Raw genomic sequence first — 144,179 nt, forward strand, 5'->3', positions numbered from 1 at the left:
CTTTTCGAGCTAAAGGATAGCTGATGATATCAGATATCAGGCCCTGATATCAAGGCATATAAGTCCAATGTGTCTAGAATTTCATCCCATTATAATTTATTTCAATCATGCAAAGTAAAAATTGTTTCATATTTTTTTATTGGAACAAAACAAATTCTTACAGCTCTTCTGCAGTTTTAGCCCCTATTTCCCGTGACAATGTCTGTTAGACGTTTGATCTAAACGGTGTGTAGACCTTTGGTTTAGCGATATTTTCAGTATTAACTCTAGATTTGGACATCTGAAGTGCTCTAGAGTTGTCTGCAACATTGTCTTCTGCTCATGTCAAATATTGGTCGTGGAGTCAGTCAGTCGAAAATGTCAGTGAGTTGAAAAGGTCTGATTAACACGGCGGCGGTACACGGCACCGATACTCTGTGACCAACAATTGACCTGTTTGACAGAGAGTGTCCCGGCTCTAAGTGTTTGCTGACCTGTGACCCACTGACACTGCCCCCAGTAAGAGGGGAATGAGACAGCCCAGGAGTTAACACACACATGAAACTTTATTTCCACACACTGACAAAGATAAACAAGAGGCTGGTACTGAAAGGTACGGAGAAAGAATAATGCATTTTTATGTACAAGCTACAATGGATTGAGCAGAGTAGTGAATGGACATGAATGAGCTACAGCAGTGTAATAGCATGATAAACAACAACAATGGCATGATAGTAAAGGACTGTATCTAGTAACCATGTATTACATAGTACAACAAGAATGTTTACTAACAAGAGGTAATAAACAACAGCAGTGTAAAGAGTGGACTGTATGGAAGTAGGGTTGCTCCATTTCATTTCAGCAAGCCATGGCAACCACCATCTCAGATTGTTCTGAAATTGTTTCTGTAGTTAGAAACAGATAAGATAAGCATTCCTGCATCATTATTTTGCTGAAAGACAAGTTGAGCTAATTCCTAATTGATTGCACCCAAATTGGCCAATTCAATTTGTAGGATTCATAAAATATTACATAATATAATACCCAACATCGAATTTGGAACAAACCACTTCTCAGCAATATGTGAGGAATCCAAATAAATGGTTAAAAGCCAGCCACGAACCCCTCCCCCCCAAAAAACCCACAACAAGCCCACCTCGATGGCCAGTATACAGTATCAGTTCTCTATGTTTGACAATTAGTATGAAGCTGCAGCTTGGAGTATTGTTAATTCATACTGTGTAATGTATTCTCAATACAAATGTGTTTTTCCCCCCCTTTGTGTTTTTACCCACCAGAGAAATTAACCATTGAAGTCGGTTGCATTTTTCCACATAAATTAGTGGGAAAATACAAGGGTTTTGCCCACTAGATACTGCTGTTCCTGCAACAACCCTTGATCCATTTTGCACGTCTCTTATGTTTATTAAATGGACCCTTATGCAACTTTGGGTAGAAGACCAAATAGCTTTTGCACATGGTAAAAATAAATGGTGTGGTCCTCCTTACAATTCAAGTCAGTCCTCCATGAATGCAATTCAAACACACATGCTGTCCTTAGGCGTAGGCGGGTGCTAAAATAGAACTTGGATCTATTTGTGATGCTCAACGAGCTGAAAGTCCTGCCTTTCAAATCTCCTCATTGGTTTTTAGGAGCATATACCCACATGGGTGATGAAAGATTAACTGAGGTTCATACACCAATCGGTTGTGGTAATGCACTGTAAAGTTGGTTGCCAACCGCCATATAAAGTCCAAAGAAGAAAAAGAAGAATGGAGGAGAGATGGCGAGAAACTAATTCGGTTTACTGTTTAATCTGTGGATTAATTGTCGGAGTAGAGGCCCTTGTGCATTTTAGGTAAAATAACAACCCAATGTTTATATCCCAGGACAAATTAGCTAGCAACAGCAAGCTACCTCGCTAAATTGCCATACATTTTTACCTGTCCCCAAATTCATATAATTGGTTCAGTGTTTGTTTTTATATTTCAACCTGCGTGTCCTGATCGCGTCTGCATGTTACATGAACGCGATGGCGCATGCAGATGCACGCACGTGTATAGTCTGGTCTGCATGTTAAACGGCTGCAACAATCGGGAGGCCCAGGCTACAGAAGTTACAAAACAATGTTTGTGATCCATTCAATAAACACAAGAGAGTTGCAAAATCGATAAGAGTTTGGCAGTAACAGCGGCATCTATTGGGAAAAACCTGGTACTTTCACACACATTTATGGGGGAAATGCGACTACAGTGCTAATTTCACTGAACAGGTGGGGGGGGAAAAACACCAAATTCACTGAGAATATACTTCATAGTATGAATAAAGACTACTCAAAGACGCAGCTTCATACTACTTGCCAAACATAGAAAAATTATACTATATATAATTTCATGGGGCTCCCGAGTGGCGTAGTGGTCTAAGGCACTGCATCTTAGTGCTTGAGGCATCACTACAGACACCCTGGTTTGATTCCAGGCTGTATCACAACCGGTCGTGATTGGGAGTCCCAAACGGCGGCACATAATTGGCCCAGTGTCGTCCGGGTTTGGCCCGGTGTAGGAATAAATTCTTAACTGACTTGCCTAGTTAAATAAAATAATATACTGTATTGAAATGTTCGATTTCAGCATACTCAATTAGCCTCATTTCTCATAGTTCAAATAATCTTTCAACAAAATGTTTCAGGAATGCTAATAGTATATGTTTCTAACTACAGAAACAATTTCAGAACAATCTGAGATGGTGGGTGTCGAAATCCTCTTTCGTGTGCTTTTTGAGGTGGAAGACTTAGAAGCTACATACAGTATGCTAACTGGAGATAACAGAGATAACGTATTAGCAACAGAGCTAAGATACTCTATATAATGAAGCAATAGCCACAGACCACTAACAGAGTTATACAAAGCCAAGTAAAAAAATAAAAATAACTTACTTTGTCATCACACAACCCATGCATCTCTGTCCACCCACAGACTGGAAAAATACATTTCGGGTACAGGTACTACTTACTCCCTTGGAAAGCATGGGTCAGGCTGGCTAGTCAATCAGGGCCTGGAGAGACTGCATCGCTAGAGCATGTACAGGGAGGGGTGAGACACATGAAAATTGTATGATTGGCTGAAGCCACGGGGTAGATGAGATATTGATTTCTCAGGTGAGGGCGAGAAAGAGTGAGGATGGGTGAGAGCAAGACAGCGCTGCTCCAGAAAGCAAATAAACAAATGCACACATCACATTGGTATAAAGGGATCGGGAGAGAGGCGCAGGAATGCGTAATAGTTTTTTATTTATTTACCCAAATTACAGCGTGCCATGTAAAGGCACAGGGATGAAGACCAAACAAACATGTATACAACACACAGGGTTGAATCCCAAACAAAAGTGCGAGGAGTACCTAGAATAAATACACCGGGCGAGATCCGTAACATACACGCACACAATGATACCAGACGGGACGAGACCCGTAATCATCTGCGCAATACAAGCGGCACGAAAGCCACGAAAGCCAAAACAACACACTTACTCACAGGACCAACGGATATTGGAACAATAATCGACAAGACAATGGTGAACAAAGGCCACACTTATACAATTACTAATCCGGGGAGAAAATGAGTACCAGGTGTGCGCAATGACACAGTTCAGTTCCCAGAGGCCGGTGACGTAGACCTCCGAAACTGTTGCACGGAATGAGCAACAGTACCAGAGGGATCCGTGACAGCACACAACAAAGTCATATAGCGTCTTGTAGCGCACTTGGCAGGGGATTCTGTAACAATGTTCCTGTTTCACCGTAAATTAACTTAGAAAACAACAATTCCTCACAGCGACACTTTATCTGCTACCGTGCCTTCAGAAAATATTCACACCCCTTGACTTTTTCCACATTTTGTTGTGTTACAGCCTAAATATAAAAACAATTAAATTGAGATTTTTTGTCACTTGCCTACACATAATACACCATAGTGTCAAAGTTGAACCATGGTTTAATTTATTTAAATTTTGGGGGGGCAGATCAGCTTTAATATTGCAGATAGATTGTAGCTTTCATCAATGGAATTGTCTGCATAATTTCCAATACCCCGTATATTCTTTTGTAAATAAACACTACCAGTCAAAAGTTTGGACACACCTACTCATTCAAGGGTTGTTCTGTATCTTCCTATTTTCTACATTGTAGAATAATAGTAAAGACTTTAAAACTATGAAATAACATATGGAATCATGTTGTAACCAAAAAAGAGAATATATAGTATAGATTTTAGATTTTAGATTCTTCAATGTAGCCACCCTTTGCCTTGATGACAGCTTGGCACATACTTGGCATTCTCTCAACCAGCATCACCTGGAATGCTTTTCCAAGTGTCTTGAAGGAGTTTCCACATATGCTGAGCACTTGTTGGCTGCTTTTCCATCACTCTATGGTCCAACTCATCCCAAACCATCTCAATTGGGTTGAGGTCGGGTGATTATGGAGGCCAGGTCATCTGATGCAGCACTCCATCACTCTCCTTCTTGGTCAAATAGCTTGTAGGTAGGTTGGGTTATTGTCCTGTTGAAAAACAAATGATAGTTCCACTAAGCGCAAACCAGATGGGAAGGCATATTGCTTGTCACAACACAACTGATTGGCTCAAACGCATTAAGAAGGGAAGAAATTCCACAAATTAACTTTTAACAAGGCACACCTGTTAATTGAAATTAATTTTAAAATATATTTTCCTTTATTATTTCCACTAAGCCTAACACCCCTAAACTAATGAACATCAACACTTAGGCTTCTACTTCCAGCTTATACATACTATATACATTTTTTTACGGACACAATCTATTTTACAATAGTTATATTTTGTTTGTTTTTAGTCCTGTGCTTCCTCTACCCTCAACCTCTCTCATCTATTTCTGATGTCCATCCAGTTCTATTTGTCAAATATTTTTAACTGTGCTGTTTCACAAACGTTCTGGACCTATATGCATTTTAAGGACACAGTATATTTTACATGAGTTATTTTGTTGTTATTATTCCCACTCTTCAGCTCCATTCAACACCTCCCATGTATCTCTTAAAACCTCTACAGGATCGGTGTCCCCGCCGCGGGACGGTTGAGCTAACGCAGGCTAATGTGATTAGCATGAGGTTGTAAGTAACAAGAACATATCCCATAGACATATCTGATATGGGCAGAATGCTTAAATTCTTTTTAATCTAACTGCACTGTCCAATTTACAGTAGCTATTACAGTGAAAGAACACCATGCTATTGTTTGAGGAGACTGCACAGTTATGAACTTGAAAATGTTTTAAGGTCAAATCTGCTACATTGTGCTAGAGCGGTACCTGTTCCAGAATATCCCTGCCCCGTTTATCTGCCATGACCTTCACTGGTCCGGTCAGTGGATCAGGCAGGCAAGGTTCTCCCTTGCTGCTCTTGGCTCCCATTGTGAAACTCAACTATACACACACACTCAAACACAAACACACAAACAACAGTGTTTAATTAGGAACATCTTCCTTCCTTTTTAATAAAATAAAATATATAATTATTCTATGTAATTTTAAATGTTATACCCACATGGTAGATCCTCCTATGCAAATTCCCATGTAGGTTTTCAAATGTATAGCTGGTTTCCCAATCATAACCAACTGTTTTACCAGTCCACTGATTAATTACATTTTATTTTTTACAATGTTTTTGTTTCTATCTCAGGATTGTGCCCTAGGATCACATAACTCATAACCATGTCATATCGTCCCATGGCCACCTCTCTGCTTCAACAGAGAAACACAACCCCTGTATCTAACCAGGATACTTCTGCTTGAACAAAAATATCCCAATTGGAAATCACCCTGCTTCAACAGGACGTTTGCCCTAGAATTACTTCCAGGACTTCCCCAATTCAGAAGTAACTCTGCCACAACAAACATTCTAACTAGGAGTGTATTTGCTACATCAAAGACATAACGTGCACAACATGTCCCAGAATATTCTATGGTGTTTAAAAGAAAATCAATCTCACCCTTAATTTATTTTGTCTGTCCGTAATGGCGTCCGAGGCGGGTCCGAGGCCATTACGCCATCCGTAATGGCATCCAAGCCGGTCCGAGGCGGGTCCCTTTCTGATCCATTTTTGTCGGAGTGTGGGCTCCCTGAGCCACGTCCAATGCAACCCTGCGCACAGGTAACCTCAGTCTCCTCGGGAGCAATCAGCAAGCAGAATTAGCAGTCCATCCTTGTTGCCAGTTTGTCAGCTAAAATCTAGGGGAATAGAGAGAGACTGTAGATTCTTCCAACAACAGTTTTATTATAAGATTTGCAAAAAAGAAGCAATCAACATCACCAAGAATGGTTCAGGGTTGAAAGCTTAACAAACATAGCCAGGTCTCTGCTTCTGTAGAGAAAATACAACCCCTTTCTGTATATGTGGCAGTCAGCAGATAGAGTGTAAAAACGGTACCTTGTAAAAACAGTAAAAGGTAATTAGTTGTCGGTGCAGACTTTAACATAGCACGAGGTTGATAGCCCGAGGGCTCAAACGTCTAACTGCATTCACAACAACAAACACTATAGTGTACTCCTTTCTGCAAGGTTCCATACATGTGACTTTCTGTAGATAGTAAACCCACGGGATTTCACATGCTGCGGGTGCACCCAACCGTCGCTTAGCTGTAAGCCCAGTCTTATGACTAAGTCACACCAAGACAAGTTTGTATCAGGTTAGAAAAAACACTGGCATATAACAAGAGACTATTCTTTAAGCAGTAAAACACGGGATAGCATGACTAATTACGTAATTTTCCACGACAAGTGTTAGAATTGTATCCGACATTGGCAGGTTGCTGATGTAGGCTTGCAGTCAAAGGAGAGGAAGGAGTCCCTGGTGCATTGCTGCTGTGCTTGAGACAGGATCACGTCTTAAAGATTTCAGGGGAAACCATACATTCCGGCAAAGGACGGGAGGTTGAAGATATTGAGGGTACTAGCAATGATCCAGACCAGGCTTCGTAAGATAGATGGGGGATTGGGAAAAAGAGCAGCAATAGTCAGATCTGTTGACAGTGGTAATATTGTCCTTACATAGCGCTCCTTAATGTGAGCAGGCTCTCAAAGACAGAATCACCAACAAAAAGGTAATATGTTGCCAAATGCATCCCACAATTTATTCCTGTGCAACAAGGAATTGTAGCATTTTATTTCTATAATATGTAATATGTGAATGACTTTCAATTACATATAGAGGCTACATGATTAGAATCAATATAATTTTGTGGGACAAATGTGCTAATCGTAAAATAAACAATGGAGTACCAGGATATTACTTTATTCAAAATGTTATGACAAAATCATCATTTGTAGTTAATGGAAAAATGGAGTGTAAGATGTAGCATAGTTCAGTAAAGCTCCATAAATGCATACATTTATACTGCTGCTTACTGATAGTGGAGAAAAGAGAATGTCTCTTTTTGAGCTACAGTTTCTGTATTACTGCAGTCAGAGAAATAGGGAGACCTTGTCGCTCTGTCACCCTCACTGTACATAGAGAGATTTGTGCAAGCTATATAAATAGAGGCACTGCTTTTCAACTGGGTTCGCCCGCCAAAAGAAGTAGATAATTAAACAAGAGGTAATGATTTAGATTCTTCAGTTTTGGTCTGGCATCAGAACCGGTGACTGAATTACCTTATTGATGTGTTGCGTCACAAGAGATAGCTATTTCAAAGTTATTCATGACTTACAGGTATTTGGAAGAATATCCAACAGGGTTGAATTGAACCCCAAGGAAGTTATAACATCTGCTGTTGGAATGCTGACCAATAGTTGGTTAGGCCTGATAGATTCAATATCACATGTCCCATCAGAGCACACCCCTGGTGTGTCTTACAGCGTTTGGCCAGCCGAGTGCTTCTGCAATTGCCCTGTTGGTGTAAGAGAACGTGTGTGCAAACATTTAACATTGCTTGGTTTGCTGACTCAACATGGCTCTCAGAAGTACACAAGGCCTAAGAACGTGCTGTTAAAATGAACCAGCAGTTTTCTTTTGTCTGCCAGGACACACAGGAGGTGGATGTCCAACGCTAGTGCGGTAGGGGTACACATCATGCATCAGCAGCCACAGATTTATGCACCTGTTGCACACTTTCCTACAATGAGAAATGCGCTTGCCTCGTCCTAGCAGGTGACGTTTTTAACACAGTTGTAGATAAGCATGACAGTTGTCCCTTACAAACTGACGCTGTTAGGCCCACACATGAACTGAGTGACATAACTTCCAAACTTCTTCCATTAAAGAATGATGGAGGCCACTGTGTTCTTGGGGAACTTCAATGCTGCAGAAATGTTTCGGTACCCTTCCCCAGATCTGGGCCTCGACACAATCCTGTGTCGGAGCTCTACGGACAATTCCTTCGACCTCATGGCTTAGTTTTTGCTTTGACATGCACTGCCAACTGTGGAACCTTAAATAGACAGGTGGGTGCCTTTTCAAAACATGTCCAATCAATTGAATTTACCACAGGTGGAGTCCAATCAAGTTGTAGAAACATCTCAAGGATGATCAATTGAAACAGGAAGCACATGAGCTCAATTTCGAGTCTCATAGCAAAGAGTCTGAATACTTATGTAAATAATGTATTTCTATATTTAAAAAACTTTCTAAACTTTCTACTTTCTAAAAACCTGTTTTCGCTTTGTCATTATGGGGTATTGTGTGTAGATTGCTGAGGAGTTATATTTATTTAATACATTTTAGAATAAGGCTGTAACGTAACAAAATGTGGAAGAAGTCAAAGGTTCTGAATACTTTTTGTAGGCACTGTATGGTAGTTATTTTGACTGGAATATTTGAAAGATTACTGAGTTTCAAAGGGGCATTTCTAATGAGGCTCATATATGAGAAAAAATTGTCAACCAGGAAATTGCTTTAGGAAATGGAATGCATGACAGCCAGCTATAGCTCCATTTTGTGCCCATAACCGGAGGTTTAAAATATACAGACGTAGTCGCAAAGATCCTGTAGTATCTCTTTAATACATTTTGGCTCTGTGTCTGGCTGTGCTGTATATATTTTTTGTGGCTTTTGCCCTATGTGGAAACAATGGCTTGATTTTTTTTTGTATGATCCTCACAATCGTCTCTCTTAAAGAGGCTGTCGTATTCATAATAGCGGCGGTCATCAGTCATTGGTTTGAGCCCGCTATGCTTACGGTAGCAGGTCTCCAGCCAATGTCTGTAGTCTTCCAACGACTCCTTAGCCTTCTGCGTGCAACTATGGATAGCTACCCAATCGATCATGGGTGGGTGATGTTCTTTTATGCGATCACACAGCATAAAAGAACATCACCCACCCACGTCTGCCCATCGCAGCCTTGATACGGAAAATGTGCGGGATCTCAGCTGCAGATGGCTTGCACAGCCTGGCCATCTTAACACAAGAGTTGGTGCATAGACACTAACTACCAGTCCCTAAATAAATTGCCAATTAATAGTTGATACGTTGAAAAATGGCTGCCCCATGCCTATGGAAGGCTCTAAAGCCCTATTAAAACACATAACTCCAGGTCACTTTGTTCTGAAACTTGTCATGGGCATCAAGGACATCACCCTGAAGACCTGTAACAAAATAAAGCAACACCTCATGGCCAATGTTCGCTCTAAACTGTGTGTGTGCACGGGTGTGCAGCTCCCCTGGACTGCCTCACAGAAGAAGTATCATCCTGCACAGAGAAGTACAAGATTAAACTTCTCCCTTAGTTACACTATCAACATTTCCCTTTACTTTGGGAATTGTGATCGAATCAATGCAATATTTGCCACTTTCAATGTTACATACCGAAACAAAACGAACTACTCAAGACTTAGTATGCAAAACTAACTGTACAAGAGATTTTGTTCTAGGCAGAACGCATCGGAGCAGGATTCTATTGGGTACTCAACACAGACAAGTGCGGCATAACCAATCAGAGCTGCAATAGGACTATATGCAAATAGACCATTGCCTTATATGGATCTGTGCCATTCAATTTGAACTGGACTGTGTTTACAGCATGAGCGGTGAAGAGTAGATGCGCTTGTTTTAAAATGAAATCGAGAGCTGCATGTAGCCACGTGTGCATATTTGTTCATATCCTTTGCTATTTAGTGAGTTATTAGCCCAGTTATAGATACTTTGTAGTCAGAAATGGGGTAGTGATGCTTCCTACAAGCACACAAAACATGTATATTTCTAGACTTTGAATAGTGAGTCGGGTAAAGTGCTTTCTTTGTCTTAAAGCTGCCCTAATGAATAGACTTTTGCCAGCCCTTGGTAAACAGGTTAAAATGACTTGCATTGGCTGGGAATCTACCAGTCTACAAGCTGATATTGAACACTGTAAACATGCTGAGAGGCAGCAACTGTGTCAAGAAGACAAGACTAAACAGAGAACAGAATAATAAGGAGTGAAGTTAGAAGCTGCACAGATGGCTTTGTATCAAGGACAGGGCCAGCAGCGGCAGGCTAAGGGAAGAACTCAAAATTATGGACAGAGTGGAAGAGGAAGGGGTAGAGGATGAGGAGGGGGAGCCATTGGTGATAGGTGGGCCAGACAGCAGCAACAACAGGACAAGAACTTTGTTTGTTATAACTGTGGAAAAGAAGGACATTTCGCCAGAACGTGTCCAAACACAAGGGGGCAGGGAGCAGCAGGGAGTGTTTGGACAACTGGACCTCCATCGAAAACAACCCTTTACAACCCACATTTGGACTGACGCGAGGTAGAGACAGTTGGCACCCTTAGACAGCATTTAAAGATTTTTTCAAACCACCGTGAGGAGCCAATGGTTTGTCTCTTCGTCAATGGTGAGTCAATTGAATTTCTAGTAGATACTGGTGCTGCAATGTCTGTCATAAATTCTAAATCTATGTCCAAACCTCCCATGTCAAATGAATCAGTTACCAGTGTAGGAGCATCGGAAGTGACTATGAAAGAGTTGCTCACAATGCCCCTACCTGTTAAAGTGGGTAACATATGCATTAACCATCAATTCATTTTTTCTGCATGTTGTCCTGTAAATTTGTCAGAAAGAGATTTTCTCTGTAAATTGGAAAATCAATATTATTTGTAAAGGAAAAGGCCTCACTGTTGTACAGCCTCAGGAGACATGTCATCTCATGATGTTGTCCGACACGGTCTCAACATGTGATTGATACTATGCATGGGACGTACAGGATATTTATGGGTCACATTAACACCCTACTGACAAAATTTTCTCAACTGATCACAGTTGTTGGGAACAGAAAAGCAGTTTTATGTCACAGACTGGTTTACATTGCACCACACATTTCTCACCATTGAAAAGAGATTTAGATAATGAACAAAAAATGGCTGACAGAGAGAGCTTACTTTGCAGTGACATGTATAGTGGGCCCCCATTTTGCGCTTTAAGTGTTAAATTGATTAAAGAACACGCTTTGTTGTATGTATTTAGTGACAGAGTGCCACGTGTATCGGTAGCTAAAACAGATGATGTTGCTTGGGAAGATACTGGTATTTGGTTGAAGTCTGTCTTGCAGGTCACTGACTGGAGCGGATGGGTCTAAATTCTCCCCCAGCCTACATACTTTGTGTGTTCCATTTTTTGGGGCTGTACATGTTTAACGAGATGAACATGGCGTTTATAGCACTTAACCAACTAAACAGATGATTTCCGTGGAGAATGAGTTACCCTTGTTGTTTAATCTCCCGGACTCTTTTTGGGCTAAAGATAAGTGTGACATTGGGCGAATGAGGGGGGTTGAACTGCTTACTGTCACACCTAAGGGCACACACAAACCAGGCAGAACTCAGTATCCTCTAAGTCAGGAAGCTATCAAGGGGATTCCCAATGTTCATGCTTCATTGGTAGAAGGAGGAGCTATTGTGCCTTGTTCAGACTCTCTGTTTAATACCCCCATTCTTCCTGTCCGAAAAGCCTCAGGTGATTGGTATTTTGTTCAATATCTCAGACCTGTTAACGATGCAGTTTATGCAAGGGCTCCTGTTGTGCCAAACCCCATTACGATTCTATCTGCTGTGCCGGCGTCGGCTAAATGGTTTTCAGTTTTTGATTTGGCTAACGCTTTTTTTAGCATTTACGTCGCACCAGAATCACAGTTCCGGTTCGCGTTTACGTTCCTAAACAAGCATTGGACTGGGACCTTCAGCCCCCAAGGTTACTCTGAATCTCCGGCGGTATTTTCTTCTGCTTTGGCACAAAATTTAGAGGGTTTCACCCCCCATGGGAGTACAGTGGTTCCTCCTTTAAAAGTTGTGTCATACTGTGCAGCAAGCTCGTTTGTCAACGATCGCTAGACCAGAAATAGTCCGAAGTTTACACCATCGTGGTGCTGATGTTTACTTTCTACATCTCATCAACATATCATTTCATAATAGGACCATATTTCCCAGCTGCTTGATGTTGTTTTGAAGTAATCACAAAATAACAGGCCTTATTTTAGTGCATTTTTCACCCTGCCAGCTCCTGTTAGTTCTATTGAGCACCGTGGCACCAACTCGCCTTCCGAACGTTCTATTCCCAGCTTATTTTTCAACGTCACAATGCCTGCTTCACTATTGTTGGCAATGAGACCTGCTCACGTTGTTTTGTAGTTAACATGTAAACAACAAAATGTAAACAACAAAAATAATATTGGAACTCTGCGGCCTTCCCATTATTTCCTATGAGGGAAATATAGGCACGTCTGTCTATTGCGCCAAATATCTCGCAATGTGTATATTTAGATTTTTTTCAAGTCGGATGTAACCAGTGTGAAATGGCTAGCTAGTTAGTGGGGTGCGCGCTAATAGCGTTTTAAGTCGGTGATGTCTCTCGCTCTAAGATCTAGAAGTAGTTGTTCCCCTTGCTCTGTAAGGGCCGTGGCTTTGTGGATCGATGGGTAACGATGCTTTGAGGATGGCTGTTGTCAATGTGTGCAGAGTGTCCCTGGTCCGAGCCCAGATAGGGGCGAGGAGAGGGACGGAAGCAAAACTGTTACACGGGTACCATTTTAAATCAGGAGAATTTCCTCTTTGTAATTGTGTAAGTCTGGGCAGCGAGCTCATTTGTCATCAATCGCTAGACCAGAAATAGTCAGAAGTTTTTATTTTTCCCCTACTTTTTCATTGCGCAGACAAAAGCACAGTTGACACCACCGAGGTGCGGATGTTAACTTTCTACACAAGTTGTTTTTTTCTAGTTTCATCCGACTAACAGATTGTAGTGGTAAAATACAAAGGGATACATTTTTATGGGATTCAAAGCATCACTCCAGTCAAAACAGGCTCTGCGAACTTTCAATTACATTAATTTGCTATAGGCTTGTGCTAGTGTTCCAGTTTAGCCAACGTTCTTAAGCTGTTTTGACTCATTCTATTGTCCAGCCTATAGATAGCCAGAGCGAATTTACGTAAGCACCCGAATGTCCATTGAGAAAGGACAACGACTATACCATTTAGCTAAGCTAAGAATGATGAGAATAATCAAGTCAATACATGTAGGGTAGTTAGATAGCCTATAGGTAATATACTGGCAAGTTTGATGTATAACTATTAACGTTAGGTAACTGGCTAACATAAGGGTACATACTGCTGTAATGATATGCTGTGTGGTTCGTAAGTACAGCGTAGCTAACAAATTGTCAGCCAACATAACGTGTAAGGTAACTTATTTGAAAAGTCATTACTTTATTACATTGAGTAGCAAGCTACCCTTTGGTCATTGAGACAAATCTGGTCTGTGATAGGAGGGGGTGTTTTCCACACCTTGCTCGACTATTAGACTATTCTTTAGTAAAGGTTGAATAGTCTATTGTTCAGCTATTAGCCCTCCTCACCAACTTGAAACAAATTGCTTTTCCCCTCTCATTCCATTCCCTCTTCCACACGTCATCATTCTGCTCCTGAGTGGCTCACTTGTGGGTGTGCTGGCAGGAAATGGCAGTATCTCGGTTGTGCATCAAGAATTCTGCATACAGTAGCACATTTGTATGAAGGTATGGTTATTCCCAGGCAAATTGTTATATGCTATGGAGGTACATTTGTGTCTTTTTGTCGAGAGCAAAACCTTTTTAATTTTCAATCGAAAATAATTGTTCTGAAATCAACTTTTTTCCGACACAAAGGAAGTCAAAGCGGACACCTACGAAGATGACATCTCAGGTAAGCAGCACTGGGCTGTATTGACGTATCCTAAAAATGACATCTGCTGCTTTAGATTGATTGGTCATATCTCAGTTATTGTTTTCATATCTATAAAAAAGAAGCTGTTTCCTTTACTTTCAGAGAGCGAGCTGACAAAGGGGTCGATAATGTAGATATTGGCAGATGCTCACTGTCTGAGGAACAGGCCGTGGAAGCTTTATTGCTGGCAAAAGTGTCATAACCAGAGGTAGAGGTAGCCTAGTGGTTAGAGCGTTGGACTAGTAACCGGAAGGTTGCAAGTTCAAATCCCCGAGCTGACAAGGTACAAATCTGTCGTTCTGCCCCTGAACAGGCAGTTAACCCACTGTTCCTAGGCCGTCATTGAAAATAAGAATTTGTTCTTAACTGACTTGCCTAGTTAAATAAAGGTAAAAAAATAAAAAATTGAACTTTTCTGTGTTCTTTTTCTCCATCTCTGCCTGTCTTGTTGTACATGGAACCTGTCTCACATGCATTAATTAAAAAACCCTTAAGATGTCAGCTGCTAATTTTCAGATTTACACCACATAAACACAGCCATTTTCACTGGACTATCTGTTGCTACCAAGTCATGATTTCCCTGGGGGTTAGCCTTGCAATAACCAAGTGGTGAGACACATAGCCCTCTATATTTAAATGTTTCAGTTACACTCCGATAGGTGTCTGCGTCACATCCAGTATCTTCTGTTGACATTATATTATATTGTTTGTCGTCATGTGTCTGTTTTTCAGCATAGAGTACTCTGTAGCCACTTAGTGTGGACACCAGGTGAGACCACACACACACACACAATACCAGTCTCTCTTCTTCACTTCATCCCTCTCCTCCTCCCTAAATCCTCTAGGTAATATCAGATGTTTTGGTGAACCCTTCCCGCATCTGAACTGGCTGACACAGAGGGCACAGCATTATCATAGGTGAGATGTCACTTGGTCAGGTGAACAGGAAGTATTATTAAAGAGATGCTTTACATTGAAATACAGACCGAGATGTAGCAGTCCCAGAGTTAATGATCCAAGGTCAGTTTTGCATTTCACCACCTCATTTATGATGACTGACCGTGTTAGAATAAAAAAAACAAGGTTTAATCATGCTCTCTCGTCTGCAGGTATGTTTTGATGTGAGATAGGAAGCCAGTCCCGTCATCGCCACCTCACCCGCTCTTAAGATAACCTTCGGGCCAACTGGGGGCCCAAGGCTGGTCAGGAGACACCGCAATTGTGATGAACATAGAGAATATTAGGGTAGCACTGTAATTCATGAATAATATGCTGTCTGCCTCGGTTCTAACCTTTTTCCCTTTCTGTCTTCTACACCTCTCTTCCCACCTCGTCTTTCTTCCTCGTTTTATAATGCACACCATATGTGCATTGAAGTATAGATTGAACTTGTATTTATAATTTTACAATTATCATAATTATAATGCATTTATGTATTTATAACACCTGGATAATGAACTTCTTTCAATAAAGCGTTTCACATTCTCCACTGGTTAAAATTATGTTTCTCATTGAAATACTATCCGGTGTCCTCAGATTAATGCAGATGAAGGGAGTTAGATATGCATAGTTATTTTTCTGTATATATGAATTACAAATCAATCATGTTTCTAGTCTATTGCATAGTTACAATGTGTATTCATTGATGTCCCAGGAGCAGGAGTGGTAAACACTGTTGAAGTGTATAATTGTAATACATACATGCAGAACCAACATCATTCAAATAATGGAGTTTGATATGACTGAAAAATAATGTCTCAGAGATTCATACCTGAGCCGCACCTTTATTTGCCAAGGAAGAGTACATGATCAGTGAATACATTAAATGTACAGGCTACAATGTGGGAATCTTATGCGTGGTAATAACTACAGTACATGTGTAAATAGGACTTGCATCCTTGGCACAATAAAGTTATTATATTCTACTCTTTCCATAGGCTTCATTAATGCCATTCAGGCTTGAAGTTGATACAAGAACTACGATAGTGTCGTGGCTTTGGCTATGCCGGATTAAGTGTTATGACATGTTATTCTATAAAATACATTCTCCGTAATTAATATTACCTGATTGAACTAATCATGTACATGTAATTAACTAGAGAGGAGGGGCACCACAAAATAATATTTATAGAGCTGTTATCTTCCGAATAAACTCTTAAAGACCTAATAATATTTTACATCAATAGCAGTCAATATTAATCGTCACCTTATTTCAGTCTCATCTGAAAGTTGTAAATTCTTGGTTATCTTCACGAACCCTGGCTAACTAGTTGAATCAGCAATACAAAATTGGGTTTAATTATTTATTTACTAAATACCTAACTAATCACACAGAATCACACATACACAATTAAATCATAACTTGATTACAAATTGCCGTCATAAAGGAAAACGTCCCTAGCGAGCGGAACAGATATGACAGCTTGTTACACAAAGGAAAAGGGTCTGGGTTTGAGTGAAAGAGCGGGAGACTGGAACAGAGGCGAAGCTGTGCTATCGTAAATACAGTATGCATTCTAAATTACCGCCCATTTGGAAAAGGAAAATGCAATAAATATTTACTCTGAGCTGTGCTTCGGTAGGTTGGTGGTAGATGGAAGGCCGTGTTGCCCAACCGGGTCCTTTGTCCTTTGAAGAATGTCTCTGCTGCTGCTGCTGAGTGGTAGACTGGATACTCTGTCTGTATTTATGACTGTCATAAACCTAACCCCAGGCCAACATCATGACAATAGCTAAGGTTCATGGATTGGTATGAATATTAGTCCAGAACCTAACATTTTAGGGTCCATACACAGATCGGCTACATACTGTAGCTAGCTACACATCCATAGACATACAGTTATTTTTATCCTCCACTACACAATAATCAAGTAAATAGTTAGCTAGCTATGTTACTTTAGCTGCATTGCAAAGCAAGCTTACAGAATTCTACATTCAATTTGCAGTAAATACTTTAGCTAGCTAGATTCTTTACAGCCACTGTTTCACAAGACGACAGCCTGGTTTGCTGGTTTTCTCAGGAGTGCCTAAAACATTAAACACCAACTACAAATGTATTATCCTAACACTAGCTAGCTGGCTAATGTTAGCTAGTCAGATAACTTGCTAAATAGTGATTTTCGTAAATTAACTTTATGACCAAAGCATATGCATTCATGTTTGTCTCTACATTAACTTCTTTGGGACAGGGGGGCAGTATTGAGTAGCTTGGATAAAAAGGTGCCCAGAGTAAACTGCCTGCTACTCAGTCCTAAAAGCTAGAATATGCATATCATTAGCAGATTTGGATAGAAAACACTCTGAAGTTTCTAAAACTGTTTGAATGATGTCTGTGAGTATAACAGAACTCATATGGCAGGGAAAAACCTGAGAAAAAATCCAACCATGAAGTTGGAAATCTGAGGTTTGTAGTTTTTCAACTCTTTGCCTATCCAAGATACAGTGGAAATGGGGTCATATTGCACTTCCTAAGGCTTCCACTAGATGTCAACAGTCTTTGTTTGATGCTTCTACTGTGAAGGAGGGGGGAATGGGAGCTGAATGAGTCAAAGGTCTGCCAGAGTGGCATGAGCTGGTCACGCGTGTTCAAGTGAGAGGTAGCTTGCGTTCCATTGCAATTCTACTGATAAAGGAATTCTCCGGTTGGAACATTATTGAAGATTTCTGATAAAAACATCCTGAAGATTGATTCTACACTTAGTTTGACATGTTTCTACGAACTGTAATATGACTTTTCGTCTGAACTTTCGACTGGACCTGACCGCGCGTCGTCAGTTTGGATTGTGTATTAACTAACATATTCCTCTCAATTGGACATTTTTTGCTTGACTCGTTATGACATTATAACAACTTACATCTGGTTCCACCGTAATGTTTTGCCAGCTATCATAGTTGAAGAACGCCACAAGGTAAGGGTGGCTCGCGTCAAAATTCGTCATTGGAACCACTCGATATGATTGGTCATATAAAAATCTTGGGACCCAAATGCATAATGAGTGGTCTACTTCCACCTTGTGGTGGTCTAGATCAATGAAGCCGTGACGCTGGGTACCTCTAAGTCCCGCGGTGGAAGCTCGCAACTTTTAAAGGAGGAACCACTGTATGTTAATACAGTATGCCGACGACCTGTTACTGTGTTCTGAAACCCAACAAGCATGCGAAGTCGACACCAGAGCTCTGTTAGTGTTTCTTGCTGAAAATGACCACAAAGTTTCTCAGAAAAAAGTTACAACTTGTCTCCCAAACAGTTAAATATCTGGGACATGACATTACACCTAATTGTAGGAAATTGGGTTTGGAGCCAGTTACAAAACAGCACATGATGACACTCACAGGAACGGCAGGCTATTGCAGAGCCAGGCTACCTGATTATGCTGAAGTCACTCAGCCACTTTCTGATCTCATTCACGGCCAAAAGATGGTGATTAATGATATGATAAAGAGGACACATGAAGGACTGCAGGCACTTGACAAATTGAAACAATTGCTAACCTCTTCTCCTTGTTTAGGATTGCCAGATCACTCCAAACCATTTAATCTGTTTGTTTGTGAGAAAAATGGTTTCATGTCATCTGTCCTCACTCAGAAGCAACGGGGAAGCAACGGCATGTTGCTTGCTATTCTAAAAGACTTGAAAGTGTGATTAGAGGGTTGGTATGTTGTCTCAGGGCTGTAGCGGCTGCTATAGAAGCAGTGTTAGCTTGTGCTAGCATTGTTGCAATGTGCTCATTAACCATTCAAGTTCCTCACGCTGTCCATGCTCTTATCTCACAGGCACGGACCACCCATCTCACTCCAGCGTGGCGCTTGCATTTTCAGAATGTGTTGTTGACAATGTCTCATGTGACACTTAAACATTGTACTGTTCCCATTCCGAAACTGCCATTGTCACACTCCAAGTAATATCTCCATACCACAATTCAATTCATCCTATCTGGGAATGTCAATGTGTTAATTACAGTGTCTTCCCAATAGGATGTAGCTGGATAAATGGAACATGCGCTTCTAGCATTCCCATTACACTGAATGTGGGGTACACCACTATTCAGACAGAAACAGACATTTACTCTCCACATCAATATGGCTCAGCCACGTTTACTGATCATTATTGGATCTGTGGTGATAAGGCACATCTTTATTTACCAACAAATTGGACAGGGTGCTGTGTTTTTGGTAATGCATAAAGCCAACTCCTCCATTCCAAGTATATTAAGACGGTTTAGAAGGAGCATTTCACAATTAAATGACGTTCCAATTGAGTCAAGACGATCCTCGAAACTTGAAAGGTTTTGGCGTGGGTTAATTCCTTGGTATGGGGCATCGGAAAATGAACATGATTTAGATCGATTAGGATATCATTTAGAATCTTAGGTGAATTTAACCACTTCAGGATTTGCGATAGTAAGAACGGAATTGCAAGCCGCTCGCCTCACGGCTATACAGAATAGGGTAACACTTGAGTGTGCAAAATGATAGGTGACCATTGCTGTACATTCATACCCTCGGGTGAGGGTAACTTGACTATGGTAGTGGAACATCTGAAAGAGCTCAGCAGTGATCTCGAATGAACACCAACCTACAGCGATTGGAATCCGATGGGTTCAGTCATTATTTGGTGTTATGGGAGCTACAATATTTCATTGTTTGATTTATGGCTTGGTTATTTTTTTTTACAATAATGCTTATTATAACTTATGTTAAGAAATTGTGCAGCAAAGCTGCTGAGACTGTTCTTGCCATGCCATTGCTGACCCCTGAAGGAGACGACTCATAACCCTATTTACCTGTTTTATTTCATATGCCTACAATTGTGATGTATTGTAATGTACTAAGTGTAAGAAAAGTATTTCCTTTTCCTCTTTTTCCTCATGTTAATACTTGTTTAACCTCTACAGAGTACCTAACCCGGATCCGGGAGCACCCCCCACACCCCCCACACTGATTAGCATCGCTAGCATAGCGTCACAATTAAATAGTAGCATCTAAATATCATTAAATCACAAGTCCAAGACACCCAATGAAAGACACAGATCTTGTGAATAAAACCACCATTTCAGATTTTTTAAATGTTTTACAGGGAAGACACAATATGTAAATCTATTAGCTAAACACGTTAGCAAAATGACACCATTTTCTTACTCCAACAGTTTCTTACTCCATCAGGTGCTATCACCAATTCGGCTAAACTAAGATATTGATAGCCACTAACCAACAAAAAAATTCTTAAGATGACAGTCTGATAACATATTTATGGTATAGCATAGTTTTTTTTTTTTAAATGTGCATTTTTCAGGTATAAATCACAGTTCTACATTGCAGCTGCAATCTGATATAGTGCTGATGCAGCCAGAACAATTACAGAGACCAACGTTATATAACTAATTACTTGTCTTAAAACATTTCAGAAAAAATACACAGCGTACAGACATTGAAAGCCCAACATCTGGTGAATCCAAACAATATTTCAGATTTTTTAAATGTTTTATAGCGAAATTAGCATAACTAGCTAATTAGCATAACCAGGCCAGCCAAAACCAGCTGGACGCGCGCGACCAGTTCACATGCACGACAGATATATGAAATAACATCGTAAATTGGGTCTTACTATTGCTGGTCTTTCATCAGAATGTTGATCAAGGTGTCCTTAGTCCTGATGAGTCGTTCAATCCATTCACAATGGCAACTTCCCCTCTTCATTTAGCCTGGGTACTGGTCGACTGGCACGGTCCATGTCCAAAGTTAAAAAACTCAAAGAACGGAACACGGCAAAACTCCCGAAAAAATTCTAATAATCTGATTAAACTATATTGAAAAAACATACATTACGGTGATATGGTCACATGTATCAAACAAACTTCGACACGGAGATAGTTTTCATCCGTAACGTCAGCATAACAAAAGACAATGCCACCTCTGAAAACGCGCATCTCAGAAACCGGAAGTTGTCGGTCACGCTAAAGAAATAGATCTTATTTCACGTCAGTACAAGATAAACAAAAAATTTCTCCTCTGACGTCTTCCAGACACCCAGAGGAAGAAGAAGGAAGTGTCATTCGGGTCATAGGTCGCGTGACCATATATAGGCAGAGCTTTGAAGCGAGCATACACATCTTGCAATCTTTTTCTGGCTCAGGGAAAGTGCTGTGAAATGACCTGTGTTTGACTCAGAGACTCAATTGGAACGGTTTTAGAAACCATAGCTTGTTTTCTATCCAATGCTATATGGTTATATGCATATAGTAACAGCAATAATTGAATAAGAGGCAGTTTAGTCTGTAGAGGCAATTATGCTAATGCGAAACAGCACCCCCTGTATTCTCAAGAAGTTAATGAAATGCTTGTAAATATTTTTCTATTAGGTTGAGACTTAGTCTCAAATGGGAGGAAATGTGGAAAATTACATAATTGGTCATGCTATCCAGTGTTTTACTGCTTAACTTCTACCGCCTCAGAAACCCGGATCCGGGAGCACCCCCCACCACCCCCACCAGTAATAAAGCTGAATAGCATAGCTAGCATAGCGTCACAAGAAAATACTAGCATCAAAATATCATTCAATCACAAGTCCAAGACAAAAGCAAAAGACACCATTTTTCTTTGTCCACCATTTTTTCTCTCCACCAGTAGCTATCACCAATTCGGCCAAATAAAGATATTGATAGCCACTAACCAAGAAAAAACCTCATCAGATGACAGTCTGATAACATATTGATTGTATAGGATAGGTTTTGTTAGAAAAATGTGCATATTTCAGGTAGAAATCATAGTTTACAATTGCACCCACCATCACAACTCGACTAGAATAAATACAGAGAGCAACGTGTATTACCTAATTACTAATCATAAAACATTTCTTAAAAATACACAGCGTACAGTAATTGAAAGACACAGATCCTGTGAATCCAGACAATATTTCAGATTTTCTAGGTGTCTTACAGCGAAAACACAATAAATCGTTATATTAGCATACCACATGTGCAAACATTACCCCAGCATTGATTCAAGGCAAAAAGAGCGATAGCATTATCACCACCAAAATGTATTAATTGTTTCACTAACCTTCTCAGAATTCTTCCGATGACACTCCTGTAACATCATATCACAACATACAGAGTTTGTTCGAAAATGTGCATATTTAGCCACAAAAAAAACGTGGTTATACAATGAGAATAGTAGCAAAACTGGCCAGAAAATGTCGGGCGCCATCTTGGACAGTGATCTAGTCTAATGAATAAATAATCATAAACTTGACTAAAAAATACAGCGTGGACAGCAATTGAAAGACAAATTAGTTCTTAATGCAATTGCTGAATTACATTTTTTTAATTATCCTTACAGTGCAATACAGGGTGCGCCAAAGCGAAGCTACCCCAAAGAAAATGGCGGAATATGCGTTTAACATTTTTCGACAGAACAACGATTTATCATCATAATTAGTTCTTACTATTAGCTGAACTGCCATCAGAATCTTCGGCAATGAATCCTTTCTCCGGTCTAATCGTCTTTTGGTCGAAAGTCGTGTCCTCTTGTCCAGTCGAAATGGCCACTAACGTTCAGCATGTACTAGAAAAGTGCCCAGCACTTGGAAGTGCGTCACACAGAAATGCCATAAAATCGCACTAAACGGATATAAATTGCTATAAAACGGTTTAAATTAACTACCTTATTATGTTTTTAACACCTATAACGAGTAGAAACATGACCGGCAATATATTACTGGCTAAACGAAAGCTTGGAAAGAGGCCAGTCCGACGTCCATCGCGCGCCAGGCGCAGGGAAGAAAAGACATGTACTTCCGCTCTTTGGTCTTTTATACAGGCCCTGATTGCGCAATCGACTCCATTCAAATTGTCACCACTTACTGACATCTAGAGGAAGGCGTAGGCAGTGTTTGTATCCTCATAGCATTCACAGGGACCTAAAAACTGACCTGGGAGCAGAGGCCAAAATTTCTGAAATCTCACTCCATGTCAGGGAAAGTGCTGTAGAATGAGTTCTGTTTCACTCAGAGACATAATTCCAACAGTTATAGAAACGAGAAGAGTGTTTTCTATCCAATAATAATAATAATATGCATATTGTACGAGCAAGAATTGAGTAGGAAGCCGTTTAAATTGGACACGTTTTCCAAAAAAAGTGACAACAGCACCCCCTGTCCTCATTTAAGCGCTCGGAGAAGACCTGGGACGCCGCCCTTATGCATCGACCGCCACCGCAGGACCGGGTCTGGCTCTCGACCTGAAACCTGCCCCTCCGCCTGCCCTGCCGGAAGCTGGGCCCGCGGTTTGTGGGGCCATTCAAAGTCCTGAGGAGACTGAACGAGGTATGCTACAGGTTACAGCTTCCCCCAGATAACCGTATTAATCCCTCGTTCCATGTGTCTCTTCTCAGGCCGGTGGTGGCTGGTCCACTCCAGGAGTCTGAGGTGCGGGAGGTCCTCCGCCCCCTCTGGACATCGAGGGGGCCCCGGCGTATGCTGTTCGAGCCAACCTGGACTCGAGGCATCGGGCGAGGGGCCTTCAGTACCTCTTGGAGTGGGAGGGGTACGGTCCGGAGGAGAGATGCTGGGTGCCGGTGGAGGACGTCTTGGACCCTTCATTGCTGCAGGAGTTCCACCGTCTCCATCCGGAACGCCCTGCGCCTCGTCCTCCGGGTTGTCCCCGCGGTCGGTGTCGGTGCGTTGCTGGAGCCGCGCGTCAAGGAGGGGTACAGTCACGACTTCCGCCGAAGTTGGTCCCTCTCCTTGTTCGGGCGGCATTCGGCGGTCGATGTCACCGGCCTTCTAGCCACCGCCGATCCACTTTTCATTTTCCATTTGTTTTGTCTTAGTCTTACACACCTGGTTTCACTCACCCAATTACCTGTTTATTATTTAACCCTCTGTTCCCCATGTTTGTTTGTGATTGATTGGTCTTTGTAAGTCGGTCCCTTATTGTGGGCTCGTGATATTTGCCTTGTATTTTTTTGTAATTTGAGTAAGGTACGTTGATTACTCATCTCTGCTGTCCTGCACCTGACTCTCTACACCAGCTACACACAGGACCCTATTACAATGGGATGACACTTCAGTACCAGCTAGCTAAATGTTAGCTTGCTCACTTTTTACATTTCTCTTAGCAGGCTAGCACAATGCTAAGCGATGGTCTATAACAAGGCTGCGATCTACAAGAAGGCCAAAAAAAGAATAATGTTCGCTAACATTGTACTTGGAATTTTTGAACTTGAGGTTCATGGTAAAGGAACATTTTAATAACAGCTTACCTCTTTTGTTGAAGAGCAGTGCAGATTTTGCATCAGCGCACAGTAGGTTAGTTAATAAATGAACAAGACATTTAGAATTTTGGTGGGTACAAGGGGGGGCATTGCACATCTCACAAGGCATGCGATGGTCTGATTGGTTGACAGATTTGTTGTCAGGGGCAACATAATAAAGACGATCCAGGAACGTGTCCTATTTGGTGAAATCACGTCGTGCCAGAAAGACATAGTAGGGGAAAAAGTGGGTGGCAGTGAGAGAGACTAGGAGGGAGAGAAAGACATATCAATAGAGGGTGAGGGAGGAGGAATGGGAGAGAGAAAAAGAGATAGAAAAGTGAAACAGAAATAGAGTGAGGCAGAGACTGCTCTTTATTTTCTCTCTTCCTTTTCCTGCGTTCCTTTAAACACCCCTCTCTCCCCTCTTCCTCCCGTTCTCACCTCTGTCTATCAACCCTCCCCTCCTCTTCATCCCTCGTAATTAGCCTTGTCCCTACGCACTTCGCACATGTTGCTATAGCGATAGGGCAGGAGGGCTAAATGCCCCTTTGTCTCTGCTGCTGCATAACCACACACACACACACACACACACACACACACACACACACACACACACACACACACACACACACACACACACACACACACACACACACACACACACACACACACACACACACACACACACACACACACTGCAGATAAATCCTCACATTATCAGCTTATGTTTGAAAAACAGTTACAGCAGGAGAGAATAAAGACTGTGATTAACTCCTCTCGCTTGCTGACAGAGGCACAGTGTGTGTGTGTATGTGTGTGTATCTGTCTGTGCTTGCACGTGCGTGCGTGCTTGTGTGCGTGTGATAATGTAGTAATGATGATGAATACACAGACAAACACCTTTCTTACAGACGCAATGCAGACACCACTGTGAGGGTTAAATATGTCAGTGGGTCTGTCTGGACAGGTAAAATACAGTTTTAATTCAATGTGATAGATGGATGGATGGCTGAGTGGATGGATGTGTGGACAGAGTAGATGGAGATGTAGAGAACAGTAAAGAAGATATGACATCTGGACAGTCTGTAGAGGAGGAGGAGCACGAGGAAGAGAGAGAGATGGACTGAGCGTGACAGAAGTGGAGAACAGATGGACAGCTGCTGCTTTCATACAACCTGTATTAGTTCTGAGTCTAAGATAAACAATAACAGCATGAGGTGGGATGGGAAGACAGAAGTGTGTACGAGAGAGAGAGAAAGCAAGAAAGAGAGAAAAAAAGAGGTGTATCGAAAAAGTGAAAGAGAGGGATTGTGAAAGAAAAATAGATTGAAGATATTCTCTGACCAAGCTTTCTCTGTAATGGAGAGTCAAATATAATGTACTTGGTGTCCCAGGTCTCAATCTGTCCTTGATTAGAGGAGAAGAATGAAAATCAGCACTGACAAATACAATTTATGAGAACCCTAAATGTAACTTTATAGTAGTAGCTCAGCCCACATAAAATACTACAGTTTACTTTCTAATACTATAGTACTGTAGAATTATATAGTATTCTGTAGTAAACTGAAGTATACTGTAGAATAGTGTACTACACACTGTATTTTCCCTTGATAATGTGTAGTCCTTACTATAGAATGTTGTATTATGCTCTATAATACTATACTACACACCCCTTGATCGTACAGTGCTTACTATAGAATTTTGTAGTATTCTGTAGAATGAACTACACACTGTAGTCCCTTTCAGTCATTGCAGTCTTCTCAATTGTGTAAAAGCTATTTTTGGATATGTGACTTGCATACAGTTGAAGTCGGAAGTTTACATACACTTCGGTTGGAGTCATTAAAACTCACTTTTCAACCACTCCACAAATTTCTTGTTAACAAACTATAGTTTTGGCAAGTCAGTTTGGACATCTACTTTGTACATGACACAAGTCATTTTTCCAACAATTGTTTACAGGCAGATTATTTCACTTATAATTCACTCTATCACAATTCCAGTGGGTCAGAAGTTTACATACACTAAGTTGACTGTGACTTTAAACAGCTTGAGAAATTCCAGAAAAATGACATGGCTTTAGAAGCTTCTGATAGGCCAATTGACATCATTTGAGTCAATTGGAGGTGTACCTGTGTATGTATTTTAAGGCCTACCTTCAAACTCAGTGCCTCTTTGCTTGACATCATGGAAAAATCAAAAGATATCAGCCAAGACCTCAGAAAATAAATTGTAGACCTCCACAAGTCTGGTTCATCCTTGGGAGCAATTTCCAAACACCTGAATGTACCACATTCATCTGTACAAATAATAGCACGCAAGTATTAACACCATGGGACCACGCAGCCATCATACTGCTCAGGAAGGAGATCCTTTTTGTCTCCTAGAGATGAATGTACTTTTGTGTGAAAAGTGCAAATCAATCCCAGCAAAGGACCTTGTGAAAATGCTGGAGGAAACAGGTACAGAAGTATCTATTTCCACAGTAAAACGAGTCCAATATCGACATAACCTGAAAGGCCGCTCAGCAAGGAAGAAGCCACTGCTCCAAAACCGCCATAAAAAAGCCAGACTACGGTTTGTAACTGCTCACGTGGACAAAGATCATACTTTATGGAGAAATGTCCTCTGGTCTGATAAAACAACAATAGAACTGTTTGGCCATAATGACCATCGTTATGCTTGGAGCAAAAAGGGAAAGGCTTGCAAGCCGAAGAACACCATCCCAACCGTGAAGCACGGGGGTGGTAGCATTATGTTGTGGGGGTGCTTTGCTGCAAGAGGGACTGGTGCACTTCACAAAATAGATGGCTTCATGAGGGAGGACAATTATGTGGATATATTGAAGCAACATCTCAAGACATCAGTCAGGAAGTTAAAGCTTGGTCACAAATTGGTCTTCCAAATGGACAATGACCCCAAACATACTTCCAAAGTTGTGGCAAAATGGCTTAAGGACAACAAAGTCAAGGTTTTGGAGTGGCTATCACAAAGCCCTGACCTCAATCCCATAGACAATTTGTGGGCAGAACTGAAAAAGCGTGTGCGAGCAAGGAGGCCTACAAACCTGACTCAGTTACACCAGCTCTGTCAGGAGGAATGGGCCAAAAGTCACCCAACTTATTGTGGGACGCTTGTGGAAGGCTACCCGAAACGTTTGACCCAAGTTGAACAATTTAAAGGCAATGCTGCCAAATACTAATTGAGTGTTTGTAAACTTCTGACCCACTGGGAATGTGATGAAAGAAAAAAAAGCTGAAAGAATTAATTCTCTCTACTATTATTCTGACATTTCACATTCTTAAAATAAAGTGGTGATTCTAACTGACCTAAGGCAGGGAATTTTTACTAGAATTAAATGTCAGGAATTGTGAAAAACTGAGTTTAAATGTATTTGGCTAAGGCGTATGTAAACTTCCAACTTCAACTGTGTCGTAGACCACCTTTTGCAAATTATTACATATAAATGTTATCTTTCAAAACTACATTTACTGTTAAGTGTTTTGTTCACAGAATATTAACACATTGTTTTCATCAGATGAGAATCGGTGTGCAATTGTATTCACGGTTCCCAACAATCAGTAAATTCTACTGCACACAATTCTAAATGACCCCATCAGTTTCATACCATGTACTATATATGGAAAGATTGAGGCAATGGGGACTGTGTAATTGATCATTTTTTACAATATTGCGGACATGCAGAGAATTAAGTTGGGTTACTCCTAAGTCATCATCTCCAACATTGTGACCTTCCATTATAGAGCTTTGCTCTGGAGTGGATTGAGGCCTCTAGCTACATTCTTATCAGTTGTGTTCCTCCACTGTTGTGTTCCTCCATCCTCCATCTCCTTTCCTTATGTCTATTGTGTTTCTGTGCGCCAATAGAAAGTTGACAAAACTATTAGTAAACCAACTTTTGTATTGAATACATGGAATTGTATTGGGATGATGAATGAATCCAGCTAACAAATTTCTCATTAAAAAAAAAAAAGGTTTTATCAGGAATAATCAGTGTTGGGGAGGAGTGAACTACAAGTAGTTTAACTGTTTTTTTATTATTTTTTATTTCTTATTATTTTTTTTCTTTTCTAACCCAATCCCTGTAAAGTTATTTGCTTTCCTAGGGAATTGTTTAATATTTACCTTAAATCCTACATCTTGATCTTCTTTGACTCCTTATTCTGTAAGACACTCATCAGTGTATTATATAATTTATCTTTTACTTCTTATCAATGACAATGGCGTCATATAATTAGTACCGGCAGGTGGTGGATCTGGATGTATCAGAAAGGTTACCAAGACTATGATGCAGCTCAGAGCCCCTACTCTTCCCAAAAACCGCCAACCCTCTCCTGCCCTTAGTCGGTCTGTTTAACTATTAAACAGTTTAACTATTAATATAACTACATTTTGCAGTAGCTAGGTGGTAGTTGAACTAAATTCAAATCTTGGTAGTGTTTTCAGTAGTTAATTACATTTTTTCCATGTAGCGGTGTAGCTAACTACTGGAACTACACACAACTTCTTTTTCCAAAAATAAAATATGGGTCAAGTAGGCAAGAATTTCCTTTCGTTTCGGCATCAGACCTCCATAATTCTCACTTGAAACATCCTTTTTGTGTTTAAGCTACATTATTTGCTACACTTTAAGAAAAACACAGTTTACTTAACTAAGGTTATTTTACCTTCCCCAACACTGGGAATAATATTTGATATGTATGAAATTGTGTAGTGAAATATATGTAAAAGGAGAGTAATTGCTCAAAATTCTGCAACTTTGGATAGTTATACATTCAATTTTGACCTGATTTAGTGACTGTAAAGAAAATGTGTTAATCTACTGGGATTTTTTAAACACAGACTAACTTTCTGTTTTGTCTGCTTGGACTCAAGAGATAAGTACGGTTGCGTTAATCTTTTTGCAGGCAGTCGTGTTCTTTTGATGAATGTATTTGCAATGTTGATGGTAAAATATAGTTTTGATTAATGTATTTACTGTTTTGCAAAAGGCCACAGTTCCAAAACATGCTTGTACGCGATTGAGAAAAACTGTAATAGAATTTACTATAGAATGTTTTACCACATTGCAATACCCTGTACCATAAGAAATGTCACATAGTGTACTATAGTACGTACTGTAGTTTAGCATAGTATACTATGGTACGTACTACAGTAGGCCTACAAATACATGTATGTGTACAATGATAACTTTGTGATGGCATTTATTTATCCACATTACTCTACTGTGCGATGACAATCATATACACACATTTTGTACTGTTAACACAGTATGTAGCCATTAAAAGAAATGTGTATGTATCATGGTGGAAAGCTGTAAATCATTCCATGAATAAGATCATTTCACTTATGGAAAATAAATCATGGTTAACACCCTCATACCCTCCTGAAAAAATACTGTTGTTTACGATAGAATACTACAGTACTTGCTGTAGTATACTGTAGAATACTATAATACACACAGTGTTGAAATGCTAATATTTCCTTTGCATAAACCCCACCCATATCCCAATTTGTGCAACCCATGAGTGGGAAACATACTGCCAAAATAAAGGAAACACCAACATAAAGCGCCCTGATAGGGTTGATCAGCCACCATGAGCTGCCAGAACAGCTGCAATATGCCCTGCCAAAGACTCCACAAAAATCTGGAATTCTATTGGAGGGATGTGACACCATTGTTCTGTGACAAATTCCATCATTGTGTGTTTCTTCGTTGTTGTGGTGGAAAAAGCTGTCTCAGGCACTGCTCTAGAATCTCCCAGTGTTGGGAGAGTGTTCAATTGGTTTGAGAGATCACACACACACTGTTAGGTGCCTCCTAAGAAGAGGTAGGTGCAGGAGCAGGAGAGCAAGGAATTTCCAGTGGCACAGTCGTTTATTATAAAGTCCCAACCCAACATCAACAGGTGGGGAAACACACCCCAACGAAGTCGCCACACATAGGGAAAACCACGAAACACACGGAGGAGAAACCTCTACTCCTAATACAGTACCAACGGTAAAACAACTGTGAGAGAAAAAAAACCTGTGGCGCAAACACGCACCCCGAACAGAGCAAACACAGCAAATAATCCTGCACAAAGACTAGCAGGCAGCGGATGTTAATAAACCCACCGAAATAAACTAATAGGACACAGGTGTAAACAAAAACAGACAGACACAAACGAAAAGGAAAAATGGATCGGTGGCAACTAGAAGGCCGGCGACGACGACCGCCGAACACTGCCCGAACAGGGAGAGGAGCCACCTTCGGTGGAAGTCGTGACACACACACACATACATTAAACCCCCTATGCTCCTTTGAGACCCATCTTTAAAAGTCACTGATATCTCTTCTTCTAGCCATGCTAGCCACAATAGTGGGCAACTGGACATTTTTATACATAACCCTAAGCATAATGGGATGTTTATTGCTTAATTAACTCATTAACTACAACTGTGTGGAAGCCCCTGCTTTCAATATACTTTGTAGCTCTCATTTACTCAAGCATTTCCTTTATTTTGGCAGTTACCTGTAATTCCAAACACATTTTAGCTAAGAGCAGCTGTTTAGCTGGTTATACAAAGGTTAGCCATGTGTTGGCAAAATTTGATGAGCAAGTCAAAAAAGCTTATCAGCAGCCAGCGGCAGGCGCTATTCGCAGATTATTTTTGAAAGCAGATGTCAGATACTACAGTAAGTGCAATTAGCTCCAATCAGTGTAATTTGCTAAATATTAGGAGTTGAGAAATAAAGATGACATCATCAGAAATATATTCTCCTCTTTCTAAGGTACAGATGTAGGATCTTCATTTAGTCACCCTGTTGCAGGAGAACTTTACTGCAGTTAATTAAAACCTCTTGACGCTAGGGGTCAGATTTTTATTTTATTTTTAAATAACGTTCCCAAGGTAAACGGACTATTTCTCAGGTCCAGATCGTAGAATATGCATATAATTTACAAGTTAGGATAGAAAACACTGTTTTAATTAAAATCGTGTTGGGAAATATGTTAGCCGATTGCGTTATGATCCTTGATCCATGAGCACCACCGAATGTACCCGTATGCTGTTTTCATAACGAAGTGGAAAGGTGGTATTTACCACATACAACTGGGGAGAAAATCCAGTTGAACAGCCCCCCAACTGTTAATCACTAGTGGGGAACTCGTCTATCATCCCTGAGCTCTGACTTTTCCCACATACTGAACTCTGACGTCACCTACCAAGGAAATGACCCTGATAACAGCATTTTGGGTAGTTAAATGCAACAACAAAACATTATTTATAAAAAGCAATCTATTATGGTTTTTTAACACTATAATTTGTTTACAAGCATGATCGCTATCCTCTTAGTTTATGGATGACGCTGCTTGTTTGCCGTTAGCCAATCAGCATTTCTCAATGAATTCAAAGCATGTGAATGTGAACTCCAATTCAGCATTCACACCAAGCCTAGAGTTAACTACTCCTTCCCTCCTTGCCCCTGATTTTCCTCCTCCTTTCATCCAATGAATTGACATGGATAGAAAAGAGCAGAAGCTCTGACCTATCCCAGGCTCCAGGCATACCCACCTACAGGTTATACAAAAGAGCAGAAGCTCTGAACAATCCCAGGCTCCAGTCCTACCCACCTACAGGTTATAGAAAAGAGCAGAAGCTCTGACCTATCCCAGGCTCCAGTCCTACCCACCTACAGGTTATAGAAAAGAGCAGAAGCTCTGACCTATCCCAGGCTCCAGTCATACCCACCTACAGGTTATAGAAAAGAGCAGAAGCTCTGAACCTAGCCATTCATACTTACTTACAGGTTATGGAAAATTTGCTCTTTTAGTATGTGTCCAGGAGGATTCAAGAAGAAAACCCCCACTTCTATGTCAAAGATAATAAAACAAAAACACTATAGTAAATACTACAGTAATGTCTGCAAAAACACTAAAGTGAATACCATAGTATATAAATATAGTAATACTACACTAGTTATAACATATTATAAACTGGCTGGTGCGAGCCCTGAATGCGGATTGGCTGACAGCCGTGGTATATCACGGTTGCATCAAGCCTAAGAACAGCCCTTCGCTGTAGTATATTGGACATATACCACCCCCCCTCGGGCCTTATTGCGTAAGTTGAATATAGTATTTGTACTAAATAAAACCATTGCTGATTTGAAGTAGGAAAACGCAGACAGACATCAGTCAGATCACATGACTTCTTCAGCCAAACACACAGAGAACTCAGGCAATGTTACAGAGGTTTTTATTGAGGCCTCTAGACACATATTTCATATACACTGCTGTAATTCCGTTAAAGCTTACATAGAAACCTGCACGTTATAAGCCTCCGCTCATCTCCTCTAACTTCTCTCATGTTCTCTCTCCTTCTTCTTCTTCTCTCCTCCTCTCTTTTTTCCCTCTGTCTCCCGGCAGGAAAATAAAAGATGACAAGTACAATAAGACCTGACACAAATGAGTGTTGGCACCACCAGTCTCCATAGCAACAGTTGTGTTACACCCAACAAGTGTGTGTCACGTCCGCGTTCCGCGTCTCCAACATAGAAAAATACTCCACAGTCTCAGAGGTATATTACACACAATTATAATACACACACGCACTCACGCTCACACGGACGGATGCACGCAGGCACACACACACACAGCTATATAATACAAATGTATACACTCAAACTGCCGCACACAGTTGTGCAGTGAGACTTTTTTTTTAAAATCATGTTTTTACATCGACTCCATTTTCCTTTAGCAGTTCTCAACAACACAACTGAGTTAGAAAACCACTTCAACTTACAATAGTGTCTGCAGAAGTCTGCAAGGTGTCGTTGAGATGGTGTTTATGCACGTGTGTGTGTGTGTGTGTGTATGCATGTACACACAGTTGAAGTCGGAAGTTTACATACACCTTAGCCAAATACATTTAAACTCAGTTTTTCACAATTCCTGACATTTAATCCGAGTAAAAATTCCCTGTTTTAGGTCAGTTAGTAGAGAGAATTATTAATTTCAGCTTTTATTTCTTTCATCACATTCCCAGTGGGTCAGAAGTTTACAAACACTCAATTAGTATTTGGTAGCATTGCCTTTAAATTGTTTAACTTGGGTCAAACATTTCAGGTAGCCTTCCACCAGCTTCCCACAATAAGTTGGGTGAATTTTGTCCCATTCCTCCTGACAGAGCTGGAGTAACTGAGTCAGGTTTGTTGGCCTCCTTGCTCGCACACACTTTTTTAGTTCTGCCCACAAATGTTCTATAGGATTGAGATCAGGGCTTTGTGATGGCCACTCCAATACCTTGACTTTGTTGTCCTTAATTAGGGATAGGCGTCCCATAAACGGGACAGCTGTAAATCATGCAGCGCCTTGCATCATGATTGCAGATTTTAGAGTAACAGCAATTGTCGATACATAGAAGTGTCTTATATCGGCTGAAAGCTTACATTTTTGTTAATATAGCTGCACTGTCCAATTTACAGTAGCTATTACCGTGAAAAAATGGCATGCTATTGTTTGAGGAGAGCTCCTAACAACAAAACACTTTTTTCACCGCGACAGGTTTGATAAATTCACCTCTGAAGGTGAATGAAATCTTGCTCTGATTTATCATTCAAATGGTCCCAGAGATAACAGGAAGTGTCGTGTGTTAGATAAAATCCTTTTCATATCCTAAAAAGGTCCAAATAGCATGCACGATCGATTTTGTATTTCCACTCCAAAGAAAGGAATCTGTGAAAATCTAACCCTAAACGTTGTTTCAACCAGCCAAATCCCACTCGTATGTATTCCTTAGAGATCCTAGAACGTAACCACACTTCACTATATCATTAGGGGTGTAGTATATCCTATAGGACACCATATTTGGTCAGAGAGCGACGCCTTCATGGCACGCCGATGACGCGGGCGGTCTTCACTTGAACGACTAACTTTGTCAAATAAGCACCAATCGGGGTCAAACAAAGCTAGCTAGATAGCCAATGAGCTGGGCTTTACGGGAGTATCCGGAAACCCTGTATATGTCGTAAAATGTAGCTACTAACCTTGTATGACAGCATGCCTTTTCATTTTGGACAAAAATTATAAGAATATTCAGAGTTATGAAGTTATGAAAACTGGTTGTTTTGCAAATGTTGAACTTATATAATATGGCTACTAATACTGGAAAAGCTAAATCAAAGTCCAAGTATACAGACATTCAAATGTCTCTTTCACGATTTGCCCAAATGTACCTGGGTGACTTCACACTAAATGTCATGTAGCTCGCTCATACTTCACGTTATCCATCTGAAACTTTGCAACCACACTGCTGCTCTCTTGTCGACACTATTGGAATTACAACCGGAGTGATGGCTGGAACTGGGACCTATCTCTTGCATTTCAAAGATTGTGTTTTTTCTTTGTATTTTCTTCTACCAGATCTATTGTGTTATATTCTCTTTCCTACATTCAATTCACAATTCCACAAACTTCAAAGTGTTTACTTTCGAATGGTACCAAGAATATGCATATCCTTGCTTCAGGGCCTGAGCTACAGGCAGTTAGATTTGGGTATGTCATTTAGGCGACTATTGTAAGCCATTTTGCCACAACTTTGGAAGTATGCTTAAGGTCGTTGTCCATTTGGAAGACCCATTTGTGACCAAGCTTTAACTTCTTGACTGATGTCTTGAGATGTTGCTTCAATATATCCACATAATTGTCCTCCCTCATGATGCCATCTATTTTGTGAAGTGCACCAGTCCCTCCTGCAGCAAAGCACCCCCACAACATGATGCTGCCAGCCCCGTTCTTCACGGGTTGGGATGGTATTCTTCGGCTTGCAAGCCTTCCCCCTTTTTCCTCCAAACACAATGATGGTCATTATGGCCAAATAGTTCTATTTTTGTTTCATCAGACCAGAAGACATTTCTCCAAAATGTACAATCTTTGTCCCCATGAGCAGTTGCAAACCGTAGTCTGGCTTTTTTATGGCGGTTTTGGAGCAGTGGCTTCTTCCTTGCTGAGCGGCCTTTCAAGTTATGTTGATATAGGACTCGTTTTACTGTGGATATAGATACTTTTGTACCTGTTTTCTCCAGCATTTTCACAAGGTCCTTTGATGTTGTTCTGGGATTGACTTGCACTTTTCACACCAAAGTACGTTCATCTCTAGGAGACAGAACGTGTCTCCTTCCTGAGCGGTATGACGGCTGCGTGGTCCCATGGTGTTTATACTTGCATACTATTGTTTGTACAGATGAACGTGGTTCCTTCAGTCATTTGGAAATTTCTCCTAAGGATGAACCAGACTTGTGGAGGTCTAAAAAATTATTCTGAGGTCTTGGCTGATTTATTTTGATTTTCCCATGATGTCAAGCAAAGAGGCACTGAGTTTGAAGGTAGGCCTTGAAATACATCCACAGGTACTCCTCCAATTGACTCAAATGATGTCAATTAGCCTATCAGAAGATTCTAAAGCCATGGCATCATTTTCTGGCATTCTCCAAGCTGTTTAAAAGCACAGTCAACTTAGTGTATGTAAACATCTGACCCACTGGAATTGTGATACAGTGAATTATAAGTGAAATAATCTGTCTGTAAACAATTGTTGGAAAAATGACTTGTGTCATGCACAAAGTAGATGTCCTAACTGACTTGCCAAAACTATAGTTTGATAACAAGAAATTTGTGGAGTGGTTGAAAAACGAGTTTTAATCACTCTAACCGAAGTGTATGTAAACCTCCGACTTCAGCTGTATGTGTATATATATGTATGTGTGTGTGTGTATTTTTTTGAATGTGTGTTCGAACGTGTGTAACACACACACGTGTGCATGTGTGTTAACCCTGTCTACCAGGCAGTGAGGACTATAGGGAGCGAGAGAGAGAGATGCAGCGTTGTGATTTGTGTCTGTGTGTGTGTGAAGGTGGTGTGTATTACTGAGGTAAGAGACAGAGGAACAGTCCCGCCTCTCTGGACTTTCTGCTCCAATCACAATAGAGTCAGTACTGTCCGGTCCAACGTCAGTATAGTCCATTAAATCAAAGTATATAGTCACTGGCTCTAGATCATTAGTCCTCTCCTTGATTGTTGCTCTGTCCCATTCTCCGCACTTGAGGTTTACAGTCTCTTTTAAAATGTGCATGAGCATGAATTTCTGGAGGTGCAGTCTCCAATTAGATTATTTTAACAAGTGCGTCTGCTGGCAGCACACTTCACAAGCTCATTGTACTCTCTACCAGTTAAGACATCAGAATTGCCAGCTCAGCCAAAGTGTCCATGCACTCAGAAAAACGCATCAATACAAAGTATGGTAATGTAGAACTCAGTCCTCAATGTTTCGGGTAGGAGAATAGGACAGAATCAGAGGCTCAAGTCTCTCTGGTGATCCATCAAAACATCCTTCAGTCGATCCAGCATCTGTCTCATGTTCTCTCTATTGTTCTCTTTCTCTCTGTGCTGTGGGATCAGTGCCCATCTCGTCTCTCTCCCCTCCTCTCTTATCCTCATCATCTCCTCACTTCTCCATTCTCACTTTGCTCCTCTCTTATCCTCTGCTCTCCTCTTCTCTCGGCTCCTATATTGATGTTGTTGTTGTTGTTTTGGTTGACATGGCAGTGGAGGATGGGATGTCACAGAAGTTCCTGTGCGTGGCGTTCTAGCTTCCTGTCTGACCCCGAGGACGGGGTTTATAGGTTAGGGGTCAGGTGAGTATGTGTGCTACAGAGCCTGGAGCAGAAGCCCCAGCATGGCCACATACAAACTCACACACCCTCTCACACCCAGGGGTCCAGAGGCTGCTGCAGAGCGCTGGGCTCTCTCCTCCTCTCCCTCAGAGTCCACAGAACCTTGGGCCAATAATGCCTGAGAGGGAGAGAGAGGGGGGGGGGGGGGGGGAGAGGTCATGTAAAGGTAATAGAAGAGAGAGGAAAAGAGGGAAAAAGAGAATTAGTCATCTGATGTAAATGTGCTTTGAAAAGAGAGCGAAGACGAGAGAAAGAGCAGCATGACAGGATTGAGTTATGAGTGAATAGATGGATGGATGAACATAGTGATGAAGATGTTTATAGATGGATGGACAGAGTAGATGGAGATGCAGAGAAGAGTAAAGCAGATATGACAGATGGACAGAACGTGGAGGAGGAGAGAGAAATGGACAGTGTTACGGAGGAGGAGGAGCGATGGAGGGCTGCTGCTTTCAGAAAACCTGTTATGAGTTCTGTCACAGTCAAAGAGACACACACACACACACACACACACACACACACACACACACACACACACACACACACACACACACACACACACACACACACACACACACACACACACACACACACACACACACACACACACACACACACACAAATGCGCAAACACTCATGCTCACCTCTTCACACTCGAAGTCATTGGAAGGAATGCACTTTTGTCCTCCATCCTGGAAAAAAGAACACACCATCAGCATCGACATACACACAGCATAAGCAACAACACACACATACATTGCAGATGAATCCTCACATTATCAGCTCATGTTTTAAATACAGTTACAGAAGGAGGAGAGAATGAAGACTGTGATTAACTCCTCACACTGCCAGAAGGACAGTGTGTGTCACACACACACACACCAACACACTCTCTCGCCAAAGTCTGCAGTTATCTCCCTCTCCCATCAGCCCTTCTCTGGGTCTCATTAGCATATCCCTGCCCGTCTCCAGGGTGGGAGAGCCAATCAGATCTTATCTCCTCTCAGAACAGGAAGAGCTCTTTTCATGGCCAGGAAATCAAGAGAATAATAGAGAGCAGAGAACTGAGAGATAAATAACTAGTATAACAAACACACTCACACACACACACACCCTCCCCCCGACCTCTTCGTGATCAGTCTGAATGTCAGGGGTTCCGTGCAGGAGACAGAAGTCCTGGGATTAGACTACCAGCTGCAGGCCTTTGACAGTTTAAACATACAGTCCAGTATACACACACACACACACACACACACACACACACACACACACTCATCCATGAACACACAGCATGAATATTTCCATCCATCTCACAGTTACCCCGATGTATTCTATCCGTGTGTGTATTTCCCCTCCAGCCTCCATCCCAGTTACGGAATATTTAGAACGTCAGGACTAGATATTTCCTCAGCCGGTCAAGTGTCGGATGATTAAATCATTTATACATGATGCTCCCTATTCACTATGAAAATAGATACGTCACATGAACTAACGTCACTATTGATAACCATTGACACGCACACACACACACACACACACACACACACACACACACACACACACACACACACACACACACACACACACACACACACACACACACACACACACACACACACACACACACACACACACCTTAAGGTTGGCACAGGTTGAGAAAACACAAGCGCTATCCAGAGGCTTGATGTCATTAGCTTGGAGAGAGGGAGCGGGCTTAGAGTTGAGGGGTGGCTGTATGGGAGGAAAGGGCGTGGCCAAAGACTCTGTGACGGGAAGTACACTCCCCTCTGATCCATAGCCAAACGCCTGGATGGAATTCTCTATGGAAACAGACAGGAGAGAGAGAGAAGAAGAAAGAAGAGAGAGGCAAAGATGGAGTGCAGGTATTACAGCTCGGTCACTGTTAGAAGAAGAAACACAGAGGGACACAACACACACACGCACGCACGCACACACACACACACACACACACACACACACACACACACACACACACACACACACACACACACACACACACACACACACACACACACACACACACACACACACACACACACACACACACACACACACACACACACACACACACACACACACACACACACACACACACACACACACACACACACACACACACACACACACACACACTTGCATTCCACTCACTGAGGCAGGTGTTGTGTGTGAAGTCTCTGAGGAAGGCGTCACACTCCTGTTCCTGGTTGCCAGTCCCTCTGCAGGAGCACCAAGGAGAGATGGTGCTGTTACTGGGACTGCTGTCCATGTAGTTAGGAGTCACATCAGACCCTGGACAGAGGGGGGGAGTAGACAATATTCAGGACCGAGAGTACGTTTGAAGAACGCTTCTGTTGGGATAGAAAACCCTACAGCAAATTGCTGTTAAATGGAGAGAGGAAGCCAAACTCTAGTGGACTACGGCATATGTAGGCATATTTGAAATGGTGAAATTATGGCAAGGGGTGACATTTAATTTACATAGCAATTTCCTACCATCCACTAGGGGCACCGCGAGCCCCTAATACCATCTAGTAGGCTTGCGACAAGCTAGGCCTTTAGGGATAGGGTTGAGAATGGTCTTCAACCGAGCATCGCGTTCTCAATCCCAGTGCTAGGCAATCGTTTAGTTGTGTTTTTTTTCTGTGTTAAACCTATCCCAAACCTTAACTCTAACCGTAACCACTCGGAATTAATGCCAAAGAATATCTCCAATGCCTAAATTGAACAAAAAAATCAAGGTTCGTTTCGGTTTTAGTTTCTCACAGTTTTACTAACATACAGAAGATGACGTGGAACACTTCATGATCTTCAGACGGCCCCACACGCCATATTTAAAATGGCAAGCCGTGTCATATCTCTGTATCTGCAGTTATGGTACGGTATGGCGTTTTCTTTGGTGATTGAGTTGCGAGAGAGTGCGTGTATGTACTCACCAACGAGGCCTACGTAGGCCATTAGGCAGCCGTGGTAGTTATCATGGGGACAGCTGTTGATGGAGTGACCAGTCGTCTGACAGGTGGTATGGAAATCAGCCAGCCTTGACCTACATGCACACACACGGGCAAATGACAAGCATTCAGCGTAATATCGCCATTTTAGCTTTTCAACCGAAGGAACTTAAAGACAGTGACACATACACTGTGTACAAAACATTATGAACACCTAATATTGAGTTGCACCCCCCACTTTCGCCCTCAGAACAGCCTCCATTCGTCAGGACGTGGACTCTGCAAGGTGTCGAAAGCGTTCCACAGGGATGCTGGCCCATGTTGACTTCAATGCTTCCCACAGTTGTGTCAAGTTGACTGGATGTCCTTTGGGTGGTGGACCATTCTTGATACACACGGGAAACTGTTGAGCATGAAAAATCCAGCAGTGTGTGCCTGAAAAACCCAGCAGCTTTGCAGTTGATTGAAGTGAATTTAACAAGTGACATCAATAAGGGATCATAGCTTTCACCTGGTCAGTCTATGTAATGGAAATAGCCGGTGACCATAATGTTTTGTACATATGCGGTCTATGCAGGAATCAAACCCACAACCCTAATATTGCCAGCATCATGCTCTAACCCACTAAGCCATTGGAACCACCCACTATAGTACTTACAGTAAGCATTATAATCATATTGTAAGGCTATTTTATGGGAGATATTATTGTTTTCTGTAGTTCTAAAATAAGGCGAATCAGTTGTTTTGAATTACAATGGATATTGCTTATCTACCCAGCAACTACTTTTTGCTGTTGAAGAGTCTCAATCCCAACCTACCATCCATTCTCAAAGTCCTCTCCAATTGATTTGAGAGGGAAAATAATTGACTTTGACACAAGCCAATGATAATGGAAGGCTGGATAAAAAGTACATGGCATTCACATGTTACCTCAAGACAAAGCTGTCTTTGGTTGCATTGCGAATGAGGCTATGTAAGAGAGACGATGTTACCCAAGGCCAAACAGTAGCTGTCTGCTTTGTACTGTAGAGTGCCAGACACCTCCGCAGGCATAGGCAGCCAGTGGAAAAAGAAACTCACAGAGATCATTATTTGCTTTACATTTTCAGTCTCTCACGGGGAAGGGAAGGGAAAGTGAGCCGAGCATGAATGTCCTGTTGATATCTTCCAGTTTTGTCTCGATGCCCATTAAAAAAAACACCAAGGACGTTCAAAGTCGCCGCTGTGCACTCAAAAGAGAAACTCAAAAGAGAAACTCAAAAGAGAAACTCAAAAGGGCCTTTCTCAGTTGTGAATATTTCCCTCATCCGGTCTTCCTCGATTCTAATTAGATTTATGTCCTAAATGGCACCTTATTCCCTATATTGTGCACTACGTTTGACCAGAGCCATATGGACCCTGGTCAAAAGCAGTACACTATTTCTTTCTGCCCTACCAATAACATGAAAAGCACATATTTCTATATGACATCAGCTTCCTAGCTTGGTATAGGGTGTTCAATCAAAAACACATATTTTGACCAATGGGTAATTGTGTAGATAATACTCTAAGAAAACCAATGGCCAAAACGTCATGGCTCTATCATAATTCGTTCGACATTTATTGCCGTTTTTCCCGTTGTAGGATGGTCCAAATAAGGGTGACTGTAACGGCTTTCCTCCTCCGCTTCATCCGAAGAGGAGGAGCAGGGATTGAACCAAAATGCAGCGTTGTAGTTCAACATATTATTTATTTACAACAAACAGACGAAGACGAAAAACTCTTGAACAAAAATACAAAACAATAAACGACGTAGACAGACCTGGACGACGAACTTACATGAAACACGAAGAACGCATGAACAGGAAAACTGACTACATAAAACGAACGAACAAACAAACAAACAAAACCGAAACCGAAACAGTCCCGTGTGGCGAAACATACACAGACACTTACACAGGAGACAACCACCCACAACAAACAGTGTGAAAACACCTACCTTAATATGGCTCTCAATCAGAGGAAATGAAAACCACCTGCCTCTAATTGAGAGCCATATCAGGTCACCCCTTTAACCAACATAGAAACACATAACATAGACTACCCACCCAAACTCACGCCCTGACCTTCAAACACATACAAAATAACAGAAAACCGGTCAGGAACGTGACATAACCCCCCCCCTCAAGGTGCGTACTCCGAACGCACCACCAAAAGTCTAGGGGAGGGTCTGGGTGGGCGTCTGACCACGGTGGTGGCTCAGGCTCTGGACGAGGTCCCCACCCCACCATAGTCAATCCCAGCTTACATCTCCCCCTCAGAATGACCACCCTCTTACTCCACCCACCTAATTTAAGGGGCAACACCAAGATAAAGGACAGCTCCGGGACAAGGTAGCTCAGGACAGAGGGATAGCTCAGGATAGAGAGGTAGCTCAGGATAGAGAGGTAGCTCAGGATAGAGGGGCAACTCTGGACTGAAGGGCAGCTCCGGACAGAGAGACAGCTCTGGACTGAGGGGCAGTTCTGGATAAATAACAGCTCCGGGCTGAGGGGCTGCTCATGGCTGGCTGACGGCTCTGGACGCTCATGGCTGGCTGACGGCTCTAGACGCTCATGGCTGGCTGACGGCTCTAGACGCTCATGGCTGGCTGACGGCTCTGGACGCTCATGGCTGGCGGACGGCTCTGGCTGGTCATGGCTGGCTGACGGCTCTGGCTGGTCATGGCTGGCTGACGGCTCTGGCTGGTCATGGCTGGCTGACGGCTCTGGCTGGTCATGGCTGGCTGACGGCTCTGGCTGGTCATGGCTGGCTGACGGCTCTGGCTGGTCATGGCTGGCTGACGGCTCTGGCTGGTCATGGCTGGCTGACGGCTCTGGCTGGTCATGGCTGGCTGACGGCTCTGGCTGGTCATGGCTGACAAATGGCTCTAGCGGCTCCTGACTGACTAACGGCTCTGACGGCTCGGGACAGACGGGCGGCTCTAATGGCTCGGGACAGACGGATGGCTCAGACGGCACTGGGCAGACGGATGGCTCAGATGGCGCTGGGGAGACGGATGGCTCAGATGGCGCTGGGGAGACGGATGGCTCAGATGGTGCTGGGGAGACGGATGGCTCTGGCCGGATGAGGCGCACTGTAGGCCTGGTGCGTGGTGCCGGAACTGGAGGCACCGGGCTAAGGACATGCACCTTCAGGCTAGTGCGGGGAGCAGGGACAGGGCACACTGACCTCTCGAAGCGCACTATAGGCCTGGTGCGTGGTACCGGCACTGGTGGTACCGGGCTAAGGGCACGCACCTCAGGGCGAGTGCGGGGAGAAGGAACAGTGCGTACAGGGCTCTGGAGACGCACAGGTGGCTTAGTGCGTGGTGCCGGAACTGGAGGCACTGGGCTGGAGACACGCACCATAGGGAGAGTGCGTGGAGGAGGAACAGGGCTCTGAAAACGCACTGGAAGCCTGGTGCGTGGTGTAGGCACTGGTGGTACTAGGCTGGGGCGGGAAGGTGGCGCCGGAAATACCGGACCGTGTAGGCGTACTGGCTCCCTTGAGCACTGAGCCTGCCCAACCTTACCTGGTTGTATGCTCCCCGTCGCCTGACCAGTGCGGGGAGGTGGAATAACCCGCACCGGGCTATGTAGGCGAACCGGGGACACCATGCGTAAGGCTGGTGCCATGTAAGCCGGCCCAAGGAGACGTACTGGTGGCCAGATATGTAGAGCCGGCTTCATGGTACTTGGCTCAATGCTCAATCTAGCCCTACCAGTGCGGGGAGGTGGAATAACCCGCACCGGGCTATGCACACGTACAGGAGACACCGTGCGCTCTACTGCGTAACACGGTGTCTGCCCGTACTCCCGCTCTCCACGGTTAGCCTGGAAAGTGGGCGCAGGTCTCCTACCTGCCCTAGACCCACTACCTCTTAGCCCCCCCCAAGACATTTTTGGGGTTTCTTCTCGGGCTTCCTTGCTAGCCGCGTACCTTCATATCTGCGGTTTTGAGCTTGATTCTCCGGCTTCCAGCCACGTCTCTTTGCTGCCTCCTCATACCACCGCTCCTGGGCTCTCGCTGCTTCCATCTCCTCACGAGCGCGGCGATATTCCCCAATATGAGCCCAGTGTCCTTTTCCCTCCAATATTTCATCCCATGTCCAGGATTCCTGTGTAGCAGGCCACTGCTCGAATTCACGCCGCTTGGTTCTGGTGTGGTGGGTGGTTCTGTAACGGCTTTCCTCCTCCGCTTCATCCGAAGAGGAGGAGCAGGGATTGAACCAAAATGCAGCGTTGTAGTTCGACATATTATTTATTTACAACAAACAGACGAAGACGAAAAACTCTTGAACAAAAATACAAAACAATAAACGACGTAGACAGACCTGGACGACGAACTTACATGAAACACGAAGAACCCATGAACAGGAAAACTGACTACATAAAACAAACAAACAAACAAACAAACAAAACCGAAACCGAAACAGTCCCGTGTAGCGTAACATACACAGACACTGACACAGGAGACAACCACCCACAACAAACAGTGTGAAAACACCTACCTTAATATGGCTCTCAATCAGAGGAAATGAAAACCACCTGCCTCTAATTGAGAGCCATATCAGGTCACCCCTTTAACCAACATAGAAACACATAACATAGACTACCCACCCAAACTCACGCCCTGACCTTCAAACACATACAAAATAACAGATAACCGGTCAGGAACGTGACAGTGACTAAATCAATGGAGGCCAGAGAAAAAAAGTCGTCATAAATCAGTGAAATAGCATCGAGCAAGCTAGGCTAGATGCTGTGCGAGAATTAAGGCTACCTGATAGGCTTACCATTGAACTCGTCTTCTCAAATCCGGAGGACATAAACAATATAGAGGTAAGATAGATATCGATTTTGAAACATGACATGCAACATTTTCATACACTATGTGTACAATACCAGTCAAAAGTTTGGACACACCTACTCATTCAAGGCTTTTTCTTTATTTTTACAATTTCCTACATTATAGAATAATAGTGAAGACATCAAAACTATGAAAGAACACATATGGAACCATGTAGTAAGCAAAAAAGTGTTAAACAAATCTAAATGTATTTTCCAACCATCTTGTAGGAGTTCCAACATATGCTGAGCACTTGTTGGCTGCTTTTCCTTCACTCTGCGGTCCAACTCATCCCAAACCACCTTAATTGGGTTGAGGTCGGGTGATTTGATGCAACACTCCATCACTCTCCTTGGTCAAATAGCCCTTACACAGCCTGGAGGTGTGTTTTGGGTCATTGTCTTAATCAAAATCAAATGATAGTCCCAAATAACGCAAACCAGATGGAATGGCATATCACTGCAGAGTGCTGCGATAATTCACTTTTAACAAGGCACACTTGTTAATTGAAATGCATTCCATTTGACTACCTGATGAAGCTCCCGAGTGGTGCAGTGGTCTAAAGTACTGCATCTCAGTGCTAGAGGCGTCACTACAGACCCTGATTCGATCCCGGGCTGTATCACAACCAGCTGTGATCGGGAGTCCCATATGGCGGTGCACAATTGGCACAGCGTTGTCTGGGTTAGGGGAGGGTTTGGCCGGGGTAGGCCGTCATTGTAAAATAAGAATTTGTTCTAAACTGACTTGCCTAGTTAAATAAAGGTAAAATAAAAAGCTGGTTGAGAGAATGCCAAGAGTGTGCAAAGTTGTCATCAAGGCAAAAGGTGGCTACTTGGAAAAATCTCAAATCTCAAATATATTTTGATGTGTTTAACACTTTTTTGGTTACTATTTGATTCCATATGTTCCGTATGTTTGCTTACTACATGATTCCACATTGGCAATTGTCTTCACTGACATTTTCAACCTCTCCCTCTGTAATACCTACACGTTTCAAACAAACCACCATAGCACCGTGCCCAAGAAAGCGAAGGTAACCTGCCTGAATTATTACCGCCCCATAGCATCACAACAGTAGCCATGAAGTGCTTTGAAAGGCTGGTCATGGCTCACACCAACACCATCATGCCAGAAACCCTAGACCCGCTCCAATTCGCACACCAACCCAACAGATCCACAGATGACGCATTCTCTATTGCACTTCACACTGCCCTTTCCCACCTGGACAAAAGGGACACCTATGTGACAATGCTGTTCATTGACTACAGCTCAGCATTCAACATCATAGTGCCCACAAAGCTCATCATTTCGCTAAGAACCCTGGGACTAAACACCTCCTTCTGCAACTGGATACTGGACTTCCTGACAGGCCGCACCCAGGTGGTAAGGGTAGGCAACAACACATATTCCACGCTGATGCTCAACACTGGGGCCCTTCAGGTGTGTGTGCTTTGTCCCCTCATGTACTCCCTGTTCACCCACGACTGTGTGGGAAAGCATGACTCCAACAATCATGACTCATTAAGTTGGCTGATGACACAGTGGTAGGCCTGATCACTGACAATGATGAGACAGCCTTTAAGGAGGAGGTCAGAGACCTGGCAGTGTGGGGCCAGAACAACAACCTCCCTCTCAATGTGAGCAAGACAAAGGAGCTGATTGTGGACTATAGGAAAAGGAGAGCCGAACAGGCCCCTATTAACATCGAAGGGACTGAAGTGGAGTGGGTCGAGAGTTTCAAGTTCCTTGGTGTCCACATCACCAACAAACTATCATGATCCAAACACACCAAGACACTTGTGAAGAGGGCATGACAACACCATTTTCCCTTCAGGAGAGGGGGATGGGTCCCCAGATGCTCAAAAAGTTAAACAGCTGCACCATCGAGAGCATCCTGACCGGTTGCATCACCTCCTCGTATGCTATCTGCTCGATATCTGACCGTAAGGCACTACAGAGGATAGTGCGTATGGCCTAGTACATCACTGGGGCCAAGCTTCCTGAAATCCAGGACCTACAGTGGCAAAATAATAGCACGTGAACCCTTTGGAATTACCTGGATTTCTGCATAAATTGTCCATCAAATTTGATCTGATCTTCATCTTAGTCACAACAATAGACAAACATAGTGTACTTAAACTAATAACACACAAATTATAGTATTTTTCTTGTCGATATTGAATACATCATTTAAACATTTACAGTGTAGGTTGGAAAAAGTATGTGAACACCTAGGCTAATGACTTCTTCAAAAGCTAATTGGAGTCAGGAGTCAGAAAACCTGGAGTCCAATCAAAGAGACGAGATTGGAGATGTTGGTTAGAGCTGCCTTGCCCTATAAAATACACTCACAAAATTTGAGTTTGCTATTCACAAGAAGCATTGTCTGATGTGAACCATGCCTTGAACAAAATAGATCTCAGAAGACCTAAGATTAAGAATTGTTGACTTACATAAAGCTGGAAAGGGTTACAAAAGTATCTCTAAAAGCCTTGATGTTCATCAGTCCATGGTAAGACAAATTGTCTATAAATGGAGAAAGCACTGTTGCTACTCTCCCTAGGAGTGGCCATCCTGCAAAGATGACTGCAAGAGCACAGCGCAAAATGCTCAATGAGGTTAAGAAAAATCCTAGAGTGTCAACTAAAGACTTACAGAAATCTCTGGAACATGCTAACATCTCTGTTGAAAAGTCTACGATATATAAAACACTAAACCAGAATGGTGTTCATGGGAGGACGTCACGGAAGAAGCCACTGCTGTCCAAAAACAACAACATTGCTGCACGTCTGAAGTTTGCAAAAGTGCACCTGGATGTTCCGCAGTGCTACTACAAAATATTCTGAGGAACAGATGAACCTACTGTTGAGTTGTTTGGAAGGAACACACAACACTATGTGTGGATTAAAAAAGTCACAGCACACCAACATCAAAACCTCATCACTGAGCTCTTCAGTAAGGCCATTCCTTTTCCCCAGATTGCTCAGTTTGGCTGGGCGACCAGCTCTAGGAAGAGTCTTGGTGGTTCCAAACTGCTTCCATTTAAGAATGATGGAGACCACTGTGTTCTTGGGGACCTTCAATGAGCAGACATTTTTTGGTACCCTTCCCCAGTTCTTTGCCTCGACACAAAGCTCTACTGACAATTCCTTTGACCTCATGGCTTGGTTTGTGCTCTGACATGCACTGTCAACTGTGGGACCTTATAGAGAGAGGGGTGTAACCTTTCCAAATCATGCCCAATCTTGATTGGACCACAGGTGGACTCCAATCAAGTTGTAGATACATATTGTCACGGATCCCCCCCCGGTACTGCTGATCATTCCGTTCACCAGATCTGGAGGTCTACGTCACCGGCCTTCTAGGCATCACTGAACTGGATCATCACCACCAACCCCGGACTGTCTTTTCTCATTACGCACACCTGGTTCCCTTTCCCCCTGATTAGTAATTGTATATATGTGCCCTCTTTTCCGCATTATCCTTGTCGCTTATTGTCCCATGTCCATTGGTCTGTCCACCTGTACTCTGGTGTATTGGCTTTCGTGCTACGTGTTATTGTGCACTTGTTATTATGAGTCTCGTCCCCTGTTTACACCTCACTCTTTTGTTTGGGTTACATCCCTGTGTTATATATACACAGGTGTTTGTTTTGGGCTTCGTCCCCGTCGTTTTCATGATGCACTTTAGTCTGGGTGGAGAAATAAAAACCTATTACGTATTGCTGCGCCTGTCTCATATCATTATACAGCGTGAGATCATCTCAAGAATGATCAATGGAAACAGGATGCAACTGAGCTCAATTTCAAGTCTCATAGCAAAGGGTCTGAATACCTATGTACATAAGGTATTTCGTTTTTTTATTTTTAATACATTTGTAAAAAAAATCTAAAAACCTGTTTTAATGTTGTCATTATGGGGTATTGTGTGTAAATTACATTGAATCTATTTTAGATTAATGCTTTAACGTAACACCATGTGGGAAAAAATCAAGGGGTCTAAATACTTTCCAAATGCACTTTTTATATATATATATATATATATTCTTCAACAATTTTCCATCCTACAAATGTGGAATAAGCAAAGACTTTGATTTCTGGTCAAATGGGATCTTAGAAAATATCTAGCAGAAAAAGTCTTAAAAGGTTTTAGAAATACATCAAAAACAATAGTCTTGAAGTAAAGACCCCTGCCAAATAGTATCAACATGTGTATTTAGTTTTGCAGAAATGATTGGCCTTCTGTAAATGTAAGAAAAATATTGCCTTGTGTTGTCATTCTGTTACCAAAAAACCCACATATCTTTAAGATATTTTCGAATTTCCCTCCCTCATTAGGAGGGAGGATAATGAAAGTTCACAGAAGTAACTGGTAAAGTTAGACCTACCAATTAGTTATAGTGTTTTCACTAATAAGAATTTGGTTGATTATTTATTAAGTGATTAAAACACGTACCACATTTTTACTAAATTGCATGTGTGTGTGTGACTGACAGGTTTGAATACTGTGCTGTTGACGTCCTCATAGACGTCAGTCATTCCATGGGAGTGTGTGCTTATGCCTTTGTGTGTGTTTTGGTGTCTATGTCGGTATGCGTTCAGGTGTCTTAGGATGGATGAGCAATGCTTCACAGGAACCTTTGAAGTTGACACACACACACTGACTTCTGTGCCCTTGGTTTTGGGGGAGCTGTGATGGTGGATGTGGTGTCTGACTCATAGACAACGATCAAAGGGCGGAGTGTGTGCGCGTGCTTGTGTGCATTTGTGTGTGTATTTTTACGTGTGTGTGTAAATTCATATTCGATAAGAGAACTGTGTTGAAAGATAAGACAGACTCACTGTCTGACAGCTAACTGCTATGCTGTTTTCTAGTGTCCAAGCTAACAGCCTTGGCTAGCCAACATAGTGCACATGCATATCGAATAAGGACATAGATTCTCTGTTCACTCCTCTCTCCCGACCGCTCTTTCAACTCTCTCTCCACTCTATCCCTTTTCTCTCCTCCCAGCGCTCTTCTCGCTCTCTCTCTCTCTCTCCCTCTGACCCTGACTTGTCAGTTACAGTGAAGCAGGTTCACAGTTATCCCATGGGAAACACCTTATTATAATATTTACATTAGCAGAGGGAAAACACACAAACCAAACACAGTGAAATTATAATAATATGGAAATGTATAACTGACACTGCTGACCTTAAATATAATTGGTCAGAAATAACCTACACTCCCATTTTAACAACACCTACTGTATATTTATGAGAGGAGAGGAGACAGGCCCGGATCTATGTGGCAGGTGCTTCCCACCCATTTTATTTTATTTTGTGGGGGGGGGGGGGGGGGCATCTATCTATCTCAGAGTCAGCGCTAACAAATGTTCGGCCTCAGCTAGAGTGCTGTCCGGGAAAAACATGGGGGTGTGCAGAAAATATTGCATGCTAAATTTAATCGCATTTGGTTGTGGTGTGTGTCAGTCATTTTGAAATCAAGTAACAACATCACAGAGATGCTTGAATCTCCTTGCACGTATGGCACAGATGTGAGACTCAAGGCCACAGGCTTATTGAAAACAGTGACAGAGCAGAGCTTTAAGTTCATTTCTAACAACAATTCACAATATCCTGGGGCTCCTCAACCCTCCTAATAAGTTATTGCAGTCTGAAGCAACTGATCTCCACACCGGTGTCAAACTTGTCCACAGTACTTATGGGTGCGTTGATAACCTGCGATATGATGCTGAATTCTAAAAGATTCCGGGTGAACGCCAGGAGGGCATGAGCACACCAGCTCCAAGCAAACTACGGAGACTCATCAGTAAAACTCTGCAAGAGCACTGAAAGCATAGTGGATCAGCATGTTGATGGAAATGAGAAGTGAACAACTGTTTTCAGCATTTTGGATGCCGTGCTGGGGGAAATGTCATCGCGATTTAGCAAACCATGTAGTCAACTGGTGGAGCCTCTGTGTACCATGGATCCTGAGCCCAAACATTTTGATGTGACAAGGTCAAGCCGTTCTTGGATCTAACCAAAACTGAACTAGTGGAAGCTGAGTTTATTGTGACCTGCAAATAGAAATCGCAACCACACCCAGCAGCAACAAAGACCCCACTCAGTGTTCTTCAAAATAACAGCGGACCTTTGTCAGCAATGCCGACTGCGCTGTTGGCACTGAAACTTGGATTAACATTTGGGGCACCTTCAGCAATGTGCAAAAATTCCTTCTCCACCCTGAAGTACATATTTCCTTGCACGGTTCAACACAGCATCGAGGAGGCTGCAACTCTTCTAAATGGTAAGCTAAAACCAAGTGTTTTCCCTCATGTAAGCCTACTGGTTGTTGGTCATTTTTTTAATGAAATATATAGTTTAGGCGTTTGCTTTTTACTTCAATACATATATTTTAGATTTATTTGATTCTTAATGTCATTTCTTGCTTTTGCGGGTCTAATTGCTTTTGATAGATATACAGCTTTGCGTTATTTGCTGAGAAAATGGCCAATGTGGCCTATTGGTTGTGCTCGGAGGTAACCCCTGGCGTGGTGCTCCTCTTGGGTGGTGCATCTAACGTTACCCTTTCATCACACTGTCTGGTGGAAGCCTTCTGTCCATTGTCCTGGGGTGGCAGGTAGCCTGGCGGTTAGAGAGGCGAGCCAGCAATCAGAGGGTTACCAGTTCATATCCTGGTTCCTGTCTACAAGTGAACAGCTCCTGGGCTCCCAGTGTGACAGCTCCCCGTACCTCTCCAAAAAACAACTGTGTGTGTCTTTTGGAGGAGTTGGGTTAAAAGCGGAAGTCAAATTCTGTTTGGACCTTGTGTGCAATTGACCAAAAAAGTGATCTTAAATCGATGGTTATTGTGTGTGTAGGGCTTCTCTTCAACATTGTATGCTTTCTTGTGTGCAAAATGAGAGTTGCGTATATGGCTGCATTCCAGAAGGGCCGACATTTTGTCGCAGTAGTACAGGACGAAACGTTCACTCTTGTTGTCATTAGCATTACACACAGTCGCTGTGTGATAGGCTACCGTAAAAGTGATGTCAATATTATGAAAACGACACAGCCTACTTTGTCACCCCTCCTTGTTATTTTGCTATGGTGTGTGTGCGTGTGTGTGTGTGTGCGTGTTGCTCTCGGAATGGCCATTTACTCTTATTCGCGGCAGATTCTAATTGGCTACTGCCATGTAGGACATTTCACATCAGCTATGAATATAGAACATGCACTTAGTTTGATTTAGTTTGCTTTTCTGAAACTCTCCCACAGAAAAATGATGTGTAGGACTACGGCAATTACAGCTGCATTTCGCATACACTTGTATGTCATAATGGGGCGCATATCTTTGTGTTATTATATAAAACGACAGTTGTTGGGCACCTTTCAGATACATTTTTGCACATTTGAAAAGTGGTAGGACCAATCTACCTCGTTTTAATAAGGCTCTAAAGCAATACCACCCCCCCCCCCCCCCCCCCCCCCTCCCCGGTGCATCTGTGAGTGTGTATTTGGTTATAAAGAGGGGTTTTGTTCTGCCTAAATCTTCTCTTTAATTAATTGTCATTACATATTTACAATATTTGCATAGCTAAGGAGTTCATGGCTGCCTGCTCCAATCAGCGTCCAACTCAGAGGCCCCAAGTTATACCCGCAGATACCATCCTCTACCTCTCTCTCTTCTCTTCTCTTCCCCTCTCACTCTTCTTCTTACTCTCTCCTCTGCCCCCTCGCTCTTTCTTTTCACCCTTCTTATTCTTTCTCTCTCCATCTCTGCTCGCTGTCTTTCTTTGTCTCACTCTCTAAATTGCCCTGAAAGCCTTTCAGTACACACACAAACACCAAACCACCCAAACAGAGCGCACAAACCGCTGGGATATTTGGGACATTATGTAGGAGGAAGAGAGAAAATCTCATTCCTGAGGCAGCCAAAAAACTCTGATCCCAGCGCTCAAAGTGTGTATGGTTGTGTGTGTGTGTTTGTGTATGAGTGTGTGTTCATGCATGCGTGTGTTGATGAGTGTACACACTTGAGTGTGTGCTTGTGCATGCGGGTGTACATGCGTGTGTACACTTGAGTGTGCGGGAGTGTGTAGCCTACCTGCAGAGTGCGTCGGAGCGGCAGTTGCGCCGTAGCTCTAGACAGGAGGGTCTGTGTTTCTCCTGGTGGGAGCAAGCAGGTACGATGGTCTGTCTACGTCTCTCTGCACAGGCCTGGTCAGGACATGAGCAGAACAAAAGGGGGTAACTCAGCTCCCACGACACACGCTCAAAAAACTGACGCAGCGCCTGGGGACACACAGGACAAATTGCAATCATTATAGTCGTCTTCATCATCAACATCATCCTCATCATTATCATCATCCACCATGTGATGGGACTCTCGTTAGAAGTAGTGTATTACTAGGGAATAGGATAATTTCAGACTTAAATCCAACCACCACCCACCTTGTGACATCGTTTGCGGCTGCAAGGCTCCTGGTTGGCCTGTGAGGGCTGAGGAGGCTTGTTGCAGATAGCGATGTAATTGGAGCGTTGTCTCTTGCAGGTTTCGTTGAGGTTACAGGCCTTGGCTGCGTCAAGGCATGGGTTACACGGTTTTCCTGGCTCTGAGCATGGGTTGGCCTTGGACAGAGAGGAGTCTGGGAGATGTGTGAGGTTGAGAGAGAGAGAGTACACAGTGAGTACACAGTGGCAGAATAACTGACCACTGTGACTGACCCAAAAAGAAGGAAAGCTTTGACTTTGTTCAGACTCAGTGAGCATAGCCTTGCTATTGAGAGAGGCCACCATAGGCAGACCTGGCTCTCAAGAGAAGACAGGCTATGTGCACACTGCCCACAAAATGAGGTGGAAACTGAGCTGCACTTCCTAACCTCCTGCCAAATGTATGACCATATTAGAGACACACATTTCCCTCAGATTACAAAGACCCACAAGGAATTTGAAAACAAATCAAAAGTTGATAAACTCCCATTTCTATTAGGTGAAATACCACAGTGTGCCATCACAGCAGCAAGATTTGTGGCCTGTTGCCACAAGAAATGGGCAACCAGTGAAGAACTAACACTATTGTTAATACAACCCATTGTCACGATCGTTATAATGAGTGGACCAAAGCGCAGCGTGATCTGGGTTCCACATCTTTTATTTCTGGGTGAAACTCACAGCAAAACCAAAAAAACAATAAATCTCAAAACAAAACGTGATGCTAACAATAGGGCTAACAGGCAACTATACATAGTCAAGATCCCACAAAGCACAAAGGGGAAATGGCTGCCTAAATATGATCCCTAATCAGAGACAACGATAAACAGCTGACTCTGATTGGGAACCATACCAGGCCAGGCTCTCATAGATATATAATTACCTAGATGACCCACCCTAGTCACACCCCGACCTAACCAACATAGAGGATAACAGGCTCTCTATGGTCATGACGTGACACCCATATATATATTTGCCTTTTGTACTTTGTACTTTAACACTGTATATACTGTAGCCATAATATGACATTTGAAACGCATTCCTTTGGAAATTTTGTGAGTTTTCTGTTTACTGTTAATTTTGTATAATTTATTTGCACCTTTGTTTATGATCTATTCCACTTGCTTTGGCAATGTAAACATGTTTCCCATGCCAATAAAGCCACTTGAACTGAATTGAGAGGCAGAGAGAGATAGAGAGGAGAGTAAGCTAGAGAGACAAGACTAATATGAGTACTGAAAGTTAACAGACACACACACACAATCTGTGTCTAACCCCAGTGCTTGTCTTGTTACACATCACCAGAGACTAATGCAGGGATCACCAGCTAGATTCAGCTGCGGGCCAATGTTTTTTGGAGCAGATGGTCGGGGGGCCGGAAACTAATTACAAATAATTTGTAGACTCTCAATTGACCGCAAGAAGCCCAAACAGAAATAATGTTTGACTAAAACATAATCATTTCAAATCTTGCTTACAATCACGTGTCTCTCTATTATGCATGGGAATACTTGAGAATAGATTTCTTCAATTGAAATTACTTGGAGCTGATTTCCTGGTGTTTTTACAGTCTATGTCCAACAATGAAATTCCACACAAAACAATATATATGTATTTTTTTGCTCAGAAAACTTGGGGGGCCAAATACAACCCCCTGGGGGCCAAATTCGGCACGCGGGCCGCCAGTTGGGGAACCCTGGTCTAATGTGACCAAATATAAACTCAGGATAATATCTGTTTAATGAAGCTAGAAACACACACACACACACACACACACACACACACACACACACACACACACACACACACACACACACACACACACACACACACACACACACACACACACACACACACACACACACACACACACACACACACACACACACACACACACACACTTTAAAGAAACAATACTGTCAGTGGGAAGGAGACACTGTTATGTAAAGTTCAAGCCCTTATTCTCATTATCGGTGACACGGTTTGTTGTAGTGGGAACACATTCTAAATCAGCATTTGTATTTCATACTCCACATCGCATATTAGACTTCTAATAGAGCACTATTGGTCCCCGTAGGGCAACTCTGACACACACACACACTGACACACACACCTCCCCCTCCTTGTAGTGTATTGATTGTGTCAAATGAGCTGAGCTCAGGGTGATTGAAGTAGACAAGCCTTAATGACTGGAGAATAACGACTTCATTACAGCTTCACCTTCCAGCTGCACAGAATTACTGATGTGTGCACTGATGTCTGTATTATTTTCCGGTATGTGCGGTGTGTGTGTGTTTGTGTGTGTTGCTCTCGGAATGGGCATTTACTCTTATTCGCGGCCGATTCAAATTGCCTAATGCCAATGTAGGACATTTCACATAAGTGTTTGGTTGTGTGTGAACTAGCTCTCATGGTCTCACGTCAGAATTAGAAGTTCATCCATGTTTCAGAAATGTCACATTTCTAAGTTGTTCCAAACGTCAAAATCTGAAGTGTTAAAGTTTAGGCATCAATTGTTTTACCTATTAAACTCAATTACAGCCAGGATGGATTAGTCTCACTCTGGCCTTGGGGAATGTTGGGGAACGCTGTGCATATATCTCTAGCTTCCTGGCTGTGTGTTCCTTCCAATTATGTATTTTATAAACTCTGGATTGCTGATGCTATGTGTTGCCCAGTGAGAGCCTTTGAAGCCACTGGTCAGCCATATTGGCAATCCCCAGAAAGATCATTCCTCCATAGGAATGAATGGAATTCTATAGCATTTCAATTAAATGTTTCAAGGACAAAATTATATGTATTTTGTTGTTGTAGTGAAAACAGAGACATTACACCATTCCTAAAATTATACTTTAAGGATTTAAAAATATATATTTTCAATTTTTTTAATGTTTATATCACATAATATAATTAAAACATATGCATTTGTGTGTCTGCAATATAATACATCTGGCAAAAACAAATGTAGATGTTAATAAATGCATTTCTATAGCTTAAAAGATATGTCTTACAATGGTGGACGAATGCTAAGATGGAGGGATCATCAACTAGAATCAGCCGCGGGCCAATATTTTCTCGAGCAGATGGTTTGTAGACCCCCTCTGACTCTCTCTATCCCTATCTCTCTTTCTGTCTCTCTCCCCGCTCCCCGCTCCCCCCCCCCTCCACGTACGCCTCCTATCCAGATATGGATTGGCGTCAAATATTGACTTGTATCATGGGTCAACTGGCTGGTGAGTGTGTGTGTGTGCGGGCGCATAGGTGCGAGGGCTTTGTTTGCAATCTAAACAGTGTCTTCTTGTTATAGAGTCTCAAGCCCATAGCCCAAGGCCCTGTCTATCTCTTAATCTCGTCCATCCTCCTCTCCTCTCCTTCCTGTGCTAAAGTATTCAGGGGGAAAAGTGAGGGATCCCAGGAGAGGGAGCGATAGAGATGGAGAGAGAGAGAGAGCAATATCCAGAGTGAGTGCATGGGCCAATTAGAGTGTTGCCCTGGGTCAGCTGTTATCTCTCTCACACAGCCTTTACGGGTATCTACACACAAAGCCTTGCCCCCAGACACACACGCACACACGCACACGCATTCAGATGTGTACACATGCATGCACACACACAAACATGTACACACACTTTTACACATTGTGTCTTACACATATGTTTTATTAAAGTGCTGCAGTTGGGCAGCCTCTCAACTACACCCCCCTCCCTCTAGACAAGGTCAGAGAGAGGGGGGAGTGGGGGACGAGGAGAGGCGGAGAGAGGAAGATGGGAAACTGGCAAAGTGAGGAGCGGAAAAGGAAAGGAGAAGGAATTTGACAAGGAGGGGAAAAGAGGAGAGATGAAGAGAGACGACTGAGAGCAGCATAGACACAGCTGGCTAGCCTGACCAAAGCCACAAACACACACACACACAACGACAGACATAAAACACACGCACATGCACACAAACATCTGTAGAATTAGACAGATGGAAAGAATATGGTAGAAAAAGATATGGAGATGTATATGTGAAGCTAGACAGTACTGAGCAGAGCAAACTGTACAGCAGTGGAGGCTGCTGAGGGGAGTAAGGCTCATAATAATGGCTGGAATGGAGTCAATGGAATGGCATCAAACACATCAAACATGTGGTTTCTATGTGGTTGATACCATTCTATTGACTCCATTCCAGCCATTATTATGAGCCCTCCTCCCCTCAGCAGCCTCCACTGCTGTACAGACAGAGCTATGATGTGTCAGATGAAAGAAGAGGAACCTTGTTAGAACCAGAGACTGATAAAACAGAACCGAACATGGAATGTATTCAACCCCCCTCACTTAGATAATGATCAATGTCTAGAGTCCCCTGTGCTCAGACGTACTGCAGGGAACACACACGAAAGAATGAATGTGCATGTAGCAGGTTTCACAATAGCAGATATGCACAAACACACACACACACACATGCAATTACACACTCAGGCATGCAAGCACGCACGTATGCACAGCCAGGTTGTGAAATTCAATGTCCATCCAGGTACCAAGGATGTTGGGAGATTACTTAAAAACCAGCCCCTTTGGGCAACAGTGAGCGTTATTACCATACCACCTCGCAGTTTGCTAGGGAGTTATTTTTTTAATTAAACCTTTACTTAACTAGGCAAGTCAGTTTAAGAACAAATTCTTATTTACAATGACGGCCTACCCCGGCCAAACCCGGACGACGCCTGGGCCAATTGTGCGCCGCCCTATGGGACTCCCAATCACGGCCGGATGTGATAGAGCCTAGAGCCTAGATTCAAACCAGGGACTGTAGTGACGCCTCTTGCACTGAGATGCAGTGCCTCAGACCGCTGCGCCACTCTGGAGCCCAGTTGTGGACGAGGATAGTGGATGGGAGTAAGCCGCGAGCTCCGGCTCTGGCTCAGGGGGCCGCGAATTCAATCCAAGCGTTAGGCACTGGTTTTTCTTTTTAAACCTAACCAAAACCTTAACTCTGAACTTAACCATTCGGAATTAATGCCTAAACTTAAACTGGAACTGACAGGATTTTAGCAACATGACATCTGTTCATATACAATCCCAGGAATAATATTTCACTTATTATTTAAATTTAAAATTTTTACATTTTCTGACAATTTAGCACTTAGATATGGTCATTTTCCCATTTTCAAAAATTCATAGAATGTTTGGGAATTACGTATGCTAAGGCATTTGTGAAAATTTGATTGGGAAAGCGGCCGTGCGTTTGAAAGTGGCCGTGCAGTTGAACAATTAACTGCCGTAATAAAACCTAAAAAAACGTCTCTGTCTCGTCCAGCCAATCAGATCTACTGTAGGCATTTATTTGCCACACAGGCCTGCCATCATTCACTTTGAACTGGACTGTGTGTTTACAGGCAGTTCCAACAGCGTGACTTTAGATCATTAGAAAGCATTCACCAAAAGCCAAAAAATACACCAGAATTGATTTCTGCAAATATGTAAACACCACTGGAGTCATCTTACAGTACATTTGGGAACTTTACAGTCCTATTGATCAAACAAACACGAAAAGGTAGGCTCTCTCTCCATCAGTTATGCACAATAACAACAACAAGATCAACAACTAATACTAGCCAGAGCAAGATGAGCTCAAATCTAACGAAATAACATGAGGTAAACCCCCTCAAACTTTTTCAGTTAGCTGGCCGTCAAAATTGCACTGATAAACGATGGGGAATTGTAGCCTACTCGTCCCAACAAAGCACCCAAAGCTAACTAGCTAAAGTTGTCTAGCTTGCTAGTTAGCTACTTCCAGACACAAACGAGAGAACACCTTACTCTGACCATTTTAGTCGCCCTAGCAGAGCTGGTTAGGCTGTTACATGTTATCTAGGGCGTTCGAGACTAAGTGTTACTTTCTTTGCTTACATTTACTGACACCGGTTGGTCATATCAAATCATATCAAATTGCCTTTGTCACATGCGCCGAATGCATCATATTTACAAAATAAACTAAAGTATAAAAAGAAAAAGAAGTAACACAAAAAATAACAATAATGAGGCTATATACAGGGGTTACCGGTACCGAGTCAATTTGCGGTGTCAGTGGGTGTTGCACGTTCATAAATTCATCAGTTATTCTGCACTCTGGCACACTCAGACAAGAGTGCTCTGAAATCAGAGTAGAGAGCCAGAGTGAATTTGCGAACGCTAGCGATATGCTAACTGGTTAACAGTCATTCAAGTTCTTACTAGCTAACCAACTGTCACCTGCATCTCTAGCTGTGTTTATCCACCGAAAAACGACATGAGGGGAAAAAGTCAGTCACTCACCCACTCCTCCAATGACATGACATCCTCCTAACAGCTGGCTAGCTGTTAGGCTCTGTGTTTATAGCTTGCTACATAAATAGATAAGCTAGCTGTGATCATTGCCCTTGCTTAGTTCATTAGTCAATTTTAGTCCAAAATATTGAGCCATTGAAACTGAAACAGTGAATCCCGAATAAAGGCAGCAAACAATGTACCAGGCCATCTCTGATTTACAACCTGATAGCAATATTTTTGGACCACCAAGAAATGTATAGGTGAATTATATTAATCATATATTGAACTGCATCCATCTATTCTGCCAACAATGCCTTAGTGTACGTCATGGAACGTTGAAGCAAATTTAACATATTTTTAAAACCTCTTATGAAGATGGCTGTGTAGCATAAACTGGGAATTTGATATTATGATTGTGTGTTTGTTTCATATCTGCAAAGTAATTAAATCGCTGTCAGTTCCACTTTAACGAGTTGTTTCTGTTGTAACCGTAACTCTATACAAACTTAAGGGTCAAACTATGAAGTTTTGAGAAACATGGACAAAACCGTGAAATCTTGTTGTGTATGCAAGCAAGCATGACATCAGCAAATTGCTCGCCTACATGACGCCACAAACGCTGTCTTCCCGGTACAGTTGAAACCGGGATTCATCCATGAAGAGCACACTTCTCCAGCATGCCAGTGGCCATCAAAGGTAAGCATTTGCCCACTGAGGTCGGTTAGAATGCCGAACTGTAGTCAGATCAAGACCTTGGTGAGGATGAGGAGCACACAGATGAGCTTCCCTGAGACGGTTTCTGACAGACAAATTCTTTGGTTGTGCAAACACATAGTTTCAAGTGCTCACTAACAGGGATATAAACACATTTCTGCACAACATTTGAGAGAATCAAGCTTTCTGGGATCTTTTATTTCAACTTGTGAAACATGGAACCAACCAACATGCATGTTGCATTTATATTTTTGTTCAGTGTATATCCCCTCTTCCTTTCTTCTTTTCTTGTTCCCTCTCACCCTCCTTCTCCTTCTTCTCCACTTTCATTTCGTCTTTTCTTTTCCTTCTCTCCGCTCTCTTCTGCTATCTTCACCTTCTTCTCTTGTCTGTTCTCTTCGTTTGTCCTCATCCATAATAATGATGTGAGAGGTCTAAATGATGTCTGTTATGTCACCATGTGATTCAGTCACACTCATTTTTCAAGATGGCGACAAGCATGTCTTTTTTTCTCTGATCAATGTTTGTAGCTGAATTTTTGTGTCATATAACTGTGAAAACATTGGACAATAGTGCATACTGACTTTTAAGGAGACATACAAAACATGTCTGCTGAAACTTTTGAGGCCTACTTCTATTTACCTGGGCACCCTACTCTGCACTGGGGCATTTTTCTGAGCAGACACCTTCCTACTGCTTTTTTCATCCTTCCACTTGACATTGTGCCTTGGATGGTTTTGAATTTCTACCAAACAAACTCCACTTCGTTTAGTATACTTGGATTTACTATTTTTTTACTCTCCCAACACCCGGTATAGCGCTTGCCTCCCTCCCGGCTTCCACCACCCTGTGCTGGAAACTACATACCCTCCAAGGTGCTTCTTTCTTGGCTAGCATACTGGTAACATGGCCTCCGTTGCGTTGTGGTTTTGATGGGCCCCAGCATTTAATCGCATTGAGTAAGTCACTGCTCTCTCCTTGCTGTTGTTAGGCTGGTGAGTTTTGTGCCTTGGGTGTATTTATATGCTGGGTCCTAGTGCTGGCTGGGTTCTAGTCTGTGGTTAGGTTCTGGTTTGCTGCCTATTACTGTGGTGATCCTACAAACTGTGTGATTCCATCTAACTAACTATCAATCTGTGTGGATTGACATTTAGCTGATTCCTCGCCAACCTATTTTATTTAATTTTAACTGACTTTTGGAAATAACTGATCTCTTCGAAATACCTTCTAACACGGAACCCAAATCGGCGCCATCGTGGGTGACTGAAAGACGAACGAGGTCAGTGGCGGTAATGCACCTAATTTATGAAAGTTGCCAATCGCAATATAAAGTCAAGAAAAGAAAAAGCCTAGGAGTAGAGATAACTACAAACGATTTGGTTGACCGTTTTATGTGTGGATTAATTGTCGGGGGAGGGTACCTTGTGCATTTCAGGTAAAATAACAACTCAATGTTTATATCCCAGGACAAATTAGCTAGCAACAGAAAGCTAGCTAAATAGGACAAATTGCCATAAATGTTTAATGCTTTTCGACCAGTCCCCAAATCAATTTAATTGGTTCAGAGTTTGTTTTGATATTTTAACCTGTGTGTCGTGATCGCTTTTGGTGTGGGGGGACAAAATACATTTAAGCACGATGGCGCACGATGGTGCACGCGAGCATCCAGTTTGGGTTCCGTGTAAGCCTATTCACAATGATATTGGGCTCAATGGAAACCTACTGTATGATCAGAGAAATGATTGTCAAAGCTTTTCTTTTTGGCTATTTACAGAATAATAAGTACTGGATGCTTGCTAGCAGTAGACACCAGGAAATCCACAGGTGCAGACCAAATTGGATCCTGGTCTGCTTATTAAGTGTGCAGCGCCCATCATTGTTGGCTCAATAACCCACATTTTGTTATTTAACATTGTTATCAGGAAATATTCCAAAAGTCTGGAAATCAGCTCTTGTGCTGCCACTCCATAAGGACGGGGATAGTAGAGATCTCAATAATGATCTTAATAGTGATCCGTGTCTAGCTAGATTTCTTCAAACCTTGGTAAATGTACAGCTTTACTCTTTTTATCTGAGAAATGCATTTTGAATGTAAACCAATCAGCGTTTAGGCCTGGGCATAACACTATTACAGCCATCGTGATTGATGGGGTTAAAGTCTGAATTTCTTGAAGTACATAAAGGTGTACCACGTGTCGACATTGGGACCTGTTCTCTTCACTATTTATATAAACACCATTTGTCAATCTGTTAAAACTTGAAAGCTCAATCTACAGTAGATGAGCTGGTTCAGGAGCTAAGATTTAAAGTTGGCTTTTTCTACAGAAACAGATAATGCCTTTCTCTAAGCAGGTGGAAGCTGATTATTCAGTCAACCTCTCCATCGGTTCTTGATTATGGTGACATTATTTATCAAAGTGCAGCTGATACTGCTCTTAAACCTTTGGAAGCCATGTACCATAGTACCCTTCGTTTTGTTACAGGTGACAGTTTTGATACTCATCACTAAATCCTGTATAAAAAAGTTTGGCAGGACTTTGCTAAAGCCCCATAGATCTCTACATATCTCCCTTTTTGTTTGCAAGGCCCTACTTCAAAATCTTTTTTCATCTCAATTTGCATTTGAAATATAGACAGGAGTTGCCTAACCCATTCACAGGCTTGATTAACTCTTGAGGTTGGTAGGGTCTCCACCGTGCTAGGTAAATCTGCTTTAAGTTTAATTGCACCGTATTGCTGGAAATAAAATCTAAGTACATTTAATCTTGATGTTCTGGTGCCGTTTGGGCAATTTCATGTATTTATTGGGACATATTGTGGAAGAATGTAACTGTTTTTCTAGGTGATTTGTGATGTTTTATGTGTTTCTTTCACATTACTGTTTTTGTATTTTAATGTGTGTGTAATATGTGACTCGTTTCAGGAAACTAGGCACATGTCGCACATCACTATTTCACCAGAGAGGAATTTGAACGTAAACATTTTTTTTTATCAAAAATGTTTTTTTGGAACAAATGCCTTCAGGAACATGTGAACTTTCATGTGCCTTAATGAAATTGTTAAATTACGAGCCTAATTAGTTTAGTCACAGAACAAGGTAGGAACCTTCCTGCTAGCCATGATTTCCTGAGATAATGGATAGGCTGGACATGCCAGAAGAGGAGTTTGGATTGGTCTGCCATGTAGCATGCTTCTGTCTATAACATGAGCTGCTCAGTATGTGTTGATAGTCCTTTCTACCGTTTTGGAAGATATAACGTAAGCCATCAAGAACTACAAAAGTTTAGCTACTTTCCTTAACAACATTGATGTCCTGAATTTAGCAGGCGGTATGGACAGATTAGTTGGAAAAAGTTATGGGCTACTTTCTGAACACGCCACGGTCAGTGTGAACTGGAGTGACTTGACACAATGCTGGCCAAACAAGATGTAGCTATAAACAAAACAGCATTAAATGGTTCCAGTCTGCCATGAATCGTTCATCCATATATGCAGGTAAGAGTCTAGCTACATTTTCAGATATTATACGTTTCTTATTTTGTCAAAGTCATTTTCATTGCAAGTTAAAGAGTACTGTTGGCTAGCTAGCTAGCTAATGTTACTTGTATGATCTGTGTGGTAATATTATTTGAATCAGAAATCCATTTTCATTGCTAGTTATAGCCTAATACTACAGCTATGACAATGTTTGCATTGGTAGTGGTATGAGTTGGGATTATGCAGGTTCTAAACAAAAGACTCCACTTCGCCAGATGATTACATAACCCATCAAGTTAGCCAGATGTGTCTGGGGGTGATTACAGTCGTCTAATGTATTTCATTAACATGTGTACATGTCCCGACAATAGTGACCCATCCACTTAGCAAAATGTGGGTGGTTTTAGCATTTCAGGTGTATCGGGTAAGTGTCATCTAAAAAAAAAAAATATATATATATTTCACCTTTATTTAACCAGGTAGGCAAGTTGAGAACAAGTTCTCATTTACAATTGCGACCTGGCCAAGTTAAAGCAAAGCAGTTCGACACATACAACAACACAGAGTTACACATGGAGTAAAACAAACATAGTCAATAATACAGTAGAAAAATAAGTCTATATAAATTGTGAGCAAATGAGGTGAGATAAGGGAGGTAAAGGCAAAAAAAAGGCCATGGTGGCGAAGTAAATACAATATAGCAAGTAAAACACTGAAATGGTAGAAGTTACGGCTGATTTCCTCCTCTTCGTCTGAAGAGGAGGTGTAGGGATCGGACCAAAACGCAGAGTGGAAAGTGTCCATGATTTATTAACAATAAACTGAACACTACACGAAACAAAATAACAAAAGCGAATCAAACCGAAAGACAGTCCCGTGTGGCACGAACACTGACACGAAATACAATCACCCACAAAAACCCAACACCAAACAGGCTACCTTAATATGGTTCTCAATCAGGGACACCGATTGACAGCTGCCTCTGATTGAGAACCATATCAGGTCAAACACAGAAATAGACTAACCAGACACAAAACATAGAATGCCCACCCAACTCACGTCCTGACCCACTAAAACAAACAATTAACACAATAACTAGGATCAGAACGTGACAGTAGATTTGCAGTGGAAGAATGTGCAAAGTAGAGATAGAAATAATGGGGTGCAAAGGAGCAAAATAAATAAATAAATAAATACAGTAGGGGGAGAGGTAGTTGTTTGGGCTAAATTATAGATGGGCTATGTACAGGTGCAGTAATCTGTGAGCTGCTCTGACAGCTGGTGCTTAAAGCTAGTGAGGGAGATAAGTGTTTCCAGTTTCAGAGATTTTTTTTGATAACTATAACTAATAACTATAAAATGTTTTTCAAATATTTCTATCTGGACACTTTCTGTTTTTGATATTGCTACTATGCAAGTAACCAATTCAGTGTACCGTTTACACCTTTTATGTGCATGTGACAAATAAACGTAGATTTGATTTGATATAGTGTGTGTTTACCAGAGACGGTAATGTGAAGAACACATGACCTGCACCACAGTCAGATTAGGATATAGGCCAAGGACTAAATTAAGTGTATTTTTACCTGGAGTTTTTCCTTATTATAGGCTACTACTTTTACCACTTTGTCTTGAAATCTTTGGTTGTTTACTACACCACTCAATCTGTTTAGCACATGGCCTCACATGTCAATCCTTAAAGTGATGCGTGGGGCTAAGGCTTAAGAGGGTGTGAACGATGCTCAACGAGTGTAGACAAAGAAGAGCTCTCCAGTAGGTGTACCAAAACATTCAAGGGCCATTTTCTCAAAAGTGGGGTTACAAGTTAATCAACTTCAAAGCAGAATCACTTTACCATTGTTCCTGAACTGCAGTGAATGATATACCATTTTCTAGTCTCTACTTTTATCCAACGTAAAACACTATTTCAAAGTTTATTACACACACATAAATATATATGTATATCTGCATACACACACACAAATATATATGTATATCTGCATACACATGTGGACACCTGCTAGTCGAACATTTCATTCCAAACTCATGGGCATTAATATGGAGTTGGTCCCCCCTTTGCTGCTATAATAGCCTCCACTCTTCTGGGAAGGCTTCCCAATAGATGTTGGAACATTGCTGCAATTACTTGCTTCCATTCAGCTACAAGAGCATTCGTGAGATCAGTCACTGATGTTGGGCGATTAGGCCTGGCTCACAGTCGGCGTTCCAATTCATCCCAAAGGTGTTCGATGGGGTTGAGGTCAGGGCTCTGTGCAGGCCAGTCAAGTTCTTCCATATCGATCTCGACAACCATTTCTGTATGGACCTCACTCTGTGCACGGGGGTGTTGAAATACTGAAACAGGAAAGGGCCTTCCCCAAACTGTTGCTACAAAGTTGGAAGTACAGAATTGTCTAGAATGTCATTGTATGCTGTATTGTTAACATTTCCCTTCACTGGACTACTATATGATGAAGCGTGATTCATCACTCCAGAGAAGGTGTTTCCACTGCTCCAGAGTCCAATGGCAGTGAGCTTTACACCACTCCAGCTGACGTTTGGCTTTGCTTTTTCGTTATCTTAGGTTTGTGTGCGGCTGCTCGGCAATGGAAACCCATTACAGGAAGCCCCCGATTAACAGCTCTTGTGCTGACGTTGCTTTCAGAGGCAATTTTAAACTCGGTAGTGAGTGTTGAAACTGAGGACAGACGATTTTAACGAGCAATTGTTGCTCCTCGACGTTTCCACTTCACAACAACACTTACAGTTGACTTGGAAGCTCTAGCAGGGCAGATATTTGACAAACTAACTTGTTGGAAAGGTGGCATCCTATGACGGTGCCACGTTGACAGTTCTTGAGCTCTTCAGTAAGACGATTCTACTGCCAATGTTTGTCTATGGAGATTGCATGACTGTGTGCTCGATTTTATACACCTGTCAGCAACCGGTGCAACTGAAATAGCCAAATCCACAAATTTGAAGGGATGTCCACATACTTTTGTATATATAGAGTATGTGTGTGTGTGTGTGTGTGTGTGTGTGTGTGTGTGTGTGTGTGTGTGTGTGTGTGTGTGTGTGTGTGTGTGTGTGTGTGTGTGTGTGTGTGTGTGTGTGTGTGTGTGTGTGTGTGTGTGTGTGTGTGTGTGTGTGTGTGTGTATAGATAGTATATTTATGTCGGATATACAGGGCGCATTTGAAAAAGTCACCTAGGTGTCAATAATTGTCTTCCCTCTTAAAATAAAGGTTAAATAAAAATTACATGTGTAGGCTTATATTATAGGGTCGTCTTGCGCTCGTCCCAACTCTGTCCAACTGAAAAACTGTCAAAGCATCCCAGTTGAACAAAGAACATCACATCAGCTCTCTTCTGAGAAATATTTATGCATAAACACAAACACAAACACTTTCTCTCCCTCTCTTTCACACACATATTTGCATCAGAGCTGTCTATATTGATGCGTCTCAGTGTTTTGGATAAAGAAGTGTGTTCGTTGGTGATTGTCTCTCCGCTGTCACCTCAAATGTCCTTTGTCACGCACACACACCCCCTCCTTCTCTCTCTCTCTCTGTCACGCTCAGCCTTTCCTTCCAATCGATTGGTAACAGTCTTGTCTAAGACATCCTTTAATGTTCCACTCTTCTTTCTTCCTCTTTCTTCTGCACATGCTATTTAACACTCCTCTATATCATACTCTTATCTTCCGCTCCCTCCCTCCCTCTCTCCCTCCCAATCTGTCTCTCTCTAGCTCTGCATCCTTCTCCCTCGCTTGTTGCCTCATCCCTCTCTCTTTCTCTCTCTCCCTTTCCCATTCTCTCTCTTTGTCTATCAGCTCTTTCTCTCCTGTCTTCCCGCTCATCTTTCCCCTTTCTCTCTCTCTCTCGCTGTCTCTTTGTCAGTCGCCGATCTCTGCATGGTGAGTGGATAGTTTACTATCTAGGGTTGAGTGGGCATCTTCACATGAGGTCATTATAAATCTAATCAGACTGATAGAATCCTTTTATCTCCATCTGTAAGCTCATCACCTCACTCTAAACAACAGACACACACACAAGTACATACACTCACACACACCGGCTTTCACGTACACATATACAAACACACACGTTGCGCTGTTGGAGTCTTCTGACATTTAAAGCGGCAATCTGCACTTGCTATATACATTTTTAGACACTTAAAGGGACATTCCATCCTGGCTCTGCCACTGCATACTATGTTAATAACACAGTTTTTGTCATAAACATCAAAATGATCCACAATGATCCACATAATCAGGTTTGTTTTTCACTAACGTTTGTCATCGTGCCCGTGTGGTGTTCTGTGCTAATTACAAACAAGCACAAAAAGGAGTTATCTTTCACCGTTCTACATACCGGAGATTAAACACGATGCTGCCAGTGGCTTGCAGCGATGAAGAATGATGCTTACAAAAATGATCAGAGGGATTTGCAGGCTGAACTGACTGGGAATAAACTTTGACGCCAGCTGAGTGATGCGATACCATCGTTTGTTCCCCTTCTCAACAAAACTGAATATTCTCGATTAGAAGTAACCTAATGTTAGCTAGCTAGCTACAGTGCTGGATTGAACTCTGAAAGCCATCAGTTTATCATATAGCTAGCTTTTGGATACACACTGTCAATCAATTTATCCTACCCAGACAGCAAAATAGTTGCTATTTTCAACTTTCCCTACTGTATGACCAAGGCTATAATTCCTACCACCAACAGAGTTTGCCGTTTTAAGATGTGATTTGCATCTCTGGCGGGTAGCCCCCACTCATAGGACTGCTATAAGCCCTTGGCAGGCTGCTTTTGAATCTCTGCCATTTAGCCTCCACTCAGAGGACAGATATAAGCCTTCGGCCAGCCATCTAGCCATGAGTGAATTTCAAAGACAATAGCAAGGAATTTCTGTAATCTCAAATTGGGCCTGTCACCTTCCAGCGAACCACAGCCAGCCAGAGGCTGCAAGCAGTTTTTTGTTTCTATAAATACCTTACATTTGTTGTCATTTTAATTTGATTCGATTTATTTGCCAATTGTAAAAACACAATACAACCACACATCTGGACATAGTGCATTTAAAAACAGAGGATACCCTTAACTTCTCTAGGGTACGTGAGACACTAGCGTCCCACCTCTTCAACAGCCAGTGAAACTGCTGGGCGCCAAATTCAAATACAGAAATACTCATTATAAAAATTCAGAAAACAAAACATATTTTACATAGGTTTAAAGATGAACTTCTTGTGAATGCAACCACGGTGTCAGATTTAAAAAATGCTTTACGGCGAAAGCATACCTTACGATTATTTGAGAACATAGCCCAGCATACAAATCATTACAAACAGTATCCAGCCAAGTAGAAGAGTTACACAAGTCAGAAATAGAGATAAAATGAATCCCTTACCTTTGATGATCTTCATATGGTTGCACTCAGCAGACATTCATTTAGTCAATAAATGTTCCTTTTGTTCGATAAAGTCTCTTTATATCCAAAAACCTCCGTTTTGTTCGCGCGTTTTCTACAGTAACGTAAACTCACCCCATTCCATTCCGTACAAATGTGCGCAACCGCAACATTCAAACGAGGCTACAAAGAAAACGAATGGGACTGTAGCGACTGTGTAGAATTTGATCATTTGTCTCTCTTTATTTAATCATTTTCCTTCAGTTCGCAAGAGGCCGAATGTATCTCACCGGAGGAAGCATCCGAGCAAGCGAAACAGTGCCCCTCTGTCTCTATGTGTACAGTAGCTGAACTTTCTGATGCTATCTGGCTAAACAGAGTATTGACATCATTGCTATTTCCCAGGACATAGACATATCTTATATGGGCAGAAAGCTTAAATTCTTGTTAATCTAACTGCACTGTCCAATTTACAGTAGCTATTACAGTGAAATAATACCATGCTATTGTTTGAGGAGAGTGCACAGTTATGAAATTGAAAATGTATTAATAAACCAATTAGGTACATTTGGGCAGTCTTGATACAACATTTTGAACATATATGCAATGGTTCATTGGATCAGTCTAAAACTTTGTACATACACTACTGCCATTTAGTGGCCAAAATCTAAATTGTGCCTAGATTCCTAAGTCCTATATTGGCCTTTCTCTTGCATTTCAAAGATGATGGAATGCATGTTTTTTTCTTTGTTTTATCTTTTACCAGATTTAATGTGTTATATTCTCCTACATTAATTTCACATTTCCACAAACTTCAAAGTGTTCCTCTGAAACGGTATCAAGAATATTAATATCCTTGCTTCAGGTCCTTGGATACAGGCAGTTAGATTTGGGTATGTCATTTAAGGCGGGGGAAAAAAGGGTCCGATCCTTAAGAGGTTCTATCCTGCTACTAAAAGTAACTTCTGCTTGACAAAACTGGCAGATCTGCCATGAGAGCAGTCTGAGTATCCACTGATGCCATACAGCAACTTCAACAGAAAGTTACCATTCTTGGCTAGGAGCAAGAAGAATGGTGATTGTGAATTTTAGAAAAAAAATGCCACAGGCAGTTGTAATTGTTTGTAAACTCAGCAAAAAAAGAAATGTCCCTTTTTCAGGTCCCTGTCTTTCAAAGATAATTCGTAAAAATCCGAATAACTTCACAGATCTTCATTGTAAAGGGTTTAAACACTGTTTCCCATGCTTGTTCAATGAACCATGAACAATTAATGAACATGCATCTGTGGAACGGTCGTTAAGACACTAACAGCTTACAGACGGCAGGCAATTAAGGTCACAGTTATGAAAACTTAGGACACTAAAGAAGCCTTTCTACTGACTCTGAAAAACACCACAAGAAAGATGCCCAGGGTCTCTGCTCATCTGCGTGAACGTCCCTTAGGCATGCTGCAAGGAGGCATGAGGACTGCAGATGTGGCCAGGGCAATAAATTGCAATGTCCGTACTGTGAGACGCCTAAGACAGCGCTACAGGGAGACAGGACGGACAACTGATTATCCTCGCAGTGGCAGGCCACGTGTAACAACACCTGCACAGGATCGGTACGTCGGAACATCACACCTGCGGGACAGGTACAGGATGGCAACAACAACTGCCCGAGTTATACCAGGAACAGACAATCCCTCCATCAGTGCTCAGACTGTCCGCAATAGGCTGAGAGAGGCTGGTCTGAGGGCTTGTAGGCCTGTTGTAAGGCAGGTCCTCACCATTCAACAACAACAACGTCGCCAGGTCCTCACCACACAACAGCAACAACGTCGCCAATGGGCACAAACCCACCGGTGCTGGACCAGACAGAACTGGCAAAAAGTGCTCTTCATTGACGAGTCACAGTTTTGTCTCACCAGGGGTGATTCACGTTTATCATCGAAAGAATGAGCGTTACACCGAGGCCTGTACTCTGGAGCGGGATCGATTTGGAAGTGGAGGGACCGTCATGGTCTGGGGCGGTGTGTCACAGCATCAATGGACTGAGCCGTGCGTTACAGGGAAAACGTCATCCTCCCTCATGTGGTACCCTTCCTCAGGCTCATCCAGACATGACCCTCCAGCATGACAATGCCACTAGCCTTACTGCTCGTTCTGTGCGTGATTTCCTGCAAGACAGGAATGTCAGTGTTCTGCCATTTTATTTTGACCCCTGCTTTGTTCAGGGACACATTTTTCCTTTTCTGTTAGTCACATGTCTGTGGAATCTTGTTATGTTCATACAAATATTTACACATGTTAAGTTTGCTGAAAATAAATGCACTTGACAGTGAGAGAACATAATTTTTTTTGCTGAGTTAACGTATTACCACCAAACATTTCGAAATACTGAACAAATAATACACTATCGCCACTATTGCCATCGCCACCTCTGCTGTTAATTTTTTTTTAACCTTTATCTAGACAAGGCAGTTAAGAACAAATTCTTAATTACAATAATGGCCTACCGGGTAACAGTGGGTTAACTGCCTTGTTCAGGGGCAGAATGACAGATTTTTACCTTGTCAGCTCGGGAATTTATCCAGCAACCTTTCGGTTACTGGCCGCTAGGCTACCTGCCACCCAGGATAAGGCCTGTTTAAAGACCATTCCTCACAGTATGTGTTGATATTTATTAAATGTGTTTTTCTCTACTTTTAAGTAATTTCTTAAACTCATGTGTAAGATCATGTGCGATTCAAATGTTCTTTCTTTGTGTATACGAGCCATTCGGAACAACCCAGGATGCCACAGATGAGGGGATTCAGATTCAGGTCATCTGATGGTGGGAGAAGGCAGCGCACAAGGGAGAGGGATCCGCTGCAGTGAGGGTCAACATCAAGTCTCGGACCACCTGTCTCAAAGCCAGCCTCTACACCCAAGCCACAAGACTGTTCCAACAGCTGAATCCTGGACTACGACACAATTACCATTTATTCATATTCTGTACACAGTCTAATACGATTTGTCTACCGGACCAATTCAATTGTTATGTCACCTTACTGCACTAGTATTGTTTATATGCTGCTACGGTACTGTACCTTCTTTCACTCACTATGCACATGGGAAAACAATGTCCATACTACTGTCTATCCCTGTAGGCTATTTTCTAAATATTATTAGGCTATTTTTTTAATCTTATTTGTATTTCTTATTTTCTTTTATCTGCATGCCTCTTGTACTTGATTTAGTTTAGTCTTTTTATCTTTTTTTGTATGTTATGCTGTATATTGACTATGTCACTTATTTGATTACTTTGTCACTTTTGTCGCCATTGCATTGTGTGAGAAGCCTGCAAGTACATTTGATTTGTTGTCACCAGTGGATCCACATGACCAGGACTTGGTATTCTGATATATTTTGCACATAATCATTTACAGTACTTTTCCAAAAACCTTTTTCAAATGGACATGGCATCCAATGAATCTTAAATAATAAAAATCAATAAATATATTTTAAGTAAATAAGTGGCGACAGGGAGTAGCCATTCCGTTGGCTTGACGCTGAAAAAGCATCTTGCTTCTGACTTGCATCTGTTGTGTCGCCGGTCGGGAGAAGGGTGGGTCTAAGGCTGGTGGGTTGTGTGATTGGAAAACGACATGTTAACGGCAGGAGCACGGCAGCCTATCGCGGGTGCCCCATGAATGAGGCCATGGGCAAAAAGCTGTCGCATGGTACTTTACCACTCTGGAAGGATGCCGGCCTCCCGAGTGATCATTGCTAACTGGGTATGCCATGGTAGTTACCAGTTTCTGCTTCTCTTTTGACTAACATATTAAGACTGTTTCAAGGACAGCTTTTTTCCATCTACGTAACATTGCAAAAATCAGAAACTTTCTGTCCAAAAAGGATGCAGAAAAATGTAGCCATGCTTTTGTTACTTCTATGTTAGACTACTGCAATGCTCTACTTTCCGGCTACCCAGATTAAGCACTAAATAAACTTCAGTTAGTGCTAAATACGGCTGCTAGAATCCTGACTAGAACCAAATAATCTGATCAAATGACTCCAGTGCTAGCCTCCCTACACTGGATTCCTGTTAAGACAAGGGCTGATTTCAAGGTTTTACTGCTAACCTACAAAGCATTACATGGGCTTGCTCCTACCTATCTTTCCGATTTGGTCCTGCCGTACATACCTACACGTACGCTACGGTCACAAGACGCAGGCCTCCTAATTGTCCCTCCAGCAAACAGCTGGAGGCAGGGTTTTCTCCTATTGGGCTCCATTTTTATGGAATGGTCTGCCTACCCATGTGAGAGACGCAGACTCGGCCTCAACCTTTAAGTCTTTACTGAAGACTCATCTCTTCAGTAGGACATATGATTGAGTGTAGTCTGGCCCAGGAGTGTGAAGGTGAACGGAAAGGCTCTGGAGCAACGAACCGCCCTTGCTGTCTCTGCCTGGCCGGTTCCCCTCTCTCCACTGGGATTCTCTGCCTCTAACCCTATTACATGGGCTGAGTCACTGGCTTACTGGTGCTCTTCCATTCCACTGACGTGATCTTCCTGTCTGGGTTGGCGCCCCCCATGGGTTGTGCCGTGGCGGAGATCTTTGTGGGCTATACTCGGCCTTGTCTCAGGATGGTAAGTTGGTGGTTGAAGATATCCCTCTAGTGGTGTGGGGGCTGTGCTTTGGCAAAGTGGGTGGGGTTATATCCTGCCTGTTTGGCCCTGTCCGGGGGTATAATCGGATGGGGCCACAGTGTCTCCTGACCCCTCCTGTCTCAGCCTCCAGTATTTATGCTGCAGTAGTTTATGTGTCGGGGGCCTAGGGTCAGTCTGTTGTATCTGGAGTACTTCTCCTGTCTTATTCGGTGTCCTGTGTGAATGTAAGTATGCTCTCTCAAATTCTCTCTTTCTCTCTTTCTTTCTTTCTCTCGGAGAACCTGAGCCCTAGGACCATGCCTCAGGACTACCTGGCATGATGACTCCTTGCTGTCCCCAGTCCACCTGGCCGTGCTGCTGTTCCAGTTTCAACTGTTCTGCCTGTGGCTATGGAACCCTGACCTGTTCACCGAACGTGCTACCTGTCCCAGACCTGCTGTTTTCAACTTTCTACAGACAGCAGGAGCAGTAGAGATACTCTTAATGATCGGCTATGAAAATCCAACTGACATTTACTCCTGAGGTGCTGACTTGTTGCACCCTCGACAACTACTGTGATTATTATTATTTGACCATGCTGGTCATTTATGAACATTTGAACATCTTGGCCATGTTCTGTTATAATCTCCACCCGGCACAGCCAGAAGAGGACTGGCCACCCCTCATAGCCTGGTTCCTCTCTAGGTGTCTTCCTAGGTTTTGGCCTTTCTAGGGAGTTTTTCCTAGCCACCGTGCTTCTACACCTGCATTGCTTGCTGTTTTGGGTTTTAGGCTGGGTTTCTGTACAGCACTTCGAGATATTAGCTGATGTACGAAGGGCTATATAAAATAAACTTGATTTGATTTGATTTGAGTTAGTTGGTTCTCAGTTGGCTATCAATCTTGCTGCCAGTTGTTGTTCTCCGGTGGCTAGCTAGCTAAAATGATCCCTTTCCTAAATTAGCCATGGCTGGAGATGGGGATTTGGACTTTTGGTTTCACTTAATTCTTCGTACTGGCCAACAATTATAACAGCGATTCTGATCCAAACTTAAATTCATACATTGTGCCCCTGACCTGAGAGGAAGGAAGTTCAAAATGTAGCTAGATGTAGTAGGCTAATGTTAACTAGCTTGCTCATCGAAAGCATGTTAGGCTAACGAGCAAGTGTTTTAGCCATGTAACCTATGACAACAAACTAAAAGTGTGTACTGTATGACAAAGTAATAGACCGTTTTGGTAACAGGAAAGATCGGAGGATGGCATTAGCGTTTCTCTACAAGTAGGGTGAGTCAACATGCTTTTTTTGTACCTACACACACACACACACATCAGTAACATGGACAGCCACATATTTCTCCGGTGTTCTAAATCAATAATCGTTTTGTAGTCCAAAAATGTAAGACACATTAACTTGATTGACCATGCTGTAGGTCATGTAACTGTTTGTTTCTTGCAATATGCTTTGTGGACTCCACTGGACAGATGTTGCTCCCCGGTTTTGTGATGAAACAAAGGTGTGGGTGAATTTATTCTGCCACTGTGTCTTCTTATTGTCTCTGCCTTAGACCTATATGTCACAACGGCAAGGCATATGAACTAACAGGTTACAGAGAAAACAACGCAATTATCACAACACATGTCGTAATATGGCTTTTTTTTCTGGCTTCCCCCGTAATTTTACCCACGCGCTGCTACTGAGCATGACATAAAGATGAATTGGGTAATGTTTGTATGGGTTTGTGTTATGTGGTTAGAGGTAGTCTGAGGACCACAGAGTACCTTACAGACCACGTAATCAATTTAGGCTATCCCTTTTCTCTATTTACCTTTTCTCTTTGGAAAACGCAGGTTATCTGTAATCTTTCCACAGTGTCCTGCTGAAATACACCACAAAGTAGCTGCATTTTGGGTACACGGGCATGAGGTACACTGAAAAGTATAAAATCAAGACGACAACAGTAATTACACAACCACCTAATTTTTCTCTCTGAAGATTCTCAAAACACAACACAAAGACATTACTACAACAACAACAAAAAACCTTCCAAGGGTTACTATAGACAAGAATGACCTGTCAAAGTCAATGGAGGGGGGGATCCTATATTGCATCATACCTATAATTTTGCGAGATTTTAAATGGTTCCAAACTGACATATTAAAATGTCAAGCCGCGTCAATTAAAATGATTTACATTTCCCGGTGTTGAAAGCTTGGCACATAGCAAGTTAACAAGCACCAGGCTAACTAGCTAGCCAACGTGTGCTAACGTTTGCTGGTAAACGGTGTTATTTCATAGTTTTGATGTCTTCACTATAATTCTACAATGTAGAAAATAGTGAAAATTAATAAAAAACTGGAAGGATTAGGTGTGTCCAAACTTTTGACTGGTACTGTATGTGGGAAACACATCTCACTGACTTGGATATGATAAAAAAAACAACAGCGTCCCCAGGGTGAAATTCCCCTTAAATTAATAATGTCTATCCATTGATTCTCGAAGAATATAACTTATAGATGCCTCATGAGCTTAGTTGAACCGTCGTACCCCGTCAGAACCCAAAATATGTTTGTTTTACTCCATTGTTTGTAAAACAGTGTGAATGTGAACACACTTTATAGCCTCAAAACATGTTTACGACTATAATTGTGATATGATTGATGGTCAGTCCTTGTATCCATAGCTCTGACCATGAATTTGAAAGTGGTTAAATATCTTCAGCCTCATCCCTCAGCTGTTTACCAAATCAGTGGCGGGGTGTCTGCTTTGTTATTGTTTGAACTGCAGATTGCCGCTTTAAGAGCTCAATGCAATCTGTAGGCAATGCTCCCGCGGTTGCAAAGACTGCATTCCCAGCATATGTCAGTTCAATCGAAACGTACGTTTGAATTTTAACCTGGCTCTTCCGCGATACGGATTGAATCCAGCCCTAAAAGCTCAGGAGTCTGTGTGAGATACCGAAACAGAGAAGGAGTTCAAATGAAGTATGATCAATCGTCAGATAGCGTGTTTATATTTGATGAACTGAGAGGGAATAAACAAATTATATAAAATATAAACACTCTCTCTCTTCCACATATACCAAGAAATGGTGGAATGTGTGTGTGTGTGTGTAGTGGAGCTCGTATGTCTCCTAGAGAAGCTGCAGATGACTTCTCAGTGCTTTAAATAATGAGAAATGTGAACTGGCGCAAAAGGAAATTGGAAAGAAAATAGCTTTTCATGCGGGGATGGAGGATAGCTTCAGTTACACACACACACACACACACACACACACACACACACACACACACACACACACACACACACACACACACACACACACACACACACAGACACAGACACAGACACAGACACAGACACAGACACACACACACAGACACACACACACACACACACACACACACACACACACACACACACACACACACACACACACACACACACACACACACACACACACAGACAGACAGAAAATAGCTTCTGTTCATTCATCTCAATCAACAGGGGAGATTTGTATTCTAAGTAGCCCCTCCGTATCAGAAACAGACCCACATACACCAGCCCTGTTACCTTAACAGACATAGCAACAAGGTATCATGGTCTAACTTCAGTATTCAACATTTGTCCAAGGTGAGGATAAACATCAAATTTCGACGGTTAACTTTAGGCATTAATTCTGACTGGTTAAGGTAAGGGTTAAGGTTTGGGATAGTGTTAAAACAGAACAAATAAAAACTAGTGCCTAACACTGCGATTGAACCCAGGGTTGGGTTAAATGCGGAAGACACATTTCAGTTGAATGCATTCAGTTATACAACTGACTAGGTATCCCCCTTTACCTTTCCCTTTCCTTTCCTTGGAGCCAGAGTGTGCAGTTAAAGGCCTTCCTCTATCCCCATCCACAAAGCCCTAGCAAGCTAGGAGCCTACTAATTGGTAATAGGTACTCAGGTTGCCCCTAGTGGACGGTATTGAAGGCATCTCCCAACGTCCTGGGGACAGGACAAACGTTGAATAGTGAAGTCGATCTAGTGTGACCTGCCTGGACACACACACACATCCATTGGTACCTGAGATGATGGAGGCGTGTCTAAACTCTTCTGAGAATTCGTGGAGCTCATAGGGCGACAGCTCATAGAAGTCCTCCCCTGGAACACAAAAAAACATGAGTGAGTGTGAGAGAGCGAGCGTGTGTGTGTGTTACACAGAAACTGAGGTATTAGGAGCTTTTTAGCATTGGGATTGAACCCAGGACAGCAGCTATTAAACCGTTCTTAGAACATAAAATCAAAATGCAAAGACATAGACCATTTCATTTTCAATTCCAACAACAATGTTGCCTTACTTTTAACAGTTGACTACACATTATCAAGCATTCACACTAGACCTGACAAAGCACATTAAATTCTGCTGGTGACTCGCTACTTTGATGTTTATGCGTGTGTGTGTTTGTGTGAGTGCGTGTGTGTGTGCGTGTAGGGGTATGGTACCTTAGAGGTTTAGTGAAGCAGGTGACAAGGCTCCATGTTTATGTATGAGGCTCTGAAGCAAGGTTTCTCTATGTAAGACTGATTCCACCTGCAGTTACACATACAATTACTAACTCAACCTCCCCCTCCCCTCATCTCTCCTCCCATCTCTTTTCTACTCCATCAAATCCATATCCTCTCCTATCCTGTCTTCTCTATCATCCCCTCTCCTCACCTTTGTCCTCCACCTCTTCCTCTCCTACAACCCTCCCCTCTCACCTGACCGGCATGTGTGTGGTCAGCTTTATTGCAATCCTCCAACCTCACCTTGCCAATTCCTTTAAGGCTCAGCTCACCAATGCCATTGCTCATCAGAGAGCTAATCCACCAACCCCTGGCCTCCTCATTGCTACACTCCATTCCAACACACACACACACACACACACACACACACACACACACACACTCCCCCCTGAGGAGACTTCATTGAGGGGGCGTTCAGATTACAGGTGGGTAATTTATGTAAAGTCGCTGTTTCGCTTCCAACACACTGCCTCTGATTACATGTATGAGTCTCTCTCTCTCTCTATTTCTCTGTGCTCATGAATATTACTCAGGAGAGAGCTGATATTATTAGCTGACCTCCTGCCTGGCTAACATCAAAACGCTCAGTCAAAACCCGTCATGATGACAGGAAGTGGGTAACGAAAACACTAATGCTCACAATGCTAATCTGGCCCTATAGTTATGGAAACACTATAAACATGGACATCACAATTGTTATGAGGTTAGCCTCCGCCACATCCCTGGGTATTACATTCCTGGTCTACGCATTTATACGTCTCCAAGTCAATGTTATTTTCAGTTCAGGTCTACATTAGCTGAATGTAAATTCAATTCTAGTTCAGATTAACTCAATGTTAGTTCAAAGTTGAGATGCTTCACATTACAGTGGCTCAGTTGGCTAGAGGAAGAAATGCACAATCTGCATGTGCGTGTCTTTGTGTGTGTGTGTGTGTGTGTGTGCGTGTGTGTGTGTTGGTGTTTGTGTGTGTAGAGCAGTGGCTCCCAACCTTTTTTGGTCTACAAGCCATCAGACTGCTGAACACTTGAACTGGACTGACCACCTGCACTGACTGCATCATAGCACACATGCACTCACACACTCACACACCCACACAGATATACACCCATACGCTCATATACATACAGTGCCTTCAGAAAGTATTCATACCCCTTGATTTATTCCACATTTTGTTGTTACAGCCTGAATTCAAAATGGATTAAATATATTTTTTTCTCTCACACATCTACACACAATACCCCTTAATGTCAAAGTAAAAACATGTTTTTATACATTTTTGCAAATGTATTGAAAATGAAATACAGAAATATCTCATTTACATAAGTATTCACACCCCTGAGTCAATACGTTCGAATCACCTTTGGTAGCGATTACAGCTTTGAGTCTTTCTGGGTAAGTCTATAAGAGCTTTGTACACCTGGATTGTACAATATGTCCATTATTCTTTTTAAAATTCATCAAGCTCATTGCTAGATAACCATTTTCAAGTCTTGCCAAGCAGATTTAAGTCAAAACTGTAACTTGGCCACTCAAGAACATTCAATGTCTTCTTGGTAAACAACTCCAGCGTAAAATCAAATCAAATACAATTGTATTTGTATTGGGGGGGGGTTCAATGCAAATAGTATGGGTAGCCATTTGATTTGCTGTTCAGGAGTCTTATGGCTTGGGGGTAGAAGCTGTTTAGAAGCCTCTTGGACCTAGACTTGGTGCTCCGGTACCGCGTGCCGTGCTGTAGCAGAGAGAACAGTCTATGACTAGGGTGACTGGAGACTTGACAATTTTTAAGGCCTTCCTCTGACACCGCCTGGTATAGAGGTCCTGGATGGTAGGAAGCTTGGCCCCAGTGATGTACTGGGCCATGAATTGCTTTGCCACATTTTTTGCAGTATTAGTTTAGCGCCATGTTGCAAACATGATTCATGTTTTGGAATATTTTTATTCTGTACAGGCTTCCTTATTTTCACTCTGTCAGATACTGTTTGTCAGTATTGTGAAGTAACTACAATGTTGTTGATCCATCCTCAGTTTTCTCCTATCCCAGCCATTAAACTGTTTTAGAGTCACCATTGACCACATGGTGAAATACCTGAGTGGTTTCCTTCCTCTCCGTCAACTGAGTTATGAAGGACGCCTGTATCTTTGTATTGACTGGGTATATTGATACACCATCTAAAGAGTAATTAATAACTTCACCATGGTCAAGTGGTTATTCAATGTCAGTTTATTTTTTATTTCTACCCATCTACCAACAGTTGCCTTTCAGGCTGTAACACAACAAAATGTAGAAAAAGTCAACGGGTGTGAATACTTTCCGAAGGCACTGTACACACGCACACATTTAAACTCACGCTACACACACATCACGACTGCTACCAGACTCTTATTATTATTGCTAAATACTGCCAATTTAAACACTAGCCTCCAATCCCCCCTCCAAAACACATGTAAATACTGTACTGTAAATTGTACCTTTTTATGCAAAAAAATTTATTCTATTATACTGAGCTTTTTTTTTTTTTACTTTATATTCATAATACCTTTTATTTCTTATTGTTGTTGCAAGAAGGAACCTACAAGTAAGCATTTTGTTGGACAGTGTATACCATACATATGGTATACTAGTAGAACTTGAAACTTGAAGCTAGTGTACCACCAACTGAATTTTGCTCTGCCTGGATTACCCCAGTAGTACCTCCTCATGTGCATTGTATCAGTAGGCCTATGGTCTCATTAGTTTTCTCAAGTCCTAGTACCGATGATTTGGAACCACTGGTGTAGTGTGTGTGTGTGTTTGTGTGGGGGAGGGGGGGGGGGGGGGGGTGTGATTGCATGCGTGTTGTGGAGTAAGCTGAATTTGAGGCGTGAGGAACTGCTGTAGCTGCACTCCTCTCTCTAGGCCTCCTCTCATCTTTCACTCCCTCTCATCCCCTTTCTAATTATTACTGAGGGAGAGGAGGTAGGGATGTAGATTTGTTTTGTTTATCCTGTAATGAGTGAAACAGTAAACTGCCTCAACAACCTGAACACTGATCCACACAGACCTAGCAGAATTGAGAATAATTACTTTTAATTACCCTACTCTGTCTGTCTGTGTGTGCATGTGTGTTCCTGTGTGTGTGCCTGTGTATGTGTGTGTGTGTGGGTGGGACACACTAATGAGCGAGCTGTGAGTTCTTCTCTTGCATATGTAGTTCATTCATTTTTCACAAGGGTCTTTCTGCTCTAGTTCAGTTGCATACTTAGCACTAAATCACTGTTTCTCAACACTCTCCTGAGGCACCACCACACAGTGCACAGTTTTGTTCTAGCCCTACACAGACTCTAAGTCCCCAGCGACACACACACATGTTCTAACACCATATTTGTCTGCCTACTCGGTCTTTGGATTCGCTTAATCATTCATCTCATGAGTCACACAAGCTGTTTCTTTTTACTTGACTGTACGTGTGTGTGGGTGTGTGTGTGTGTGTGTGTGTGTGTGTGTGTGTGTGTGTTTCATGCCAGAAAATGAAGTGAGTAAACAGAGAACAACAGTGCCATTCCTCAGTGGAACAGCACTAAGCTCGCTCATTAGTCTGAATGGCAAATTAGTTATTTATTATCCCGAATGCTACGTACCCCAGTGATTAGCTTGTAGGCTAAATACCTGAGTCAATGCTAAATGAGTAATCCATTAGTCTGAATTATCCTTGTTGATGTGTTAGCCTGCATGCTAAATACCTGAGTCAATACTAGAAACCTGAGAGATTAGCTTGATCGCCAAATACCGGAGTGCCTGAATGCTACATGGCGGAGTCATTACAGTGAAAGCTGATTTATTAGCTTGAATGCTAACTGTTGGCATCACTAGGCTGCTCTTCGTTCCCCAATGTGTTGCAGAGAACAATACCTGATGAATCCTGCTCTACTGTGTTCCTTTCAGCCATTGTGTGTGTGTGTGTGTGTGTGTGTGTGTGTGTGTGTGTGTGTGTGTGTGTGTGTGTGTGTGTGTGTGTGTGTGTGTGTGTGTGTGTGTGTGTGTGTGTGTGTGTGCGTGTGTGTGATGGATAAGCCACAGTCCCGTCAGTTTAATAAGCACTTAACACGAAGAACCGACAAACAAGGGCTGTGATTAACAGCCAATGATAGCCAACCCTGATTAACCGATCTGTTTGGGACTGGCTGCTGATAAAAATATATATATATTTGTGACCATATCTTTTTCTTGTTGGGGAGAGGGGGAGGGGCTACAGGCACAATACACAAGTTTATATAATTTCATAGTTCACATCCACCAGTTGGGTGCCACTCAAAAAGAAGAAGGAAAACTTTTTTTTAAGTACACAAATACAAAGCATTGATCAGCCTCCAGTCAACGTTGTGAACAGAGTGCCCCATGGTGGTGTTGGGGTTATGGTATGGACAGGCATAAGCTACGGACAACGAACACAATTGCATTGTATCGACGGCAATTTGAATGCCCAGAGATACCGTGACGAGATCCTGAGGCCCTTTGTCATGCCGTTCAGTCACCGCCATCACCTCAAGTTTCAGCATGATAATGCACGGCCCCATGTCGCAAGGATCTGTACACAATTCCAGGAATCTGAAAGTGACCCAGTTCTTCCATGACCTGGATACTTACCAGACATGTCACCCATTGAGCACATTTGGGATGCTCTGGATCAACGTGTACGACAGCATGTTTCAGTTCCTGCCAATATCCAGCAACTTCGCACAGCCATTGAAGAGGAGTGGGACGGCATTCCACAGGCCACAATCAACAGCCTGATCAACTCTATGTGAAGGAAATGTGTCACGCTGCATAAGTCAAATGGTGTCCACCAGATATTGACTGGTTTTCTGATCCACGCCCCTACCTTTTTTAAAGATATCTGTGACCAACATAAGCATATCTGTATTCCCAGTCATGTGAAAACCATAGATTAAAAGGGCCTAATTTATTTATTTAATATATTTAAATTGACTGATATCATTATATGAATTAACTCATGCATGTTGCGCTTATATTTTTGTTCAGCGTAGGTAGTTTATTTGTATGTGTTCGGCTTTAGCTGAGAAGTGTATTTGTTCAGGCCTCAATTGTTTCTTGACTAGCACCATTCATTCTAGCTGTTGAAAATTCAAACATTTTAACTTCTAGTCGAAACCTTATCCACCGGTGAATTTGAAGAGAGTGAGATGATTTCCATCTGAGAACCAAAATCGTTTTTTTTTGCCGCAGTTCTGCCTGCCAGCAGTAATTGTCTCTCATTTATTGAGAGATTCAAGGAGCTATCATCGTTAAGTAACATAGAAGCTGCAAAGCACTGAATATTTACATTCACGCACTTCAACATTTATTTTGTAACTTTGCCCCAGAAACATTTAACTGGAGGACACTCCTACATCATATGAAGTAATGTGCCTACCTGATTTAGGGGACACAGTGTAACGGCTGACGCTCTCCTCATCCTCGGATGAGGTGAGGAGAGAAGGATCTTCAGACCAAAACGCAGCATTTGGGAAATAAGCCATCTTTATTATAAAATACGATGGCAACACGAAACGAAACAAAACACTTTCAAAACTACAAAACAAGAAAACGACGTTGACGAAACCTGAACATAAACTTACATACCTAAACATAAACTCACGTACAGGAAACAGACGACATCGAAACGAAACGAAACAAACAAACGCTACAGTCCCGTGTGGCACGAACATACATACTAACACAGGAGACAATCACCCACAACGAACACTGTGACAACGCCTACCTAAATATGACTCTTAATTAGAGGAACGCCAAACACCTGCCTCTAATTAAGAGCCATACCAGGTAACCCAAAACCAACACAGAAACAGAAAACATAGAATGCCCACCCAACCTCACGTCCTGACCAACTAACACACATAACAACTAACATAAATAGGTCAGGAACGTGACATTACCCCCCCCACAAGGTGCGAACTCCGGACGCACCAGCACAAAGTCTAGGGGAGGGTCTGGGTGGGCATCTAACCACGGTGGTGGCTCAGGCTCCGGGCGCGGTTCCCACCCCACCATAATCCATCCTAGCTTCCTCCCTCCAAGAATGTCCACCCTCTTTTTTCCCCCACAAAATCCTCTTAATAACATATCTAATAAGGACAACACCGGGACAGAGAGATAAATCAAGACAGAGGGATAGATAAGAATATAGAGGTAGATGAAGATAGAGAGGGAGATCAGGATAGAGGGGCAACTCCGGACTGAAAGGCAGCTCCGGACAGAGAGACAGCTCTGGACTGATGGGCAGTTCTGGGTATCTAGCCTTTTCAGGCTGAAGGGCAGCTCATGGCTGACTGACGAATCTCGACGCTCATGGCTGGCTGACGGCTCTCGACGCTCATGGCAGGCTGACGGCTCTCGACGCTCATGGCAGGCTGACGGCTCTCGACGCTCATGGCAGGCTGACGGCTCTCGACGCTCATGGCAGGCTGACGGCTCTCGACGCTCATGGCAGGCTGACGGCTCTCGACGCTCATGGCAGGCTGACGGCTCTCGACGCTCATGGCAGGCTGACGGCTCTCGACGCTCATGGCAGGCTGACGGCTCTCGACGCTCATGGCGCTCTGACGGCTCTGGCTGCTCATGGCGCTCTGACGGCTCTGGCTGCTCATGGCGCTCTGACGGCTCTGGCTGCTCATGGCTCTCTGACGGCTCTGGCTGCTCATGGCTCTCTGACGGCTCTGGCTGCTCATGGCTCTCTGACGGCTCTGGCTGCTCATGGCTCGCTGGCGGCTCTGGCAGATCCTGTCTGGTTGGCGGCTCTGGCAGATCCTGTCTGGTTGGCGGCTCTGGCAGATCCTGTCTGGTTGGCGGCTCTGGCAGATCCTGTCTGGTTGGCGGCTCTGGCAGATCCTGTCTGGTTGGCGGCTCTGGCAGATCCTGTCTGGCTGACGGCTCTAGCGGCTCCTGTCTGGCTGACGGCTCTAGCGGCTCCTGTCTGGCTGACGGCTCTGTAGGCTCATGGCAGACGGGCGGCTTTGCAGGCTCATGGCAGACGGGCGGCGTTGCAGGCTCCTGGCAGACGGATGGCTCAGACGGCGCTGGGGAGACGGATGGCTCAGATGGCGCTGGGGAGACGGATGGCTCAGATGGCGCTGGGGAGACGGATGGCTCAGATGGCGCTGGGGAGACGGATGGCTCAGATGGCGCTGGGGAGATGGATGGCTCTGGCTGGATATGGTGCACTGTAGACCTGGTGCGTGGTGCCGGAACTGGAGGCACCGGGCTAAGGATAAGCACCTTCCTACTAGTGCGGGGAGCAGGGACAGGGCACACTGTATTCTCAAAGCCCACTCTATAACTGATGCGTGGTACCGGCACTGGTGACGCCGGGCTGAGGACAAGCACATCAGGATTAGTAGGGGGAGAAGATACAGTTTGTACAGGGCTCTGGAGACGCACTGGTAGCTTAGTGCGTGGGGCCGGAACTGGAGGCACCGGGCTAGATACACGCACTACAGGGAGAGTGCGTGGAGGAGGAACAGGGCTCAGGATACGCACTGGTAGCCTAGTGCGTAGTGTAGACACTGTAGGTACTAGGCTGGGGCGGGGAGGTGGTGCCGGTAATACCGGACCGTGGAGGCGTACTGGCACTCTTTAGCATTGAGCCTGCCCAACCTTACCTGGTTGAATACTCCCGGTTGCCCGACCAGTGCGGGGAGGTGGAATAACCCGCACCGGGCTATGTAGGCGAACCGGAGAAACCATGCGTAGGGCAGGTGCCATGTATGCCGGCCCGAGGAGACGCACTGGAGACCAGACGCGTTGAGCCGGCCTCATGACACCTGGCTCAATACCCAATCTAGCCCTCCCAGTGCGGGGAGGTGGAATAACCCGCACTGGGCTATGCACCCGTACAGGAGACACCGTGCGCTCTACTGCGTAACACGGCGCCTGCCCGTACTCCCGCTCTCCACGGTAAGCCTGGGAAGTGGGCGCAGGTCTCCTACCTGCCCTTGGCCCACTACCTCCTAGCCCCCCCCCCAAGAAATTTTTGGGAATTACTTACGGGCTTTTCGGGCTTCCGTGCCAGACGCGTTCCCTCATAGCTCCGGTTCCTCTCTCCGGTAGCCTCTGCACTCCCCAGTGCCTCCAGCTGCTCCCATGGCTTTTCGGGCTTCCAGCCACGTCTCCTTGCTGCCTCCTCAAACCACCGCTCCTGGGCTTTAGCTGCCTCCCTCTCTTCCTGAGAACGGCGATTTTCTCCTGCCTTAGCCCAGGGACCTTATCCATTCATTATCTGCTCCCATGTCCAGAAATCCTTGTTTTTCTCCTGTCCCTTACTCCGTTTATTTTTCCCTTGCCGCTTGGTCTTAGCGTGGTGGGTGATTCTGTAACGTTTGACGCTCTCCTCATCCTCGGATGAGGTGAGGAGAGAAGGATCTTCAGACCAAAACGCAGCATTTGGGAAATAAGCCATCTTTATTATAAAATACGATGGCAACACGAAACGAAACAAAACACTTTCAAAACTACAAAACAAGAAAACGACGTTGACGAAACCTGAACATAAACTTACATACCTAAACATAAACTCACGTACAGGAAACAGACGACATCGAAACGAAACGAAACAAACAAACGCTACAGTCCCGTGTGGCACGAACATACATACTAACACAGGAGACAATCACCCACAACGAACACTGTGACAACGCCTACCTAAATATGACTCTTAATTAGAGGAACGCCAAACACCTGCCTCTAATTAAGAGCCATACCAGGTAACCCAAAACCAACACAGAAACAGAAAACATAGAATGCCCACCCAACCTCACATCCTGACCAACTAACACACATAACAACTAACATAAATAGGTCAGGAACGTGACACACAGTGAACAGTTGGGAGTTGGGGCCAATTTCATCATGAAACGTTTCCTTGGTGTTAAACACAGGCTGTGCTTTCTTTAAATGCATAAGTTGATGGTTCAGATTTAGGGATGCCAATGTCATATTTTTCCATATTATGTTCCAGTTAAAGGGTTGTACTTTTTTTAATGGCTAGCTCAGAAAATGAGCTTTCCGAAAGTTGTTAATATATTATAGAGATTAGTCCTTAAGGAATCCCAGATCATTTATTTGCTGTATAAATGCTATCATTGGATGGTTTGGTAGTGGGGTTTCCCAAGAGACTCTATAGGCCAGCATGCATGCCTCCGTCCTAGACTTTTCCCAAATAAGTCTATATAAGACACTGCCATTGTTAGAATCTTAATATCACAAACCGATCTGGAGTTATAACCAGTTTTATGAGAGTACGTCATTTTTTAAATGATTTCCCCCGTTGCCCCTCCTTCTCCCAGACAGAAGGGGCTGCTCCACTCCTTCTCCTGACAGTGGAATGTGCCGTGCAAAGTTGATAATCACCCCGATAATTGCCTTGAAACTAAATTTAAACTATACCGAAACTAAATTCACACATAACAAAAGATGAAGTAAATTAAGTTAAAGTAGAATGGGGTAGAATGGGTGAGTTGATGAGTTTGTGGAAGGGAACGATATGATTATGTAATCACTAATTGTGAATGAAGAACAGGGCGAGCCATTCTATTGTATTGATCAATTCTAATTATAAAATCAAAGTGATATGTACCCTATATGTCCACGAAATCCAAGCAGTTTTATCAGTCTACTCTGGGATACTTGGAGTACACGGTGAGAGCGTGCGTAATTTACAATGACAAGAAGACCAAGACGAATGGATGCACATGCTGTGTTAGCGCTGCTACGAGATCTGAATGAAAACTCAGATGGCAGGGAAGAAATGAATCATGACATCTCTGATGAATCTTCTTCAAATTCTGAGCCTCAGCCTGAATAACCTACACCTCCGAGTCCTAAGCGCAAAAAAGCCAGGACGATGCACACTGAGCAGGTGCCCACGCCCCCATCAAATGAAACGGTGAGACAGGAGAGAGGAAAGGACGGCACCGTTTAGATAGAACAAGCCGGTGACAATTCTACAGGCCGTTTATCAGCACAAAATGTCATAACTGAAAGAGCAGGCCCTACATCTCAAGCAAAAAACAACATCAGCAATGCATTCACCAGCTTTCATTGTTTAAGTGACATGGACATACTACAGAATTCAGGGACTGCACTGTGTCTAAGGGACACACGGAGCATGGAGACACTGTCTGGGATCTGTCTGTTGATGAGCTGAAGCCTTCATTTCAATCCTGTATGTCCGTGGAGAACTTGGTGGAAGGAGCGTGTATATGGGGAGCTTCTGGTCAGACATGTATGAGATACTTTTCTTTGAAGAAACCATGTCACGGTATCGCTTCAGAGAGATCATGCGCTACCTCCATTTTGATGACAAAGAAACAGATACGTTTGCCATGGTATTCGACATATAAATAATTGACTATTTTAGACTGCTGTCATATAGGCACTTCTTCATTTTAATGCCATTATTGCTTTTGTACAGATTTTTACTATTATTTATTTCTAGTTCCTAGGTCTATCAATCCCTTTTTTTTCTGATATTGTTCACATGTTGTGGAAGCCATCTGATGTGTTTCCAGCTCTAGTCATCAATAATTCACTTAAAGGTTGTCAATGAAAGATGACTTTGAAAAAAAAAACATATATATGTTATTTTGTGTTTGCTTTATCTTGTGTATTGTGAACTATGTAACTCCTATCTATCTTCTCATCATTTCCTCATAACCTACCAAATGTGTTCATTCCAAATATACCAAGTTTTTGCATATCACAGTCATGTAATTATACATGAATAGCAGTTACTTTTGGGTATGTCTATTTAGGCGGAAATCTACAGTTTGACATTACATTTAAGAGGTGTAGCAAACCCGCTTTAGTTCAGATGTACCAATTTGGGTAAGTACGTATCGATTCACCTGATTCAGATTCAAAAGTTGCAATATCCACTAATTGGTCATTACCGCAAAGCTTGTTAGCCAGTAGACGACAGAGTTGATTACGTGGAAGTAATGGTTGAGATTAACTCGATCGATTGCAAAATCTGCTCTCTGTCTTACCAATAGATATAGTTCTCAAACCAAATCGAATTGTATTTGTCACATGCGCCGAAGACAACAGGTGTAGATCTTACAGTGAAATGCTTACTTACAAGCCCTTAACCAACAATGCAGTTTTAAGAAAACAAAGTGTTAAGAAAAAAATTGATAAGTAAAAAATTTAAATAACAAATAATTAAAGAGCAGCAGTAAAATAACAGTAGCGAGACTATATACAGGGGATACCGGTACAGTCAATGTGCGGGGGCGCAGGTTAGTCTAGGTAATTGAGCTAATATGTACATGTAGGTAGAGTTAAAAGGCATAGATAATAAACAGAGAGTAGCAGCAGCGTAAAAGGGGGCAAGGGGAGGGGACAATGCAAATAGTCTATCAAATAGTCATTTGATTAGCTGTTCAGGAGTCTTATGGCTTGAGGATAGAAGCTGTTAAGAAACCTTTTGCACCTAGACCTGGTGCTCCGGTATCGCTTGCCGTGTGGTAGCAGAGAAAACAGTCTATGACTAGGATGGCAATTTTTAGGGCCTTCCTCTGACACCACCTGGTATAGAGGTCCTGGATGGGAGGAAACTTGGCCCCAGTGATGTACTGGGCTGTACGCACTACCCTCTGTAGTGCCTTATGGTCAGAGGCCGAGCAGTTGCCATTCCAGGCAGTGATACAACCAGTCAGGATGCTCTAGATGTTGCAGCTGTAGAACTTTAAGAGGATCTGAGGACCCATGCCAAATCTTTTCAGTCTCCTGAGAGGGAAAAGGCTATGTCATGCTCTCTTCATGACTGTCTTGGTGTGTTTGGACCATGCTAGTTTGTTGGTGATTATGAACACCATGGAACTTGAAGCTCTCAACCTGCTCCACTAAAGCCCCTTCGAGGAGATCGGTCCTCCTTTTCCTGTAGTCCACAATCATCTCCTTTGTCTTGATCATGTTCAGGGAGAGGTTGTTATCCTTGCACCACATGGCCAGGTCTCTGACCTCCTCCCTATAGGCTGTCTCATCGTTGTTGGTGATCAGGCCTACCGCTGTTGTGTCGTCGGAAAACGTAATGATGGTGTTGGAGTCGTACATGGCCATGCAGTCATCAATGAACAGGGAGTACAGGAGGGGACTCAGCACGCACCCCAGAGGGTCCCCCGTGTGGAGGATCAGCGTGGCAGGTGTGTTATTACCTACCCTTACCATCTAGGGGGCGGTCCGTCAGGCAGTGCAGGATCCAGTTGCATAGGGAGGTGTTTTGTCCCAGGGTCCTTAGTTTAGGGATGAGCTTTGAGGGCACTATGGTGTTGAATGCTGAGCTGTAGTGAATGAATAGCATTCTCACGTAGGTGTTACTTTTGTCCAGGTGGGAAGGGCAGTGTGGAGTGCAATAGAGACTGAATCATCTGTCGATCTATTGAGGCGGTATGCAAATTGGAGTGGATCTATGGTTTCTGGGATAATGGTGTTGATTCAATCTCCTTTCAAAGCATCAAAAAGAAAGGAGGACCAAGGCACTCTTCATATAATAAATTAAAATGCCTTTATTAGTATGGCATGTTCAATAGAAACAAAGTTGTTAAAAACCGATGCGTTTCGGCTGCATGGCCTTCGTCAGGGAGTACAGAAAAGGGAGAATACAATGTCCTCTTTTGAAAGGCTTTTCCAATTAGCCCTAATTAGAAGAGGGAGTGGTTACCAAATTGGACACAACTAGTAAGCAATAATATACAAATGAAAAGGTGAAATACTGTAGTTATGTTATCATGAGCATACAACTCCAAGTTAGAAGCATCAGAACACCCAGAGAGGCAGTCCCAACCCTAACCATGACTGGGAGAAGTGTCCAGAACAAGAAAGTAATATATTACACAGTACACTAGACCACAGCAAAATATGAACAACAGTCCAAACATAGCTCCTTTCAAAGCAGTTCATGGCTATAGATGTTAGTGCTACGGGTCAGTAGTTATTTAGGCAGGTTACCTTAGTGTTCTTGGGCACAGGGACTATGGTGGTCTGCTTGAAACATTTTGGTATTGTAGACTCAGTTAGAAACAGTTTGAAAATGTCAGTGAAGACACTTGCCAGTTGGTCAGTGCATGCTCAGAGTACACATCCTGGTAATCCGTCTGGCCCTGCGGCCTTGTGAATGTTGACCTGTTTAAGGTCTTGTCACATTGGCTATGGAGAGCTTGATCACACAGTCGTCCGGAACAGCTGATGCTCACATGCATGCTTCAGTGTTGCTTGCCTCGAAGCGAGCATAGAAGTAATTTAACTCGTCTGGTAGGCGCGTGTCACTGGGAAGCTCATGGCTGTGCTTCCCTTTGTAGTCTGTAATAGTTTGCAAGCCCTGCCTCATCCGACGAGTGTCGGACTGGTGTAGTACGATTCAATCTAAGTCCTGTATTGACTGTTTGATGGTTCGTCAGAGGGCAGAGCGGGATTTCATACAAGCGTCCAGGTTAGTTCCGCTCCATGAAAACGGCAGCTCTACCCTTTTGCTCAGTGCGGATGTTGCGTGTAATCCATGGCTTCTGGTTGGGGTATGTTCGTACAGTCACTGTGGGGACAACGTCATTGATGCACATATTTATGAAGCCAGTGACGGATGTGGTGTACTCCTCAATGCCATCGGAAGAATCCCGGAACATATTCCAGTCTGTGCTAGCAAAACAGTCCTGTAGCATCATCTGTCCACTTCTTTATTGACTGAGTCACTGGTGCTTCCTGCTTTCATTTAATTCTGCTTGTATTCAGGAATCAGGAAGATCGAATTATGGTCAAATTTGCCAAATGGAGGGTGAGGGAGAGCTTTGTACGCGTCTCTGTGTTTGGAGTAGAGGTGATCTAAAGTTTTTTCCCCCTCTGGATGCACATTTTAACATGCTGGTTGAAATTAGGTATATGTTTCACTGCATTAAAGTCCCCAGCCACTAGGAGCGCCGCCTCGATGAGCGGTTTCCTGTTTGCTTATGGCCTTATACAACTCATTGAGTGCGGTCTTAGTGCCAGCATCAGTTTGTGGTGGTAAATAGACAGCTACGAAACATATAGATGAAAACTCTCTTGGTAAATATCTACAGCTTATCTTGAGATACTCTTCCTCAGGCCAGCACAACCTTGAGACTTCCTTACTATTAGATTTCATGCACCAGCTGTTGTTTACAAATATACACAGACCGCCACCCCTTGTCTTAACCGAGGCGGCTGTTCTATCTTGCCGATGCAGCGTAAACCCCGCCAGCTGTATGTTATTCATGTCGTCGTTCAGCCATGACTCGGTGAAACATAAGATATTACAGTTTTTAATGTCCCGTTGGTACTGTGGTTCTTCCTTTAAAAGTTGTGGTGTACTGCAGGACAGCTTGCTGGCGGCCGCAGAGTTCTATGGCGAGTTATTTGTCAGCCATTGTTGCTTGAATGCTGCAATTTACCATAATCTGCCACCATCTACCACAAACGATCGTGGCATCAGCTCAAAACTTTTAAAGGAAGGGATTTGGACCTCGTCGGGTGTCTGAAGTAAATCCTTTGCGCCCGACTTGTTAAAGAAAAAATCTTTGTCCAGTACGAGGTGAGTAATCGCTGTCCTGATACCTTTTCGGTCATAAGAGATGGTGGCAGAAACATTATGTACAAAATAAGTTACGAATAATGCGAAAAAACACACAATAGCACAACTGATTAGGAGACCGTAAAACGGCAGCCATCTCCTCCGGCACATTATAATTTTCTGTCTTGACTTTGGAGTGAGTAGTTGCTACCTGGTCTGAAAAAAGTGTTTATTGAGAATGCTCTAATGTCGTTACCAACTTTTACAATTCTGATATCTTCTTTAATTGTGATTTATTCAACCCAGATGCACATGCAGTTGTATTGTTTTTAATAAAACCTTTAATAGCGTCACACAAAATCCAAGGATCATCGACTGAATTCATTCGATTCTGTTTTTCGAATTGTTCACAGAAAGTAGGATATTGTAGTAAGGATACATTAAAGTGCCATCTTGTGGCAGTAGTAGGCACGATGATCAGATAGGCTCATGTCAAAGTTCCATTTTTTGATTAAAGAAAATAGAGGAGTGGATAGTATGAAAACGATTTGGGATAATGTTTTTTACCTGATTGAATAGAAAGAGTACTCTTTTGCTTAAGGGTTAAGAACTCAGAAGTAATCAGAGAGTATGTGTTGGAGACCATTGGTTGCCTGTGGATTGTAGTTGGTCTTAGTGGATTTGTCCTGCATGTTCAGCATGGCATTCGTGTCTGTTCCAGTAGCCAGATGGAATTCAGTTAATTCTAACTATATGCTGTTCAGATAATAAAAACACGTAAGCTCATATGAATTTGGAGCATAAACATATTTTGATATAATGTCCGATATTTTTCTTTTTGTATACATTTAAGGAAAGTGATTCTGCCTTTTTGGTCTACGCCTTTAACAAGGATGTTGATTTTGAGTTTCTTATGTATCATTACGATTACACCCTTAGTTTTGTTTGGGTCTAATAAAAAAGCAGCCATTTTGTACAAATGCTTCTCTATTCTATGTGTCCTTTTGGAGCAGGAGTGTTTCTTGGAGCATTGCTATATCAATATGGTTTCTGAGAATAGCTAGTGTTGCCATTGTTTGTCTACAATGTAATTGTTATCTTTAGTGTTGATAAGCCCATGGGTGTAAAATATAAGTAGGGTCCACAGGCAAACACAACCATTGGTTGCTTCCCGCCGAGAAGACCCTGTCTATAAACCATTCCCCCACCTCCCCTTCCCCGTCCCCCCTTCCCCAGCCCCCCTCCTCCCTAGGCCTCAGCCCTCCCTCCTCGGTTCCCCTCCCTTTGCACTATAATTACAGGGTTGTAGCTTAACATATGGAATCTCTGAAGCAGCATATTTTTGGTCTTAAGACATACAGTACCAGTCAAAAGTTTGGACACACCTACTCATTCAAGGGTATTTCTTTATTTTTACTATTTTCTACAATGTAGAATACTAGTAAAAGTGTTAAACAAATCTAAATATATTTTATATTTGAGATTCTTCAAAGTAGTCACCCTTTGCCTTGATGACAGCTTTGCACACATTTGGCATTCTAGTTTAATTTAATAATTTCTACACCAGTAATAATATTGTCAATATCTTTTGAAATGCTAGAAATAAAACATTTTCTCTGTAGTAATGGTAAAAACGGTCAAGAATCTGCACTCAGTTTATTCTCTGTGGCACTCAGAGGCTGCATTGTACCCTACATAAAAGCCATCATCACAATTATTTTCTGGGTGATTTTTTTCTCAGTTGGACAGCAAGATATTTATGAGCAATTTAGAACAGACGGAAATGGTTTGTGTCAACTTGAGCTAGCTAACTACACTACATGCAGTGATGCCAATTTAGCAATATTGTTGCTAGATTAAGCAACTTTTCAGACTACCCTGGCAACTTTTTTCGAACAGCACCTAGCAACAAATTTCATTACTTTTAAAAATGTATTTTGAACTTTTAGCAACTTTTGAAAAGTGACTCAAACGCTAAAATGCACGCATATTCCCTCTAAATGACACAAAAATGATTTTCTCTGTCACACACTCAGTCACAACACATGTGCCTAGCTGCAAAAGTGCATTGTGAGTGACATCAGCAGCAGGCGCTCAGCTCGTGCACGGGCAGCAGTAGGCCAGCAGCAATTTCAGCAAATTGCAAGTCATTGTTGGCTGACTGCAGCATCAGTAGTATGCGTTCAATGAAACGAACCCAATGAATATAGTTGGTCACAAATGTTTGATCTTGAACAGAACTTACAACATCAATCAACATGTCTCAATCAAAATTGTACAGCCAGAAGTACAGAAAAGAGTGGGAGTCTGTACCTGAATTTAAAGGGTGGCTGAAGCCAGTAATTGAGTATGATTGTCGGGCATACTGTGCGTACTGCAAATCAGATATGCTTGCAAAAATATATGACATCAAAAAACATTGTGCTACAGCAAAGTATATAAATAAATCAAAACTGTACAACGCCGCAACGCAGTCTACATTGCCACAGTTGGTTAAGAAAGTGGATAACTGCAAAAGCGCAGAAGCTACTATGGCAATGGCCTTTGCGGAGCATTGTTCACTGCTAGCATGAGACCATTTAGGTGTGGCTTGCAAAGCTGCCTTTTCAGATTCTGTGGCAACAACAACTTCCAAATGTACCGCACCAAGTGCACAGAAATGGTTAGGGGAGTACTGGCTCCTTATTTTCTCAAAAGTGTAACATCAGATGTGGGGGATGAGAAGTTCAGTCCACTGATGTCAGTGTCTCGAAATACCTGGGTGTGGTGATTCGGTATTTCAGTGCTAAAAGAAGAACCTTTGTGTCCACATTTCTCGGGTAAGTTGAATTGGAGGGGGGGATGCCAGATCAATAGCAAAGGAGGTAGTTGAGTTTCTTGAGAAGTGTAACCTTAAAAAAGAGAATCTTCAGGGTATTGGCACTGATAATGCGTCCGTGATGACTGGGGTGCACAACGGGGTGCACAGGATTTTAAAGGAAGAATGTGCATTGACCAATTTGGTACTCATCGACTGTGTGTGCCATTCTTTACGATTGTCTGTCAGTGCAGCATCCAAAGAAACCATTCCTAGGAGTGTTGAGTACTTAATAATCAGGGAAACCTACAACTGGTTTTCGATTTCGACAAAACGGCGCGAGGCATACAAAGCAGTGTATGCCACCATTAATTGTGGCCAAAAACCACTGCAGATCACCAAAGTTTGTACCACATGTTGGCTATCAATTGAGCCTGCAGTAACTCATATATTGAGAAAGTGGGAAGAACTGAAACTCCACTTTGAGTTGACCAAGGCCAGTGAGCATTGCTACATGGCGGATGTGCGCCACGCCATGTACATGGACAAGACCAACTATGTCTACCTGACATTCTTTAAATCAATCCTGTCTGACGTACAAGTTGCAGTGAAGTCATTTAAGGGAGAGCAAACAGATCCTGTCAAGCTTTTGGAGAAGCTGGTATACCTCTTAACATCAATTTGCAGCAGGGCAGTCAACCATATGGCAAACATTGATGTCCTGAAAGATGCCATTGATGGACATCTCAGTCCATCACCATACTTTGGGTACCTTTTAGAGAGCACGGTGTACCATCTCAGTCTTGCGCCAGAGGACAAAAAGGTCATTCGGAGACAGTGCATCAACTACATTGTTTCTTTAAGCAAGGAGCTGCAAGCAAGGCTCCCAGACAACCTTGAAGCCTTGCGAAACATGGCCTTGTTCAGTGTTAAGGAAACGCTAAAGCACAATTAAAGGCATCACTGAAATTATTAATGTAGCTGAGCTACTGGGGTACCAGCCCCAAACAGTTGATAAAATAGTTTCCCAATGGAGAAACATCCATTTGTTTAGGTGGAACTCAACTGAAAATACAGTCAAGTTTTGGAGTGAAGTGAATAACTACACTGACTTCTCCGGGTCAAATCCATTTGAAGAACTGTGCAAAGCTGCACTCGCTGCCCTCTCCTTGCCACACTCAAATGCGGAGTTTGAACGGCTGTTCAGCCAAATGAGTGTGGTCAAGTCAAAGTTAAGAAATAGAATGTCACTGCACACTCTCAACTCCATATTCCTTGTGCGGTACGGACTGAAGCTGTATGGTGATACCTGTTACCAGCATAAACTACCAAGTGAAGTTCTGCAGCAGTTTGGCACCACAGCAGCATACAGCTTTAAGGCCACTCCATCCTCGTCTGCTGGTTCCAGCTCTGTGACAATGCAGTTGGACAGTGAAAATTAAGAGGATTTCCTTGCCAATCTATGATTTATCATATTTACAGTACGTATGCAAGGAGTGGACTTTCTGGAACTGGCGGAGACACACAGCTGATGGTGGCAGTGTGCACTGCAGTGTGAGCGAGAACAGTGGCAATATCTGGAGTAAACCATTGAGCAGCTAGCCAGCCAACCAGCACAACAACCTGGAGAGAGCTGGAGAGAGATGCCTAAGTGCACACATCATTATTGGAGTTAAGTTGCTTGTTCAATAAGATAGCATATATACCTTGTTATTAGCTTGTACCTACAATTGTTGATCAGTTAGGTAGCATGTTAAAGCCATAGTCAATCAATCAATAATATAATAATTATTTTAGCAAAAAAATTTATTTTTAATTTACAATCCGTGGAAGCTATGAGAATAGGAAGATTCAAATCTTTTGTGAAGCATCACAGCACAGTTGAAAAATATATGGCAAATAAAAATCCGAAATGGATGATGTTGGAAGATAGATGGGAAAGGTTGAGTGGAGCTGAAGGGTGGGACTAATAACAAGATAAACAATGTAGGGCATACGGGATCTGTGAAATGTGTATAGGTGCGGAGCTATTGTGAAATAGCACAGTTACAAGTGGAAATCAAACTGGATGGACAACAGAAATAGAGGAAGGACTAAGAACAAACAAGAGAGAACTATTATAAAGTCTGTAAAATGTGTATAAGATGTATAAATTGAAGGTAAAAACAGAAATGTTTATCAGTTTACTCCAATTGGGGGATCGGTGGTAGAGTTTGCGGGGAATAATAATAAAGGTATACTCTTTAAAAAAATTATGTATGTCTATGTAGGTATGTGTATGTATATGTGTGTATATGTATGCATACGTGAATGGATATATATATTTACCCAAAAAAATATGGGGGATTGGAAATGATGCAGACAATTACATTGGAAGCAACATTCTTTCCGCAATATTAAGCTGATCCACCCCCCCATAAAAAAAAAAAAAAAAAAAAAAAAAGGTAGCATGTTAAAACCTGTTTGGGATAGGGGGCAGCATTTTCATTGAAATGCGTGCCCAGATTAAACTGCCTGCTACTCTGTCCCAGATGCTAATATATGCATATTATTAGTAGTATTTGATGAAAAACACTCTGCAGTTTCTAAAACTATTTGAATGATGTCTGTGAGTATAACAGAACTCATATGGCAGGCGAAAACCTGAGAAAAATTCAACCAGGAAGTGGGAAATCTGAGGTTTGTAGTTTTTCAAAGCTTGGCCTACCGAATACACAGTGTCTATGAGGTTAAGTTGCACTTCCTAAGGCTTCCACTAGATGTCAACCGTCTTTAGAAACTTGTTTCAGGCTTCTGCTATAAAGGAGGGGGGAATGGGAGCTGAATGAGTCATGGGTCTGGCAGAGTGTCTCAGGCTCGTGACGTGCACTCCCGACAGAGTTAGCTCTCGTTCCAGTGCTTTGCTACAGACAATGGAATTCTCCGGTTGGAACACTATTGATGATTTATGTTAAAAACATCCTTAAGATTGATTCCATACATCGTTTGATATGTTTCTACGACCTGTAACGGAACTTTGAGTTTTTGTCTGGACGTCGTGGTCATGAAGATGGATTACTGGGCTGAACACGCTAACAACTAGTGGCTATTTGGACATAAATGATGGACTTTATAGAACTTTATGGAACAAATCAATAATTTATTGTTGAACTGGGATTCCTGGGAGTGCATTCTGATGAAGATCATCAAAGGTAAGTGAATATTTATAATGTTATTTCTAACTTCTGTTGACTCCAACATGGCGGATATTTATTTGGCTGGATTGGGCTCCGAGCGCCGTATTCAGATTATGCTTTTTCCATAAAGTTTTTTGAAATCTGACACAGCGGTTGCATTAAGGAGAAGTCTATCTTTAATTCTGTGAATAACACTTGTATCTTTTATCAATGTTTATTATGAGTATTTCTGGGATTTCTGTGGCTATCTACAAAAACACTGAATGTTTTGGAATCAAAACATTACTGCACGTAACGCGCCAATGTAAACTGACATTTTTTGATATAAATATGCACATTATCGAACAAAACATACATGTATTGTGTAACATGATGTCCTATGAGTGTCATCTGATGAAGATCATCAAAGGTTAGTGATTCATTTTATCTATATTTCAGCTTTTTGTGACCCCTAACTTTGTCTGGAAAAATGTCTGTGTGTTTTTTTGACTTGGCTCTGAACTAATATAATCATATGTTGTGCTTTCGCTGCCTTTTTAAAATTGGACACGGTGGGTAGACTCAGAAGATGTTAATCTTTCATTTGCTGTATTGGACTTGTTAATGTGTGAAAGTTACGTATTTCTAAAAAGTATTTTTGAATTTCCCGCGCTGCCTTTTCAGCGGAATGTTGTCGAGGGGTTCCGCTAGCGGAATGCCTGCGCTATAAAGGTTAACTAACTACCAATACACTGCTTAAAACTATAATTGTTCAGAATGTGTAGGTTTACTAGTTAAAAACAAAATAAATAAAATGTAATTGTTCAATAATGTGTAATTGTTCAAAAATTCAATGTGTTGTGTTTAAAAATATAAATATCTGATCATATGAAATGTATTGTGTTTATATTACTTTTACAAATAAAAATATGTGATACTAAACAAACAAATCTAAACGAACAAATGTCAAATCAGATTTTTGCCGAGATGGCCAGTCAATTTGAGTAACATTATTGTGTATTCTACGTAATGACGCAGTTTTACGTTATTACGTAATGATGTCATCATGCAATGACATCACAACATCATTTAACAACTTTTAGCAACAAATCGACTTGCCTCTAGAAACTTCCCCTGAAAATTAATTGGCAACACGGGAAGATAAACCTTGCTGTCTGTCTCTCCGACATTTGCAACATTGTTTCAATATTCAAATCTCCAGCTGTCCCGTAGTAATGAACGTGTTCGGAGTCGGGATGAGACAGACAGGCAGGCAGTGTTTCTCAGCCAGTCTAAATCATGAATCAGCTGGCATCATTTTCTTGGATATACAGTATACAAAGAATTGTCAATTGAAAAAAGTTCAAATGAAACCAAGTGCAGCTAGTTTGTAGTCTTTCCAGCTTTTAGTTTGATGTGGTTGTATTAGCTGTGTTGTTGACTAACATTTGTGAACTGATGAGTGAGCACATTTTCTATGTGAGGCAAATTTGCGGCACATCAGCTCATCGTTATGGATGTATCCAAATAAATACGAACGACCGACCAGTCGGCTTGGGTAGCAACCTTACATTTGTGACTATATCTCGTGGAAGGATTAGATAGTATGAATAAATTAATCAAAATAATGTTTTTAATGAAAATATGTTAATCATTATTTAAATATGTTGGTAACCCCTTCTCTAAAAGTTATAATTCCCTCGAAACCGGTGTTTGCTCGACTTCGTCTTGGGCCTAATAAAACCCGTGCCAATATATCTTCCAAACATCGGCTTCTCTGGCATTATCACTTACAGTAAGTAGCCCACATCGGAATGGCCATCTCTCGGCACTAGTAGTAAAAAATAAATACAAAATTAAACCAAAAATTGTCGGGGATAGCTATCGACTTTTTGTCATATTTAGCCCAAATGGATTCAATGTGCTGTAGCCACACAAGAAAGCAGTCCCAGTACCTATGACACCCCCAGATATTGTCAATTGTTCAGTAATTGACATGGTGTCATCACTATGTAAATGTCCTGGACCATAGGCTAATATAATTATGACAAGTCCAATACTCAGCAATAATAGTAATATTGCTCCTTGTACCCAAACATTAGGGGGTGTCCTCATCATTGTCTTATGCTGAGGGCAACATCATAGCCATAGGCTACGCTGCGTGATTGTGCATGGATTGCATAGCTGAATAATGAGCTAGTTATGTGGTTCCATCTGTCAGCTTGTCCCCTTGTGTGTTGGGTTTGATGTGCTTCCTTGGCATTGGAAATTGTGTGTGTTGTGTTCTGGAGTGTCAAGATTCGTTTTACCGGTGGATGAAGCAGCATCTCAGGTTTATCTTGTGTAGCTGGGATCTCACCTCACTGTAGGTCTCTCTGTTTTATCAGTTCGGCACTGAGATCTGGGTAGATGCTGATCCCCTTCCCTGCATCAGCGGCATTGGACCCAGCTTCTCCTGCCCGAACTGCCCGTAGAAATGATTGCTCCTGAAGGAAGTTGGTTTGCGCGCTTCCTCGCCAGTTTCAAATCCTGTGATTCGCACATTGAAATGATGTTTGAGTGATTCCGTTTCCGCTTGATCATCCCTTCCTACTTAGCTCGCGCTGTTTCCAGGTCATGGAGTCACACCTCTGTCACATTGGCTGTCTTCTCCAGTCTTTACACTTCAGTTGAATAGGTATCCACTTTAGCAGTGAGCACCGCCGATGATTCATTTACTGGTTTTAATTGTAAGTCATAGGCAGAGGTAATGTCCTCACAAACAATCTATTGTACAATCTCTTATGTATTAGCAGCCAGCTCTCTCTGTTGTCTGGTGTTGAATGACGCCATGTTCAGTTGATTTGTGGACATACACATTCTAGCTGCTGGAGCCTAATAGACCTGCTAGTTATTTCTTGTCACACAATTAATTTCCCACACCTTAATATGAGGTATGGTGTTAACAAGTTTTAGGAAATAAGCCTGTGAATTCATAGTCATTTGCAAAAGAACGACACAAAAAAGGCCATGCATTTCAATGCATGCCAGTAGAACCAGAGCCTATCATCTTCTGAGACAAGTTTTGGCTGCTGATCATTTTAGAAAAACGTTGTGTGCTTGCATTATGTCAAACACTACCCGTAAATGGGAAGCAACAAATAATGGGTGTGACACAATGGCAACCCAGGGAGTCCTAAAAACAACTTATTCATAACAAGCTAGGATGACTCACCTGATTAGCTACAGTTTACTCAGGCCATTAGAAACCGTAGTTAACATTTGTGTGAACATATGCTTGGTATGTAAACACATCTGTTCTGTTGTTATTTAATGTACAGAATGCGGATTGTGTTTTCCTCCAGCTGTTGACAGGGTTTAAAAGCACTAACAGATATATCAGAGCTTTATGAATCTTCTCCTCCACTCTCCTCTCTTCTGTCTTCCCTTCCTATCTCCTACACCAGGGTTTTCCAAACTCGGTCCTCGGGACCCCAAGGGGGGCACAGTTGGTTTTTTACCCTATCACTACACAGCTGATTTCAAATAATCAACTAATCATCAAGCTTTGATAATTTGAATCAGCTGTGTAGTGTTGGGGGAAAACGTGCCTCCCTTGGGGTCCCGAGGACCGAGTTTGGGAAACGCTGTCCTACACACAAAAACATAATGGTTCTAAAAAGTACCGGATAGAGGTTCTTTGGGTTGTAACCATAGCAGAACCCTTTTTTGAAGGTTCTATAAAGAACAACACTCATAACATTCTAAATGGAACCTGTGTGGTGCTATAAAGAACCATTTAAAAAAGGTTCTATATAGCACCAAAAAAGTGTTCCACTATGGTTACAACCCAAAGAACCCCTATCTGGTACTATTTAGAACCATTATGTTTTTGTGTTTTAATTTACAAACTCAATCAAGCGAGCTACCTCTGGAACAGCAGGTGTCCCTGAGGAGAAAATTGAGAACCACTGATTGATTTCGTCCAACGTTCTCAATTGACACAAGGCCATGCGTGAGTCACTCACAAGAAGCCGTTACTGGCCATGGTCATACATAATATGTAATGGCATAACACGAAATTAGATAAACTGGTATGACACTATCACTTACGGTTTTCTGTGAGCAAACCCAACTAGCTCTCACAGTCTCAGGTCAGAATTAGACATTCATCCATGTCTCTCAAACTTCAAATTAAGTAGTGCTTAATTACTTCTCTGTATCGTTCAAATGTGAAGGTTGGACATTAACTCCGAATGGTTAAGGTTTGCAATAGGCTTAAAACAAATATATATATAAAAAAAAATATATATATATCGCTGGATTTAAACATGCAACCAGTGGCAGATTCTTATGCCCGTCCACCGTTCCCGTCCACGACGTCTACTTGAAGGTAACAGCACTCACTGTTGCCGCTAGTGGCTAGCTACCACGTCATCTCCCAACGTCCTCAGACATGGATGGACATTGAATACTGACTTGTATCACGGGTTACCTGCCTGAGCAAACCATGCCCCAAAATATTCAAATGAGCCGCCTCCCCTACATTTTAATTATCACTAAAAGAGCAAAGAACCGTTTTGTAAACTGTAAAGAAGCATGGATGAGCTGAAAGGGTTCTTAGAGTCATTATGGTTCCCAGTGGTGATGTTGGCATGTACATCTTGGTGGGGCAAAAAAGAAAAAAAGTTTAATTCGTTCCAGCAAAGCCACTACACAACACTAAACAATACATTAATTGCACTATAACGATGACAAACGGTGCCTAAAAACTGCCAGAGCTTTCTTTTCAGAACCATGGAGTGAATCCTTACCACATGTACACCTGGCTATCAGCGGAGCCTTGTCTGGTTGCGAAACAATTCATTCAGCCTCATTTACTGCCTTGAAAAAAAAAATATAGCAGGTATGGTTGACTTGCTTAAACGAATATGGTTTCTACTGACAATTGAGATATACAAACTATGGCATAAGGAAACAGTGAGAGGATAAGAGGCAATCCGTAATTTCGATTAAGACATTAATGTAACAAATATAACTATTTGTTCAGCACTTTTAAAATGTACAGTGACAGAATTCAGAACATGGGCCGTTATTACAGTATTATCTCTGTACACCAAGTCAGAACTGTGGGATAAATAAAGGGGGGATATAAGCAGACAGTGAAAGCTCTTAGAATATTAAATTATGACATTTCTCTAAAACAGGCTATAGGCTACATGTGCACAACCAAGTCAGAACAGAACAGTAGGCCAAGTTATGAGGGTAAATAATACCTAATTATTAGGGTGAGGCACATGGGCTATTAACAGCTTACTACACAACCTTAACTTAGAACATTACCAACCCCATGCTCTGTATTTTCTGTTGGCAGCCCAACACCACAGAAAGCACTGAGCTAGGCTGAAACACCTGCATTTTGAAGCTGCCTTACTCAAGAAGGCCCAAAAATATGTTTGCATGTGGCTTTGTGTATTCCTTTCCCCCCCAACATGTTTTTTTTCTTCCCTTTTTTTCATTTTTTTTCACTCCATATACAACATTTTACAAACGAATAACAACTTACAGACATACAAAAAAAATGACTACAGCTAATCTGCCCACGCCCGCATGGTAACTTCCCCATCCTTAGTGCCTGCATTATTGTTTGCCAGTTGGCCTTAAATTGTACCAATTTGTTTTTCTCGGTCGCCCTTGCTTTTCAAAATTTAAATACATAATTCAATTTTTCCATTGGGCATACATGGCGGATTGATTGATAGTATATGTTTTTTCACTACACACCCATGTCTCGAAATATGCAGACAGATGGATTAAAAGTAAGTTTATGTCACGTTTCTGACCTTATTTGCCTTTGTTTTACTTTGTTTAGTTGGTCAGGACGTGAGCTGGGTGGGTAGTCTATGTTATGTGTTTCTATGTTGGGTTGAATGTGTTGCCTGATATGGTTCTCAATTAGAGGCAGGTGTTTGACGTTTCCTCTGATTGAGAACCATATTAAGGTAGGCTGTTCTCACTGTTTGTTTGTGGATGATTGTTCCTGTGTCTGTGTCACCACACGGGACTGTTTCGTTTGTTCGTTCGTTTGGCTAGTCTTACCTGTTCGTGCGTTCTTCGTGTTTATGTAAGTTCTCAAGTTCAGGTCTGTCTACGTCGTTTTGTTGTTTTGTAATTTTCCAAGTGTTTTTCGTGTTCGTCCTGTCTTCAATAAATATCAATTATGTCTGCATACAACGCTGCGTTTTGGTCCAACCCTTACTCCTCCTCCTCATCCGAGGAGGAGGCATTAGACGGCCGTTACAGTTTACATAAAAATGAATAGCTCCGCACACAACTTCTGGTCTTTATAGCGTTCCCAGAAAGCATGGATTATTGAGTCATTATTGGTTTTACACTTAAGACATGACTCTGCCGTTGTGCTGTAAAATTTGTACATTTTGTCTCATTTTATGAATTCTCTACATTATTTTATAGTTGATTAAACAGAAAAAAATGTTTTACTCTAATTGTGTTTGTTATGCTGCAACTTTCCCTCCATCTTGTGCCAACATCAGTTCTTTTTAAGTCTTGGTTCCAATAGTTTATATTTTTTTCTAAGAGATTTTCAATTGGATAGGCTCTCTGCAAGGTATCATATGGACATTCTTTTCTGACTAAAATAAGATTCCCTCAAGGTTGCTCTGATGTCCAAAATATTTTCAATCGAAATTTTGTGATATGTAATTCGGAAAGTATTCCCTTGACTTTCTCCTCTTTCTCTACATTACAGCCTTACTCTAAAATTGATTAAATTGTTTTTTTCTCTCATCAATCTACAAACAATACCCTATAATGACAAAGCAAAAACTGCTTTTAAGAAATGTTTGCAAATGTATAAAAAAACAAAAAACTGAAATATCACATTTACCTAACTATTCAGACCCTTTACTCAGTACTTTGTTGAAACACCTTTGCCAGCGTTTACAGCCTCGAGTCTCCTTGGGAATGACGCTACAAGTTTGGCACACCTGTATTTGGGGAGTTTCTCCCATTGTTCTCTGTTAGGTTGGATGGGGAGTGTCACTGCATAGGTATTTGGCGGTGTGCTTAGGGTCATTGTCCAGTTGGAAGGTGAACCATCACGCCAGTCTGAAAGCTCTGGAGCAGGTTTATCAAGGACCTCTCTGTACTTTGCTCCATTCACCTTTCCCTCGATCTTGACTAGTCTCTCAGTCACTGCCTCTGAAAACCATCCCCACAGCAGGATGCTGCCACCACCATGATTCACTGTAGGGATTGTGCCAGGTTTCCTCCAGACGTGATGCTTGGCATTCAGGCCAAAGAGTTCAATCTTGGTTTCATCAGACCAGAGAATCTTGTTTCTCATTGTCTGAAAGTCCTTTAGGTGCCTTTTGGCAAACTCCAAGCTGGCTGTCATGTGCCTTTTACTGAGGAATGGCTTCCGTCTGGTCACTCTACAATAAAGGCCTGATTGGTGGAGTCCTGCGAAAGATGGTTGTCCTTCTGGAAGGTTCTCCCATCTCCACAGAAGAACTCTGGAGCTCTGTCAGAGTGACCATCGGATTATTGGTCACCTCCCTGACCAAGGACCATCTCCCCGATTGGTCAGACTCTAGGAAGAGTCTTGGTGGTTCCAAACTTCTTCCATTTATGATGGAGGCCACTGTGTTCTTGGGGACCTTCAATGCTGCAGAAATGTTTTGGTACCCTTCCACAGATGAATACTTTTTGCTCTGACGTGCACTGTCAACAGTGGGACCTTATGTAGACAGGTGTATGCCTTTACAAATCAGGTCCAATCAATTGAATTTATGACAGGTGGACTCCAATGAAGTTGTAGAAACATCTCAAGGATGATCAATGGGAACAGGATGCACCTGAGCTCAAGGTATTTTTGTTTTTTATTTTTAATAAATTTGCAGCAATCTAAAAAATATATGTTTTTGCTTTGTCATTATGGGGTATTGTGTGTAGATTGATGAGGAAAACATTTTATTCAATCAATTTTAGAATAAGGCTGTAACAAAATGTCGATAAAGTCAAGGGGTCTGAACATTTTCTGAATGCACTGTATTTGAACCGATGTACATTGTTCAGTCCAAAATTACTTTTTAAATCTATGATGGAAATACATGTATTTCCTGACACCAAGTCATTTATGGTTTCTATGCCTTTAGTTTTCCATGTGGGCCAACGTATCGGTGAATTCTGAAAAGTTATCCAAGGATAGTTCCATAAGGTTGTGTTTTTAGGGAATGATATTGGTTCTTGTAGAATACGTTTCATTTTCTTCCATATTGTTATACTATAAAGTTGTTCATGTTCTTAGCGTTATCCTTTGAAAATAGACACGTGAAAAGATTCTGCAGATTTTCAAGATGTAAGCATTGTTCCTCATTAGTGTATTTAACTATATGTCACAAGCAAAAGCCCTGGGTGGGGAGTTGATACAATTCCAAGTCTGGAAGGTTTAAAGCACCTCAGACTTAGGAAGATGTAAAACTTTCCTTTTGAATCTATGAATTTTACTTGCCCATATAAAGTCTGTTATAACTGAGTATACTTTTTTAAAGAATGTCTTCGGTGGGGTAATTGGTAATTCCTCTTCACCTCCTTGTCTTCTCCATTCCTCTCCTCCCTCTATGTGTTTAGGGAGCCAGTATATTTCTGAAAATACTAGAGTATAATACAGACCCCCCCCCCTCCCCACACACACACACACACACAAAGCTGGGATGCTTATATAAACACAGCATTTTAATTTTTCTTTATGGGCAAAACAGGAAGCCACAGTGACAGATGTATTACATCTGATAACAGTCACCTAGAAGCTCCCTCTCTAGCTCTCTCTCTCTCTGTCTGTGCCCTTGAGCTCTGTGTGCCACCAGTCATGCTGAGGGGTAGAGTGTGTATGCCATTGTGTGTGTGTGTGTGTGTGTGTGTGTGTGCGTTTGTGCATTGTCATATGTGTGTTCATGTGTTTGTGGGTTTGTGTTGGCAGCAAATGTCCAGAGAGGAAGGGAGAACAAAGAGAGAAACTCCTTAATGAGGCCTACTACCGCAACCACTAAACTAGGCCAGCTACCCGTGCCCAGAAAGAGAGAGAGTTTGTGTGTGTGTGTGTGTGTGTGTGTGTGTGTGTGTGTGTGTGTGTGTGTGTGTGTGTGTGTGTGTGTGTGTGTGTGTGTGTGTGTGTGTGTGTGTGTGTGTGTGTGTGTGTGTGTGTGTGTGTGTGTGTGTGTGTGTGAGGAGCCACCGTGAACACACACACAATACACACCAACACAAAGGGAGCATTGAGTTCAGAGCCAGCAGATGCACTCCAGGCAACCCCCTCCCTCCTCCTGCGTAGTCCAGGTAACTCACCGGTTTCTGTCAGGCCCTGGTGTATACTCCAGTAGTTCTGCAGACACTGAAGTTCTTTCTTCATGCCTCTCTTACAGCGACAGTTGTAGAGTGACGAGTCCTGTAGGACCTCTATGGCACCCTGGCACTCCCTGCTAGCCAGCATGGTCTGGCGATCTTGCGCCCCGCCTGACAGGCACTGACGCATAATCCTGTAGCTGGAGCTGCACTGGCTGTCCCCGTTACACAGCTCTAATGCCCGCACGCACTCCAGGGACTCCCTCCATCCATGTCCACACACACACACCACACACACACACCCTGCAGCAGAGAGAGAGGAGGAATAATGATTAGTCATAATGTTAATAATAGTTAACCCTGACACTAACACCCCCTACCCACACAGCATCTGGGGGGAAAGATCATAATTATAGTCAAGACTCACTAGCCAACTTGGCTAACAAAAACAAGTAAAATTGACAAACAAACCTCACTGTTCAAATCTTTGAAGCGACCACATATAGAAGAGCAGGATAGGTGGTCTCCTCCCGAGCATCTTATTGCACCACCAACGATTGACCCTGAAGCCACCAACGACTGACCCCGAAGCGACCAGTGACTGACCTAGAAGCCGAAGCCACCAATGGCTGACCTCGAAGCCAAAGCCACTAAGACTGCCCCCGAAGCCACCAATGGCTGACCCCGAAGCCAAAGCCACTAAGACTGCCCCCGAAGCCACCAATGACTGACCCCGAAGCTGAAGCCACCAACGACTAACCCCCGAAACCACCAATGACTGACCCCGAAGCTGAAGCCACCAACAACTGACTGCGAAGCCGAACCCATCAACGACTGACCCCGAAGCCACCAAAGACAGACCCCGAAGCCACCAACGACTGACCCCGAAGACGAAGGAACTGAAACCACTTCACTTGTGGTTTCAGTTCCATTCGGCCACAGCCCTTGCCCCGGCTTCATCAGAACCTGCAGACTTGTCGGCAATACACGAGCCTGCTTCTCAGCACAAACTGTGAGCTTTCCCTGCAACACTGACGATTATGGGCAAGGATAGAAACATTTCAATGGATGAAATATATAATATATCAAGAGATGCTTTGTATAGCCAGAAATTCAGCCTTTTTCCTGATGTGGATATGGAGGATTGGTTCATTAAGATTGGTTTTAAAGATTTGAAGCATATCAGACAGTTTTGTGTTAACCTCTACAGGATCGGTGGGTCCCCCGCGATACGGTTGAGCTAACGTAGGCTAATGTGATTAGCATGAGGTTGTAAGTAACAAGAACATTTCCCAGGACATAGATATATCTGATATTGGCAGAAAGCTTAAATTCTTGTTAATCTAACTGCAATTTACAGTAGCTATTACAGTGAAAGAATACCATGCTATTGTTTGAGGAGAGTGCACAGTTATGAACTTGAAAATGTAGTAATAAACCAATTAAGCACATTTGGGCAGTCTTGGCACAAAATGTTGAAAAGAAACGCAATGGTTCATTGGATAGGTCCAAAACTTTGCACATACACTGCTGTCACCTAGTGGCCAAAATCTAAACTGTACCTGGGCTGGAATAATACATTATGGCCTTTCTCTTGCATTTTGAAGATGATGGTACAATAAAAATAAAAATAAATAAAAATGTTTTTTCTTTGTATTATCTTTTATCAGATTTAATGTGTTATATCCTCCTACATTAACTTCAAAGTGGTTTTTTTCAAATGGTTTCAAGAATATGCATATCCTTGCATTCGGACCTGAGCTACAGGCAGTTAGATTTGGGTATGTCATTTTAGGCAAAAATTGGAAAAAAAGGGACGGATCCTCAAGAGGTGAAGCCAGCAAAGCATACATTGCTGCAGTGGCCAGAGCCACAGCCTTCAAAGAATGGCATCGGTCAAGATGTGGAAATATTCTTAAGCAGGTCAACAGAGGCATGTGCAGCATCCTTCATTGAAAGGAGTCGAGCACACATCAAAGTTGTAATAGATATTGTGCTTTTATGTGCCAAGCAGTACATGCTATTGCGTGGGCACCACGAAAACCAGGAGGCTCTTAATTAACTTGCAGCTATGATCCCGAGATTAAAAAACCGACTGGAGCAACAACCCAAGAATGGAACTCTGATGAGCCCTGATAGGGCAGCATCACTTCTACATTGCAAGACACTCATCGAGGTGCTTGATACCTGTCCCAAATACATTTTCCCCAACATGAACAGTCTTCTTCGAGACATAATCACTCTGCCACTGTAGAATGTCTATTCTCCACTGCCAATCGGAGCAAAACGTGCAACAGGGCACCCATGCTCACAGGGCGCTTGAACAATTTGCCACTGCTCTCTTTTGAAGGAGAACTGACTGAGTCTTTGGCTTATGATGATATCATTTCAAAGTTCAACACCAAGCCCTGTCATCTTCTGCTGTGTCTGACAATGATGGCAGTTCTATGTTTTTTTTTTTTCCTGGTTCTTTCAGTGACCTTCAGTATGTTGCACTGGTTTACTGTGCTGTACATTGTAGCCTACTATCACTCCCTTTGTTTGGTGTAAGAGAGTGTATGCCTAATCTAATGCAACAAAAATCTGCTCTGATTGGCCTTTATTTTTCTATTCTGGTCATTTGAAATACATATTTTTTTGCACCATAAGGTTTCTTAAGACCTGCCTAAACAAAATCATACATTTCTTTGTGATGGTGTATTAAATGGATTTATTACGGATTTATTGCGCATTGAGGAAATGATGTCACTGTGCTTCTGTGCCTACATGCACCATGACACTGCCAATTGAATTTGTTCAGTTAGCAAACAAGACAGCTCATAGTCCATTGCCTTAATCACAGTCAACACTCCTTTATTTTATACCTGTGGAACACTGATTCTAAAATCAACGTGTATGTGCATTATGAACCTGAGACTCTCTTCTGTTAGATGGTCTGTCTAATTCAAGAGGTCTGGACTGCATGGAACTTTATGCGAAGAATTTGCATTTTGGTATATAACAAAAAAGCATGGCTCTGTTCGCTGCCTCAAATACACATGCTGAACATCAGTATCTTCACTCATAATTTGACAATGAATATAGGCTATTAATAATATTGTCACGAATCAGACTATTAGTTCCCCCACCACCCCAATTAGTTCAGCCGATATCCTGGATGGGACCCAGTTAAACTGAGAGGCCTGCCGAGCCAATTCTGAACTGTGCAAACAACATTTCTGCAGGCCCACCCACCAACGAATTTCTGGCTATGCTACTGGTGTGTGTGTATATGTGGTAGCAGAATAGAGCTGGCTACATGCTGTTTACAAGGGAGTTCTCTGAACGTGTCAAATACTGTCTGGGGAAATAACCTCTCCTCTATCCTCCACCTCTTCCATCCTTCTCGCCAATCATCCTCTTGTCTCCTCTCCTTTCTCCTCTCCTATCCATTCCCTCCTGTTCTCTCTATCCCAATCTCTCTCTCTCTCATATCCCTCTCTCTCATCTCTCACCCCTCCCCTTTCTCTCTTCTTTCCTGTTTTAGATCACCTCAAAACATGACAAAAATGTAAATAATGTAAATATAGGAAAACAGCGTAAACTTCTGGATTTGTGAGTAATGGGTTCTAGATGAATCTATAAAAAAACTAATTGCGATTACACAGTGTGCCTGACTGGAAAAACATGCAGGTTGCACGTGAAAGGCAAAAATGTGACACACCACAGGCTAGTGCCACTACCGTGAACAGATTTCAGCACCAAGGACAGTTCTGCCGCGCGAGCCCATGCAGTCGCCAGACACAGAGGCAACCAGATTCACATGCACACACACTTTAGCAAGCAGCTGAGACGGAGGGAACGTGCCCCATGCGCTGTCCCTTTGACCGTCAGCTCCTACCAGACAGGAGAGCTTGAACGTCTCTCCATATTTTACCATCTAAAGAACTATGTTTGATATATATTACACTGAATCACCATTAGATGCTTACTACATCAGGTCACATAATTATCAAATAATAGGCTATACATTCTACTTTTATCAACATCCCTTTAGATCACAAACCTTCCCTTGCAGCAGCAAGGCACCAGGTGCACACAAAAAAAGTAAGGTTCTAAATAGTACCAGATAGGGGTTCTTTGTCTTGTAACCATGGTGGAACCCTTTTTTGAAGGTTCTATAAAGAACCATGGTCATACGTTCTAAATGATTTAGTCAATCGTTTTCAATTGACACAAGGCAATACGCGAGTCTTTCACAAGATACTGTCACTGGTCATAGTCATATATAAAAGTTAATAATACTCTTATTCATGTGTGGTTTTCCGTCAGACTAGACACTTTGTTGCGCATTGCTGCCTTTCACAGTTCGGAAAGTGCATTGCACATATGGTCTCAAAAAAAATGGAAAATGGAAAATAAACAACATTTCACCACCAATGTAAATATAGGACATTTCACCACCAATACTCTTCATATATAATTACCACTATCAGCAACACACCCCACCACCCCCTTCCACTACTTTGGCCCTAACAGATCCTACACCAGGCCATCGGCCTGGGAGGCTGGAACCCCTTCTCTCAAAACCCCCTGCAGTTCTTCTACACTAAAATCTCTGACACCCCAAAACACCTCTGCTGCTTCCACCAATTAAATCTTCTGGGGTTTACATTCCATCTGTGCGGTACAATTAATGGCCATTATAGCTGAGGGTGCTGCAGCTCCTGCTAATTAATCAGAATAAAAATAAAGAAACAAAAAAAAGATTACAAAAATTCACGAAGGTAGTGCATTGGCCCTTTACTACAGACACCGGGGACTCCAGTTATCACTCCTTTCAGCGGCGCTCTACTCCGAAGAGCAAAGGACACAACCCTCATTCTGAAACACATAGTGCCCTCTCATTCTGACCAGCAGACGCACAAAAAGTTAACTTCTTGACAAAACCCCAAATCCTTCTTCACCCAGCTTATACCACAAACAGATCTGCCAAAAGGAATGGATCCACTATCTTCACAAGACGTACTCCCACTGGGCCAGAGTCATACTGGGCATTTACCTCATCATTGCATTGAGGCTCGGAAGCCTTCACCTCACATCTGTCAGGTAAAATTTCAGAGAGTTCACTACCCGCCGTCTGCTCTGGGTTTTCAGGAGAGTAACATGTAATTACGTCTCCTGTTTGACTCAAAGGAGAAAGTTCTCTACTTGTATTTCGGTCTGAACATCGTGCTCTTCTTTCTGCCTTATGTCATCTCACTGTACACCATCTTACAAAATAGACTGGCATAACACAACTCTAAAGATACATTGGAATGACACCATCACTCACGGTTGCACAAAAAGAGCAGTGACAAAGCCACGCCCCAAAATATGCTAATTAGCCACCTCCCCTATATTTTAATTATCACTGAAAGAGCAAAGCACCTTTCCTGAACAATAAAAAACTGTTGAAGATCATTGAGTATTTATGGTTACACATAAAACCACCACGCTTCCCAAAGAATCCTAATTGTTTAGTGGGTGGAGGCATGAGTTCTTGGTATGTCCTTAACTGAATGTTTGGTCGTTGAGTGGGTGCCCTCTTACCTGTGTGTGCGTGTGTGTGCGTCTGCGTGCGTGCGTGTGTGTGCGTCTGCATGCGTGTGTGTGCCCTCTTACCTGTGTGTGTGTGTGTGTGTGTGTGTGTGTACTCACCCAGCAGAAACAGCACGCTGAAAACGTTCAACAGAATCATTGCAGGTTCCAGTGCAGTAATCCCAAAGTCACGAGGCGGAATGCGGACTTTCCGGGTCAGCCGTTAACGGCTAAATAAATTGGTAAATCGTTAAAACAGAGAAACATCTCTAACACTGCTCCTCACCGGTTAATAATCCAAAAACCACAGCCGTGCAGGACGAAACCAAAAACAAACACACGCAGGTCCTCATTTGAAACCACACACACAGGCTACACAGACACACATACTCTGACAGGGTGTTTTCATGTGAAACGGACCGTTAATGTTAACATCCTCTCTGGAAGGAGCAATTGTTGAAAATCATCCAAAGTTTCCCAGGTAATAACGTTCGTCCATGCGAGACAGAGGCCAACAAACTGCTTGACTGACTGAATGTCCGGTGTCCGCTAAAAGGTTTGAGTGTGCGCGTTCCTCTCTGACTTCGATTAGAGGATTCCGTTAAAACGCTCTATCCTTGACCAGAAGCCACACGCAGTCAAACTTTCCTCTGTGAGTGTGTGATGGAGGATGGTATGTGCGCTTGAGTGAGCGAAAGAGAAAGAGAATGAGAGAGAGGGTGGGGGGGGGAGTGGACGGAAGGAGAGAAGGACGTCAGACAGCAGTATGCTATTTCTAACTCTGTTGTTCTTCCCGTCTCACAGAGGCAGCTGATGGCTTTTTAGTCCAGATGTCATTAAATAATTAAACTTCCGAGACCGGGAGTGTGTAGCCTATGTGATGGTAGCCTACACAAGCCTCCCCGGGAGACACTCAACCTGTAATAGATCTAGGAGAGTTCTAATTCACAACAGGAGCCTCAAGTCTGCCTGCAGGAGAAAAGCAGCTCCTGTTCTCTCTCTCTCTCTCCTCCCCTCTCTCCCTCTCTCTCTCTCTCTCTCTCTCCGTCTCTCCCCTCCCTCCCTCTCTCCTCCTGTCTCTCCTCTCTCTCTCTCTCTCTCTCTCTCTCTTCCCCCCCCCCCCCCCCCCCCCCCCCACCCCACTCACATGCATGAATGTATGGGCTCTGCATGTCACTATGAATGCAATGAGAGTAGCCGTCCTTCACACAACACACACTCACTCAAACACTCTTAGGCCTCTATACACACGTACACTTATTCTATAGTGAACCGAGACGGTGCATGACCTGGGGTGGAGGGCATTAATCAAACCGAGCGAGGGTAATCGACGCACACTCACAAACACAGGGTTGGGGAGTAACTGATTTCATAATGTTGTAAGAATGAGAGTTCCAAACCTCTCTGCCAATAACAGATAGTTTTCAATTTTACCCTCCCCACTCAGACCACTCCCCAACCAGTACTTGCTTTTGCTAAAAAGCTGTTTATTTTTCTTTTTTATCATTTTGATTGAAAACAATCACAGTAAGATACTTAATTGTTACCGTGAAATGATTTGAAATTGAGATAAAAACAGTTGCATTGGGCCTTTAAGTTTGTTCCACCTGAGCCAGTCTGACAACACGTCAGAGCAGCCTGATAACTAAAAATAGACTTAATATGTGGACGTTTGAAAAGGTTCTGAGCATGTCGATGTATGCCTTGGTGCTCACCAAAAACAAGAAAAACAATTGCCCAGCCCTGGGTAAAACTCACAATGCTAAGAGCTGAAACGCTCTGCGGTTTGCAGAACGTTCCCCAAACCATAGCCCTAATCTTGATCTCTCTGAATGAATGTGTAAAAAATAGACGTTCATCCATAATTAGTCTTATTGTCTTTTTGTCTTCTTCTAATGCGTTTTAAGGGGAAAATAATCAGAAAGTAACTGAAAGTAATCAGATTATGTAACTGAGTTTGGATGATCCAAAAGTTATGGTACTGATTACAATTTTTGACAGGTAACTAGTAACGGATTAAATTTAGAATGTAACCTACCTAACCCTGCTTACACACACACACACACACACACACACACACACACACACACACACACACACACACACACACACACACACACACACACACACACACACACACACACACACACACACACACACACACACACACACACACTGATGCTAATATACATCCAATAGTATTACTGCTTTCTGTGCTGCAGGGTGAAACTCACACAACATTAAGATGGGTCAACAGTGATCCCCAACTGCACACACACACACACACACACACACACACACACACACACACACACACACACACACACACACACACACACACACACACACACACACACACACACACACACACACACACACACACACATACACACATACACACACTGAATTGTATCCGGCACAGTTTCCCCACACAAACTACTTTAAATCATTCCCAATATCTCCTCTCATCACTCTCTTTCCTCACTAACCTCCTATCACTCCCCTTGCTCGCTCTATTTCTCTTTTTCATTATCTCTCCCTTTCTTCTCTAGTTCTCCTTCTTCCATCTTTCTCTCTCCTCTGTCTCTCCACTCATCCCTCATCACTCTCCTCTCTCTCTCTCTCTCTCTCTCTCTCTCTCTCTCTCTCTCTCTCTCTCTCTCTCCATATCTCTCTCCCCCAGCCCCTATCTCTGCATCTCTATCGCTCTCCCTCTTCCCTCTCTTCCTCCTCCCTCTCTCCTCCCCCTCTCTTTCCCAGTGGAAAACAGTGGGGTCAGTCCCAATGAGCCGGACCTTTAATTTAATTAACCAAGCAGAAAGACTAATGAATAATTAAAGCTGGTTAATGAGCTGAAGTTAAAGGATACATCAGTGGTAATGATGGAGTGATGTTGGGCATGGTTAGAAGAGACGGAATGCCCTGGGGCTGTTTCAGATCAAGGGTAAGGGATGGTACCTGGGATCTGAAAACTAGGCTAGAGTGTTTCGGCTGCCAGTTAATTGTGCACAATGTATCTCCCCATTCAGGATTTTAACCAGCAACTTTCTGGAGGAGAGGAGATTGTTTTACACATTGGGTGATACAACTTTCTCTCTCTATGACAGTCCCATTATAATAGCAGAATGATAGCTGTCTCCTTCTCACTGTGTTCTAGTCTTCAAGATCTTTTCTCTCCATTCAGCAAAGGATGCTGCAGGACTTATATAAATACATTCAGCACGTACACCACATGACCAAAAGTATGTGGACACCTGCTTGTCGAACATCGCATTCCAAAATCACATGCATTCATATGGAGTTGTTTTCCCCTTTGCTGCTATAACAGCCTCTACTCTTCCGGGAAGGTTTTCCACTAGATGTTGGAACATTGCTGCAGGGACTTGCTTCCATTCAGCCACAAGAGCATTAGTGAGGTCCGGCACTAATGTTGGGCGATTAGGCCTGGCACGCAATCAGCATTCCAATTCATCCCAAAGGTGTTTGATGGGGTTGAGGTCAGGGCTCTGTGCAGGCCAGTCAAGTTCTTCCACACTGATCTCGACATACCATTTCAGTATGGACCTCACTTTGTGCACGGGGGCATTGGCATGCTGAAACAGGAAAGGGCCTTCCCCAAACTGTTGCCACAAAGTTGGAAGCACAGAATCATCTAGAATGTAATTGTATGTTGTGGCGTTAAGATTTCCCTTCACTGGAACTAAGGGGCCTAGCCCGAACCATGACAAACAGCCACAGACCATTATTCCTCCTCCACCAAACTTTACAGTTGGTACTATGCATTGGGGCAGGTAGCATTTTCCTGGCAAGTGTGATTCATCACTTCAGAGAATGCGTTTAGACTGCTTCAGAGTCCAATGGTGGCAAGCTTTACACCACTTCAGCCGATGCTTGACATTGCGCGTAGTGATCTCAGGCTTGTGTGTGGCAGTTTGGAAGTCAGTAGTGAGTGTTGCAACCGAGGACAGATGATTTGTATGCACTTCTGCACTCGGCAGTCCAGTTCTGTGAGCTTGTGTGGCTTACCACTTCGAGGCTGAGCTGTTGTTGCTCCCAGATTTTTCCACTTCACAATAACAGCACTTACAGTGTACCGGGGCAGCTCTAGCAGGTCAAATATTTGACAAAATGACTTGTTGGAAAGGTGACATCCTATGACAATGCCACGTATAAAGTCACTGAGCTCTTCACTACGAGCCATTCTACTGCCGAAGTTTGTCTATGGAGATTGCATGGCAGTTTGCTCGATTTTATACATCTGTGTATGTACAGCACTGTGTATGTGCAGCCAGTCCTTACGGAAAAAACACATGAATTTCACATGTGAACACGTGATATCTGTGATCACATGTGATTTCATGTGAAGTCAATGTGATAACATGTGACAACAGGTGAAGTAACATGTGACAACATGTGAAGCAACATGTGATAACACATGACATGTGAGCACATGAGAACTTGATCTCATGTGAAATGAAAGTGAAATAAATGTGACAAAAATGGGGATGCAAAAATTCAACACGATAACATGAAGTTACATATGACAATATTCCAGCACATGTGAAAACCCAGCTTCAATATGTAATTTATAATATTTTACTTTGAAAGGCATAATTGTCATTTATTCAATTTAAGCAGTCATTGACCCCTGCAGGTTTTGTCTAGTTCCCGGTTTGCTCAAGGAACGTCCTTTGCATTGTATCATGGTCCCCTGGCTTTCGTCTATTTGCTGTGAAAATACAGTAAATCCACAGCTAGTTACTGTATTTTTACAGCTAAATTCAGGTGTTAATGCTTATTTTGAATTGGAATTTGAAAACAAAACCTCTAAGTTGCTAGCTTTCTGAAGTTCCGGCTGCACCACCAGGTCAGTGGACATAATGGAGATTGGCAAGTATAAATACATGCAATTTGCTTAAAGTTTCTGTAAAAGTAAAGTAAATATGTACAACAACTTGAATGTGTTATTTCTATAAAATGACAGTATAAATGCTGTATTCTGATTTCATTTAAGGTAAAAAATATTTCCTAAAAGTTGCCCAGAATCAAGTAAATATTTGTCCAATTATCACGACCAAAGTAATATCAAAACAAATCTTATTTGTCACATGCGCCAAAGACAACAGGTGTAGACCTTACTGTGAAATTCTTACTTACAAGCCCTTAACCAACAATGCAGTTTTAAGAAAATATTTTTTTAAAGTAATAGATAAGATTAACAAATAATTAAAGAGCAGCAGTAAATAACAATAGCGGGGCCATATACAGGGGGTACCGTTACAGAGTCAATGTGCGGGGGCACCGCTGTTGAGGTAATTGAGGTAATTATGTACATGTAGGTAGAGTTATTAAAGTGACTATGCATAGATAATAACAGAGTAGCAGCAGTGTAGGGGGAGGACATTACAATATAAAACGAGTAATGCTCAAGGACACTTGACGTCACCTACTCTCAACGTCAACAGTGAAGAGGCGACTCTGGGATGCTGGCCTTCTAGGCAGAATTGCAAAGAAAAAGCCATATCTCATCCTGGCCAATAAAATTAAAAGATTAAGATGGGCAAAAGAACACAGACACTGGACAGAGGAACTCTGCATAGAAGGCCAACATCCCAGAGTCACATCTTCACTGTTGACATTGAGACTGGTGTTTTGTGAGTGCTATTTAATGAAGCTGTCAGTTGAGGACTTTATAGGCGTCTAGAAACTCGAATGTACTTGTCCTCTTGCTCAGTTGTGCACCGGGGCCTCCCACTACTCTTTCTAGTCTAGTTAGGGCCAGTTTGCTCTGTTCTGTGAAGGGAGTAGTACACAGCGTTGTACGAGATCTTCAGTTTCTTGACAATTTCTCGCATGGAATAGCCTTCATTTACCAGAACAATAATAAACTGATGAGTTTCAGAAGAAAGTTCTTTGTTTCTGGCCATTTTGAGCCTGTAATCAAACACACAAATGCTGATGCTCCAGATACTCAACTAGTCTAAAGAAAGCCAATTTTATTGCTTCTTTAATCAGATCAACAGTTTTCAGCTGTGCAAACATAATTGCAAAAGGGTTTTCCAATGATCAATTAGCCTTTTAAAATGATAAACTTAGATTAGCTACCACAATGTGCCATTGGAACACAGAAGTGATGGTTGCTGATAATGGGCCTCTGTACGCCTATGTAGATATTCCATAACAAATCTGCCGTTTCCTGCTACAATAGTCATTTACAACATTAATGATGTCTACACTGTATTTCTGATCAATTTGATGTTATTTTAACAGACAGAAAATTTGCTTTTCTTTCAAAAAGAAGGATATTTCTAAGTAACCCCAAACTTTTGAATGGTAGTGTACATATATTCTTTGAGGATTTTAACTTGCAACCTCTTGGTTGGGAGTGCATCGATACATTTGCAGTGCCACCAGGTTCATACTTATTCATACTATCTTCTAAAATTAGGGTATGGTTAGGGTACTGTGTTGTTACCTGGGGTACGAAAAGATCAATGGTACACTTCACAGATATTCATATGAACTCACATGGCACAGTTCGGTACCTTGTAGGTATAATGGGACATCTTTCAAACCCAATAATGGTTTTGGTAAAATCATTACCCGCGCCTTGATAGGTGTGGGCAATGTTCTGGGGGGGCTCATTGGCAGATTTGGGGGTGTCGTGTCTTTGGCTATGCCGGATTAAGTGATATGACGTGCTATTCTATAAAATCCTTTCTCTGTAGTTAATATTACCTGATTGAGCTAATCATGTAAATTTGATTAACTAGAAAGTCGGGGAACCACGAAATAATATTTACAGAGCTGTTATCTTACGAATAAACTCTTAAAGACCTAGTAATATTTTACATCAATAGCAGTCAATATTAATCGTCACCTTATTTCAGTCTCATCTGAAAGTTGTAAATTCTTGGTTATCTTCACGAACCCTGCCTAACAACTTGAATCAGCAATACAAAATTGGTTTTAATTATTTATTTACTAAATACCTAACTAAATCACACAAAATTACATATACACAGAATGAACCATACATTGATTACAAATTATGTCATAAAGGAAAACATCCCTAGCGGACGGAACAGATATGACAGCTGGTTACCCAAAGAAAAGGGGTCTGGGTTTGAGTGAAAGAGCAGGAAGACCAATAATAAAATAAAACCAATATTTAAAAATGCTAAATTACTTAATCTATAAAACAAAAAACATTAAATTGTCTTCGGTCAATTCCAATGACGATATCATATTCTAGTAATACACACATCAACAAAAATGATGCATGTAACAGCAACAAAGGGAGAAGTGATGTCTCTATCGGGCCGTAGGCAGCTACTCTATCGTAAATACAGAATCTTATGCAATCTAAATTACCGCCCATTTGGAAAAGGAAAATGCAATAAATATTTACTCTGAGCTGCGCTTCAATAGGTTCATGGTAGATGGAAGGCCGTGTTGCCCAACAGAGTCCTTTGTCCTTTGAAGAGTGTCTCTGGTGGTGAACGGGAAACGTTGTAGTGTCGTCGTTGTGTGGTAGACGGGATACTCTGTCTGTCCTCTCCTAGCACACGTTTACAGCGGCCGCTACTAACTCAACGGCTAGGAGGTATCACTTCTGTAAGAGTTCAAAGTTCATACCATTCGCAACCAAAGCTGACGCTGAGGTTTGCTTCATTCTGTAGTTATTATCTGAATCCTTCTGACATCGAATCGTCATACCAATGTCCCTGGAACAGGAGGTTACATTTTCGTCAAGGGCTTATATAGTGGAGGGAGAAGGGTGTGTTTCATAGTTTTATAACCCATGTCTCTTCACAGGGGCGGGCCACTGACTGAGCAGAGCCCTAACCTTATGAAACCCCAAATCTCTCATTTGGAAGCTAAAATTACATTGAATCTTTTCACCAATAATTTTATATTAAAACATTTGAATTGCACAACAATTCCATGTGAATCTGATAAATATAATGTGTAGACTTTCCCAGATACAGTTTAGGTCATCCTGTCATCAGTCATAATGTCTCAGATGACAACCGAACTGACATCATATTCATTAAGTACCAACCCATATTTTCATCTGGTTCTATTACCGAAATATGGTTCCTTTCCCTCCACTTGTTTGATGTTCCCAGACTCTCTGTTTAACAAAGGCTATTCAAGAGTCCCTCTGTAGAGTCAAGAGAGAGGGAAGGGAGACAGGTATTTATGGGGGGGGGGGGGGTGTCATAAACCTTACCCACAGGCCAACGTCATGACAGGGGCACAGTCAAATATACGTGTATTTGTGCCAATCATCAGTGGAAGTGTTGTAGCAGTTTAAGTGTTTGATGTTTATGCCCATGCAAGTAGAGCACCTCTGTAATGTAAACGTCGTAAGAGAATGTGTCAAGAGGTTATTGTGCATTCTTCAGTAACTTATAGGTGCACTATGCAGAAATCACTGTAAATGTGTCATTTCTTAAATGGAAACTACTTGTCAGTAAGCTATTGTAGAAGTGAAAATAACTTACTGGTAAATTGCTGCCTGTAAACTACAAACACTGGCTGCCACTAGCAACATGCACATCACTTGCTGATTAGCAGCATACTGCAACAAAGTGAGCCTATTAGAAGATCACAGAAGTGGCTTATTCTAGGCGTGGCTTTCAGCTAGTTGTTTTTGGGTTCCCAGAAGAAGGAATGGCATCCCAGTGAACCTCTAAAAGTCTAAGCTAATATATGAACTTGTTTTAAGATGGACAAACCATAGATCATTTCGCTATTTGATTTTGAATTTTAGGACCCCTTTAGGTCTCGAAAAAGTATATTTAAAAAGTAGTTAATAAAATATGGAATTTGGCCTTTACTACTGTAGCCCATAGAAACACATTGAACAGCACATTTATAAAAGGAAAAAGGGACAGTCAAAAAATGTATCATAAGGAATAAGGTTTTGAAGTGCCTGTCTTATATCTATGAGATATATGAAAGCTCATGATATACAGACGTGCTCAAATTTGTTGGTACCCTTACAGCCTAAAAAAATGCTTCATTCCTCCTGAAAAGTGATGAAATGAAAAGCTATTTTATCATATATACTTGCATGCCTTTGGTATGTCATAGAATAAAAACAAAGAAGCTGTGAAAATATTAATTATTGCTTATTCTACAAAGATATTCTAAAATGGCTTGGAAACACATTTGTTGGTACCGCATAGAAAAGATAATAAATAATTGGATTATGGTGATATTTCAAACAAATTCATTTATTTAATTAGTAGCACACATGTCTCCAATCTTGTAATCAGTCATTCGGCCTATTTAAATGGGGAAAAGTAGTCACTGTGCTGTTTGGTATCATTGTGTGCACCACACTGAACGTGTACCAGAGAAAGCAAAGGAGATCAGAAAGAAAATTATAGACAAGCATGGTAAAGGTAAAAGCTACAAGACCATCTCCAAGCAGCTTGATGTTCCTGTGACAACAGTTGCAAATATTATTAAGAAGTTTAAAGTCCATGAAACTGTAGCCAACCTCCCTGGGCGCGGCCGCAAGAGGAAAATCAACCCCAGATTGAACAGAAGGATAGTGCGAATGGTAGAAAAAGAACCAAGGATAACTGCCAAAGAGATACAAGCTGAACTCCAAGGTGAAGGTAAACCTGAGACAGCTGGAGCAGTTTGCTCAGGAAGAGTGGGCCAAACTACCCGTTATGATGTGCAGAAGTCTCATTGAGAACTACAGAAAACGTTTGATTGCAGGGATTGCTTCTAAAGTTTGTACAACAAAATATAAGGTTATGGGTCCTATAATTTGTCCATTTCATTTGTTTTATTATTTACAATATTATGTAGAATAAAAAAAATCAAAAGCAAAGTCTTTCTATTAAATATGGAATAATCAATTGTGGATGTCAATTACTTAAGGGCACAGAGCGAGACCCAGATGCAGGCAGGAGGCCAGATGGTTAGAGTCTCTGATATTTGTTATAATCCAAGGAGCAGGCAAGTGAATGGTCGTGGGAAAAAAATAAGGTCAAAGTCCGGGAAGTACAGAGTGGCAGACAGGCTCGAGGTCAGGTCAGGCAGTATGGTCAGGCAGGCGGGTTCAGAGTCAAGGCAGGCAAGGGTCAAAACCAGTATGACTAGCAAAAGAGCGATAAGAAAAAGCAGGAGCACGGAAAAACACGTTGGTTGACAAGACAATCTGGCAACAGACAAACAGGGAACACTGGAATAAATACCCAGGGACTAATGGGGAAAACGGGTGACATCTGGAGGTGGGTGGAGACAATCACAAAGACAGATGAAACAGATCAAGGTATTTCAGAGAAAATTGTGCGCTCTTTGTTTTTTGTGGAGGGGTACCAACAAATTTGAGCACGTCTGTATATACAGTGTATATATATATGTTACATGTATTTAATGCCTTATCTTCAGACGAGTCACGTGACACTTGTGCGGGTCGTACAGCAAAATGGAGAAAACCATTGTGTTCCAAAATATAAATGCCACATGTAAAGTCTTGGTCCCATGTTTCATGAGCTGAAATAAAAGATCCCAGAACTTTTCTATATGCTCTAAAAGCCTAGTTCTCTATTTTCTTTGTTGCACACATTTGTTTACATCACTATTAGTGAGCATTTCTCCTTTGCCAAGATAATCCATCCACTGACAGGTGTGGCATATCAAGAAGCTGATTAAACAGCATGATTATTACACAGGTGCACCTTGTGAGGGGACAATAAAAGGCCACTCTAAAATGTGCAGTTTTGTCCCACAACACATTGCCACAGATGTCTCAAGTTTTGTGGGAGCATGCAATTGGGATGCTGACTGCAGGTATGTCCACCAGAGCTGTTGCCAGAGAATGCCTCACAACCGCAGCCAACGAGTAACAACGCCAGCCCAGGACCTCCACATCTGGCTTTTTCACCTGCGGGATCATCTGAGAACAGCCACCTGGACAACCGATGAAACTGTTGGTTTGCACAACTGAAGAATTTCTGCACAAACTGTCAGAAACCGTCTCAGGGAAGCTCAAATCTATGTGAAGAATATGTGTCGCACTGCATGAAGCATATGGTGATCACACTAGATACTGACTGGTTTTCTGATCCATGCCCCTGTCTTTTTTAAGGTGTCTGTGACCAACAGATACATATCTGTATTCCTAGTCATGTGAAATCCATAGATTAGTGCCTAATGAATTCATTTAAATTGACTGATTTCATCATATGAACTGTAACTCAGTACAGTCTTTTGAAATTGTTGCATGTTACATTTTTATTTTTGTTCAGTGTAGTTGACAGTAAATTATTGAAAATTATGCTAATTCGATTTTTGCGGGGGCGCGGACATCGACTCTAGGGTGCTAAGGAAATTACCTTGAAATTACAAACTCTATCATTTGTTTGCAAGCATAATAGCTGTACTTTTCATATATGGTTGACACAGCTTGTTGGCCATTAGCCAATTTCCGTTTCCCAACATATCAAAGCACGTGAATTCATCCAACTGTTATTTATTTGATTTAAATCCTCTTTATTTTATTTTATGATTTTCAATTTGAATGTCATTATTTCTATATAGCCGACACTTTCTCGTTCTGACCTTCTAACATGAGTAGGATGGGTGTGGCTTTGCGATCACAAGAGCAGCCGCTTACCGGTTTTACAGCTCTAACACACTGATTCTCAATCCTGGTCCTGGGGACACAAAGGGGTGCACATTTTAGTTTTTGCCCCAGCACTACACAGCTGATTCAAATGATCATCTCATCAAAAGGCTTTGATGATTTGAATCAGGTGGGTAGGGCTTGGGCAAAAACAAAAATGTGCACCCCTTTAAGTTGATAAAAAGATCTAACACAACATTAGGTGATAATATATGTATTATTATGGATTTATAATCAGCTATAATGGGGCGGTCATTTTGGACCGGGAACACAGAATTAATTAACATGAAACGAACACAACAGGAGGGTTAAAAGAACTAAATCAGGTTAAAATTAGTGCATGCATACTGCATTAGTACAGTATTTCTCACAAGTTGGTATTTAGAGTTTATCTCTATAATTATATTGTTTATATTTTTTAAGTATTGTTAGTGCATTGCCAGTCAGGGGTGCCAGTATTTTCAGAGCCCACTGTATATATACACTGCTCAAAAAAATAAAGGGAACACTTAAAAAACACAATGTAACTCCAAGTCAATCACACTTCTGTGAAATCAAACTGTCCACTTAGGAAGCAACACTGATTGACAATAAATTTCACATGCTGTTGGGCAAATGGAATAGACAAAAGGTGGAAATTATAGGCAATTAGCAAGACACCCCCAATAAAGGAGTGGTTCTGCAGGTGGTGACCACAGACCACTTCTCAGTTCCTATGCTTCCTGGCTGATGTTTTGGTCACTTTTGAATGCTGGCGGTGCTCTCACTCTAGTGGTAGCTTGAGACGGAGTCTACAACCCACACAAGTGGCTCAGGTAGTGCAGCTCATCCAGGATGGCACATCAATACGAGCTGTGGCAAGAAGGTTTGCTGTGTCTGTCAGCATAGTGTCCAGAGCATGGAGGCGCTACCAGGAGACAGGCCAGTACATCAGGAGACGTGGAGGAGGCCGTAGGAGGGCAACAACCCAGCAGCAGGACCGCTACCTCCGCCTTTGAGCAGGAGGAGCACTGCCAGAGCCCTGCAAAATGACCTCCAGCAGGCCACAAATGTGCACGTTGACAAAAACAAGATGGTCTTTAACTGTATTAGCCAAAGCAAGTAAGAAATTCTGTTTTGATAACCGTGATTGGACATTGCAGAGAGTTAAAGAGAGTGTGAGAGCTCTTGGTGAACAGATAAAAACATTGCAAGGAGAAATTCAACAATTACAGGCAAGGCTTTTAAAAACAGACTTGACTCCAACATGTGGACCCTTTGTCCCCTCAATCTACCCTCACACTGAGTTGCGCAAAGATGATCGGGTTTCAAGCATCTGGTCAGCACTGCCTAGCTTTGAGTCAACAGATACTGACAACGGTGACGAACAATGTCTTAGGCCAACCAGAACACAGGCTGTAAAAGGTAGTATAGACAAACCTCCAGTGACAGTAACTACACATACAGTGGGGCAAAAAAGTATTTAGTCAGCCACCAATTGTGCAAGTTCTCCCACTTAAAAAGATGAGAGAGGCCTGTGATTTTCATCATAGGTACACTTCAACTATGACAGACAAAATGAGTAAAAAAATTCCAGAAAATCACATTGTAGGATTTTTAATGAATTTATTTGCAAAATTATGGTGGAAAATAAGTATTTGGTCACCTACAAACAAGCAAGATTTCTGGCTCTCACAGACCTGTTGTCACGTTCCTGACCTGTTTTCCTTTGTCTTGTATTTATTTTAGTTGGTCAGGGCGTGAGTTGGGTGGGTTTGTCTATGGTTGATTTTCTATGTTGGGATTTTTGTGTTCGGCCTGGTATGATTCTCAATCAGAGGCAGCTGTCAATCGTTGTCCCTGATTGAGAATCATACTTAGGCAGCCTGGGTTTCACGTGTGGTTTGTGGGTGTTTGTTTCCGTGTTTGTGTTTTTCACCACACGGTACTGTATCTGTTTTCTGCACTTCCTTTATTTGCTTTGTATTTTCAGTGTTCAGTTTTTCCGTGATAATAAATCATTCATCATGAACACTAACCACTCCGCGTATTGGTCCGATCCTTCTCGCCTCTCCTTGTCCGAGGAGGAGGAATATGACGACTACCGTTACACCTGTAACTTCTTCTTTAAGAGGCTCCTCTGTCCTCCACTCGTTACCTGTATTAATGGCACCTGTTTGAACTTGTTATCAGTATAAAAGACACCTGTCCACAACCTCAAACAGTCACACTCCAAACTACACTATGGCCAAGACCAAAAAGCTGTCAAAGGACACCAGAAACAAAATTGTAGAGGGGAAGACTGGGAAGACTGAATCTGCAATAGGTAAGCAGCTTGGTTTGAAGAAATCAACTGTGGGAGCAATTATTAGGAAATGGAAGACATACAAGACCAATGATAATCTCCCTCGATCTGGGGCTCCACGCAAGATCTCACCCCGTGGGGTCAAAATGATCACAAGAACGGTGAGCAAAAATCCCAGAACCACACAGGAGGACCTAGTGAATCCCCTGCAGAGAACTGGGACCAAAGTAACAAAGCCTACCATCAGCAAGGGCATTGAAGATGAAACGTGGCTGGGTCTTTCAGCATGACAATGATCCCAAACACACCGCCCGGGCAACGAAGGAGTGGCTTCGTAAGAAGCATTTCAAGGTCCTGGAGTGGCCTAGCCAGTCTCCAGATCTCAACCCCATAGAACATTTTTGGAGGGAGTTGAAAGTCCGTGTTGCCCAGCAACAGCCCCAAAACATCACTGCTCTAGAGGAGATCTGCATGGAGGAATGGGCCAAAATACCAGCAGCAGTGTGTGAAAACCTTGTGAAGACTTACAGAAAACGTTTGACCTCTGTCATCGCCAACAAAGGGTATATAACAAAGTATTGAGATGAACTTTTGTTATTGACCAAGTACTTATTTTCCACCATAATTTGCAAATAAATTCATTAAAAATCCTACAATGTGATTTTCTGGATTTTTTTTCTCATTTTGTCTGTCATAGTTGAAGTGTACCTATGATGAAAATGACAGGCCTCTCATCTTTTTAAGTGGGAGAACTTGCACAATTGGTAGCTGACTAAATACTTTTTGCCCCACTGTACATCAGATCTCCAAAACAGTTGGATGAATGGTCAAAAACGTTGAAACATCCACAAGAAGTGGGTGTCAAAACATGGGACCATTTGAAGCGTCATAAGAAACATTACAATCTACATCCTTATTACAGTTACAGTTATTAGCCTTTGTTTGAAACGACCATCAACATGGTGTACTTGAAGAAAAGGTTGATAGAGATGTGGGTGGTGAAGAGCAAGATGTGGCCGGTGGATGGAGAGCCACACATGTTTTCCTTAAGGGTTTGATCAATGCAACCACCAATTGGGGAGAGATAACAAATGTGTTCAAAAGCCGAAAGAACCGTTTGTTGAATTTGAAGAAAGGTTTAGAGCAGAAGTGGTTAGACACAGTGGCTTACCCGAAATGGAAGATGAAGATACACTCAATTCCTCCAAAAATGTGGCAATCAGCTGATGCAATCCATACATGATGATTTGCTAAAAACGTTTGTTTCCACTAGTGATTAGGAGAGACAAAACTATGGCAACATCATCGACAGGTTGTCACGACTGGACAGAAACATCAATCAACACAATAAACCGGACGTTATCAGAGTGGTGCAGGTTCCGAGTGAAACCAACAACATTATTCGTTCAGCAGAAGAGAAACCTGGTGAATGTTATTATTGCGGGATTTCAGGTCACTGGCAAGAAAACGTGTTCTTCTGAGGAATGGCCAGGAGAAGCAGGGTCCGTCTAAGGGAAAATGGAATCAAGACAACAGCCCCAACGACACAATACTGATGCAGAAATTCAAGAAGCTCTCTCTGGCTCAGCAGCAGAGATTGCTTGATGCTGTGGAGGGAAACTAATAGACCTCCTCTTACGTCCCATCTCAGCTGGTGTACATATGAAATCGGATGGAATAAATGTGAACATGATGGTTAACAACGTTGCAGTAGATTTTTTTGTAGATACGGGTGCTGAAGTCACTGTATTGTCCATATCTTATGCAAAACATATATGTCCTCAGTACACGGGCAAGAAGATAAGAGCAACAGGAGTGGGACAGATATGAAACAAACCATGCCATTATCAATTTCTATTGGTCCAATGAAGATTGATGCAGGGGTGTGGATAGGCTCATTTGAACAACCTATTTTAGGCCTTGATGTTATTATGCAACCTGATTCTTCATTGAACATTTCTGAAGGGAAGGTGACGTGGCAAATTAGACAACTGCAGGGATCTACAGGTCAGAACCATCCTATTTGGACTACAAAGAAAAATGAGTGTGGAACTTTGGATATGGAACCTGTGTGCTTGACAGTTGTTGCCCCACCTTGCACAAAACAATATCCCATTAGCAAGGAAGCTATGGACGCTACTAAAGTAGTGATTAAAGATTCTGCCGACATACTGTTCATACTCTTTTGACAATGAATCGAGCTGCACAGGTCACAGCTGCTCATTGGAACAAGTGGTACACTGTGTTGGAGGCTCCTAACATCACCATACAACGTGGCACACTGTGTAATCCAGCTACTCTGGTGCTTCCTCCAGATACCACATTACTTGAACACAACTGTTGTGAGTTGGATTTGGATCAGCTCTCTGATGGGTTTATTAAGAGTCATCCGTTGGAAAACCCTGAGTTTATCTTATACACAGACGGTTCAAGCATTGTGGAGGGGGGTGAGAGGAAGGCAGGCTGGGCAGTTACAAGAGTGGACAATGTGATAGTGACAGGCATGTTACCGACAGGGACATCAGCACAGGTAGCGGAATGGGTGACTTTGACGGAAGCATGCAACAGGCTGAAGGAAAAACAGCTAATATCCACACAGACTCAATGTATGCTTTTGGTGTTACCAATGATTTTGGAAAAATATGGAAAAACAGAAGATTCATGACATCACTGGAAGCTCCTGTGAAGAATGGACCAGAGGTGATGGCTCTACTGAATGCTCTCCAGTTACCTGGACAAGTGACAATTTTGAAAATGAAAGCACACGTATAAATCTTTACAGACAAGAGTAAAGGTAATGAGCTGGCTGACAGAGGTGCCAAGGCGACTGCCAAGAGAGTCACCTAAACTAAGCCTGGAGATACACCTTGGATACATGGCAACACATTAGATACATGTAAAGCAGTGCACCAAAATATGAAGTGTGGGGATGGATGGCTGCAGGATGCAAACTCAATCAAGAAGGTGTGTGGAAATACAACCTGAGATGTGTAGCGCCAAATTAACTCTTACCCTACTTGGTGACACAGATCCACTCTTTGGGATACATTGGTGTGGACAAGATAGTTTATCGTTTTGTGGGCAGATGGTGGAATCCTGGTGTGCGGAAAGAGGCTGTTGGGGCGAATTGCAACATTTGTATGGAAAACAACACCGAGGCATGAGCGAAAGCACAGACACGACGAGCGCCTGCCCCACCAGGACCCTTCAGACATCTACAGCTTGATTACATCACGCTACCCAAATGTAAAGGACACGAAGATGTGCTGCTTGTTGTTGATCGTTTCTCACGATGGGTTGAAGCCTACCCTACTAAGAAAGGAATTGCACAACACACAGCTAAAATTCTGATTTGAGAAATCATGCCCAGATGGGGTTTCCGGAACAATTAGATTCTGACCAAGGCACTTATTTCACAGGAAACGTGTGTCAGGAGGTAGCTCGTCTTCTGAACATAGACTGGCAACTACAGTGCCCTTATCATCCTCCATCGAGTGGACAGGTGGAACTCACGAATCGAGTTTTGTTAGAGAGACTTTCAAATACGCATTAAGAAGGGATGCATGGTGGGATGCATTGCTTACGGTATTATGTAGTATACAGGAAACACATAACAAAACCAGAGGGTTGAGTCCGTTTGAGATCGTCACAGGTCGACCCATGTCACTACCAGGCACGTTCGATTTGAGAAAAGCAAACATTCACTTTATGAGTGACATAATGCTTAACTATTGCATACACATCTCTAATACAGTAGGGGAAGCAGAAAGACAAGTGAAAGAGGCGTGGGGAATAACTCCCGAGGGGGACAAGACGTAGTGCCAGGACAGTGGATGATGGTAAAAAAAATATGTCACATATGATGTACATATGAAATCGGATGGAATATATGTGAACATGATGGCTAACAACGTTGCAGTAGATTTTTTTGTAGATACGGGTGCTGAAGTCTCTCTATTGTCACTGTATTGTCAATGTAAGTCACTGTATTGTTCATGATTTTACATGTGGAAAATCTTATGATTTCTCATTTGACATTTCCACATGTTTTACCATATTTTTGGAACATTTCACATGTGATGATATTTCACATGTGGCTCTTCCCATGTGATCACTTTCACATGTGGATTAACATTTTCACATGAAATTTCATAGGGCCAAAATGGGAAGGTCCTTTTCAAGTTTTGCTCATAACAAGGTCAGCAGTAAAAGTCCAGGGAAAATCACGGTGGATACATGTCACTCACTGCAAGGTTGTCCATGTCGATGACAAAGCGGAGCCTGGAGAATAAAGAACTGATTAATTAGCAATCGGGGGCCAATCTCGGGTGAAGAAGCAAAGTAAGATGATCATGCTTCTACACCTGCATTGCTTGCTGTTTGGGGTTTTAGGCTGGGTTTCTGTACAGCACTTTGAGATATCAGCTGATGTAAGAAGGGCTATATAAATACATTTGATTTGATTTGATTTGATCAGAACCTGATAAGCTTCTCTGTTGTACATCGCAGTCGTCATATTAGGGATATCTAGGTGAAATGTCCAACTTTTTCCTGAAAATCGGGACATGCTTACTTAGGGAAATCTATGTGAAATATACATTTCTCTTGAAACCAGGACATGTTACTTTCACTTTTTTGTTTCCTTCGTTACAGGTTATGAGAATCTACCGTCTGAAGCTGAAGCAATATTCCATGACCCAAGGACTGTACTTGAAACAATACAAGATCACCGGTGAAGTGTTCATTAGAGAAGTCAACCAGTGGAACGGAAGAAGAATTCCTCACTACCAGCAGACTGTCAGAACATCATGTCTAATAGTTATCTATGTGGGACTGATACCAGTACCAGTGTGGAAGAACTGGTCCCTTTTAAAGGACTTGGTGAAGGATTACCTTGCCAATAGGACGATTGAATATTATTGTCTTGTCGACAATCATTTTTTTGTGAGTTTCCTCCTAATACAGGATGTGGTAGGAATCGTAAGGGACATCAGCACTTCACCTGTTAATACTTATTTTCTATAACTTTGTTTGAAATCTATTTCTTATTGCAACAGCAAGTACAATATGCGCTTTGTGTTTTATAGAAATGCAAGGTGTTTAATGTGAATGATTTTATGCTTACTGCTAATGTTTTTTATACTGTCTATTTTTTCATGTTTTCTAAAACACATTTTAAGTATATTTATTTTTTAAATGGTCTAGGGGCAGTGCAAATTGACAACACAGAGGACGAGAGGTCAGTAGAATACTAAAGGTCAAGAGGACTAAAAGTTAATAGCGTACTAACAATCAATGGAAGTAGTGTTTTTTCTGTAATAGGGGATTAGTGATCAATGGATCAACGACATGGGAGGAATTTCAGTCTGGGACTCATAGCTACAGGGCAAGTTCTCATTGCTCCAAATTGTGTATACGTTGAACCTGAAATAGGATACTTGTTATTTGGCCTTTGGCCCAGTTTTATTGCAAGGAATTCTAATTGGTCAACCACGACTAGGGCTGGGAAATAAAGTACATCCTGTCACTTTGTTCTGAGTACAGGGGAGAATGAACATCTACCTCTCAGCATAACATCTATGATTTGTCATCTTCTAATAAACCTATTTTTCTCCCCCTGATTTGCTTTGGGGTCTGTGTTATTGAAGAGTAACATCAACTGCTAACATAGGCAATCAGGAAATAGGTGTTGGCTACCGTGTGCTTACGCTTGATCTGATTGAATCTAGGCCTTAATGTCAGGTGTCCCTGAACACTGCTACTTTTTAGTTGGTGTTGTCAGATAATCGCACAATTATTGACTTGATTCTGGGCAGCTTTTAGCAAACTGCAGAAGTGGATTCTTGATAATCAATATGTGGCTGTCTCTGCCATGGCCACAGACCTGGTGGTGAAGCAGGCAATTCAGGTTACAGTTTACTTTAAAAATATATATATAATTTGACCTTTATTTAACAAGGTAGGCCAGTTGAGAAAAAGTTCTCATTTACAACTGCGATCTGGCCAAGATAAAACAAAGCAGTGTGACAAAAACAACAACACAGAGTTACACATGGGATAAACAAACGTACAGTCAATAACACAATAGAAAAATCTATATACAGTGTGTGCAAATGTAGTAAGATTAGGAAGGTAAGGCAATAAATAGGCCATAATGGTGAAATACTTACAATTTAGCATTAACACTGGAGTGATATATGTGCAGATGATGATGTGCAAGTAGAGATTCTGGGGTGCAAAAGAGCAAAAATAAATAACAATATGGGGATGAGGTAGTTGGGAGGGCTATTTACAGATGGGCTGTGTACTGTACAGGTGCAGTGATTGGTAAGCTTCTCTGACAGCTGATGCTTAAAGTTAGTGAGGGAGATATGTCTCCAACTTCAGCGATTTTTGCAATTCATTCCAGTCATCTAAGAGGTTGTGAGTTCAAATCCCAAGTGTGCTAACCAATGTTCAGGTCAATTATTCCATTTAAGTTACAGTCAGTTCCTAATTTCCTGGTATTGAAAATCATTTAATTATAATTGGAATTTCTGTGCACTTCCTGAATACATTTCGTTGTTGTATATTTACTGACAAAATACTGTTCAGATGTAGAAATACGCCAGCAGCATACCACCCTGCATACCACTGCTGGCTTGCTTCTGAAGCTAAGCAGGGTTGGTCCTGGTCAGTCCCTGGATGGGAGACCAGATGCTGCTGGAAGTGGTGTTGGAGGGCCAGTAGGAGGCACTCTTTCCTCTGGTCTAAAAAATATCCCAATGCCCCAGGGCAGTGATTGGGGACACTGCCCTGTGTAGGGTGCCGTCTTTCGGATGGGACGTTAAACGGGTGTCCTGACTCTCTGAGGTCATTAAAGATCCCATGGCACTTATTGTAAGAGTAGGGGTGTTAACCCCGGTGTCCTGGCTAAATTCCCAATCTGGCCCTCAAACCATCATGGTCACCTAATAATCCCCAGTTTACAATTGGCTCATTCATCCCCCTCCTCTCCCCTGTAACTATTCCCCAGGTCGTTGCTGCAAATGAGAACGTGTTCTCAGTCAACTTACCTGGTATAAAATAAAAAAACATTGAAAGTTGTTTTCATTGCAACTCAGTAGCCGGTAACTTATTTTAAAATTACAAGAAATGTGAAATCATGTAAAAATGTGAATTTAGAACACTTCACGTGTGGTCACGTTTTGAAATGTGCAATTCCATGTGTTGTTGCTGTTCAGCTAAAATATAGACCCGACTGGGATTTAAATTCACAACCTCTGGATTTGAGGTACGCAGATCTTTCTGCTGCACCAAAGTCTGTAGCATTCCCCTAAACATTCATTACCTATAATACATCTCTGCACTTAGCAAAAGAGTGCCATCTGCACTGCTATTTAACTGATAAGTTAATCTAAATATTATCTCATCAATGATTTAATTTACTTATTTGAGCAATTTGAGGGTTTTCTGTATAGTTGTCTAATGTTGCTGGGGCATATTATTACGTTTTAATGTTACTTCTGAATCACTATGATAAATATAATAGTTTATCTTGAGTGTATTTTGAAAAAAAGATGAGATTTACTTTGAAGTACAAAGTGCAGGAATACAGGTGAAATCAGTTACTGACACAGACATGGTGGCGCAGTAGGATGATCAGAATGCTGTGAATTCAAATCCCAGGTTAGGACATGTTGAATAATAGTTACTCTATGAATAAACATACACAATGTAGTCATGTATGTCAAAGTATGTCAAATCTGTACGTTGAAGACACTATGTTTCGGAGGACGCATGACTCGCCTTTCCCGAGCCCGTTGGGAAGTTGAGGCGATGAGACAAGATCGAAATTTGGGGAGAAAAAACGAATATAAAAAAAGAACACTGTGCATGTACCATAACGACTCATTTTATTTTGTAGGGCATCACCTATGAAATTTAATGTGAAAATGTTAATCCACATGTGAAAGTGATCACATGGGAAGAGCCACATGTGAAATATCATCACATGTGAAGTGTTCCAAATATATGGTAAAACATGTGGAAATGTCAAATGAGAAATCATAAGATTTTCCACATGTAAAATCATGAGGTCACTTGAGATCCAAGGCAATATTCCACATTCGTCCAGGTCCCCAGGATGATGGGAAATACCTCCAAAACCGGCCACTAGGGGAAACAGTGAGCTCTATTACCATCAAGTAAACTTGCAGTTTACTAGAGAGTTGGGATTGGGATTAGGATTAGGATTGAGGATGGGCATTAGCCACGAGTTCCAGCTCCGAGGGTTGCATGTTCAATCCCAGTGCCAGACTATTGTTACATTTTTTAAATCTTTACCTTAACCATTTCACGTTTATATCACCCCCCTGGACAAACGTTGAATACTGAAGTCAAACTGTGTGAAACCATGAGATATTTTTGGTATGTGAGAGTGCATGGAATGTTTACGGACATATTCAATCTCTCCATCACTCAGTCTGTTGTCCCCCACTTTCTTCAAGATGTACACCATTGTTCCTGTACCCAAGAATGTGAAGCTAACTGAATTAAATGAGCATCATGAGCATCACAACTCACTTTTGTCATCATAAAGTGCTTTGAGAGGATAGTTAAGGACCATATCACCTTTACCTTACCCGACACCCTAGACCCACTACAGTTCGTGGCCAGGCACGTCTCCAACTCAATGATCAAGTTTGCTGTTGACAAAACAGTGGTAGGCCTGATTACCAACAAAAATGAGACAGCCTACAGGGAGGAGGTGAGAGCCCTGGCAGAGTGGTGCCAGGAAAATAACCTCTCCCTTAACGTCAACTAAACGAAGGAGCTGATGATTGATTACAGGAGGCAGCAGAGAGAGCACGCCCCCGTACACATCGATGGGGCCAACTTCCTTGGTGTGCACATCACTGACAACCTTCACACAGACAACGTGATGAAAAAGGCACAACAGTGCCTCTTCAACCTCAGGAGGCTCACAAACGCTCACAAACTTCTACAGATGCAGCATTGAGAGTATCCTGTCGGGCTCTATCACCACATGGTACTCAATTCCCCCATCCACAATCGCAGGGCTCTCCAGAGGGTGGGGCGGTCAGCCCAATGCATTATTGGGGGCACACTGCCGGCCCCACCAGACCATCTGGAAGGCCAAGAAGATCATCAAGGACATCATCCATGAATACCATGCTATTGTTTGAGGAGAGTGCACAATTTTGAACTTGAAAAGTTATTAATAAACAAATTAGGCACATTTGGGCAGTCTTGATACAACATTTTTAACAGAAATGCAATGGTTCATTGGATCCGTCTAAAACGTTGCACATAAACTGCTGCCATCTAGTGGTCAAAATCTAAATTGCACCTGGGATGCAATAATACATTATGGCTTTTCTCTTGCATTTAGAATATGTCACAATCGTTATAATGAGTGGACCAAAGCGCAGCGTGATCTGGGTTCCACATCTTTTATTTCTGGGTGAAACTCACAGCAAAACAAAAAAAACAATAAATCTCAAAACAAAACGTGATGCTAACAATAGGGCTAACAGGCAACTATACATAGTCAAGATCCCACAAAGTACAAAGGGGAAATGGCTGCCTAAACATGATCCCCAATCAGAGACAACGACAAACAGCTGCCTCTGTCTGGGAACCATACCAGGCCAACATAGATGTATAAATCACCAATATAACCCACCCTAGTCACCCTAGTCACAGAAGATGATGGTACAAAGAAAATACAAAAGAACAGTTGTTTTTTTCTTTGTATTATCTTTTACCAGATATATTGTGTTATATTCTCCTACATTTCTTTAACATTTCCACAAACTTCAAAGTGTTTCCTTTCAAATGGTACCAAGAATATGCATATCCGTGCTTCAGGGCCTGAGCTACAGGCAGTTAGATTTGGGTATGTAATTTTAGGTTTAGATGCACCTGTACTGTCTGCAATTTCTAGATGGTAATGGGGTGAACAGGCCATGGCTCGGTCCCTGTAATAGCTACTGTAAATTGCACAGTGCAGTTAGATTAATAAGGCTAGGGGGTGCTGTTGTCACTATTTATGGAAATCGTGTAATTTTTGAAACGGCTTCCTACAAAATTCTTGATCGTACAATATGCATATTATTATTATTATTGGATAGAAAACAGTCTATAGTTTCTATAGGCGTTGAAATTTTGTCTCTAAGTGGAACAGAACTCATTCTACAGCAATTTCCCTGACATGGAGTCAGATTTCACACATTTTGGCCCCTGTTCTGGAGTCAGTTTTAAGGCCACTGTTATTCCTATGAGTATACGGACACTGCTTACGTCTTCCCCTGGATGCCTTTACGTGATGATGCTTTGAATGGTATCGATTGCCCAATCACATCCACTATAAATGAAAAAACCCTGTAGGTAGGAACTCTTTTCTTGGTGCGTCATGCGCGCGGAGGATACCGACCTACTGTTTTTCCAAGCATTAGTGTAGCCAGTTATATTTCTCCGGTCATATTTTTACTCGTTATAGGAGTTAAAAACATCATAAGGTAGTTAATTTAAAGCGTTTTATAGCAATTTATATCCGTTTAGTGCGATTTTGGGACATTTATTTCTTAGCCACTGTGAATCTCTGGGCACCGTTCCAGTTCATGCCGAACGCAATGTGCATTTCTGCATGGCAAGAGGACAGCTTTCGACCAGAAGACGATTAGACCCAAGAAATGATTCTTTGACCAAGATTCTGATGGAAGAACAGCTCAAAGTAGGAACAATTTATTATGATAAATCGTGTTTCTGTCGAAAAATGTTAGTGGCTTAGGACGCCATTTTTTTTGACTTAGCTTCGCTTGGCGCAAACTGTATTGAAAAGTAAGGATAATTTAAAAAATGTAATTCCGCGATTGTATTAAGAATTAAATTGTCTATCAATCGCTGTCCACCCTATATTTTTTAGTCACGTTTATGAGTATTTATGTATACGACTAGATCACTGTCTAATATAGCGCACAACATTTTCTGACCAGCTGGGCTACTTTTCTCATTGTCTAACCATGATTTTGGTGGCTAAATATGCACATTTTCGAACAAACTGTATATGTATGTTGTAATGTGATGTTACAGGAGTGTCATCTGAAGAATTCTGAGAAGGTTAGTGAAAAAATTAATATATTTTGGCGATGTTTACGTTATCGCTCTCTTTGGCTAGAATCAATGCTGGGGTAATGTTTGCACATTTGCTATGCTAATATAACGATTTATTGTGTTTTCGCTGTAAGACACTTAGAAAATCTGAAATATTGTCTGTATTCACAGGACCTGTGTCTTTCGATTAGTGTATGCTGTGTATTTTTACGAAATGTTTGATGATTAGTAGTTAGGTAAACACGTTGCTCATTGTAATTATTCTAGTCCATTTGTGACGGTGGGTGCAATTGTAAACTATGACATCTACCTGAAATATGCACATTTTTCTAACAAAACCTATCCTATACCATAAATATGTTATCAGACTGTCATCTGAGGAGGTTTTTTCTTGGTTGGTGGCTATCAATATCTTAGTTTAGCCGAATTGGTGATAGCTACTGGTGTTGGTGGACAAAGAAAAAATGGTGGATTATGCTAATGTGTTTAGCTAATAGATTTACATCTTTACATATTGTGTCTTCCCTGTAAAACATTTTAAAAATCGGACATGTTGGCTGGATTCAAAAGATCTGTGTCTTTCATTAGCTGTATTGGACTTTAATGTGTGAAAGTTAAATATAAAAAAAAATAAAAAAAATTGAATTTCGCGGCTCTGCCTTTTCAGTGGGGGTGGGGGGGTGTGCCGCTAGCGGCACCCCGGGGCTAGACAGGTTAACAAGAATTTCAGCTTTCTGCCAATATCATATATGTTTATGTCCTGGGAAATGTTCTTGTTACTTACAACCTCATGCTAATCACATTAGCCTACGTTAGCGCAACCGTCCCGTGGATGGGACACCGATCCCAAAGAAGTTTTAATAATGTTTACGTACTGTTTCACCTACGTTATATGTACATTGCATTCAGAAAGTATTCACAACCCTTAACTTTTTGCAAATTTTGTGTTACAGCTTGAATTTAAAATTGATTAAATTTTGATTTGTTTTTCACTGGCCGTATTGTCAAAATGAAATTATGTTTTTCAACATTTTTACAAATTAATAAAAAATGAAAATCTGAAATATTCAACCCCTTTGTTATGGCAAGAATACAGGAGTGAAAATGTGCTTAACAAGTCCCAATAAGTTGCATGAGCTCACTGTGTGCAATAATATTAACCTTTCACGGGTCTCTACCCCGGGTCCGGGAGCACCCCCCACCCCCCCACACTGAGTAGCATCGCTAGCATAGCGTCACAATTAAATAGTAGCATCTAAATATCATTAAATCACAAGTCCAAGACACCTAATGAAAGATACAGATCTTGTGAATAAAGCCACCGTTTTAGATTTTTAAAATGTTTTACAGGGAAGACAAAATATGTAAATCTATTAGCTAACCACGTTAGCAAAAGACACCATTTTTCTGTGTCCACCATTTTTTCTCAACACCAGTAGCTATCACCAATTCGGCCAAATAAAGATATTGATAGCCACTAACCAAGAAAAAACCTCATCAGATAACTGTCTGATAACATATTTATGTTATAGGATAGGTTTTGTTAGAAAAATGTGCATATTTCAGGTATAAATCATAGTTTACAATTGCACCCACCATCACAACTCGACTAGAAAAAATACAGAGCAACGTGTATTACCTAATTACTAATCATAAAACATTTCTTAAAAATACACAGCTCACAGCAATGGAAAGACACAGATCTTGTGAATTCAGACAACATTTCAGATTTTCTAAGTGTCTTACAGCGAAAACACAATAAATCGTTATATTAGCATACCACATGTGCAAACGTTACCAGAGCATTGATTCTAGCCAAAGAGAGCGATAACGTAATCATCGCCAAAATGTATACATTTTTTCACTAACCTTCTCAGAATTCTTCAGATGACACTCCTGTAACATCATATTACAACATACATATAGAGTTTGTTCGAAAGTGTGCATATTTAGCCACGAAATCATGGTTAAACAATGATAAAAGTAGCCCAGCTGGTCAGAAAATGTCGTGCGCCATATTAGACAGTGATCTAGTCTTATACATAAATACTCATAAACTTGACTAAAAAATACAGGGTGGACATCGAATGATAGACAATTTAATTCTTAATGTAGCTGGTGGCCACACCAGATACTGACCTTTACTTTGATTTTGACCCCCCCTTTGTTCAGGGACACATTATTCAATTTCTGTTAGTCACATGTCTGTGGAACAGTTTATGTCTCAGTTGTTGAATCTTGTTATTTACACATATTAAGTTTGCTGAAATTAAACGCAGTTCGAAGTGAGAGGACGTTTATTTTTTTGCTGAATTTATATGTGAACAACAGCTGGTGCAAGATATCTAACGAGGTTTTGCTCGTCTGAGGTAGAGTATCTCATGATAAGCTGTAGACCACACTATCTACCTAGAGAGTGTATCTGTATTTTTCGTAGCTGTCTACATATCACCACAGCCAGATGCTGGCACTAAAACCGCGTTCAATTAGCTGTATACTGCCATAAGCAAACAGGAAAACGCTCATCCATAGGCAGCGCACCTTGTGGCCGGGGACTTTAATGTAGAGAAACTTAAACCTCTTTGGGCTAGACGTGCCGCTAGCGACCCACCTCGACAACATCCGGTGAAATTGCGCTAAATTCAAACTACAAAAATCGTAATTTTGAACCTTCATGAAAATACAAGTGTCATACATCGTTTAAAAGCTGAACTTCTTGTTAACTTCTTATGGCTGGGGGCAGTATTGAGTAGCTTGGATAAAAAAGGTGCCCAGAGTAAACTGCCTGCTACTCAGATCCAGTTGCTAATATAAGCATATTATTGGTAGGTTTGGATAGAAAACAATGAAGTTTCTAAAACTGTTTGAATGATGTCTGTGAGTATAACAGATCTCATATGGCAGGCAAAAACCTGAGAAAGAATAGAACCAGGAAGTGGGAAATCTGAGGTTTGTAGGTTTTCAACTCATCGCCTATCGAATATCCAGTGAGATATTGGTCATATTGCACGTACTAAGGCTTCCACTAGATGTCAACAGTCTTTATAACCTTGTTTGATGCTTCTACTGTGAAGGAGGGGGGAATGAAGGCTCTTTGAGTCAGGGCTCTGGCAGAGTGCCATGAGCTGACCAGTCGCGTTCACGTGAGAGAGTTAGCTTGCGTTCCATTGCATTTCTGAAGACAAAGGAATTCTCCGGTTGGAACATTATTGAAGATTTATGTTAAAAACATCCTAAAGATTGATTCTATACTTCGTTTGACATGTTTCTACGAACTGTAATATGACTTTCGTCTGAACTTTCGCAATGGACTTGCCCGCGGGTCGTGAGTTTGGATTGTGTACTGAATGCGCAAACAAAAAGGAGGTATTTGGACATAAATTATGGACTTTATGGAACAAATCAAACATTTATTGTGGAACTGGGATTCCTGGGAGTGCATTCTGATGAAGATCATCAACAGGTAAGTGAATATTTATAATGCTATTCTGACATCTGTTGACTCCACAACATGGCGGATATCTTCATGGCTTGTTTGGACTCTGAACTCAGATTATAGCATGGTGTGCTTTTTCCGTAAAGTTTTAAAAAAATCTGGCACAGTGGTTGCATTAAGGAGAGGTTTATCTAAAGTTCCATGTATACTACTTATATCTTGTATCAATGTTTATTATGAGTATTTCTGTAAATTGATGTGGCTCTGCAAAATGACCGGATGTTTTGGAGGCAAAACATTACTGAACATAACGCGCCAATGTAAACTGAGATTTGTGGATATAAATATGAACTTTATCGAACAAAACATACATGTATTGTGTAACATGAAGTCCTATGAGTGTCATCTGATGAAGATCATCAAAGGTTAGTGATTCATTTTATCTCTATTTATGCTTTTTGTGACTCCTCTCTTTGGCTGGAAAAATGGCTGTGTTTTTCTGTGAATAGGTGCTGACCTAACATAATGATATGTTGTGCTTTCGTCGTAAAGCCTTTTTGAAATCGGACACTGTGGTGGGATTAACAACAAGTTTATCTTTAAAATGGTCTAAAATACTTGTATGTCTGAGGAATTTTAATTATGAGATTTCTGTTGTTTTGAATTTGTCGCCCTGCACTTTCACTGGCTGTAGTCATATCGATCCTGTTAACTAGATCTCAGCCATAAGAAGTTAATCCAGCCGCTTTCTCAGATTTCAAAAAGGCTTTACGGCGAAAGCATACCATGCGATTATCTGAAGACAGTGCCCTGCGTACAAAAGCATTTAAAACATTTTCCAAACCAGCAGAGGCGTCACAAAAGTCAGAAATAGCGATAAAATAAATCACTTACCTTTGAAGAGCTTCCTCTGTTTGCAATCCCAAGGGTCTCAGCTACATAACAAATGGTCCTTTTGTTCGATAAAGTCCTTCTTTATATCCCAAAAAAGTCAGTTTAGTTAGCGCGCTTGATTCAGTAATCCACCTGTTCCCCACGTTCAGAATGCATACAAAGAATCGCAAAAGTTACCAATAAACTTTGTACAAACAAGTCAAACAACGTTTCTAATCAATCGTCAGGTACCCTAATATGTAAATGATCAAATTTAAGACAGCGAATAGTGTGTTCAATACCGGAGATAAATAACGAAGTGCGCACCCTCATCCACACGCACCAGAAGACTACAATCAAAATGAGAACCACCTTGAAATACTACAAATTCTAGCTCATTTTTCAAAAAACCAGCCTGAAACCCTTTCTAAAGACTGTTGACATCTAGTGGAAGCCATAGGAACTGCAATCTGTGAGGATTTTCCCATAGACAGCCATTTCAATGGGTTGTCACCTCAACAAAAAAAAACTTTTCCGGATGGATTCTCCTCGGGTTTTTGCATGCCATATCAGTTCTGTACTCACAGACATTATTGTGACAGTTTTAGGAACTTCAGAGTGTTTTCTATCCAATACTCCCAATTATATGCAGATCCTAGCTTCTGGGCCCGAGTAACAGGCAGTTTACTTAGGGCACCTCAGTCATCCGAACTTCCTTATACTGCCCCCTATCACTAAGAAGTTAAATCAGTTTTACCTCATTTCTATCATCATGTGAAATGTACAACCAGAGGGAAAAATATTCTAGACTACCTTTACTCTACACACAG

The 144,179-nt window shown here is 42.0% G+C and overlaps 1 protein-coding gene and 1 long non-coding RNA gene across 5 annotated transcripts; both read right to left on the reverse strand.

The window, feature by feature from the left end:
• Positions 1-2,737: 2,737 nt before the first annotated feature.
• On the reverse strand, positions 2,738-25,033 carry LOC129863797 (uncharacterized). 2 transcript variants are annotated; one of them, XR_008761018.1, is made up of 3 exons: positions 24,437-25,033; positions 5,321-6,239; positions 2,738-4,535 (listed from the first exon to the last, which is right to left on the reverse strand). It is a non-coding gene; the product is annotated as an uncharacterized LOC129863797 (long non-coding RNA). The 2 variants fall into 2 exon arrangements; XR_008761017.1 differs by lacking the exon at positions 24,437-25,033 and adding an exon at positions 6,439-7,007.
• A 7,642-nt stretch (positions 25,034-32,675) lies between these two features.
• On the reverse strand, positions 32,676-114,968 carry LOC129863796 (GDNF family receptor alpha-2-like). Of its 3 annotated transcripts, XM_055936052.1 has the most exons (11): positions 114,403-114,967; positions 114,103-114,212; positions 108,427-108,726; positions 78,067-78,144; positions 53,447-53,640; positions 53,100-53,287; positions 40,122-40,231; positions 39,337-39,477; positions 38,803-38,987; positions 37,812-37,859; positions 32,676-37,285 (listed from the first exon to the last, which is right to left on the reverse strand). In XM_055936052.1, the coding sequence occupies exons 2-11, from the start codon at positions 114,140-114,142 to the stop codon at positions 37,142-37,144; spliced, it is 1,428 nt and encodes a 475-aa protein (XP_055792027.1). In that variant the 5' UTR covers positions 114,143-114,212; positions 114,403-114,967; the 3' UTR covers positions 32,676-37,141. The 3 variants fall into 3 exon arrangements, with proteins under 3 accessions (XP_055792027.1, XP_055792028.1, XP_055792029.1); XM_055936053.1 differs by having other exon boundaries at positions 53,100-53,212; positions 114,103-114,968; XM_055936054.1 differs by lacking the exons at positions 114,103-114,212; positions 114,403-114,967 and adding an exon at positions 113,465-113,704.
• Positions 114,969-144,179: the final 29,211 nt, after the last annotated feature.

The sequence above is a fragment of the Salvelinus fontinalis genome, chromosome 10 (genome assembly GCF_029448725.1).
Source record: "Salvelinus fontinalis isolate EN_2023a chromosome 10, ASM2944872v1, whole genome shotgun sequence".
Taxonomy (NCBI): Eukaryota; Metazoa; Chordata; class Actinopteri; order Salmoniformes; family Salmonidae; genus Salvelinus; species Salvelinus fontinalis.

What these genes read in the sequence shown, in the direction of transcription:
- LOC129863796 (XM_055936052.1), bottom strand. Translation starts at nt 114,142, where the DNA reads ATGATTCTGTTGAACGTTTTCAGCGTGCTGTTTCTGCTGG. An exon ending in CACACACAACACCTGCCTCA is followed by an intron (nt 38,988 to 39,336) that starts GTGAGTGGAATG and finishes CTGTTTCCATAG; the next exon opens with AGAATTCCATCCAGGCGTTT. An exon ending in ATGACTTCGAGTGTGAAGAG is followed by an intron (nt 37,286 to 37,811) that starts GTGAGCATGAGT and finishes TCTCCCTCTCAG; the next exon opens with GCATTATTGGCCCAAGGTTC.